General features: G+C 45.4%; 6 protein-coding genes and 1 long non-coding RNA gene across 13 annotated transcripts in view; 5 read left to right on the forward strand and 2 right to left on the reverse strand.

Annotated features, from left to right (window-relative positions):
* The window catches only part of LOC130529558 (helicase ARIP4-like), a 61,592-nt gene extending 23,690 nt beyond the window's left edge, over positions 1–37,902 (forward strand). Inside the window, exons 2-23 of one of the 4 annotated variants that reach the window (XM_057039924.1) lie at positions 16,704–16,947; positions 24,488–24,731; positions 25,454–25,587; positions 25,864–26,010; positions 28,258–28,478; positions 28,551–28,733; positions 28,881–29,014; positions 29,118–29,314; positions 29,389–29,592; positions 29,677–29,815; positions 29,900–30,077; positions 30,329–30,547; positions 30,734–30,852; positions 30,962–31,077; positions 31,383–31,482; positions 31,562–31,767; positions 31,927–32,102; positions 32,358–32,554; positions 32,670–32,869; positions 32,963–33,052; positions 33,147–33,245; positions 33,369–37,902. In XM_057039924.1, coding sequence (XP_056895904.1) covers positions 16,914–16,947; positions 24,488–24,731; positions 25,454–25,587; positions 25,864–26,010; positions 28,258–28,478; positions 28,551–28,733; positions 28,881–29,014; positions 29,118–29,314; positions 29,389–29,592; positions 29,677–29,815; positions 29,900–30,077; positions 30,329–30,547; positions 30,734–30,852; positions 30,962–31,077; positions 31,383–31,482; positions 31,562–31,767; positions 31,927–32,102; positions 32,358–32,554; positions 32,670–32,869; positions 32,963–33,052; positions 33,147–33,245; positions 33,369–34,375 — 4,344 coding nt within the window. In that variant the 5' untranslated portion in view covers positions 16,704–16,913 and the 3' untranslated portion in view covers positions 34,376–37,902. Of the gene's footprint in view, positions 1–8,969; positions 9,068–15,250; positions 15,275–16,653; positions 16,948–24,487; positions 24,732–25,453; positions 25,588–25,863; positions 26,011–28,257; positions 28,479–28,550; positions 28,734–28,880; positions 29,015–29,117; positions 29,315–29,388; positions 29,593–29,676; positions 29,816–29,899; positions 30,078–30,328; positions 30,548–30,733; positions 30,853–30,961; positions 31,078–31,382; positions 31,483–31,561; positions 31,768–31,926; positions 32,103–32,357; positions 32,555–32,669; positions 32,870–32,962; positions 33,053–33,146; positions 33,246–33,368 lie in introns of those variants that run through there. The other 3 variants (XM_057039922.1, XM_057039925.1, XM_057039923.1) reach the window with 3 other exon arrangements.
* A 570-nt stretch (positions 37,903–38,472) lies between these two features.
* tmem115 (transmembrane protein 115) lies at positions 38,473–44,012 on the forward strand. Its single transcript, XM_057039932.1, has 3 exons — positions 38,473–39,858; positions 40,272–40,636; positions 41,546–44,012. Exons 1-3 carry the CDS (start codon positions 39,367–39,369, stop codon positions 41,844–41,846), a joined length of 1,158 nt encoding a protein of 385 aa, XP_056895912.1. The 5' UTR covers positions 38,473–39,366; the 3' UTR covers positions 41,847–44,012.
* A 490-nt stretch (positions 44,013–44,502) lies between these two features.
* Positions 44,503–51,887, forward strand: rhoab (ras homolog gene family, member Ab). Its single transcript, XM_057039933.1, has 5 exons — positions 44,503–44,661; positions 48,339–48,496; positions 48,976–49,096; positions 49,365–49,495; positions 49,665–51,887. The coding sequence occupies exons 2-5, from the start codon at positions 48,341–48,343 to the stop codon at positions 49,836–49,838; spliced, it is 582 nt and encodes a 193-aa protein (XP_056895913.1). The 5' UTR covers positions 44,503–44,661; positions 48,339–48,340; the 3' UTR covers positions 49,839–51,887.
* Positions 51,888–58,691: 6,804 nt separating this feature from the next.
* sema3h (sema domain, immunoglobulin domain (Ig), short basic domain, secreted, (semaphorin) 3H) lies at positions 58,692–96,788 on the forward strand. Of its 2 annotated transcripts, none has more exons than XM_057039926.1 (18): positions 58,692–59,135; positions 74,109–74,263; positions 76,811–76,873; positions 77,268–77,387; positions 78,275–78,368; positions 78,713–78,832; positions 79,690–79,835; positions 80,057–80,171; positions 88,427–88,496; positions 90,353–90,497; positions 90,604–90,693; positions 90,839–90,968; positions 91,042–91,130; positions 91,471–91,512; positions 92,153–92,310; positions 92,973–93,034; positions 93,236–93,378; positions 93,458–96,788. In XM_057039926.1, the coding sequence occupies exons 1-18, from the start codon at positions 59,036–59,038 to the stop codon at positions 93,923–93,925; spliced, it is 2,310 nt and encodes a 769-aa protein (XP_056895906.1). In that variant the 5' UTR covers positions 58,692–59,035; the 3' UTR covers positions 93,926–96,788. The 2 variants fall into 2 exon arrangements, with proteins under 2 accessions (XP_056895906.1, XP_056895907.1); XM_057039927.1 differs by having other exon boundaries at positions 92,156–92,310.
* A 2,135-nt stretch (positions 96,789–98,923) lies between these two features.
* Positions 98,924–104,601, forward strand: borcs6 (BLOC-1 related complex subunit 6). Of its 3 annotated transcripts, none has more exons than XM_057041082.1 (7): positions 98,924–99,078; positions 99,828–100,369; positions 100,671–100,857; positions 101,014–101,196; positions 102,231–102,397; positions 102,469–102,552; positions 102,735–104,601. In XM_057041082.1, exons 2-7 carry the CDS (start codon positions 99,839–99,841, stop codon positions 102,858–102,860), a joined length of 1,278 nt encoding a protein of 425 aa, XP_056897062.1. In that variant the 5' UTR covers positions 98,924–99,078; positions 99,828–99,838; the 3' UTR covers positions 102,861–104,601. The 3 variants fall into 3 exon arrangements, with proteins under 3 accessions (XP_056897062.1, XP_056897063.1, XP_056897064.1); XM_057041083.1 differs by having other exon boundaries at positions 98,978–99,078; positions 99,825–100,369; XM_057041084.1 differs by lacking the exon at positions 98,924–99,078 and adding an exon at positions 99,137–99,290.
* Positions 104,602–105,273: 672 nt separating this feature from the next.
* si:dkey-72l14.3 (Glyco_hydro_56 domain-containing protein) lies at positions 105,274–117,041 on the reverse strand. Its single transcript, XM_057041081.1, is given in 8 exon segments — positions 105,274–106,089; positions 107,459–107,653; positions 107,828–107,914; positions 108,085–108,231; positions 108,450–108,551; positions 108,553–108,699; positions 110,204–110,850; positions 116,405–117,041. Coding segments are annotated over 7 exon segments (1,626 nt in total). The 5' UTR covers positions 110,795–110,850; positions 116,405–117,041; the 3' UTR covers positions 105,274–105,732.
* A 12,737-nt stretch (positions 117,042–129,778) lies between these two features.
* On the reverse strand, positions 129,779–134,566 carry LOC130530581 (uncharacterized). The gene is made up of 2 exons (XR_008951869.1): positions 133,699–134,566; positions 129,779–133,311 (listed from the first exon to the last, which is right to left on the reverse strand). It is a non-coding gene; the product is annotated as an uncharacterized LOC130530581 (long non-coding RNA).
* Positions 134,567–142,078: the final 7,512 nt, after the last annotated feature.

Raw genomic sequence — 142,078 nt, forward strand, 5'->3', positions numbered from 1 at the left:
CCCCCGTCTTTCAGTTAAGAGTTTGGATTTAAATGTTCCCAGTTAGTATTAATAATGCTACTTTTTATTTTGTTATGTAGTTTCATCACGGACGTCCTACAATCAGGATGATGATATTTGAACTAGTTCACCATTATGTCATCTGTCTTTTTACTTAGCTACCCTTTATGGGCCTTTCTGACCTGAGATTGTGTCTGCGTTTGCAACAGTCCTCTCACGGTGTCCCTGTCTTCCTCCTCATCTCTTGCATCACTCCTCCCGACTGTTACCGCCGCACAGCTCAGCAGGCGGCTGAGTGCAGGAACAGCACGCTCAGAACAGCGCAGACGCGTCTGAGGGCTGGAGGGAGGAAGAAAAGCGGGCGCTCCAGGTGGGTCGCTGCCATTTCCCCCCCTCATGGTTTAGGGAGGAAGTGTTAGCTGTTGTGTAACGTCACTGTTGACAATTTTGATGTTTGAATCGACAATGATGGCAGTCAAGCACGCGCCTGCGGGCCCCCTACCCAAATGTCAATGAAGTGTATTTGTTTACTCATTTTACAGCCCATCCGTGAAATTGACTGTGAACTATACACACACAGAGGCCTGGAGCAGGTTTGGGCCTGGCATGTCCTGCTTTTGCATGAAGATGTTCGTGCGTTATAGAAGCCAGGACAGTGAGCAAGAAAGAAAACGGTCAATAACAGCGCCGACACAAAAACCGCCATTGTTGCAATATTAGTAACGGTTATCAGCGTTCGGCTGGACAAACTGGGACTGACATCCGTGCCAAGGAGCGACATGTGAAAAGAGGCCACCTCTCCTTTAAAGTGCTTAAATCCAGCGGTGGCGGGTTGCCGGGCGCCGCCTCTCCTCTTTTAATTTCACCTTTATTTCAGCTTTAAATATCATGAGCCATGCAGATCCCCTGCTACCTGAGCTGAGTGTGTTTGTTGCACGGACGGGTGATGCACTCAGCAGCTCTTTTGGAGAAACAACAGTTTCTAAGCAATGACTTTGTTGTTCCCTGTGCAACCGAGAGATTAGAGAAGTTATCTGAGGGCACATTTATGTAGATGAGCGTTACCGAGGGCTACGTGTGGGTTCTTAGAAGGGACTGACTGATATGATTGCCTGTTTGCCCTAAGACTGTTTTTTTTTCCTTTATTCCTTTATGTGATGGTTCCACTAAGCAGACGTCGCCTGTAGGGCCTCGTCGTGCGGAGAATATGTAATCTTTTAATGATTTAACATTGAGTTTTCAATTAAGCCTCTAACTCCAAGTCAGAACATTTTACAAATAAGCTCAACGGTGTTTGGATTTCAGGCTTAATGGCAGATGTTTCCAAGAATGGGTCATAACGTGTCTTTCACTGAAGCCTTTGATTTTCTGTCTTGGAGAAGACTAACTCTGCATATTGTCTGCAGTGGGGAACTTTTCAGACGCTTTTACTGTCATCTACGGTCATAAAATATTTAATGGACGTGAGCGTTCAGACAGTTTACTCAGCACTTAGATGAAGCTCCTTTGGCAGCGGCTCCAGCCTCCAGTCTCCTCGGCTGTGATGTCACAGGCTTGGTGGAAAATTGTTCTCAGGTCTTGGTAGAGGTGATTTAGTTAAGTTTTATTCCCCGGGAGGTGATCCGGTTCTTCCATTTCAGAACGACGGCGTTCTTTGGAAGCCCCAGTGCTGATCTAGGCCACGATTGGGTCCCGAATCTGAGCTCTGGAGGCAGTTCCTTGGAACTCGTGGCCCAAAGTGGGAGAATTATTCATGAAAAATATTAGATCTACAGTAATATTATATTAGCTGACTTCAGTGGAAATAATCTATTCATGATGATTTGAAGAGTTTCTTTCTGTGTTGGTTCACGCCCCATTCTTAGATGTCGAAAATGCCGGATAATCTTGAGAGGAGATAAGAGTTAGGGTCAGATTAATACAAGATTTGCTAATTTTTTCATATAAGAATAATCTAAAAATTAGATAAGATTAAGTGTTTTAAGACAGGTCCTTGTGTTGGTTAAAGGTCATTAAAGGCTCACCTAAAGGTTAAAATTAGACGACTACCTGTGTCACGGGCCCTCACGTGAAATACTAAGTAACTAGAAACAGCCGAGCAGCATCAGACAGATGGTGCTTTGATGGTTGATGGGTATTTTCTGACGGAGACGTCCACATGTGACCCCTTAAAGAAACTCGGTGAACCCTCTAATCCCACTCTGATTGGTTGGAGAGCAGCCAGCAGCAGCCAATTATGGGAAGTGATCCCACCCTTTTCCTGCGTGTTGACCCACATGGACTCAGTAGGAGTTCGTGAATGACAGCCCTGTACCCACAACGCCCCAAAAGTTCTGCTGTTCTAACTGACTGTTACATTAAACAGGTTTTTTTTAAATGCAAGTAAAGACATTTTGTAAATGGAAAATAATTGGAGTACAGCAACCTTGAAAAGAAATGATCATTTCAACGTGTATCCCGTGCTGAAATGATGTAAATAAATAAATACACAGCCCCCGGTCCTCCAATGGTGGTTAGGGGACATTGACAGTACCGTACTTGACAAAAAGCTGCACAAGAGCTGCTCTCATCCAGCCTCTTCTGTGAAGGCCGAGGTGGCAGAGCTTGGTTCATTAGCGATTTTCATTAACGTTTTTCTGCATGTCGGTGTCAGCCATACGAGGTCACGGAGTCCTCGCAGGATTACATCATTTGATGTTATTTTTCTTTCCCTGAAGTTTCCGACAGAAAGATGCAGCATTCTGTCTCCGCTTTGGCTCCAAGATTTCAGTTGGAGTGTTTTTGGTGGCTAGGTTAACGGTCTCTGAGCAAAACTGGTGTGAAGGTGGGATTAGATGCGACGCAGGTTGGGTCGGAGGGTTTACCTGTGTAAAAATATCCCAGGCAAGACGTTGATGCGGTTTGATATTGTTCTCTGATCCGGATCCCAAGTATGTTCTTGGATCTGGGCCGGTGTAATCAATGCCACCTAATCCTGAGTGAACTGTATGTTCTGTAGCTATTTACAGAAGAAAGACAGAAGAAACAGGTGGTGCCTGTTAGAGCTCTGATATTACCTGTACACAGATGTTGGTCAACCCTCAGATGTGGCTTAAAGAATGGGTTTCATTAAATTATTCCACAATCTGAACATGTTAAAGTCTAATAGCAGTTCACACCCCCAGTTACAGGCTTCAGCATTGGTTCATTTCAGGTCATGGGAATTTTATATTTCTATTTTTATTATATTAAAAAAAATGTTTTGGGTTCTTAAACACCCCCGACCCCCCAAATCATTTAGCTCCTGCAGTGTTTGTAATGAGGCCCTTGAACACACAAGTGTGAGTGTGAGTGTGAGTGTTGTGTGTGTGTGTGCGCGCGCGCGTGTGCGCGTGCGTGTGTGTGTGTCAGAGAGAGGCAGACAGACATCTGTATTTATATCTTTTATAAAACCAGTTTTGGATCTGAGGCAGATTTTATCTCTTTAGAGGGGTGTCTGAGGACTAAATAAGGATGAAGAGCAAGAGAATGCATGTCAGATCAGAGTCTGTCTCTCTCTCTCTCTCTCTCTCTCTGTCTGTCTGTCTGTCTGTCTGTCTGTCTGTCTGTCTGTCTGTCTGTCTGTCTGTCTGTCTGTCTGTCTGTCTGTCTGTCTGTCTGTCCGTCCGTGTGCATCTCGGTATATGTCTTGTATAACTTTTCTAGTAAGCTTTACAGTGGCATTATTAGCCAGATATTATGTAAGGCAGCTTATGCAAGAAGCTGCCTTCTTACTGCTTCCTTATTTGTTTATTCTCTCTCTCTCTCTTTCTCTCTCTCTCTCTCTCTCTCTGTCTCTGTCTCTGTCTCTCTCTCTCTCTCTCTCTCTGTCTCTGCCTCTCTCTCTCTCTCTAGGTAAATACATGGTGTCATGGTGCTTATATAAATGTCCTTTAAATCTAAAGCATGAAATTTCCCTGCATTGGAAACTTGTGGAAAGTTTTCATAATGTAATTATATAAAAGTAGATTTTTTTTTAAATGGACTGTTTTGTGCTCATGTAGCTAAAGAGAGGCTTTGTTATTCCTGTGCTGTGCGTGCTTCTAACATGTGCACAGGTACACGGAATACTCACACATCAGCCATGTATCTTTCCTTTTGGCATATATTAATAAAGGACATGTACAGAGAGTGGACAAATGGAACCAAAGCTGCCAATTTAGCCCACAGAGATCGACAGGAAGGAAGAAAGATGCTGTTAATGTTAATGTTAACCTCAGATATCTGCGTGTTCCTGTGTGCTGGGGGTGGATTCCACATGTATGTTGTGACAGCATGCTGGTACAAGCTGTTGTCCCATTTCTTTACCCAGCAAAATTGAGGTTATCTTCCCCCTCCTCTTCCCGTAATGTTTTTTTAGGACAACAGGCAGACCAGACCTCTCCCCTCCCCCCTGCTCCTATACCACCACCCACCCACCCACTCTTTGCTCCCACATGTCCTCCTGTCTGTTAATGTCCCCATCATCCTCCATGCCTCTCTAATTTCTTTTTCTCGCCCCTTCGTGCTCCTAATGTTGCGCCCCCATCGCCACCCGGGCCCCGCCCATCCTCGCTGACTTGCTATGGCTCCTTGCGCCGCCGGCTGCGGCCCAAACTGAATGCTGCTCTTCTTAATGCATTGTTGGCTGAGTCAGACAGGCAGGGTGGGAACACATGCTGTGAGCTTATGTAAGGTAAGATGTTTGGGGTAGGTTGGGGGGGCGTCACACGAGAGAGGACCCTCCTTTTATTCAGGAGATTGACTGTTTAAGGACGAGGTTTTATATATAGCGACCTCTTTTTGTGCACGCTGGATCTGCAAAATTACAGGCGAACACAGTGTAGGTATGTTGGGTGATGTCATGATGGTTGCAGGTGATGGGGTGTAGTATAACTAAGACCAAATGGCCTTTTTTCCTGCCTTCTGAACTGTAATAGAGTCCGTATGTGTTGTTTATATGTTAATTTAGCCCCTTTGTGTTTTCAGATGATTATTTTGGCAGATTCTCATTAAAGTGTTGCTTTTTGCTTTGATGGTTGTTCAAATTAGCCGAATGTGCTAAAGGAAGGGTCGTGAGGTAGCGGTCTTCCATCGAGCGGTGCGGTTTGGAGCTGTCCACCTTCTGATTTAAACTTTTTATCAAAAGTTTACATGCATACCGAACTAACCAGTCTGCCCCAGGCCTCCAAACAAATGTGCCCCAAGTGACCCAGCCTCTGCCGAAGCCAGTGTTCACAGAGGTAGAAATATAAAGGTGACAGCAAACATGTGGGTTGAGGATCACTGGCATTGCCAAACCCTCATTGTCCCTCCACTGACTGCTGACTTCAAAGTTTCTCCAGTCGCTCCTGCGTGCGCACGGATGAGTTTAATTATTTACAGCCCTGGTTGAACCAAGGAACCAACATAAAGGCAGGGCTGGTACCACTAAAGGAGACGGGATCAATCGTAAAACCTTCCCCGGTTGACTGCATTAATGATGGAGTGGATGCCTTGTGAAGACTGAAGTGTTTATTCCTCCCTAAACTGTTTAATCTTGGATCGGTCAAGGCTGGTGCTGAAGGGCAGGGGGGATACCGGCACACCAACGCCCAGCAGCGTTTATCGGGAGGAAAGCCTCAGAAGAACCACAAAGAGAGCATTTTCAGTCATGCTGAGCAGTAAAAAGAGGCCGTATTTTAAAGCACTTAAATGATCTTCGGACATCCTCGACAGGATGAAATAACTCTGGGTTATCGCCGACCTGATGCGTTGGATTGCATTATACTGTATTCATCCAGGGACGTAAAGAGTAAAGTATGGAAAACCCCTGAGAAGAACATGTGTTGGAGCCTTTAAACATGCATTTAAGCTAAACTTATGTAACTGTACTTTTACAGACTGAATGGCCAACAGAAACAGCAGTTTGGGCTCCTTTTCCACAATATGCGTACAATTCTGTAAAGCTCCAGGGCAAAGAAACAAGCAGAAAAGTTATTATCGGTGGGGTTTTGTTTTACATGCGACTTCAATTTTTGGATGGTATAAACAAGCTGCATGTGTCTGCGGGGGATGCTGTGACCTAGTTTTGCCTCCGTGCAGTGGGTCAGGTTGCTTTTAGGGAGTTTTTTGTTTGATTTGAATGTGTCCTGGCATTCGCCGTTGACAAACATAACGTATATTATCTAATAATGTCAATTGCATTTTTGGGACTTGCACTTGATGCACCACATACGCAGGAAACACTGATGAACAGTGCCTCAGTAAGCCCAGGTTGCCAGGACCGTCATGTTATTTAAGTGACACCGATCCACTGACCTTATGTACCCCCCCACCTCTGCAGCACCAGCTGGTCTCAGGGTGTCACACTTCCTGGGTGACTCGTTTTAAACTCTTCCACAGCAAGATTAGCTTTCTAAACTGCGCGGAACTTAAAGAAACATTACACCGGCGAGGTTGTTTAGGTGGCTCAGTGTTCCAGCATGTAATATAGTAAGAGAGGGGAGGGGGGGGGGGTAATTAATAATTGATCGGCATGATGTTTTGTATAACTTTCTGTGCTGATGCGGATATTTTCTGGCTATACTAGCTCAGGGTTACATATTTGATTCAAAGAAGGACGCCACTGTTGAACGAACAGTCTTGAATGTCGTTGTTCTTTGCGAGACAAAATTTTTAATCGTTTATTTCCACTGTCTTATGTGTCTAGAATACATGGGTTGGGATTAAGTTAGCCTGGCATTTAGTATGCTATAAGATGAGCAATATGGGTACTGCGATGATGCTGGACGAGGAAGAGGACTGCCTGTTCTGGAAGAGCGGCGGGGCTCGAGATGTTTGCTGAAAGCCCAGATGCACTTCACTGGAAAGGGAAAATTAGGTTTAAAAGAGTTTCCAGAAATCGGAACATTCAAGAGCATTCAAGATCTGCAATCAGTACATGTGGAAACCGTGTCGCCTGCAGTTATAGAACCACAAACATGTCTTTCGCGGGACGTATGCCCTACCCAAACCACAACTCACATCCTGTCAGCTAGCTGCTTTTTTTTTAGCAGCCTGTGGTTGGAAACATTGGATGTGCTCTGCTGCAGCGGTGTTTGTCGCTGCGCGGTCAGAGGGCTCCGCAATCCTCCAGATGATTTTAAGGGGGCTTTACAGGAAGCGTGCAGTTTTATTCCCTTTCCCCGAGCATTAGTGGAATAAAATGACAGGATGATGAATTGGCTCTAAAACAAAGCTGTAATCCTTTTAGTTGAACATCGGTGCCCAAGCAGCCAGGTGCTTGGTTACCTGGTTTCACCGCGCAGTTAATAAAGTCTAGCTTAGTTGGATTTAGGAGGGATGGGTCTGCCCTTTTGAGCCAACAGTTCCACCCCCCCGAGGCTACCCGTTGTGTAATCTGCCTCATAATGTTATGCAAGGTGAATTGGCAGCTGGTCAAACCTTTGTGTGGATCTGTGATTAGGTCATGTTACCGTCCTAAACACACACAGAAACCCACAACTGTCCCACAGGACTGTCTCCAAATAAGTATTCCAACCTTGTCAATTTAGCATGGCAAGCTTGGCGTACTGGAAGACTGAAGTCCGAACTGGGAATCCCTGCAGTCTGTGCTGTTTCTCTGTATCACCACTAGTGTGGACATTTGTCCTCTATGTAGATCAGTGCAAGCAAAGAGAGACTGCTGGATTTACTAATGCAAAGTCAGCAGATAGGATTTTTAGGCCTTGTTTATACCCATATATTCTGACTTAAACAGTTCAACATCTGACACAAGGATCGGCCTCTAGGTGGTGAAATGAGTAGCTGTTTTAAACTGTCAATACTTCCTGTTTTAATTCTGCCAAGGAAGTTATGTAATGGTGGTCATTCATCTGTATGTCTGTCTCAAAAATTCTGAATTGATTTGAATGTCTAGAATGTCTAGAAAGCCAAGCGGCTTTGACCATTCCTTTGGCACGGAACCCCCCCTTAATTGGAAGAAACCTTCAGCAGGATCAGACGCATGTGGAGAGACTCACCTGCTGATGACCTGCTGGACAGAAAAGGAAGAGAAGGGGGAGGACAGAGGACAGAATAGACATAAGTCATGCAAATACATTAATTTTAATAAGCTCTTGATACTGTCAGAGATCAACAGGTCAGTGGATGGCTATGAGGTCAGCGATTCCTCCATTATGTAACCTTATGTTATTTAACTTATGAGCCTTCATGCTTATCTACTATCTGCTGCTGGATTTGTCCCACTCGGATGCAGAGGAAAGCCTGTCACCTATGCAAGTGACAATTCCTTAAAAGCACTGTAGAGACTCATAGGAGCTCTTCGGCACTCTCATCCTGCACCTGTTTGTGCCACACGACCCCCCCGTCCATCTGCTCTGTTGCTCAGACTTTTGGCTGAGGGTCTTTCTGTCCCACCCCCTCATTAAGACCCTTGTGTTTCCCCTTTTATGGGCTTTTGGATGTGATAAAAGGGATAATTCCCTCCTTATCTCTCAGCAGAGAGGTTGGTGAAGGTTCTCAGGTCTTAACAGAATTGAACCCAATAAATCAGGAGGAAATGAGGGCTTAGTTTAACCCATAAACCAGCAGCAAAGCCTCCACCATCCCCCTGTAGTGCCATTCTAGCGTCCGTTAGCTAATGTATTTCAACCCAGCTTCCATTCAGCGTAGGCAGGGCAGTTTTGGCTAGCTGCTAACGCATTCACATTCATCGTTGCATGTGTTGGGGGGGATTTACTTCCTGTGATAAGTGTGCATTCATGGTCCTCTCTTTTTTTTCAGCAGAAATGGCATCTGCTTTTTATTCAGCCTCCCCCGGAAGATCTCCACTCTCTTCTTTGATTCTGTGTTTTGCCCCCATCTTTTTGCCTCTGAAAAATGTCCAGACAGATGGCAAAAGTTGACAGTAAAGATGTTGCACTGTGTGGGCTCCTTCATCCGATCACCTGCGGCCTCTGTTCTCCCCCTCAGACGGGGCCATGCCAACGTAGCGCCGGCGTGCCGGTCAGGATGTCGGGAGTGGAGCAGGAGATGACGGAAGCGGGAGGGATCTACGACAGCGGTGGGGATGAAGAGGCGACATCTGGTGCGTCAAATGGTGGCACTTTAATCACCCCTGACTGTGGCAGCATCGAGGTAAAGCTGTCAGAGATTCTGAACGATGGCGTCGCTGTCACCACGTCTCCAGCATTCAAACTTTTACTTTATGTGCGGGGATTCACCTTATTTTCTCAGTCTTTGGACAGTAATACGGATGATGGTGTCTCAAGTTTTAGGGCAACCGCAGCTTCTTAATTTAACAAGCTTTTTGAAGCATGACCCTTGGATATTCTTCTGCCTGGAATTCCCACTTTTAGGTGTTTTTTAGTATCCGATCACACTCCAGCAGTACATTGTCCCATCCCATATAATCATATCACATCGTGGTAAAAAATAAAACCCACTTCATTTGATAATTATTAACATGTTTTTTCGTTTTTCTTGAGCACTACATCCCTTTTGGGGTCAAGGGGAGGGTGCTGGAGCCTATCGTATCTACATGTTGGTGAAGCCAGGGTACACCCCTGAACCCAAGAACCCTCCACTTCTCAGCCCTGTCCCCTACAGCCTGAGCTCCCCCCCCCCCATTTTTAATTTGTGTTGCTTAAAATGCAAAGGCGATTTTTCCCCCTTTATGCAGAATATAGTTACCGGTATGCTAATTCCAAAATGCTGCCAAATGAAGCCGAAGTAGCTTCTTCCAAGAGAAATCCTGCACGATGCCTGGCATCATTCTAAAACAGACACATGTGGATATGTACAGCTTCTATTTCCTCGGCTGTCTGTAGAATTACAGTAATGCTGCCTGGAAAAGCAAACGATGAAGTGGCGCCATTGTCCATATGTGAGGCCAGACAGCTATCAAGATCAGCCCGGGGCCGGCTCTTCTTTCAAAGGAAGCCAACTCTCCTCCTCATTTCTTCTGCTGCCAGCACACGTTGCATAACCCAGTGAATCATCTATTAGTTCTGTTCGCTGCCAAGTTCTCTTTTGGCGCGGCAGGGCGTCATATATCCCTGGCAGAACGTCTGCGTGTAGGAGGCAAGGTTTGAGTTTTGGTTGAATAACTTCTGTGGCGTCGCTCTTCACCGCGACCGTGTTGTGAGAACAGGGCGAAAGTTTTTATGCTGTTGGCGAGAGGGGCGGTTTGATATGTCGGATCTAAACGATACAAGCCGAATTTTGAATGATGGGATGAAAGAATTTTCAGGCCGCACCCGGTAGATAACGTCATACTGTCTGAATGTGACTTGCACAGTTTGCCAATAAATATGAGGTAAAACAAGTAAAGTAGAGCTTAAATACGTCAATTAAAAAAAAAAGTCTTATCTTTCATTTAAGGGATTTCACAAAAAATATGTAGCCTGAATCTCTATTTTTAAAAGTTTCCAGCTGTTTTTCAGAGTCGACACGGTCATCAAACACCTTTGGTTGGGCTAAAAATAGTCTGATTCTAAAACTGGGCAGACCTCTTACACAACAAATGCCATCTAGAATTACAAGAAACGCCTGAAATGAGATCCTCATCTTATTTTCTTTCATCATAAGATCCCATTTTTATTAAGTTTCAATTTAAATCTTTTGTAATACGTGCTAAACCAAGACGCTTCATGTGCTGGTGTCACGTGCGCTATTTTTCAGCCACCTGAGTCATGATTGAATAACTGTCATATATAAGATGCTGCGACATTTGTTCCCTGGCTCCTGAACCAGTGATCAACACACAAGAGCGCTCTCGGTTCTGGTGTAAAAATTACGTGAACATCTCTCAAGGTGTAAGGGGGATGCTAAAGCTCCTGTTGCCACGAAACTGGATGAAACATTTCCATGAATAGAAATTGAGACGAATTGAGACGAAATTGCTGGTAATTTAGGCAAACCCAGCATGTCGAGGTCAGCTTTGATTCAAATCCCTCTTTAACGCTTTGGATCTGTGCTGTCTTATACCGGATGTGGCCGAAACACCCACTTTAGCCCCTTTGGCGTCAAAATTAGTGTGCGATTAGTTTGTGATTAGTGTGTGCATGTGGCTTTTTAAAAACATGGGTAATCTAATAACAGGTGACTGACTCCATTCCCACGGCCATTAGACCTGGAGTTTGTTCTTCTGGTGTATCGCTACAGGTGCATGGAAGTTAGCAGGAGCGTTGCCGTTCAATACAAACAAACTCAGACTCAACAATGGTCGAACGCTGCTTGAACAGGGACGGAAGAGGCTTTTGGCCAAGACGGCTTTTTACGGTGACGTGTTGTCATCACCGGATGAGGGTCAGAAATTAGGGTGTATTGCAGGGTCATTTGACCTGAGAGTGTATGCTGATTACACTCCTTCCTGCTAACTAAAAAAGCAAGATGTTGGCAGGTTTAAGCAGGTTTTTTGTCCAATGGGGAAGTCTAATCGAGTCTGTACCCCTGTGGTCAATGTTTGAGAGGCAGCAATACACCCGTCTATATCAGGGCACCATTCGCTCACAAATGAATCAATGTAAATATTAACATTAAAGCGCTGCAAACAAAATGCATTGGAAAAAAAACATGAGCACACGTATCCTAAAAAAAAGGAAACCCTTGTGGGAGTGAGGGAGAAAATGGACACAGTGGTGGAGGGCTATTTGTCACATAATGATGAATAGACTTGGGGGGGACCATTTTCCTAAAATAACTGTGTGTGTGTGTGTGTTTGTGTGTGTGTGTGAGTAAGAGAGAGAACAGATTGAGGAGTGTTTATGTTCTCCATTGCTGTTGGCATTCTGCATCTCAGATGAGTCTGTTGTGAGGTTTAGTCATATCTTTCATAACGCACACACACACACATACACATACACACACACACACACACACAGACACACACCAGAGAGCAGGAGAGTAATAGCCTGTTAGTTAGCCCGTTGCTCCCCAGCCCATGCGTAGGTGTTGGTAAAAAGAGAACACGTTCACACTCTCAAGTTCAAACTGAAGAAAAACAAGTAAATGTGTTTCCTCCCACGACCGCGGGAGACACCTGCTGCTTTAATCCGTCTGGGAAAGCATCTCGCTCTGCATATAAGGCAAAACTGTATTTTTCCCATCCAAGTCGGAACATCTTGAAATGAAGGAGTGCAGCGAACGCTGTCTTTGAGGTCGAACATACTCCAGAACCTTCCAGAATAAAGAGGAGGTCCGTCTCCATGCATGCTGGAGCCCAGCAGTGTCGCGGTGGGGGCCTTTTAGTACGCAACACTATTTGTCTGGGAAGGAATTAACACGAGTGTGCGTTGGTAGAACTGAGAGACACGAAAGAGTTGCTGTCTTCAGAATAATTTCTATAGAAAAGCTGACCTGGAGAGCGTTTTAATGGAGGAAATCTACACTATTCTATAAGAAATAAGATTTAATTGAGAAATTAAGACATAATTAACTTGGGCAGAGCATCAAAAGGACTACTTTCATAACTAACTTGTGTGCGTTCTTGTACATGCTGTGTAGTGAGGACCCCAATTAGCATTTCATCTAAAAAGTGAGGCCATTTTAGGGACGTGACCACAACGTAACTGGTTACTTAACAACTTGAGATGTGTGTTTGAGGGTTGTTTTGGTGTTTGGGATCGGAAGAGGTTGAGGTTAAGGGTGGAGGTTGGGGTCAGGGACTCGGCTGTGATGCAGTTTTGACCCCTCACACATGCAGCTTCGCCTCTCAGAAGAAATCTCTTTAGATTTGAATTTGGTCAGATTTCTAATGTTTCCTATACGTGCTTCCATAATAGGTGAGTAGTCACGGTTTTCCTTTCACCCTCTCTGCTGAAAACAAACCAGCTTTACAACCTAACGCGTCGGCACTTCCAGTCCGGTAAACTGGGCCGCGAGCGCCTGGGCGATTGGAATGCTGTCAAACATAAACTCGTAGCCTTGTGAAACCTTTTTTTGCTCCATCAGTTACGGAGCTAAAATGTGCTGCGACTCGGTGGCAAAAGGTCCTATTTTTCCCCAATCTTCATTATTTTCATTCCTCTCAGACAACTATGGATGTATAGAACCACATGCAGCAACCACTGAGGTCAGCTTCCGGCGACGTCAACCAGACAAACGAGGATTTTTTATCTTTTTTCCCCATTATCTGCCCACAGCAGATGTCCAGTACTCGTTTCAGCTGAGCTCTCTCAGGCGTTAATGACTACATTTCCAGAGTGAAGACCCTTTTTCTTCGGCATGTGGCGGTTGAATCTCACCAAATTCAGTTTCTTAGACGTAGTCCAATTTTGTAGTTGCGCATTATTGTTGTTGATGTGGGCTTTGAGACAATATGGCACAATTGGACATCGAATTATCCGAGCTTCTATTTTAAAAAAAAAAGTTTCATTTGTTGATGTTGTGCAAACGACACTTGCGAGCCTGAGGATGTGTCGGTGTTTGCTGACACAGGCCGTTCGTGTTTTCAACAGCAATTCGGTCAAAGCGTCTCTTTTATAACAATCTTGTCATTCTCGACATGCCGTTGTGTCTTCTGGCTCATCTGCCTCTCAAATAGGCATTTTGCATTCAAATGAGGCTCAAATGTATCTTATTTTGTGGCAGCAATGGCTTTAATTAAGGCAGTGTGCAAAAATCAAATACTCTCTCTGATTGGTCAATCGAGGTTATGTAAACAGTGAAATGTGAGCCGTCCTTCCTGACAAGGAGAGGCGTGGTCGGCCCTCAGAACTGTGGCAGTGTGGCAAAGGTGAATGTGTGTCTGCCGAGCCGGCCTGGCAGCCCTGCTGTCACCGCCTCCTCCCCCTCCTCCCCTCTCCTCCCCCATCTCTTCCTGCTGGCCCTCCTCCCCTTCAAGCGCTGCAGCAATGTGGGTTAGTGTGTACAGCCATGTGAGGCGGTGCTTTCACCTTCCCCTGCGCAGCGGTGCGCGCATGTGCATATGTAGGAGAAGCCCAGACCGCATGGTCAGTGGGTTCACGGTATAGTTGTGAAACAATTCCCCCCCTTTTATTGTCCTTCAGTGTGTTTACACAGAGTGAGCTAAGAGTTAGCGCTGTAACTATTCTCGTCCTCTGGTTCCAGCTTTAGTGCTTCCTCTGCCGTGTTTCTTTGGTTGACTCTTCTTATCTGTGTGGTTTTAAGTTTGGATCAAAGCCAATGTGGTCAAATATGGCCTTTCTGTCTTAGCTTAGCTTCTGTGCTGCAATAGCGCTATATTATTTGGGGGTCTTGCCTTGGGTAGATAACCCAGATTTCTCTTGAAAAGTCCTCAGAAATGCCGGTTTTCCACATCTGTGTGTCTGTAATCCACAGCCTTGGTGTTTATGATGTGCTAATTGGTGGTTACGAAGTGTAATACCATCCTGGAGTTTTGAGAAGTTTGCACTAACCAGCGAGTGCAGCTGACCAGTTCATGTGCGACGGGCAAAATGGGAAACTTAAATATGGAAATCAATGGCTTGAGTCTAGAATTAACTGGGAATCCTGTGGTTAAACACCAGTGTTACAACGCCCAATCCAGCTGTGTACTTTAAGATTTTAAGCAGTTTCATAACCTCAACATCACTTTTTTTTTTTTTGTTTTTTGCGTAATTTGCAGCCTTGCAATAAATGCCAAAGGCCACAAGTGAACCACTAATTCTTTAAAACGCGCAGCAGAGTTTTGGAGGACCATAAACCTGAAGGTCCCATTTTCTAGACTTCCTAATTTCAGGTTTTGTATTGGTCGTGTTGCGTTGTACTCCTGCTAATCGCACTTTTATGAGGCCAAAGTGGTGCGTGGATGTTCTGAAAGCAGTAATTTTGTGTAATTATTTCCTCCCGCTCTCTCTTCTGCCATCCCTCACCTCCTCTATACCTTCTCTCCCGGCTGAACTCCTTTACCCCTGTTACCTAAAGGCAGCTTCCTCTGAGGGGGTGTGGCCTGCTGACATCACTAGCCAGTCCTCTGGGGGGAGGGGTGAAAAGAAGGAGGAAGAGCCTGCGAGGGGGAAGGGAGGGAGTTTCAATGCGCGGCAGGCCGGGGCAGCTTTTCAGCGACTCATTGTTTTGTAATTGTCCCAATGGCCTTCTGTCCTCAGTAGAGCTCCGGTGGAGCAGCGACTTGAGACTAGAGCGAGGCTTTCAGAGCTTCACAGGCGGTTTGACACACTGATGTTCATACGGGGTCGTCGGGGTGGAAGTGTGAAGGCAGGACCACACAGGCAGCTGGAGCACGTTTGTCAGAGACAGTTCAGGGGAAGCATGGATTGCTCACCAGAGTAGAAGACAACCCCCCCCCCAAACTTTAAACCACATGACATGGGTGAGTAGCTGTGACTGCTTTTGTGCACCTCAGACTTTGGCGTTTGGATTTGAATTCTGTCTTTTTCCTCTTTTCCTGCATCTGTTTAATCTGCCTTCACCTCAGTGTGGAGGCATGGGGGGGGGGGGGGTTATCACACTGACCTAGATGTGGAGCCATGCCAAGGCTGCAGCTGGGCCACTTGGACGCCGCTCCGAGCTTTCATAAGAAAAGTTATGAAATGAATGCAAGGGCTGTCCTGAATTACCCCCCCCCCCCCCCCCAAAAAAAAAACTTCTTCAAAACTATTCTGTCACCTTCTCCCAAAATTGCACCACTTTTACCCAACAAAATGTAAGAACTTTGCTTCTTAAAGTTAAAGGATAAGCACGTTAACCTCCTGGAACAGAGAACGGTGAATGAATTTAAGGCGCTACAGTCGTCTTTCCTTTGTTATCAGCCTCCCATTATCAAAGTTGTGACTCTTTTGGAGTCAGCATTTTGTTCTTTTTTTGAACGAAGCGCCTATGAGACGTCACATTACCAAATGTGTGTCACATTAACAGTCTGAGGTTAAGCTTTCACATGCTGCTGTCGCAGGCGCGATGCCCCTGATTCACTCAGACGCATTACTGGAAAAACTTGTTGGATGTTGGATTCAGACAGAGGGCAAAAATCATGAATGGAGTATAATTGTTTTGTTATTTACAAAATTCCTTGTGTGGTGGAGGTAAAAGTCACCATGGTGCTGCGGTGACTCTCCACAGCTCCCATGATGGGGCTGCGATATGACGCCATTGTGTTTCTGTGTAAATAAAGGATGCCGTGATTGGGGAAGGGGGTAACGTATAATCTTCTGGGAAGATAACATGTATTTTATTATGCTTGTGTAATACACTTATGTTAAAAATTGGGCTTTTTGTTCTTCTTTTTTTAATCATTGCTAATTGCAATTAAATCTGTCCAACCTGGTCAGAAATGAAGGGGATCCCCTACATGTTAACAGCAATAACAGTGGGACAGAATAAAAAGCAGCACGATAAGATGCAGGTCGCATCTCACTTTCATAACATCAGAAATGAAAATGAATTATTTTAAAAGAAGGCTGCATGGAGGTGTGCCTCGGACGATCTGGGAGTTTGGGTGAGGCTAATTTTGAGACGCCTCTTCACGTAATAGTTTGGAACAAGCTCATAAACAGCGTGTGGGTGGCTGCTCCTATGCGTGCTATGTAGATCTGTCTGTTGTGGAGGAACGTGGGGGGGGGGTTTGGATTTGGAAGGACGAGGAGGGGGAGGGATGCGCGCGCAACAGCGCGGCCGTGCGAGACCCCCCTCGGACGGGCCCCGCCTCCAGCGTGAAGGGTTATGTAAGTTTTCGAGCTGCCAACCCTCCAGCCCTGCCGCCTCTGCCTCACAATCGCGCTGCGACCCGGAGAAGAACACGGCCAAGTCAGGGAGGCAGTCAGTCACTGAGGCGCTAGATTAGAGAGCAAACCGGCCGCACAACGGACGCAGAAAACCGGGAGAAATCCAGCGATTTTTCCAGAAGAGTCGGCATCGGCCAGAGTTTGGACAGGCAGGTCGGGAGGCAGATTCCCAGGGTGAGAAGAGGAAGGTGGGAACCAGAGAAGAGCGGCTCTTCGCTTCAGCCAACAAGCATGCTGCTGCTGGACGAGACCCAGTCCTTCACAGGTCGGTGACACCAGCCCCCTGACCCCCGAGGGTCGGGCGGAATTGAGCAGGTGGGAGAGGACGTGGGGGTGGGGGAGACGGGGGCGCTGTGAGAGAAAGTTAAGAACCTGGCTAAAGGCAGACGGAAACGAAGCTCTCGCTGAGGGGTTTGTGTCAGGCGGGGGGCGTCGGAGGCGGGCGGTGCGGCGCAGGCTGGTGGAGTCTGCTGAAGTTACTTAACAGCGTTGTGTAACACCGCGTCTATACCTTCCGATAAATTCGCTCAGTTTCTGCTTGTTCCTCTCCCCCACCGCGACCCCCGCCTCTCCCATCCTCCCTCCCCCCAGCCTCACCCACCCAAACGCGTTCCGTTCGGCCCGCTCTCCCCCACCCCAACCCCCTTCTCGGTTCTCCCCGTCCCGTCCTCCATATTTTTCGCCGGCTCTCCTCCGCGTGCCCGGTCGCCTCGCTCCCGTGTTGTTGTCGACGGCGCGCGCCGCGATTGGCTGTTTCTAGGGTTACCTAAACGCAAGCTGAAGCGTGATTGGCGGGTCCGCGTGGGCTCGGGCCACGCTGGATGTGCGAGCATGTGGAGGCAGGAAAACATATGGTTCATCAGACCAGTGGGTCAGGGCGGGAAGCGCGTGACGGCGGCGCGGGGCCACGAACGCGTCACATTTCTGATTTAATATCAATTATGTCCTGAAGAACGAAGGTTTAACGCTGAGATATTTTCTCAGCATTAGTTCATTCCAGTCAAAATGGTCGACTTTTTTAAAGCCCGTTGAACTATTTTAACAGGGAAGTTTAAATGACTACTGTTCCTGTGGGGCCCTGTGTGTGCGGTACATTTTGTCTACCCTTAACAATAGGATGATAAAAATTCTCTGTTCATCACAGACAGCATTGTTGACACACTACAAACCATCCACTCATTGCGTTCTTACTTAGAGGGAGCATGTTGGGAATTGTTTAAGTTCCTCTGTGCTTGTGCTTTTCATTAAAAAAAACATCTAGAGAGGTCTGTCAAGGCAAAACTTGCCATTTTAATTATAATTATTTAAAGGGTAGTTGGAGTGAAGAAGAGAAATGTGCCTGTTGCGTTCCTGTGCCTGCAAGTGTTGAGTCATGCCTTCCTATGAGAACATTCTGTACGTGTGGCAGAACCCTGATGACACAAGATATAATGGATCATCTTGTACTGGCCCCTGCTTCCGTCTCTTGTCTGCACTATAAGATCTTTGAGTCCGTGTTTCCCAACTGGAACAGCCAGTCTGGGTCAAGGAGATCTGGGGCCTGATTTAATGCAGGGAACATGTGCAGTCTGGCTGCTTTCATAACACCTCGCCACACAGAGGATGTAGGCTTCGCCGGGCCGGCCACATGGTTCTCATTCCCTCTCTGCTCATATGCTCTTTGGTTCAGTATTTTGGGTTTTTGATCTCCCCGTTTCCTCCTTTTGGTTGTAACATCTTTCTTTGTTCTGTTCAACATAAATTTCCTCCTGTACTTTGCGTCTCTGCGTTATATCTCGGAAATGGACCATTGTCTCGGCGCCCTGCCTTTTTTCCTTTCTCCATTGTCTCTCGTTCTTTACACTCATTATTGTCGAATAATAGATTATGTATGCATTGTTTGGCTCTTTATAGCCCCAAATGTTTCTCATTCTTGCCTTTTTGTGCGTGTATGTAGGAATCAGTAACCAGCCATGCTTTTAACTGTACCTACAGTCGCATTAATATGTAAATAATCCTTTAGTCTCAGTCACGAAGCAACAGCCAGACTACAATGCTCAGTGAACCAGCATGAGAAGGTGCACAGCAACAAACTCGTAGCAGGGAGACCAGTAATGTTGCAGCACAGAAACGTGCAACGAGAAGCTTCTCTCATCACTATTCTTCGCCTATTCCTCCTCCTCTGCAGCGGCAGCAGTGACACACTGGCCTACAAATACACAAATCCACCTCTCATCACCCCTGCAACACGCGCGGTCTCTCCGTCTCCTTCATGGGGGTGGGGGAGACGGGGCCGCTGGCCTCAAAGCTGTGGGCAGGTTTCATAACACACCTGCTTTGCTCTAATAACGCAGCCTTAATAAGTCATTCAGGCCAGTTTGTTATATAAGCGCTTCGTGTGTGTGTGTATCATGGAGCTGCATTCATGTTTCAGTTCATTTTTTTTCTCCTTGAAGCACGTTATATAACCTCGTTATGGTTAGCGACTTAATTATTTGATGCAGTTTTACGCAGTTTAAAGTAACATCAATTTTGCTAAAATCTTTACTCGGGCAACATTATTTCTAGATTTATTTTATCTTTTTCTGCACGCCACATTGAAAAATGAGATGAATTTATTCATGAGAGGCGCAATATTACCACTTCCTCATCACTGCTGCTCATGCTGCTCCTGGGTTCACTACACTGTGAAAGTGCCTTAAATAATTCCTGAACATTGTCCTTAAACTCAAAATATTGACACCGTGTGACTTGGGTGCACAGCTTTGATCTGATTTGGCGGTCCCTTCATCTGTTTATTCACCACATTCTCAGGTCTCTGACATCAGCACTGGTATTTTTCCCCAAAGCCACAATTAGGAAGAATGCAGGGAGAAGCCAGGGAACAGGGTGAACTGTACGAGACGGCATGGGCGAGGTGGAAAATCCCGACATCGATAGCGCTCGCACACGCTCTGCCTCGCGCTGGTCCACCAACCTGCTTTTAGGGACCCTGGGCCGTTCTGCGTTTATTTCAGAGTGTGCGTCTAAATGTGAAGATATTTGAAAGACACCCTTGGCACCGGTGACGCAGGAGTCCTGTGTGTTTGTGCGTAGGGAACGTTTAGTTCTCGTGAACATGCTGGTTGTGTAACAGCCAGAGGCGGCGGTTACATAAGCATCCCCCTTCGTCTGACCAGCCTTGGCGTTGGTGGCCTGTCTGTGAAAACAACCGTGTGTGTGTATGTGTGTCTGTCTGTGTGTGAGGGAGGGAGAGAGGTTGAAATAAGACTCTCACTGAGTATGTAGTTACAATGATTGCAGCAGCCTCTTCAGATGGGCACGACAGGAACATGTAATATTTTTATCACACTCACTCACACTGGCCTTGTTAGCACCTTCTATATTAATTCTTGACCTGTCTTCATGCTGTCACTTTGACCCAGTTCTGTCATTTACCATCTACTGAAACCAGAATTGTACATTTTTTGACAGCACATATGTGTTTTCTGTGTAATCTGCTTGCCACCTCCTAACACATCCAGTGGTAAATGTTGTCAATTATCCCACCTTTCCAAAAATAGCTCCATTATGACTGTATCAAATTGCTTAGAGGCATTCTAAAAAAAAAAAGAAGTAGGATTTGATAATGAACGCAGCCGGACACAGAAGTGTTGTGTACCTGCATGAGAGGAGAGGGGCGAGGAAGAGCCTTTACACACCAGCAGATGAAGTCATTGAGAGAATAAAGAGGTCTGGTGGGTACATGGGGATCTTGATAAACCTCTGATTATGAGGAATAGAAGGTATACATGCGCCGTATACAGCCGAGAGGCAGTCAACAGGAAATGAAATGGGACTTGGGTAGAAAGTGCAGGAGAACCTGCCCTAGTAGTTAAGGAAAATGCTCTTCTAAATAATTCAACGTCCGTTTCTATGGCAGGGGTATACGTGCACCAAGGCGTCGTGCCGGCCCTGCTAGCACAAGCGTAGCACAGTGTTGTGGTGATACATCAGGCCTGTGGTTTGTCTGCATCACTATTAATGGTCCCCTCTGTTTATGCGCGATCCTTTAGGTGGGCCGGTGGGTTCTTGTGGTTGTTTTTCTGCCCCGCTGTGCTGCCTCCGTTACATTTGACAGTTGTAGCTTTTGTCTCACCTACTTATTTTTTCCTTTTCCTGCATCTTTGACTAATAATGAGATGTAATCAGTGGATCCCCAAGCCTCCAAGCAGTGATGGGAATATTGTGTAAATGCTAAATTGCCAACTGAAGGAACTTAAACCCAGAGGTCTTAACTTTACATCATTACCATTTTATGTTATGCGGAGAGTGCAAAGCTATTCACACAATCAATACGTTCTGGGGCAGATTTTCCCTCCCACCAGCTTCCCAGAATCCGCGTTGAGTTGGGTAACCAGGCGGATTGTCTGTGTGTGATCGAAGGGGATTTTCTGCCTCATGCCCGTGGATGTTATCATCAGAAATCTGCTTACGTCGACAGCGAGCGCGGGGAGACAGTCGCGGTCTCCGCTTATGTCATTTGCTTTCAGAGTGTCTGGTCACTGACAGAGATGCGGAGTGGAAGAGAAAAAGCTGATGGAAAATGGCTAAAAACAGCCCACTGAGCCGACCCGTTTGTCAGTTTGACCACAAGAACGCTCGACTCATGTAGGCCAAGTGCTCAGGACTGGGGATTTGCTGTGTGGCCCACTCTCCCCAGCATTTCACCGGACTGACACATGCACCAAAAACTTGTTTATAATAGAAAATGCTCACAAACTTTTGTTGAGGAACATAATGAAAAAACTACATTCCCCAGCATGCAGTGATCCAGTAAAGATGACACTGTTGTCATGCTACCAGTGTAGAATTGTTATTGCGTAATTGCGTGCTGCCGATGTGAACAGGGTGTGTTCAAGACAGCAAACAAATGGGTTACACACGCCCCTCACTTTCTGACGCCAGCGGAACCATTCTGGGCCAGAGCGTCCGCAGAGATCGTGGGTTCGGTGCATTCGCGCCTTGTGAGTCATCGTGCGTCCCCTACCATGTTGCGGTCGCCCTGTCTGTTGGCCACCTGCAGAGTATTCAAGTTGAACTTGTTCCTTAGCAACCACCAGGAATCCAGCTGTAATTATCACCCTAAGGGGACACCTCAGTGGCTCTCAGCCATAAGGGAGTGTTTGGTAATGTTCTGGGACGACCTCAGTAATTACTGTAGGCTGCAGTGGGGAGTGGAGCAAATAGGGGGCGCTTTTGAAGTTAGTGTGTGAGACATAGAACACTTTAGAGCTTGCAGATGTTCTTTCCAGAATAATTTACAGGACCTGAGGATCCCGTATTTGCAGTGTTTTTATTTTCCGAGAGATTCTGTGTTGATGCACCGCGACATTCACGTTTTTTCTTTACCATGACCATGTTTCCATCAAGTCCCAGTGTGTGTGTGTGTGTGGGGGGGGTGCGTCTGGAGCCCATCTGCCCTGTGTGCTTATCAGTTCATGTTCTTTATTTTTACACCGTTTAAAGGATGCAGAAACACTTAGTCATCTTGACCTCAGGTGTATGTGTGCCCAGGTTATCCAATCATATGATCTTATTATGGGTTATATTTGGAAACTGCCAGTGCATCTCCATCCTGGACCTGTTGTGCGTTTGATGTGCACAGACCAAACCCCTCTGGCCTCTTCCTGGTGTTTTTGTACCCCCCCGTCTTTCTCTTTGAATGTTGACCTCCCTTTCATCTCCCTCCCCACAGTACTCTTTCTTCTTCTTGTCTGCCCCTTCTGCATGTGTGTGCATGTGTGTGTCTGTCTGTGTGTGTGTGTTTACATGTCAGGAGTCAGTGTTTAACTGTTCTGGGGATTATCCGTGTCTTGTAAAACCTTGTTTTGGTGCTCTCAGCTCTAATAACAGCGTGTCTCATAATGTCTCATGTTTTTGAGTGCTTTTATCAAGCAAACGCATTTTGTTGGGAAATGGGTTGTGTGTGTGTGTGTCTGTGTGTGTGTGTGTGTGTGTGTGTGTTATGTCCAATGTGTGTTATGCACTAAAACACATGGCGCGAGTGTAACAACTGAAGCAGCTTCAGAGAGGTTTCGACCTATGATTTATTAGTCAGCCTGGTTGTATCTCGTGGCCGTTAGTGAGATGAATCCGTCCCTCAAAGTAGCGTTGGATGGTCGTAGCTGTTGTTTACCTCTGTACCTTTAAGAAGACACATTTTCTGGAGGTCCGGCGTTGTCCATAGGTCACTACTGATGTGATCCTCATACATTTTCTTATTTTGGGGGTTTTGGACTAAACTCGATCACTGTGGTCTGCTTTAAAAGGGATTTGTCCCCTCAGAAGGGAGCTGATGTGGTTGAGTCTTTGCGGACATGCGACGGAATCTCGCCGAGAGCGTCCGGTGTCATCGGCAGCCGCGCCAGGAAGTTCGTTATCTCCCAGTTGGACCGAAATGATCCTTTATGTATGTTTTTCAGTACACAGTGGGCTCCTCAGCAGCCCACCAGCTCAACGCTCCAATATGTCCAGTGTGCGTTTGTCCTCATATTGTGGCACATTTGTGCCGCGTGTGTGTTTTGAAATGACAAACATGTATGTGTTGGCAGAGCATCCTTGTTTGTTCACTCGTTGCAGCCAGAGTCTTTGCTGTGTGTGTGTGTGTGTGTGTGTGTGTGTGTTATGTCCAATGTGTGTTATGCACTAAAACACATGGCGCGAGTGTAACAACTGAAGCAGCTTCAGAGAGGTTTCGACCTATGATTTATTAGTCAGCCTGGTTGTATCTCGTGGCCGTTAGTGAGATGAATCCGTCCCTCAAAGTAGCGTTGGATGGTCGTAGCTGTTGTTTACCTCTGTACCTTTAAGAAGACACATTTTCTGGAGGTCCGGCGTTGTCCATAGGTCACTACTGATGTGATCCTCATACATTTTCTTATTTTGGGGGTTTTGGACTAAACTCGATCACTGTGGTCTGCTTTAAAAGGGATTTGTCCCCTCAGAAGGGAGCTGATGTGGTTGAGTCTTTGCGGACATGCGACGGAATCTCGCCGAGAGCGTCCGGTGTCATCGGCAGCCGCGCCAGGAAGTTCGTTATCACCCAGTTGGACCGAAATGATCTTTTATGTATGTTTTTCAGTACACAGTGGGCTCCTCAGCAGCCCACCAGCTCAACGCTCCAATATGTCCAGTGTGCGTTTGTCCTCATATTGTGGCACATTTGTGCCGCGTGTGTGTTTTGAAATGACAAACATGTATGTGTTGGCAGAGCATCCTTGTTTGTTCACTCGTTGCAGCCAGAGTCTTTGCTGTGTGTGTGTGTGTGTTTCATAAGTCTTCCATATTTATGATCCAGTTCTTACATAAGCCTCATATCTAGTTCAGTGTGTCTCCAGTAGAGCAGCTAAGAGGACGAAGAGTGAGTGAGTGAGTGAGTGAGTGAGTGAGTGAGTGAGTGAGTGAGTGAGTGAGTGAGTGAGTGAGTGAGTGAGTGAGTGAGTGAGTGAGTGAGTGAGTGAGAAATGTTGGGCTCAAATGAGGCAATAGTTGGTGATAGTAAAAGACTGACCTGGGACAAAAGGACTTTTTTAAATTATTTTGAATAGCTGAGACTGGAAACTGGTTCCTCAGGCGTGAACATAGTCTAGCAGGCCTCCGACAGGTTTCCACGGAGGGTTTTATACGAAGCTTATTTGAGACAGCTTCCACTGTTTGCTGGACCTGATAGCAACGTGTGTTTTATATGTTTATTTTTGCTCGAACTCCTCAAAACTATGTCACGTCATCATATTTTCTTGGTTATTCTGAAAACAACCCTAACCTCGGCCCTCTCCCTCACACAGACCAGTCTCACAGCGCCCCCTTCAGCTCAGAGAATGGGGCTCAGGGAGGCGACTCGGACGCGTGGCAATGCACCCCTCCCCAATCTACCTCACCATCGGGAGAGACTCCGGCCCACCCGCCGCCCTCCCAGCCAGGATCTAGACCCCGTTCCAGGCCGGCAAGCCAAAGCCCCTCCCCTCCCTCAGCCCTCACCGGGACCAAGAAGAGGAGCACCAAACCAGCACACATAAGACGTAACATCAGGTACTGCAACCTCTCTTCTCCTGGAAAACACTTAATTTTGCACACAGTGTTGCCATAAAATGAAAAATGTCTCATTTTTGTCTTTTAATTAATGATAATATTAATTTCAATGCAGATTAAATAGAAATATGGAAATAGTATCTATTCATATACATTCATATATTATTCATTTTACATACTTTTATCTATTTATCTTCCAAAAAGAAGTTGGTGGGGTTTTTTTTTTTACACATTTTTAAAAAGTTTGTGATAATTGACACGCTGTGTGAAATGCAGTTTAGGGTGAAGTCAGAGCGTATAGATTTTAAAATATTTTCTTTTGATTTCAAGTGCGCAATGTTAAAACGGACACTTGATCAGTGTATCACATCCAGCAGACACGTTACTGTGACTCTGGTTTAATGGTGCTGCCTAAGAGCTGAGATGTAATGTTAGCATTCCCCCTTCTCTCAAGATTTTCTCTCGCTGTCTCTTATTATTGCCATTTGGATCGGTTAGAGTTGTCAACTTCCTCCAAATATGTGTGAGTCACGGCAGATTTCCCTAAAGCTTGTTTGGCAGACAGCAGGAGTTGGATGTGCAGCTGCGATGGCAGGATGCGCGAGTGATGGCGATTTCAGGAAAGGAGGGAGATTTCATTAGAAATGCTGACAAAATGATGAAAGTGGAAGTCCAAACAGCCAAATCGCAGGTTTCAGTGTGTTTTGTGTCGCTTGGTTTAGGAAACTGCTGAGAGAGCATCAGTTGGAGGCAGTGACCAAGGCCGCCCAGCAGGACGAGCTAGAGAGGCGGCGGCGCCTGGAACAGCAGAGGAAGCAGGATTTTCCCACACCGGCGCTGACTAAATACAAAACTGGTGAGAACACTGTAGTTCTGTTAAGAGGAGACATTCCAAACTATTAAACCCATTTCAAATAAGCATCTAAGCAGCTCACTGGCATTGCACTGGCGTATTTTAGCAAGAATGTGCGTCATTCGACCTGCCTGACCTGGACATTCTCTCCAGATTAATCACACTTTCCCAGCAACCAACTACCTCCCCCCGACATTCCACATTCCCTTTAAAACTTTATCGTTTTCTTTTTCTTTTTTCACACCCCTCCTCCCCCTTTGTGTCTCTCTGCCCCTCCAGGCGATGTGGCGAAGCGCGCGTCCTCATCGTCCGCTACGCAGCAGGAAGCCCGCTTGGCCGGACAGGAAGTGGTCTGCCTGAACAGCAGCAGTGAGGAGCAGAGCAAGGCGGCCGCACCTTCCTCTGCTCCCAGGCAGCATAAAACAGGTGAGACGGGGTCACAAAGCCTCCTTCAGTGATGCTTTTGCATTCTTTTCTTTTATAAGATTTGTGCCCCCAGATAAAGGCAGAGTCAATTAAAGGCTGTGTAGTGATAAAGTAGTGAGGTGTCAACTCTGGGGCAGTGAACTGAGTACTGTGAACTCCAGTGTGTTATTTTTAATTGGACTGAAATGTGAACTCGCTCTGAAGTGCAAACTTGCATATCACTGCTGAATTGCCTCGGTAGCATCCACACTTGATGCACTTTGGCTGCCTTTATTGCTGCTAATTAACGTGAATCGTCATGCGCCGCTGCAGCGGGCTGGATTTAAGGTTTTATGGCAACAGCGCGATAATCAGCTAGACAAGAAGCTGCCAGAGAATCAAGCTGTTTGCCTCCATAGCAGTTTTTCTATGGTTTGTTATGGAAATGCCTCTTTACACGTAGCATTTATTCCAGCTACATCCATTCAGACCTTCAAAAGGCCAAAGCCGGATTCACAGACATCAAGCAATGCAGCCTTAATAGCCTGTCGACAAACATGCTTTTATTGAATCATATACAGCGTTTCACATTGTTTCTGAGCCTCGGGTGTCTGGAAGGTCGCCACATTAAAAGGACCGCGCCGGCTTTAATTTCCAGGAACGATACTTTAAATTGACCAAAACTGCGTGTGCCTGTTTATGAGCACTTCTCGACATGGGGGGTACATCATGTTCCCATGACATTTTAAATATTTTTATGCACAACTAATGAGCTGAATTCCCCTCAAGAGACACACACACATACACGCGCAGTCCTTTTAAGCTAGCTATTGGAGATAAACACGAGTGTCAAAGGACACAAGCGCACAAAATCAAGGAAAACACACGCACTCATCACTCACACACAAAGCTGGTGTGTGGCATGTCCTTGATGGATCAGTTCTATTTGTAGATACTTTTATTGTGAAGTCTGCCTGTGTGACTTGCTGCTTTTGACTCAGACTCCCCCCGAGATGGACTAGATTTGGGCTGATTCGCTAATTGTTTTAGGGAATTAAGGTTCAAAGATGTCATCATGCATCATTAAAAAGACGGCATTGTGCATTAAGGATGATTTAAAGTATGGCTAGATTTAAAGCATCTACATAGGTGATTCACTGATGTATTGAAGCTTAAAATGGATGATGATTAAGACTAAGGAGAAAAGGTGTGTTATTGCTCAGGAGGTTCTTCAGAATGAAAAGTTAAGGCTGTCATTGGAAACGGCTCCATTTCATAACAAGGGAAAGCGCTTCGCGCGGCATTTTTGACTGCACTTCGCATGTGTTTTATATCCTGTCGGCTCTTACATTGATCCAGGGATTTTCAAGAGATTCTTGCACGTCCCAAATTGTGAGTGCGTGCCGCCGTCACTCCCATCAGAGCACACCCGCACATTAGAGATCAATGAGATTAACGAGGGAATGAAAAAGCCAAAAAGCGATGGAGGCAGGAGAGATCAGTGCAGGTCTGTGGAGGGGTGAAGAAAGCTTATGCTGGTTATGAGCTACAACACACACACACACACACACACATAGTGGCACAGTGACATTTCTAGCTGAGGTTGCATAACCAGCCCCCCCCCACTTTAATCCTACTTGTATAACCAGCCATTCACTGCAGTTATATAAGCAGCCTCTCTTCACACACTAACATACTGACACACACACACACCTCTCGTTTCCTGTCATGCCCTCACAGATGGCTTGTGTAAGTTTCACCACCTGATATTGTTAAAGTTTATCAGATATGGGTTTCAATACGTGCGCGTGTGTGCGCACGTATTGAAACCCATACCGATATTCAAGTGGGAGACAAGGTTGGATGTAGTTGAGCCAAAGATATCCAGGCTACTAAAGTATAATAATAACCACTGCAGAAATACTTCTGAGCCAAGTCCCAATTTAATGGAGGAGCCACAAGCGAACCCATTAAAACCTTTATCACGCTCTTAATGAGGAAATTTCTAAAAGACTTCCTGGTTTTTCCTGGTGCATATCATCTATTTTCTAATTTTAAGGCTGCGATACCTGCGGAGTCACAGAACCGTCTGCTGTATTAGCGTAACCGTTATTATTGTTACAGTGACGGTCGGCTGGGGCGTGTGAGCCGTAGTTCCAGGAAACGGGGACCATGAGTTATTTAATTGACTTTCTCACCATCTGCAGAGTGTCGTGCACGTACTGATCCATGTCAGCCTGTTCCTCACCTTCTCCAAACGCTCCACAGATGTGATCTGTCTGAGCTCCAGCGAGGACGACCCTCTGGCCAGCAGAGGGCCGACCAGGGGAGAGGGGAGCGAGAAGAGCAAGCGGAGCGGCACACACACCGACGACGCCTTCAACCGCCCGGACGCCCAGGGCAGGGTGCTGGTCAACTTGAACCATCCGTCCGAGGAGAAGGACATTTTCCTGTTGCCTCAGCTGGCCAGAGCCATCAAACCTCACCAGGTACCTGCACCGACGCGCCATCGGTCGTTCGCGTATGTTCGGTCTGACCGTTTCGTCGCCTTCTGCCGTCAGATCGGCGGGATCCGTTTCCTGTACGACAACCTGATTGAGTCGGTGGAGAACTTCGGCAACAGCAGCGGGTTCGGCTGCATTCTGGCCCACAGCATGGGCCTCGGCAAGACGCTGCAGGTCATCTCCTTCATCGACATCCTGTTCCGACACACCCGGGCTCACACCGTGCTCGCAATCGTCCCCGTAAGCACCCGCCCCTTCCGTATCTGAACGCGCACGATGGGATAGATCAGGGCTCACTTTTTGTATCAGTCAGATAAGCAGAAGTGGGAAGTTACCTCTTTGGTGGAAAATTGGGAATAGAGTGTTGATCCGCTGATTCTCTCCCAGGTAAACACTTTACAAAATTGGCTGTCAGAGTTCAACACTTGGGTCCCGGCCCCTGAGACGCTACCGCCAGACACAGACCCGGGCCTGGTGGCCCCTCGCGCCTTTAAAGTTCACATCCTCAATGATGAACACAAGTAAGTAGTCCTTTGACCTTCTTCTGCCTCTATTCTCACAAGTTAATGCTGTCAATTCTGTGGTTCCACAACTTCACACCTTGCGCTGCCTTTTGTCACCAAGGAACACGGCGACCAGGGCCAAGGTGGTGGAGGAGTGGGCGCGGGATGGAGGGGTGCTGCTGATGGGCTACGAGATGTATCGCCTGCTGTCGCTGAAGAAGAACTATGTGGCCGGCAGGAAGAAGAAGAACAAGAAGGCGACGGGGCCTGTGGTCATCAACGTAGATGAAGAGGACAGGCAGCAGGAGCTGCTCAAAGGTAGCAGGGAGGAAGGGGGAGAGGCAAATGATGTCAAACATCGTAGAATGTCACTAAAGAGATCCGTCCCCCAGGCATAGAGAAAGCTTTGGCCAGGCCCGGTCCCGATGTGGTGATCTGTGACGAAGGCCATCGGATCAAGAACTGTCATGCCAGCACGTCGCACGCTCTGAAGAAGATCCAAACCAGACGGCGCGTGGTCCTGACAGGCTATCCCCTCCAGAACAACCTGATCGAGTACTGGTGCATGGTCGATTTTGTCCGCCCAGACTTCCTCGGTGTGTACTCGCCTGTTGCTTACGGATGCAAAAAGGCGTTGTTGGCGTCTATTTGATGTCCGACCTTTTGTTTTTCCGACCAAGGCACACGGCAGGAGTTCAGCAACATGTTTGAACGGCCAATTCTGAACGGGCAGTGTGTGGACAGCACGCCCGAGGATGTCCAGCTGATGAGGTACAGGAGCCATGTTCTCCACAGCCTGCTGGAGGGCTTTGTGCAGAGGTGAGAGCTTCACAGCCAGGAAACGTCCCGTCAGAGCCTCTTTTTTGGTTTTTCTTTAACATACAACATTGATCTTGATTCCAGACGAGGTCACGATGTCCTGAGGGACCAGCTGCCCTCCAAACAGGAGCATGTGATCCTGGTGCGACTCTCCCCCCTGCAGAGGGCGCTCTACACCGAATTTATGAACCGCTTCAAAGAGGCAGGAAACACTGGATGGCTCAGCCTCAACCCACTGAAGGCTTTCTCTGTTTGCTGTAAGGTGAGAAGGAGGAGGAAGAGGGGGTGCTTAAAAGTGATGCACTTTATTTTCATTGAGTCTCAGGGTCAATTTTATCTTCAAGTATCAGACAAATGGCAAACTCATCAGCTAAACTGCAAGAATAACCCTTCAAACTGACATTTGTTCAGGTTTGGTGTTTTTTCAAATGCCAGGACACGATTGTTACCGTTGTCGTCGTGTTTTTGCTTAATAATTTGCCGTTCTCACATGGCTGATTTCCTGTCGTCCAGATTTGGAATCATCCAGACGTGCTGTTCGAGGCCTTGCAGAAGGAAAACCTGGCGGGCGACCAGGATTTAGACCTTGATGACATCACCACCACAGCTCCCACCCGGTGTCTCTCAACACCCAATCAAAAGCCCAAACCCCCAGAGAATCCACATCCCATCGGGGGGCTGAGTCTGAACCAGCTGCAGGAGAAAGCCAACCAGGTCATCACCTATGAATGGGTACGTTGGTCTAACTGGAACTATAATCACAGATTGTATAATCTATTTAAATCTTTTGTGCAACAGAAGGTGTCAAGTTCTGAACTGGGTCATCAGCATAACTTCTATTTGAAAGACATCATCTGTGGATCTTAAAGTGAGGTTTAAATATAAACATCAATGGTTTCTTCCCACCTGTGTGACCAGGCAAAGGAAATCATGTCCGACTACAAACCTGGCGTCCTGGAGAACTCTGCCAAAATGGTGCTGCTGTTTCATCTGATAGAAGAGAGCGTGAGGAAGGGAGACAAACTCCTCGTCTTCAGGTAGGAGATGAGAAGGCTCAAGAGCACATCAGGTTTCAGCTTCCTTTAATCAATATACACCCATATACTCAGGCATTGTCTTATTTTTCTCTTTGTCTTCCTTATGCAGTCAGAGTTTGTCCACACTGACAGTGATTGAGGATTTTCTTGCCAAGAGGCCAGTTCCTCCATCACCCAAGAAAGACAAACCGAACCAGACCTGGGTCCGCAACATCAACTACTACCGTAAGTCATCTTCAGCCAAGTCTTCTTGGGCAATGGTGCTTTAAAACCAAGGAAACCTTTATTTTGGAGGAGGTACATGTCATTCAAATCTCCTGCAGGGATTATCACACGCTAACCACTTTATCGTGTGTAATTCTGCCATCTAGTGGTCTGTACTCGTAACTGTCACATTTTGGGACGTGGTTTTTACACGTTTTGCCTGGATTTCACATATTTTAGAGATAAAGACACAACAGTAAAGCAAAATTAATGACATGACATGTGTCATTGCGTTAGTCTGATAACTATTTTTGTTGTCATTAAAGGACTAGATGGGAGCACGACCGTTTCAGAAAGGGAGAGACTAATAAATCAATTCAATGATCCATCCAACACCTCAGCGTGGCTCTTCCTGCTGTCGACCAGGTAGCAATGACACGGCAGCTGCACATTTCAAGAACATAAAAATGAGTGGGTTGGATGCTGATATCGCCATGGTTTTCAGGGCTGGTTGTTTGGGAGTAAACCTGATCGGAGCTAACCGTGTGGTGGTTTTCGATGCGTCCTGGAACCCTTGCCACGATGCCCAGGCCGTTTGTCGTGTCTACCGCTACGGTCAGAGGAAGCCTTGTCATATTTACCGGCTGGTGTGTGACTTCACCCTGGAGAAGAAGATCTACGACCGGCAAATTTCCAAACAGGGCATGTCTGGTAAGTGAGAAAGCACCATTTCCAAACCTTGCAAAAAAACAGCTACTGTTAGACAATGTCAGCTCCTGCGATGCTTTTTCAACGTCTGTCTGTAATTAGCGGCTCTTGCGGTAGATAAACAATCTTGGATTGACACACTTGATCTGTTGTTTCTGTCAGACCGGGTGGTGGACGACCTGAACCCAGTGTTGACCTTCACCAGGAGGGAAGTGGAGTCTCTTCTTCACTTTGTGGAGGAAGTGCCGGATCCCTCCCAGGTCCAGCTGCAACCCCAGGAGGGCCTGGAGAGTGTCCTCAGGAAGGCACTGCACTTTTACCCTCAACTGATTACTAAGGTAGGACTTGGGCGTGAATAAATAAATGGTCGCTGTGCGCACCCTAGTGGCCGTTAGCTGTAGCACATCTAAGATGTATCAGTAATGTTACCATTTTTTCAAATGTGCCCACATTTGTCCCCTTTCCCCATCTTATTGCACCAAAAACAATTGAAATGAAAGGGAATTTTAATTGTTCACATTAAGTTTTGTTGAAATGGATAAAAATGAAGTTGAAAAGGCCCTTTATTTACCTCCTGTTTTTCTTTCTCTTAGCAACCTTTCCCCCACGAGTCCCTGCTGATAGACTGCAAAGAGCTAAAGCTGAGCAAGGATGAGAAGAAGGCAGCCAAGAAGGGCTATGAGGAGGAGAAGAGGGCCTCTGTGCCTTACACACGTCCCTCTTACGCTCACTACTATCCTGCCAGCGACCAGAGCCTCACCAACATCCCTGCCTTCAGTCAGAGGAACTGGTCAGTGAGTCAGAGCAGCAGCCATGACTATCAGCACCACAGATAATATAAACAGTTCCTATGAGCACATTTCTTATTAGAATGCACTAATAAACTTTCACAAAAACTTTCACAGGCGCCCGTCTCCTCGCGCTGAAGAGAAATCCATTGGCAGCGTCCGCCCCGTGCCGTCTGCTCCAGTTCCCATGATGCCATCTCAGGCGTCTTCAGGCTCTGCCCCAAGAGACACTTCAGATGCATCCAGCCTTGGAGGGTTTCCTGTCCACTGCCTGCAAAAAGCCGGAGTATTTGTGCAGAAGATCGTCACCACCACCGGTACATGAGACTGCCGCTTCTCTCTACCTCCGCTCTCATCACTGATACTATTAAGATCTGTTGGTGAGTTTGAATCTCCTCCTCCCGTTTCAGACCTGGTGATTCCAGGCAGCAACAGCTCGACAGACGTCCAGGCCAGAATCACCGCCGGGGAGAGCATCCATATCATCCGGGGGACCAAAGGTACAAACTCCTCTGATTGTTTTATTTATTTATTTATTTTTTGTTCTCCGGGGACACATTTCATTATCTTTCTATCTTCGCCTGTATGTTTTAGGGACATACATCAGGACCTCTGACGGACGTATTTTTGCTGTCAGGGCAGCTAATAAGCCCAAACCTGCAGAGGAAAATGCTGCATCTTTCCCAGCCAAAAGTAAGAAATGACTAAAGCTGAATGTTGGCTACTAAACCATGTTCAGGACCCACTGTATGTTCCAGATAAGTGTAACTAGCCTAGACCTCGCTTGAGTGCTAATACCTTGGTTTTTCTTTGCAGCCTTCCAGGCTCCAGCAGAGGAGTCTGCCAAGGTGGACAACGGCTTGTTGTCACCTGAAAGGAAGCAGCAGCAGCCCTCTGACATCTTGCCCCGCCCTCTTTCCCCCGACAGCCCAGAGATCATCAGCGAGTTGCAGCGCTACACTGGGGTTGCGGGAGGTCCCGGGGATCAAACGCAGAACGGCACGCCTTCCGAAAATCAGGTGCAGCCTAACGGCGGCGGGAATGTGAACCACCACGATGCCTCTGTGACTTCTGTAGTTCAACCCAACATGGACGCTGCTGTTGCTCAAGACCTGAGGATCGGCTCCAAGCGTAAAGCCTCCAGCCCACCCCCAGAGGAGCATCCCAGCAAGCAGCACGCTGCAGGAAAACACTCCTCAGCCTCTATGGCCTCACAAGGGTTCCCCTTCTCGGGAGGGTACGGCCTACCTCCTCTGGGCATCAACCCCTCCGTGCTGGGAGGGTCTCTTGGGCTTTTCATGGGGGCTGGCGCGCCTTATCTCCAGTCCCCTCACACCCACCCGGGGGAGTCCGGTTACATCTACCCAGACCTGTTTGGCTTCGGAGGAGCTGGCGCAGTCCCCGCCTCCTCTTCTTCAACAACCACCGCTACGCTGTCGACAGCTTCCTCAACATCAACAGTCAGTGCTCCCGGAGCCATGCCGCCATATATGCTGCGACCCAATATGGCAGCCATGGCTGCGATGCTCCCGCCCGGCTTCCCTCTGTCCTACAGCCAGTCTCTGGCTGGCCTCTATGCTGGATCCATGCTCCCCGGAGGGCTGCCGGGAACCGCTGCCTCCCCTGGTCTGTCTGGGGCCAGCTATGTCTCCCAGTACCCACCCACCTCAGCCCCTAGCTCGTGCTCATCTTCCCCCTCCTCCTTCTCTTCATCGGCACGGTCCGAGGGCCACAGGGCCCCCGTGCTGGTGAACGGCAGGAATATTAGCAGCGGCTGCAGCTCCGAGGATGAGGGCGATGTCACTAAGGTGAGAGGAGAGTGACGGGAGGCTGCGGTTGTTGGAGAAAGCCGGATTTGATTTAGTAGTCATCAAAAATAGGATGATAATCTAGAGGCTAGAATAAAGGCATCAAGTGGTCCAAGCGGCAAAGGAGAGGTAACTAAAATGCCCAGACTGGACACAAATGGACATTGCTGAAAACCACCAGACGACGAGCGTGTAAAAGGTCCAGATTGAGAAGAAAACGACTGTCAGATGATTTTGAGCTTCCAAGGTTTCGTCCCGTACTGGCATCACTGGACTTGACCTGCTGAAGATGGGCCTGCAGTGATCACAGATGGCCACTAGTTGCGCTGTTGATGTTTTGAATTCTGTAATTTCGCTAAGTGTCGACGCTCTTTTGCTTCTTCAGCTAACTGAGAAAAATCAAAAGTTTGACGGAGGACCTTCGGAAGAAGGTTTGGCGATTACATTCGCTGGTAGTAACGTTTGTTAAATATCAGTAAGTCAAATGCTATTGTTCGTGGAGTATTGCTACTGATTTTGTTTCTTAAAAATGAAAAAAAAAAATCAAATGGGACTCTTTAAAGCATTTCAGTAGACTAATTCACTGCCAGGACAGGGGGTATTGTACATTTTTGTGGCTAAACGATGGAAAAAAGTAAATCTCGAAGTACTGAAGAGGCTTCGAAGACTATTACTGAAACCTTAAAACTCCAGAATGTACGCTAATCAAATGCCTTTTAATCCAGGCCTTCTTGAAAAGACTCCTCTTCAGCATCGGGCACGGGAAGACCTATTTCTTCTTTTTTTGTGTGTGTATTTGATAAATGTTTTGGGTTTTTTTTAACTTTTGAAAGAAAACGATCGCCTACAGCCAGGTGATGAATGAGAAAAAAAAGGTTCTTATGAGGTTTCCTCCATGTAGCGGAGGAACAACCAACACGATATGCCTTTTTTCCTCCATCTTTCTGAATGTTAACTGTGAGGGAGGAGAGGTGAGGAGAGGCGCCGCAGCTTTCTGAATCTCGCCCGCAGTCTTACTGTAGCCTAGCGACAAACGATGCAAAACACTCACTCAAGCCTATAGACGTCACGACCCCAGAGGAACTGAGCAGGCAAAACTGCGCATTTCGGTGCGCCTTGTGTCATCACCGTGTCTGTACCCACGTGTCCTGTTGTTAAGGGTTACAAAAGGAAAAGATTGAAAATGAAGATGAACTCGTGTCGATTTGATACCTTGTTCCAAGCTGATCCTTTTCTCTCTCTCTCTCTTTTGGATCATTTCGTGAACAGTGTTCGTCCTGAAACCAAAATTGAACTGTTTGTTTTTGGAATCGTTGGGGAGACCTTGTGTAGCTTTGCCAAACGCGAAATGCTGATCGGAACCCTCCCCTGAGAGGCTCGTGTCCCAGAGAGACCAAATGTTGTTGCACCAGGGCAGATTTCAAAGTATTGGAGAACCTCCACCTCTCCACGTAACGCTGTAAATCTCTGCTTAAACAGATCTCACTGCTTCTGTGTCAAGTTTAGCCGCCGTTCTGTTGTTCCCCTCCAACTTGGATCGAACCACTGTCATCTTCAAACTCTCCAAACGGGCTTTAAAACAACAAACCAGCAGCTCTTTAGTGAATCAGACCTTCATGCTGAAACTGCCCGTCTATTTAAGTTCCTTTTTTTTGTTCCTTCCTTTTTACGCTGTTTGACATCTACCAAATTTAATTTATTTATGACGATGCATATTTATTCATTTGTGTTTTTTATTTTTGTACGATGTTCTTTGGTCGTTGCCATTGCCACTCGGAAATTCCGTTTGTAAGATTTTGTATTGTCGTCTGTTCTTTTCGGGTTGTTTTTTTTAAAGTGGCGGCGATCCGCCCGTCTGACCCAGCACGTGGGAGCTTGTGCAGGTGAACCGACGGGACAACGATGGAGCACCTTATTAGCAAAGCTCACGGTCCTGACGCGGTCGATTATGTCCCATTCACAACAGCCCTGAGCAGCCGCTGATATAGAAAAGCCCAAAAGATGATATCAGGGCCGCGTGAGGTAACAGGCCGACATACGTGCTCCTTCATTAGACTCCCGTGTTGGCTGACCCATGTCATGCGAATTTGTGATGTTCTGACCACGAGCCATTATTTTGTGCGTGTTAAACAATGTCGTTTCACACGTGATGGGTCAGAAACCGAGGCGGACCAAACACACATCAGCAGAGAAGACAGGAACTAATGGCATCAAGTGCTTTTCTATCCATTTTTGTTGTTCCTCGTTATCATATCATAAAAAATGCCCCTCCTTGTCATCTCGACACTGGCAGAATGAGATTCCTCGGCGTCGGAGGGCTCGGCTGTCAGCTCGGTGTCCGCAGCTCCGACTCCAGAAGCTTTCTACTTGAATTTACATATTTATTTATACGGATGATTCAGCCGGACGAGCCGACTGCTGCAGTTCCGTTTTAGCTGAGGAGAAGATAAAGCTGCTGTGTTCGAGGACTGGCTCTAGTCAAAAGCCTGATGTAGTTTATAGATGGATTATGTTTATGACCTTGGATTACTTTTAGATCCCTTTTTTTGAATTTTGTAAATAAAAAGAAACATGTTCTCAATCACACACTTTTGAATTTCTTTTACAGAAACAGCGGAGGGGGAGCAGTGGCTGCCCTTCTTTTCCCTCACACACACCGACACACACGCTCACTTTTGCATATCATCACTTATTTGTGCTACTTTACAATTTATTTCTCTTGAGGTAACAAATTGACATAGCCGCTGTCAGCACGACTGGCAATATTCAGCTTAGTGGTCGTCCTGAAACCTCTTCCAGACATATTTAGGTTATTGAATAAAAACATAAAACCTTTTAAATATGTCATATTGAAAATCTCCCAAACTGCACAGGTTAAATGATGTCTTCAGCATTCTGCTTGTTTTAAGCACTTAGGGCAGATGGTGGAAGGGCCAGAAATGGCTATGAATAGAATAAAAATATGAATAAAACAGCTATTTCAGATGACATCACCTCCTAGAACAAACTCATTTATCTGTAGTTAGATTTAATAATGAAGCTTGAGACTCATGTGATCACTGGAAGGTGAGAACTGGGTTTGGTCTGCAGCCATCTGCTCTTTAAGATGGTTTCTTCTGCTCTGTGCATATAGAGATGATTTAGAGGAGGGGAATAAGCCTCCTTTCCTTTGAGATCAGTAAAATTTGAAAGCTCAGCTTTAAAGGAAGAACCATATCAGTTGGTGGTTACATATCACACCTACAAAGCTGCCTGTGTGACTTGTGTTTTAGCATGCATGGTTCTCCAAGTTACAATGTTCTATGTGTGTGTTTAATTGTGAGAATTAAAAAAAAAAAAGCGCATGTACCATGAAGCACAATGACTTTTGTTGCTCGTGTCTCTGTTTTTACAGAGGTTTGTGACTGTTTTCTCTCCGTGAACTCTTGAGTGAAGTGTGTGTCTTCGTTCCATGTTTCCCGATCTGTATGTGACCTGTTCTCTTGTTTTGGTAAATGTGGTGTGCAGGCAGACTGTTAAGAATAAAATTAATGCATCTGCAATGACTTCTGGTGGTTTCCACTGTCACACTCCTAGAAAAAACTAGACAAAAATGTGATCTATCTATCTATCTATCTATCTATCTATCTATCTATCTATCTATCTATCTATCTATCTATCTATCTATCTATCTATCTATCTACAAAGGTAAGAAATCCGACAGATTATCCAATAAGAATCATATAAAATAAATATGTATTTCTAAAATACGACCAAAGCATAGGTGATTTTTTAAATTATTATTAGTGTTTCCTTTCTGTAGATTTACATATGATACATAAGACTAATATGATTAAACAAAATCCAAGTTTTCAGTTTATTAAATTACTATTAATTAAAATGCCTGGAAAGAATGCTGTATAAGAAAGCCATTTTTGTAAATGCTTTTCTCGGTTACACCAGGGTACATAATACTTTTCCGTAGTACTACAATAAACCTATTTAAACACTGTTTCACTCTCTACGGCGCGATCTAATCACTGTTTTTAATGCTACAAAACTCCTTTCGAGGCTCAAGTCCGACTCATCTCCGACTCACTTTCCCAGAATGCACCGGTGTCTGAAATTACGTAAAGACGTGGTTCCACCGTTAAACGATGACGGTGGCAGGTTGGTGTTAAGGGAGGAGGACTACCTGCAAAAGAGTGGAATTTACCGTTTTCGTTTGTTTTTGCTCCGGGAAGTCCGAAGAACTTTAAGATAAACAGGTGAACTGAAGGTAGACTGAAGATTTGGGGCGGAGACGTCATTAGACATTGGAACAGTTAATACTGTTGTGGAGGCCTATTGCTTGTTAACTAGCTTGCTAGCTAGAGGAAATCCTCGTTCTAGCCGCGGAAGCTCCCGGTCCAGCAGACCGTAGACAGCTTCGTTGTCCAGACGATCCAGGTACGATGGAAGCTGGCTGGCCTTTTGTAAACACTTGAGAACGTGTTTCCTGGTAGTCTCTAGTGGATAAAAAACAGCGTCACCCAATCTATTTTTGTTTTACAAACGTTAGCTCTTGCATTTGCGAGCTAGCTTGGGCGAAATCATCAAGAGAAGCTGGAACTTGGACATTTCTGGTGAAGTAAGAAGACACATAGATATCTGTCTGCTTCCTGGTGTTTTGGATGTTTGTTCTCCGGCGACTAAAGGTCGCCTCCGACGAATCTTAATCAGAAGGGCTCCTGTCTACGGTGACCACAACTTCATGTCACTGCATGCCAAAGTTTGTTACCTTATAGGACTAGAATGAAGAAGCTAAACAAAGCTAGCATCAGCTATTTGAAATGCAGTATTCCGAATGAAGGCTCCTAGAGAAGTGTGTGGTTTAACGCCGTTAGTGCACAGGGGTGTTAAATGTTGCGCAAGGCCGTGTTGATCTAACTCCATCCCGACATCAGCAGCACCAGAACCCTCTGATCTGGTGGGTCACTCACTTGAGCACGTTTGCTCAAGCCCAACCCTCGTCTTACCAGGCCACAATGAATCGTTACCTGCCAGTGGCGCGACAGCACTTCTTGGCTGCCCTGGCCAGCACCAGCGTGGTGGTAAAAAGCATAAGTGCCGTGGTGGTCCTGCTGTACCTGTTGTCATGGGCTGTCAGTACCCCATATTCACTGGGGGTAACCCCGGGCTACCTCTTTCCTCCCAACTTCTGGGTGTGGACACTGGTGACACATGGAGTCGTGGAGCGACATGTTTGGGGTGTGGCAGCCAATGTGGGGACAGTTATGGCGTGTGGGCGCCTGCTGGAGCCGTTATGGGGTGCCCTTGAGCTCCTCATCTTTTTTGCAGTGGTCAATGTCTCCGCTGGCCTCCTGGCAGGCCTCTCCTACCTCCTCACCTATGTTGCCACCTTTGACTTGGGCTACTTGTTTGGCTTGCGTATCCACGGCATCGCCGGGTTCCTGGGGGGTGTCCTGGTGGCGCTGAAGCAGACCATGGGGGACACGACAGTGCTCAGAGTGCCACAGGTGAGAGTGCAGACCATAAAAGTCATTTCCTCTAATGTCTGGCCAACAGAACAGTGACGAAGCTAAACACAAGGGTTGAGTTACGAGAGGAAGCCCCAGCAAGAATCAATTTATTTGGATTTATATAAGCCTAAAACAATCTGTCTCCAAATGGCAGACTTGGTAGTCGCTCATTTATTCTGCATGTAATGATTAATATGCCTGTCTAAACGTTACCATGATTCCCACACTTTTTTATTTATTTACTGTCATGAACATTTATTATGAACATATTTATTTACTGTCTTTGTATGTCTATTGTGAGCTCAGCCGTACAGGCTGGTCCCACACTGACCAAGCTGTTCCTGTTTTTGGATTTTGCCCACTGAGTAAACTGTAAATCTTTCCATTATGTTTCCCCTCTGCCGACCCAGGTGAGACTCAAAGCCGCTCCAGCTCTGGTCCTCCTCCTCCTGGCCTTGCTGCGTCTGTCCGGCCTGCTGGACAACTCCGGCCCCCTGGCCACCTACAGCTACGGCGCCCTGTCCGGATGGGTCTACCTGCGGTTTTACCAGAAACACAGCCGGGGCCGCGGGGACATGTCTGACCACTTTGCCTTCGCTAGTTTCTTCCCTGAAGCGCTGCAGCCAGCGGTGGGGTTGCTGGCGGGGCTGGTGCATTCTGCCCTGGTGAAGATGAAAGTGTGCAGGAAGATGGTGAAGAGATATGACGTCGGGGCTCCCTCCTCCATCACCATCAGCCTACCGGGTACAGACCCACAGGACGCGGAGAGGAGGAGGTGAGTCGGCATTCTCACATACATTTAGTCGCGCTGTTTGCAAGAGTTTTGGGGGAAATTCAAACGGGCTCCTCTAAGACGCCTCCAACAGTAAACCATCTTCAGGAGATCTGTCACGGTCCTCAGTTGTTGACAGGCAGGAGAAATGCACACATGTTCAAATGTCCACATCAGACGGTTGCGTTACACAGAGCCGGACTTTAGCGCTCAGATGGATCAAACGGCAGCTTGGTTCCACACGGGCTCCTGGCCACGTGTGTTGCGTAGCCGGATCCGGTCAGATCGATTTCCTCGCCGTTCAGTTGTCCTGCACGCACACTTCCAGATTCAATTACATCATCACTCACTGATGTAAAGGTAAACAGAGCAGTGTAAATGTCATAGGGGGATTTATTGTGGGGGTAGAAAACACAAGCCCACCAGTTATCACTTTTCCCCGGGTCGGGCTGACTCAGGGGACTTTTTTATACAGGTCTACTGACTCATTACTGTCAGGTCACAGACTGTTGGATGGTGGTTCGGGTTTCCTGTGTGTCATTATAGGGCACGATAAAGATTTCTGTCCAATTAATTGCAGAATTCTGGAGGTTTAATGTGACAAAGAGTTTGCAGGTCATACAAGTCGAATGTGTGCAGACACTTTTGCAATTAAAATGTACATTATTCTGAACTCTCACAACCTAAGAAATATCATTATCACCACAGTATGTAGGACTCTGATACCAGAACATTTTGGTAGATTGTAGATCTGTATGTAATGGGACCTGTGTTGAAGACTCTTGCCCAGATGTTAATGATTCTCACAGGATCACTGTTGTCCTCAGGGGTCTTTGTCACCATTCATCTGGGATCTGACTCCCACATGCTCAAACCTCAAATCGAATCGCTTTTTTCCCCTCTGCCTTCCAGACAACTGGCGCTCAAAGCTCTGAATGAGCGTCTAAAGCGCGTGGAGGACCAGTCGGCCTGGCCCAGCATGGACGACGAGGAAGACGACGAGGAAGACGAGGTCAGAACGGACACGCAGCCACTCCTGCCCACCGGACGAGACCCCTCTTCTTCCACGTCGAGGCCTGCGGGAGGCCCTATGGCAGTGTCGCTGTCCTCCGCCGCCTCTTTGTCGCAGATCAGCGCCGCGCCTTCGACGGGCGGATCGCAGCACCCAGAATCTAGCATCATTAGCTTTGAGGATGCACCTTCTAGATCCTAAGAACCAGGACAGATGTGTAGAAATGCACAGTGGCAGGTATACTAGTATAGCCAGAGGTTCTTACTAGTATACACATTTTCAGTGACTAGCTACACTGACAAGGTAATACACTCACACTCACACACACACACACACACACCATTATTGGTCACTTTCTACACTCGCTCTCACACAATGTCCGTTGTGAAGCCCAAAGAGGTTTTATCAGTACTGCTTTCAGTTTCCAAGTGTTGGCTGTAAGTGCTCGGACCATTCTGGACCCCAAATAGCAGAGCTTTGCCCGCTGCTCCCCCAGTCTCCTCCACTTACTTTCTGAATAAATAACTGTGTACAATAATCTTTTGTAAATCATTTCTGGAACCACCGTTAGTCGCTCCCTATTTGTTGCCACAAGACCTCCAACAACGGAGACTGGCGCCGCCTTCTTTGTTCCCGTTGGAAGGAAAACGTCTTTTTATGCGAAAGAATGGGCCGCGAAGGAAACGGGCTCGCCAGGTCGCTGGATCACAGTGGTGATGGAAGAGCTCCCGAGGGAGCAGCGGGAGAGGCTGCTGCAGGGTCTGTCCTGCTGATGGACTGATGGACAGTGAAAAGACTCCAGGACAAATTCACTGGCTGCACGGTGTGATTGTTTGACATCAGAGCAATGAACTGTTCTGGTTTTTGTTTTGTTTTGTTTGTTTTTTGAAAAAACCCACTAATTTGTCGTCAAGTGCAACCCCTTTTGTCCCTCATGGCTAAACTGGTATATTAATGGTTTTTCTGGTTCAAGATTGGGACAGGGTTTTGACCAGTGTCCATACAAAGATGGCTGTCAGGAGAGCTCATTTAGAGTGAGGCCAAAGCTTCTCCAGCGCCCCCTGCTGGAGCCAGTAAAGGAATGGTAAAGGTCACTGTCTCCCATTATTTTATGACCCTTTTCATGGCCTCAGTTTGATTCAGTAGGGGGGGGAAATGATGGGTGTCCATTTTTGTTTTGTGTCACACGTCCCTGAGCTTGTAGGAACGTGTCCTTTGTTCTGATACGGTTTATACAGAAAACACAGGATAAGTTTGCAGAGAGAGATCCTCAATCAAGACGGGGAATGTAGGAATGACTGCTGAGGGACAATGTGGAGACTGGAGGGATTCGTTCTTAACTGTTGACGCCACAGTCTCTTATGGGAATGACCTCGTCCTTGAAATCCTAATTTCCCTCCCATCTATGATGATCAAAGTTGGTCACAGCCTACAGATTCTTACAGCCACAGTGTTCAATAAGCCCCTGAATACTGTACATTTATCTTGGACCGTGAATTAGAAACCAGTTCCCTTCCTGGGAAAAGAGGTGTGGATGGATAAGATAAGCCATATTAGAGGGACAAACCTGAGTTCTGTTCTTCGTCTCTCCCTGCGTGTGATGACATGTTTACATTAGCAGTCGTGGCCGCTCGTTCATTCGTTATGAATGAATGAAAGCGAGAATAAGCATCATTCAAAGGATCAGATGTAGCTGCAGGATCAGAGTAGCTTCGAAACACCCTTGTACATAAACTAAAGCCAGCGGTCTAATGTTCCTGTCGTCCAAGTGCTCCCTTTGTTTTCACTGCTGGGTTCTGACTTCCGTCAAGTACTGATGTGATTTCTAGCGCCACCATTCCTTCAGTGCTGTCGCCAAAATGCTCAGTTCACCAACTGCTAAAGTAACATCATGGTTTCAAACCAGCCATGGGGTCAATGGCAGCCAAATTAGTCCATTTCCTCTTGATTTCCTGTCAAGCTGGCACATGTTTTCCTTTACAGTGTTGGCTCTTCACAACCAGGACATCATGCACCCCTTCTATTCTGGTTATTTTGCTTTTTGCCACTTTGTAGGCTATTAAATGAAAAAAGAAAACATTTAAAGTGGTGACACCACTTAAGGCTCTGAATGGACACTTTTTCTGTTTCTCTGCTGTTAGACTTTTTTTTCTTTATCTTCCTTTTGTCCCTACGTTTGCACAAATAAGACTTGTTGATACTAATGAATCTCTTTCTCTCTGCTGTGGGTATTGCACAGATGTTTCTCTTAGTTTTCAGATATTTCTTTATCTTCGTATGTAATAAATGCAGATTGAATGAAAAAAAAGCCTCTTTCGCTCAGTTGTGGGTGTGTGTCGGATTTTACAATAAAACTTTATTCAAAGACGCAGTTGAATTTCACTTTAGGTGACAGAAATTCCCCAGTGTCTTTTGTTCATTTCTGGGTTATAGTCCTTATAATCAATCATTCGCCCTCTAAAGCTTTATTCATGACCTAGAAGAGCCGCCAGGTGGCGCAGTAACCACGCAGATCAGTGATTGTTACAGCTTCACTGGCGCTTTTAGGATAAAATGTTTGGTAAAGCTCTCAGTTGCCTTGGTTTAGGGTTAATTAGATATATGCAATTGGATCCTAGTGAAGAGGACATAACTCATCCTTTAAGCTGACCTACGCGTAAGATCCCATTTATTAGGACTCCAGTGATTCTAATCAGTTGTTTAATTGGTCAGCAACATTTAATGGCGGACATAAACGCTTTGCCACGGCTCGGTTTCAGCGTGTCAGTGTGGAACATTTGCATCTGTTTAATAGTCGCCACACTTGTCGTGCCCGCGCAGGTGTGGCTGCTAGGCTCGCCCCCGCTACCCCTCCCCCAATAAATGCCCCCTCCCTCCAGCTACAAACCCTGGCCGCGCGCTCCCGCGCACTAATTCATTGTATCAGACTGAGGCTGGAGGAAGCGCACAGCGACTCGGCGAAGCACCGCTCCGGGAATCACTGAAGGAAAACGACTACTAGCCAATTAAACTGCAGGTAAACTACTTTTTTTAAAGAGCGCCTACCTGTTGAGCAATGCCGACCCTCTCCTGCGGCGTTTAAAAGACACTCGGGCTTTGGTAAAAGTTGTCTGGAGCTTTGAGAAGCCTCGTTACCGGAGCTAGCGGCGCTAGCTAGCGGTAGCCCGGTTGGCTTCCCCTAACCGACCTCAATTTGAAAGCCGCTTCCGCAGTCGCCGATGTGTCGGGGGGAAAGGGGGCTGTGATCCGAGTGTGGCAACTTAAAGGACGAAACGGACCGGACCAACGCCACAAAGGTTCGGCGGTTAAGTGCTATAACTCCTAATAGTACTCCTTAATTGAACGGCAAATGCTGACCAGGGTTGAAAATCGAGCCATTGTCGAACAATGAGCCTTTCCCCCCCCCCCGGCTTGCCTCCGCTGTCGAGTCGCCTTCCCCACGGCCCCAAGTCACCCCTGACTGGGGCAGTTCAACGTCAGCGGGACGTCAGTTTTTCCGGCACCGCGTGAGACTGGATCGATATCACAAACCACCTCCGTACTTTCAGTAAGCCGGCATTTTGTCGTTATGTGCGCGTTTTAAGTTGCGCATCAGTGGGGCTCGAACCCACAGCGGAAACGAAACAACTTGCGGATAGTTTCATCGCCGACCTCCTAATCTTTAAAGGTGTTACTTCTGTATTTTTGAAAATGAGTGTGTGGGATGTGGGCCACCCACCCAGCCTTCCACTGCGGACACACTAGCCATCTGTTGCCGGTGTGATGGCGCCATCTTCCTGGTGACCCACCCAGGTGCTCCCCGCTTCAGGAACAATGTCTGAGCGAGCCCAGGGGCGCTCACCAGCGGTCACCACTTCCTCTGTGCACCGGCCTTTACAGCGACAGAAACGGGAAATATTCCAGCTCCAGGAGGTGGCTGATCATTGGGTTTTTTTTCTTGTCATTCGTCATATCCAGTAGTCAAACATGTGGTTTTAGACTTCTGCTTTTTTTTTTTTTTGCTAACGGTAGCTTTATTTAACAAGTTGTTTTAGCTTTAACTGATGCTGCATCATGGGGAGATCAGCCCGACGCCAAGGGTTTATTTCCCTCCAGGGCTCTAATCCTATTTCATTAAATTGTTGTATAACTACTTGATGATGTTCGTGTGTGCTGGTCAAGGGTTTCCCCGTCTCTGTCCGCATTCATTGTCTCCTGATGTCACCTTTGAGAAGACAGGAAACGGTGTCCTTTAGACTCTGGTTGTGATTGATCATGCGATGTTTGGTCCACACAGGAACATTTTGAACTCCTTGTCAGCATTCATGCTCAGTTGTGGACTGAAACCAGCACCAGCCGCCCTTCCTTGATTTCACCTTCTGGCCTTTCCTATATGCAGGAGACGGCGGCAGACTTGCACCTGTCGTGTGTAGACGCACGCATCAAAAGGCAGCGTGTCCAAGTGCTGCAGGTGCTCCGTTTAGCATCATTTACATGCTGTAACTATGTGCTTTGGAGTTCTAGTGGGTTCTAAATTATTCACCTATATGGTTGTTGTCATTATTGGTATTTTAAATAGACGTTGCCATGTTTGCTGATGAGCAGGGCGTTTTACACTGCATCCCTACGCGCGACGTCTCTATTGATTTAGGATTTGTGGAACATCCTCAGTTTGATCATATTTAAACGGTGTGATTTAGCATCTCTGGAGTGCCCTCGCCTCCTGTGTGCAGCAACAGATGGGCACATCCAACGCCTTTTCACTGGGAGTTAAGTAGGACAACTGACAGCATTGTCGTTTCTTACTGTCAGACAGCGATGCCTCTCCATGGTGCATCAGTTCCAGTTAGCCCTCGGCTACCTCTGCCATTAAAGCCTCCTGCTGCTCTCCGCTCTAATCATTAGCTTAGCTCCAAGGTTTTCTGCTGTCAGCATGACGGCATATCAAAGCAGCTCAACCCCGCCGTGTTTCAGGGCTGCAGCTGTTGGCTCAAGCCGGCTTGTCCTCATCACTGTGATGATGCGTGTATGAAACTGCAACGGGACCAGTAAACACACGAAAAATGGGTGCTTGTGGACTTTCACAGCTTTTGTGAATGTCATTTATTTCTTACAGAACGGTGTTGATGCCTTAAGCGTGGCAGCCTGTGCAGATATGTTGGTGAGGAGAGGTCAGACCAAGACATTTACCAGGCAAACGCAGCATTAACTGGTGTTTCTGCTGCGCCACAGCAAGGTTTTTCCAGGGTGGAGCAGAAACTGGTGGGAAGGTTCTGTTGGGTTCCCATGCTTGGTCCCCAGCTGTTGGCCCATTGCTCCACTCTCTCATCTAATAAGAGCTGAATGTAGCCACGGCCTTTGTGGGTAGAAAATCCCACTTATCATCTCGCAGTATTATCATAAGTGCACCCGTTCAACCATAACACTGCAGCAGCCCTAATTGAAAGGCTCGCACATTGTTGTTTACCCATTTTTGAACTACTCCTCCAGGCATTAATCCCCCCCCTTTTTTTGTCATTTCTTTTTCTCCTCCAGTCATGTAGGGAATGGTCTGATCATTTTTGACATGGCTGTCCTACTTAGGTGAACACCATCTACCACTTATTGGATCCTTGGTGCACATCACTGTGCTCTAGGGTCAGAAGGTAAAAGATTTGGGACAATAGAGTCTCTAAAATGTCTCAGTCTTATTTTGAAGAACGGGGCTGCATTATATTCTCTTGTTTGTTGTAAATAATAAACCTATCCAGAATGTATGTCAGCTCTGTAAATGATGATGACGGGCTATTGTCTGGCAGGTGGGGGCTAACGGGTAGTTGCAGATGTGATTGCATCACGTCACATCTGCAACTGTTGCAAACCAAAGCGGTGGCTCGGTTGGAGCATTGCCAGGAAGCCTGTCCTCCCCCACACTGGTGGAAGAACAATGATTGACACACAGTGCTTCTGCTCCCCAGATTAAGAAGGAAATGAGCCTTCAGCCATGTGATTTATCACCATCTCCACGTGAGGTCGCGGCGTCCTCGCTCGCCTGCTAAATACACAATACGCACAGTGTCTTGGTGTGAAAGCTGGGAGCTGCAGAAATGCCCCCATGACAGAGGAGCTGGTATAGAGTGATCACTGTCCCTCTGGGCCAGCAGGACTTCCCGCTCATGAATGAGCGCAGTCAGTCCAGTTTTTGGTTCGGACTGTAAAATCTTGTTTTTGGGTGATCGGAAGTTTAGATTTAAGGTCTGAAACGCCTTTATGAAAGTGGCTTCAGCCAATAACCTTTGGTTCGATGAGCGCACCAGCACCCCCCAAATCAGGTGGACCAGCCTCGCCTTCCAGATGCCATTGTTGGCCCCTTAAGTAAGAAGCCGTTACTGGAACCTGCCTGGTTTTTACTTCCTGGTCACGTGCGTCCGGTGTGCAGTAATGAGCTATGTGCTGCTGTGGAAGGGTGGGGCAGAAAGCTGCAGTGGTGACTGGTGACTGGTACCATTACAGACACATACTCGGAGGTTAATCTTCCCCAGCCAACTGGTTTAAAAACGGGTTCCCTGCTGAGTTATTGCGTGATTGTCAGGTAATGTCCTAATTATTTAACCTGATTGTATAACAATGTGGGCAACTGTATCGTGCTGAAGTGTAACAGCTGCTGCCTTGGTTCTACCTGATGTCACACTATCCTGATCCTTCTGCCCCCCCTCCTCCTCTGTTGTTTTACAGGGATGGCAGCCATCCGTAAGAAGCTGGTGATTGTGGGGGATGGAGCTTGTGGGAAGACCTGCCTTCTTATAGTCTTCAGCAAAGACCAGTTCCCTGAAGTCTACGTCCCCACCGTGTTTGAGAACTATGTTGCTGACATCGAGGTTGATAGCAAACAGGTGAGATAAAAGGGTTGACCTGCAGCTCAGTCCCGTTTTTACTGTCTGTTTTAGCATGGATGAGATGACAAACTTTGTCCTCATTTAAGCCGGCAGATGCCCAATTCACCATTTTTACATTTTAAAATAGTCCATATAGTGTATTACTATAAAACTTAAAAATAGTGTATTGTGAAGAAATCCATTATTACACCGTCTGGACAACCCTGTGTTCAATGTAACTGGGCACCAGTGGTGCTTCCTCCTATCGTAATCACTGAAATTTGACACCAGTTTGTCATATTTAGGCCACTCTGAGTACCAAGTACTCCGAGGACTGAGCCCGACTGTTGTTATGCCCCAAACCAGACGCCACTTTTATTGAGTTTAAAGTGTTCTTTTGTAATGATTCATGTTTCCTTCCCATTTCTTTGTACTGTTTGCTAACCCACCCTTGTCCTTTTGCACACTCTTCCTCACCACAATGATGCATCTGTTAGGTGGAGCTGGCCCTGTGGGACACTGCAGGTCAGGAGGATTATGACCGGCTGAGACCTCTCTCTTACCCAGACACTGACGTCATCCTCATGTGCTTCTCCATAGACAGCCCCGACAGCTTAGGTGAGAAGAAAGAACGCTTGCATGTAGCACAACTCCCACATGCGTTGCAGTCATGTTGTGTAATATCAGGGTGCCTTTTTAGCGTAGCACTTCTGAAAATGCATGTAATCATGACAAATCGTTTGGATTCGGACGAGTTCCTCACTCATTTCTGACGTGGTTTTTTTTTTTTTTTTTTTTCCTCGGTGTGAGTCTCGGTGTGAGTCACGTTTGAATGATTCACGTCGCTCAGCATTAACTTACCTTCTTGGTTTTACTCCCGTCACAGAAAACATTCCAGAGAAGTGGACCCCTGAGGTGAAACACTTCTGTCCCACTGTTCCCATCATCTTGGTGGGAAACAAGAAGGACCTGCGCAATGATGAGCACACACGCAGAGAGCTGGCCAAGATGAAGCAGGTGCGGGCAGTCTTTTGCTTCCTTTTTTAGTAGGCTTCCACTCTGGCATGAAAAAGTGAACCCACGAGCCTTTTAAGCAGTTTAAATACAAAACTTTATATCTGCCGCATTAAGAATCACAATAAGATCGTTGCTAGACAATTAAAGTGTGTTCTTTTCCATGCAATAGGAGCCGGTTAAATCAGAGGAAGGTCGGGACATGGCCTCGCGGATCGGAGCCTTCGGCTACATGGAGTGTTCTGCTAAGACCAAGGATGGTGTGCGGGAAGTGTTCGAGATGGCCACCAGGGCGGCGCTGCAGGTCCGCCGCGGCAAGAAGAACAACAGATGTGTGCTGTTGTAAAATGGCCACAACACATGGACAGTTTTACCCTGGAGCTACCATACCCAGGGGGACAGGGCTTGGGGAGGGCTGGAGGGCTTTTCTAGATGGGACCGGGAGGGGGGGGGGGAGAAAAGAGTGCAGTAAATGACTACGCTGTAAAATGGCTGTGGGACTGACTTTACCCTGGGACTTGGCCTTGCTGCAGAGGGGCGGGTGGGGCAGAGGGTGGATGAGTGGGGAGAACACAACATGAATGACTACCGCTGTAAATCATTGGGCTCTTCATCCCGGTGGGCAAGCGACACCAGCCAGATGCTGGTGTGCCGTGCTTTTAGGCAGATACACTGATAAGGATCACAAGGGTGTCCTGGGTCTTTCTAGAATCCATCAGTCAAACTATGGGATGTTGCAGTGACTGTGTTCTGTACATACAACAAAAATCCAGGTTTTAGTTTTGAACTTGTCAGGTGACTCAGGGCCAACAGACGGCACAGTGAAAGAGTACCACTGTAAACAGCCACCAATGGCCCCGGGGAGAGTGCTGTGGATGGGGCAGGGGCAGGGGTGGGGGCAGGAGACACACTCATAAACTCAGACAAGGACTGAGTTTTGCACACTCCTCAAACATGTGACAACGCCTGAGCAGAGACAAGCTCCTGATAAAGTAATGCAGTAGGTTTGTCTCCATGAGCAGTTGGAGTGGTCAGAACTCCTCCGGCACCATAGCTGGTGTAGTCTCAGAACCATGGGGGCTGCTGGACAGAGGGTGACCCCCGAGTCCTAGTCCTTCAGGGATGATGTGGTACGGCAGCAGTGTTGTGAGTCCTTATTTACATCATTGAAGGAGATGATAAATCCCCCTCAGGCAACGGCTACCTGCCTCCAGCTGAGGGCTCTGGGCCACAGTGCTGGTGTTCCACATCTCTCCACCTAAAGTTCTGATAAGACTGCTGAGGGTTCTTTTCTCATCCATTTGCAGTCCCACTGGGTGACAACGGTAGCTTTCTACCAAGCCGAGGCTCTGCTCCCACCCCTTCCTCTTCCACACAGCTGACTGCTGGTGCTCAGCTTCTCCTGGTTTTGGACCAGGAAAAAGAATAAGGAGCAGAGAATCTTGTTTACATGCACATGACCAGTCTCCATGTTTGGGATGAACTATTATAATTTAAGGGCAGATATAAGCGGTTCAGAATTAGTTTGAGGTGAAAATGTGCCTGGGTTTCAGTGTTGTATTTGTCCACCATTTACATGTCTGCCTTGACTGGTTAGTTTTTGGTACCGCGCATCTTCAGAAGACAAAAATATGAACCAACCCTGGTCACCAGAAGTGGCCCGGAAATACCAGAATCGTTGGGTTGGGCAGATGGAAAGAGGTGCTCCAGCTTCTACTGTGATCAGTCGCCTCTTTCAAGGTTCCTTGCATCCCAAATTTCAGGACGCGCAGTCGGATCATCCACCCGCCTTCTCCAACCTTTCTGGGTCTTTGGTGCCGCTTCCGGACTCTTGGTTGTCATACCCTCCTATTCTTCATCCTGGTCTACAGAGAGGAGCCTGTTCCAGAAACTAGCGTATTTTATTTTCTGCTTGAAAAGAAGTCTATCAGTATTTAAAATAGGAGGCAGATGACTGAGTGACTACTTGTGTGTTGTTGCTTTAGTTTATTCTGTACTTTTTTTTTTCTTTTCTTTTTTTTTCTCCCCGATTTACTCTGAATTGTGACGACCTGTCAATCATCCCTGCCAAACGCCGCTTGTTGTTGGGCAGTCAGGAGGAAGGCTGGCCTCTCGGCTGCCTGTTTAGAGCATCGCCACGACCACACGCGCTGGGTTTTTTTCTGTTTGTTTGAATTGCAAACTACTTTTAAATTCTACTTTTAATGATTCTTTTAAATCATAGGTTTGGATGCTGAACCAGTTGGCTAAACAAAGAAACAGGAAAACAACGCAGTATGCAATGTCTGTAAATATGAGATGTGGGTTTGTTCATACTAGACTATTACACACGCACAGGACTGGAAAGTGTATTTGTAAACTAGCTTTGGTTTGTGTAATAAATGACTTTCTATAACGCTCAGCGTCTCTCTGGTCTGTGAAGAGCTTGGAGTTTATTCCAAGCACATCAAGTATGAATGAACTGATGGGTTCATCAGGTGAAACCTCAACACAGGAAAATCAAATGATTTCTATTCAAATGTCCTGTCCAAACAATGTGGCAGAAACTTCGATCAGTCGGGGGACACTCGAAGCACCAGGGCTGAAGGACAAAGATGTCTGATCCTCCATCACTGAGGGGGTGGTTTTCAAGGTTCCTCCCCGGCAGAGGATGCTTTTAGGGCTTCACGGTGCAAATGTGGCAGCTGTTCCACTTCAGCTTACATTTCTCTCACAAAATAAGAGGAATGAGGGGAAAAAAAGACTGGATGATTCCAATATATAGGTGGGAATAAAACTGCTTTTGTTTTTGTAAAGACTATTCTGATAGAAAGCCAGAAATTGTCTTCAATATAAATGTGTATATTATAAAGATGTTTTTCAAAATTAATAGAATTACAATGACTTTAACATCAGCCTGAGCTTAAGTTATAAAAGGGAGTAAAAATGCAGCATCTGAATTCTAATTACAACTGAAGTGGAAGAATTTTAATACAATGCTACAAGAAATGTACTCGTTACATCGGACATCATCATTTCTCAGCACCAGAACAGCTGCAGGCTCACCAGAATCATGCAAATTCATATGGAGATAGATTGGAGGACAGAAACCGCTCAGTGAGGGCCCGTGCTGTGGTGGTGAACTCTGCACGCATGTGTGTGTGTGTGTAGGCTGCAGAGGTGAATCATTCCCGGCCTGTGTGGGATGATGCTGGATGTTGTGGAGTAATGCCTGAGAGCTGCGAGCGTGCTGGGAGAACTGCTCCGCAAGCAAAAATAAAAGACGGCAGTTGTGTAAGACGGTGCGGAGGTGTGGAAATGCACAGGATGCACAACAGAATCGCTTCACGCTGGTCGCCGCCAGCTACGACCTGGCGCCCGCGCACAACGCCACAGCTAGACAGACATCCGAGATCAACTGAAGTCGATCTAATGATATCAATGAGGTGTGATCATGTAAAGAGGCAGAATCTGCTTTCACAAATTACAGCATCCATGGAACTTTGGCCACAAGATATTTGAATCAGGTTCATTCAGATCGCCGCTGGGATTTGACCTCTGGTACGTTTTCTAGTGAGAGGAGAGGAGAGGAGGATGGATGAAGAAGCAGTAAAGATGGGACAAGAATGCTTCCAAAATACTGAGTGGGTTGATTTGAGGGGAGTTGGTTTGGGCATTTTCTAACTGAACCGAGTCCCTGCAAAAGAGAATTGTTCAGATATTCAGTGGCACGGAGTGTGCAGATGTTACACACATATTCCAAAACAGCTGGAAGGTGTTCAGGAGCAGATGACACCAGTCTCCACTTTGTTCATATCACTTGGAGATGCTTCCTGGCTTATGAAGTCTCCACATTGCAATAATGTCCAGCTACACCCAGGAGCTGCTAAAACAGAATAAAAACTTGTGCTTAGTTACAGAATATTACATTGATTTTCTTTTTATGGTCTCATTGCTTATTTAACGTGTTGAGATGGGGCTTAAGTGCTCTGCTGAAGGAAATGAGCAGGCCTCGACACAGACGAAAGTCTGCAGTTAGAAGGGAAGGAAGGAAGGAAGTTCGTCATTGCCTGCTACACCCTGAGCTGGGCCGGACACGGAGCGGAACGCCGCGCTGCGCCACTTGTCGGGGAATGAGCTGAACAGAGAATGACGAAGCTGTTGTCTGTCTTTCCCTCCTTTCAGCGGGCAGCTCTGTCGAGCAGCCGGGAGGAGTGAGGCTCCACGCCGCCGAAACGCCAGCTTTATATACCGCTCTATTTTTAGCCCCTCGCGAGCGCGACTATATTTAACCAATATGAGCTCATAGCTCGCCAGACTTGCCCAATGAGAAGAGACGATGAATGAAGACAATGGCCAATAGAAAGGACCGATAGAAGACAGAGGGGCGGGGTTAAACTCGAGCCAATCATTTACAGTGAAACATGTCGGAGCTGCGAAGGTTCTGCCACCCCTCCCACAGGAGAACAAAGATGTCTCACTCTGTTCCGTTTTCTTTGTGTGGAAGTGCAGAGACTACGAAATTTAAAAAGTAATCTAAGCTTTAATCACGAACATGTTTGAGTGTTTATACCATTTGCATAATTATTTAACCGTTTATCTATCTAAGTCTCAACCTACCTTCTACATTTAATTTTCCACGGCATGAAAACAGCAAATTCAAGCATTTACCTCAGATTTTGTGACACTTCCTACATGTCACAGCTTGCAAAGCAGGGCTGTCTTCTAAAGCCTGTACTGCTGTAGGCTGATAATATTGGCCCATTCGGCCGAGGGGATTGTTTCAAAAATATGCTGCAAATCTTTACAGGGCTTCTTCACCGGTTGCACCATTAAAGGCCAGGCAATTTAAACTTGGTAGTCCTAAAGGTTCAGTCTTCACGGTCAAAGATATCTCTCTTGCTTCTATACATTTTCATGCACTCTTTTCAGAATGAACCAAGCTAGCTTTCAGGGTGACAAAATTTTTAAAAACATTTATACATTTCCCAAGTTTTGATGATCTCTCAGCAAAAAAAAAAGGGAAAACAACAAAACAAACAAACTGAGGCACACAAGGTCAAGTTAAAACTATTATGTCTCATAAGTTAGTGTGTTATTATCCTTCTTGAGACTGTTACAGAATAAGACGAAAGAGGAAACGTGAAATGCACGGCTGAGCATGTTTAACATCCTGCAAGTGACAGGGATATGTCATAATATTTGGAGATTGCCCTCCTACGGTGAGACTACAGAGCATCACGACGTTTAAATGTTATAAAGAAAGTCGCTGGTCGCCTTTGGCCGTTTCATTGTTCAATAGACGATCTTTGGCGATGACTTTGTACCGGCAACACTGGCTCTTCTGTCTCTGTCTGAGGTGCATTTTTTAGCTTTGACACGAGTAAATCTGTGATAAAGACTGGCCAGAGACTACGAGTCAGCCATACACCCACCTATCTGTTGTTCCCAAAGTTTTATTTTTAGAGCACCGTCCACACCTAAACACAACGCCCACTGACTTATGTGTCACAGTTTTAAATTAGTAGTTTCCATGACACAATTTTTAAAAAAATCCATTAAAAAAAAAAGGTTGGCTGCCATTCACTTCTGAAATATGTTGTTATTCAACATCTCAGGTTTTGGGATTATCCAATCACATTCCTAATGCTCTTATTTGACTGTTAGGTTTATGGTGAGCGCGCCGCCGTCCACCGCACACAAAAGATTCCAACACATTGTGGCGGGAGCGCGCGGGACGATTAGACCCACACCCTAAAGTCCGCGGCACCCCACCCTGTCATAAAGCCCATCACAGCTACATTTAAACCCAAACCTCTCTTTAGGGTTTAACCTCATTGGTCAGTTTATGAAGTCTGGAGAAATTCTTACCATTTAGGACTTTAATGACATTATATGAAACAGCTTTTGTTCAATTAATGTAGTGAATTATCAGGGACAATCTACACGTGATGTGATATCCAAAAAGGCACGAAGCTTTACTATTATTGTTATTATTAGTCTTACGTGCTTTTCTTTTTCTGCTGATGAAGTGTGTGAGCATATACCGCCATCTAGTGGTGCTGCTAATTCTGCTAATAACATCAAGCGTTTAACTTCATCTGTTCTCTCGTTCGCTGGAAAAACATTGAAATTACTTTCTTCATGGTGAAGTTCTACTCTACTTTAAATTCCCGTTTATTTTATGTTTTTTGTCCAACTTTCTTTTTTTAACCTTTTAAAAAGATAATTCAGAATATCGCGAGATTTCAGTTTTTTGAGCACGAGACTTCAATTTTGCAGAAGGAGAAACGCTAGATAGCAGCAAAGTTCCACCTGTTGTACGCTGTAAAGCCACTATTTGGTCTCCAGGTATTAAAGGGCGTCAAACATGATGTTTTGGTAAGACTTTTTTCAAAAATATTTATCTAAAACCTCATAACAGTATGCCCCTGTTTGTTTGTTTTTTTAAAAAGAACCCTTTAACTATGTTGATCAATGTAAATAGAAAATTAGAGATCCCTCTTCAAAACATGGTTACAATTTGTAAGAGTTTGTTTGTCCTAAATTATTGTAACAGTTAAACTAATCTTTGAAACATAAAAATTTGCCAGTATATAGTCCTAAAGTTGAACCATTGTTATATCTAACTTAAAGTGGCATTGTCGGCCTCAAGATTCAAGATGTACTTTATTCATCCCGTAGGGAAATTGAATTGTAGTAGCAGACTAACGTGGATTAATATAACTGTAGACTAGGTTTTGTATTTACAAAGTATAGAAACAGAATAAATAAATACAAATAAGATCAGAACATTATAAGCATATATACAGCATATATTATAAGCATATATATATATATAATATATACACATTATAATATATACATATTATAAGCATATATACATAAATATAGAATAAAATAGAAATAAAATTGAAATAAAATTACAACATAAACATTACACAATTATTGTTGAGTTGGTTTGGATGAAAACTCATGAACTAACATGACAACAAGTGACAGCTTGCTTTGTCAGCCAGGAAGCTCGGACTGTTTGATGTATGATCTGACACTGGTAATGATCCACACAGCCAGAACTTCCTGGCCAACTGGCTGGTTGTCAAAAAAGAAATCAAGGCTTTTTTGTCCACGCTAGCTGGTAGGCCATTATTTTAAATTATGAGCCTCACTAATCTGATGAGATGGAGGACATTTTTCTCATTGTCCAGTGTTACCAACACGACAGTGTAGATGGGCTCCAGTAACTCAATTTTAGGCAAAAAGGCCCCCCCACACACACACGCAACATGTTGCATCACTGATTTAATCATCATTACAGGAATCTTGAGGCTCTTTTTCATTTTACTCTGTAGTGTGGGTACAAACACAACATATCAAGTAAGTAGAAATGTCATGAAGCAGAAACATCATGAAGAAAAACCAAATCAAACAGACAACAAATGGACCAATGCAAACATAATGCATCGTTGCACAACAGCATTTGTGCTGATGCGACAGAAGTGATCGTGCAGATAACTTGAATCATTACTAATAAGAAATGAGACTCTGTTGACGGAGGTGTTTGCCGAGTTCCCCGTCTGCCACAGAAGCAGCAACTTCGCATCAAGAACGAGCAAAAGTCTGTCAGTACCAGTTGAAAGAGAGAAATAACACAGAAAACTGCAGAAGTTTGCAACATTATATGATGATCTTGGGCTCAAATGTGTTCGTACTTGCGTGAAATCACGACTCATTGACAGCCCAGAGAAAGAAAATGAGTATTTTAGTGGTAAATAAAGTAACAAATGCTGACAGGTGCAGCCGGGTCAGAACTGGAGTGAAGTGCTTCCATGACCCGGCGTACATGTGGAAGTGATGACTCCTGCAACCCTTCACTTCCTGTTGTGCTAAATTAGACTTGGAAAGGCCATCAGGATGAAACTTGTATCTTCACTCTTGGCTGTCAGCTTTTCATACTTTAGTAGAATCTCAGCAACTTTCCCCAACTGTCACAGCACGTGCTGTGACTCAATGTCCTACATGTGGGAGTAGTGTCTATAGTAGACGTGTTCATAAAGCGGAGCAGAAATATTTTGGCTTTATGGGGCGTAGTTATATTCATAGTGCCAATTATTTGACATCTTCCTTCTTTTAAAATGCCTCCAGTTGATGATCAGATTTGCCCGTATCCAATTAAAATCAGTACGTGTTTGTGTAAACAAGAGGTTAGAGAACATTTCTTACAATTTATCTGTCGGGTCACAGTTTAAAAAAACCTGCACTAATTATACAACAGCAAACAAGCTGAGAGAATAAATCATTTATTAATCAGAAATCCTTTGAGGGAGGACATAACTTGTTCATTTGCACACAACCTAAATTCATTATTTATCCCAGAGAATGAATAAATTGTCCCGGCTAGCCTGTGATTGAACTTGAGTTTCTGAATAAAAAAGGAAAAAAAATCAGCTGGTGCTTATTTACCCGCGTGAGCCGCTCTCCAGTGAAAATAACAGAGGAAAAAAGGCTCCAGTTTTAATGATTGCATTTGGGTTGGGCATAGAAATGCACGAAATAATGAGAACCGGGGAAGGAGGAGATGGGTTGCTTTATTAAATTGATTTTTAAGATCTTGCTCCGTTATTTTAATGAGCTTCATAGTTTGGTCCTGATTATTTTTCACATTTTTCCCCTCCATAGTTCGCAGAGTCGAGGCATGAAGCAGCTCTCACCTCAAAGTTAAGGACAAAGGGAAACAAACATCCGCCATCAAACCCCCCTCTGACTGCATCGGCTGTAACAACCATGAAGAAAAGCTCCAGTCATCAGCCCAGAGCTTTAGAGGGCCACTGAGCGGACGTAAACATCGTTGCAACTTTAAAAGTTATTTTCCTCGCGTTCAGCATGACTGTTTCAAACAAACCGGGGAGGAACGCTTCTTCTTTACTGCAGCCTACCACTAGGGGCGATCTAGGCTTCAGTTTATGCCTGGCCTTCATACACACCGGAGCACTATTGCACAACTAATAAACTCAAAGACATTTATTGGTGTTTTATTGCTGTTTGTGATGTTTTGTGTGTGTGTGTGTATGTGTGTATCTACAGGGTGGCCACAATGATCAAGGTTCTTTTTCCCCTCCGCCTCCTCGAGAGAGAGAGAGAGAGAGAGAGAGAGAAGAGAGAGAGAGAGAGAGAGAGAGAGAGAGAGAGAGAGAGAGAGAGAGAGAGAGAGAAAACTGTGAGAGGGAGGACGAGCGAGAGCAGACACATGCAGAGAGTAGCAGGAACCAGAGACGGAGCAGAAGAGAGCTGTCAGCCTCCACACAGGACTTTCTTATTTCTTGGAAGGCGTTCTTTCCTGCACAGATAAACACAAAAGAATGTAAAGTGCGCTCCAGTGCTGCTGTAAACGCTCCCTGAGGATCTGGAATAAGCCGACCGGCCCGAGTGCACAAGTGTTTCAGCATCTTTGTGACCTGCGGCCACCAGACACCCGCCGCGGTTGTAGCGGAAACTGGGATCGGACTCAGCTCCTCCTCACCTGAATGCAACACAGAGCTGCCTGAGACCGAAGCTGCGTCGAGGATGTGTTGGCTGGTGACCGCGGTCCTGCTGGCCCACCTCAGGGCCACCCTCACCGAGGCATGGAGAGCATCTCAGCCCAGACTCCAGTTCACTCATTCAGGTAAAACCCAACATTTTTCTTCTCCTATTGTTGTCTTCTCTGCCTGTCTGCACCTCCATACCCCCCCCCCCCCCACACACACACACACCGACAATTTCTTTTCTTTTATTAATGTCCACACATTCATGGGCTATGAAGCACAGATGATGACATCTCAGCCTCCCTCCCTCATGCCTTCAGCTCTGTAATTACCTGAATTAGGCAGATGGAGTTCATTCATTTTCTTTTGAGAGGTTTCCTCCCCACACTTTCTCCTTCGACCAGGGGGTTAGTTTCAAAGTTGCAGTATATTGAAGTGCCCATTTTGGCCATCGTGCAAAAGGCTTCTGTTTAAAAAAGGTTTGGAACACAAAATGAGGCTGTGAAAACACGTACCAGCACGTGTGACAACAAATATCAGCAGGATGTTAATCAAAAAAGAAAACATTTTAGCCAGAAGACTGACATTTCAATTTAAAAATATTCACTTTTATACACAAAGTGGTCCGATTCCCTCAACACTAACCCCAACTCTGACCCTGTACAGTGTTTATTGGTGGGTTTAACTGAATGGGAATTAACAGGCCTTTACTCACCGACCAGCTAAAATACCAATTTATTGCCAATATCAACAGCAGCGCTCACATGACGCGGAGGCTCGCTATTCCCATAGTAACGAGAACGGCGACAGATTTATCTTCTAAAGTGGTTCAGATCTGTTATTAATAATATCGTGGACAGGATTTGTCCACACCCGATTGGTTCACCCCCCCCTTCCCAACCCAGGGTCCTCCCTCAGGACGCAGAATCAAGTGCCTCCCTGTGTTACTTCCACTGATGTGTAACAAAAGAAGTAATTATCTGATGGCAGAAGTCCAAGATCCAGATCAGCACCAAATTAATTCTCTCTTGGCTCCGGGCCCGGCTGACAGCCACGCTGAATCCCAGGCGGACAGACGCACCCGAGGCTCCAGAGGGAACACTCTCCAGTAAAATATGACATTGCAGCTTATTCAGCAAATCCGGGCTGTTTTATTGGGGGTTCATATCTATATAACACATGGTACGGTGGGAGGGGGGTGTTTTGAATTCAGGGTTGCGCACGTAAACGTCTAGGAGTTGCTCACGCAGTGACGTCCACACTCCGCATATGAAGTCAAAGCTGCTGTCACCAGGAGGCCACCCACGCAGGGAGAGCACTTGTTGCCACATTGCGTTTACATGTGCTGCTCAGAGAGCCTGGAAAAGGAGGAGCACGCTCAGCCCCTGTGACGGCTCAATGCTCCATGTCCACTGGTGGGATCTTACTCAGGATGTGACAGGGATGCACAGCTGTCGGGGGAGGGAAGATCTGATAGCTGGAGACTAGGAAAACTTCCTCCTTGGTCGATAACAAACGCGCTAGTTGTCCCCACCAGGAGCGCCGTCCCCTGGAATTCTCTCTCTCTCCTAGACGGAGAGGTTTCTGGGTCGAGGCGTCGCTGCATATAAACAGACGACCAGCATGTTTACGTCACATTTCCAGCGAAGCCGTTTGCTTCAGCGCGGGGCCGCGTGGGATGGATGGCGGCGGTTCCATCAGCTGCGTCAGAAGCGGGACACAGTAGATCAAAACAAAGGTGGCAAAGATGGGAAACAGAGGAACGTCTGACGCACTTGGAAATGGTGCATGGAAATAGGAAGATAACCAGAGGAAGGAGAGGGAAGCTGTGGGATGAGGCTGCCTCTTGTCTCTAAGATGAAACCTGGGAAACACCTGAGGGGTGTACGGGAAACGTCTGAATAGTGCTGGAGGACAGGCTAGCAAAGGCAAAAGGAACGCGTCGCTCTCTTGCCAATCAGAATCACAGCTTCCGTTATTGATTTCCTTTGGTCTCACGTGATCAGTCAGAGATGGTGGACCGAGCTAGAGGAACGGGAACGAGGTCGGGGGCCAGTGTTAGCACATTTGGGTCAGACTCTGACTCGGCTCCAGAGCTCAGCCAGCCTCCGTCTGTGTGTTGCATCCTGCTGGTGTAAATCAACAGCCCTTTGAGCAACAGAGGCTGAGATTTATAGAGATTTATATATATACACACAGAAGCCAGTCTGCTCATCTTTGAGAAGAGAACAAAAAGAAAAGGATGCGTATAATAATCGTGTGTCTGTGCATGTGTGTATGCGTGTGTGTGTTCTCTCTGTGGGAGCTCCATGTGGTGGTCATTTCCCTTCTCATCATTATGGAGGATTTTTGCAGACAGTGGGAGGAAGGAGATTTTTTTTCCCTCTTCTTGTAGAACAGCTATTATTTTAATTTTAGGGGTGGGGGGGTCACCTCCTCGGAATAAAAAATGATCAGTTTAAAGTATTGTCTGGCTCCTTAATGTCTGCTAACTTAATTGCTGGCAGCTAATTAACAAAGCAGCCGGGATGAAAATCAAATGGCTTCTTTAATCCACTTTTCATAATGTGCCACCTCTTTAAAGCGATGCCAAACCAACCTAAAAGGTGGTGCAGGAGCAAAACAACGAGGAGTTCTGAACTGGAAGAAAGGAGAAAAATATCTGATGATGGGAAAAAGAGCCTGTAGAACAAAAATGGTATCATTCCAATTCATTCGCCTTTGCAGAGTTTACTAGAGATGCATGTTGATTCACTGAAATCTGAGATTAAACGACCAACATTCATGAATATACATGTCAATAGACAGGCTAATTGTATTATTTTACTCCCAGGATTTGTTTAACTCCTCACTGAACAGTGAAACAATGTCTACATCTGTCGGAGGGGTTTGGATTTAAACGTGGAGACTGGGCTGTGTAAGAGCAGAGGGGTTGCTGGTAGCTCTCTACGACCGGGTTCTTCTAGAGCTGCATTTTGTAACCGAACTACAGCCGTACGTGGACGAGGATGTGACATTATAGAGGGTTTTAACGACTCCCCACTCAATGAAACAATGCAGCAAAGCACATCAGAGAAAGTAATCCTTTTAGCTGGGTCATGGGGGAAAGATTTCTACATACCTGTGAATTCACAGCAGCGTTTAAGGTTTGTTGTGCATAAAGTTTCCTTATTCTGTTCCCTGTTGTCCAAAAGAGGGGGGAAATATACATCACATACTTAATGTGTGCCGTGATTAAGGCAGTTTAAAGTTTTGGGCATCCAGGCCAATCTTAATTTGTTCTGATTGGTGAAGTGTAATCAGACTGACTGATCTGATGGAAACAAACCAGCTTTAAACACTTAAATACTCGCCTGATTAGTTCCTAAAGTCCTCATCTCTGTCTTAATGACTAAATTATCCCAGTTATTCAGTCAAATGTCATGTTACCCCCCCCCCCACACACACACACACACACACACATGCATGCATACAAACCTCTGTGTAACCATTATAGGAGTCATTCAGTCAGCGGTGCGATTTTCTTGATGAGATGGTAGTTAGAGATACAACTTTGTCCCTACCACACACATGCACACATGTACACAAACACGCACACTTAATTTTGCAGCGCGTACAATACATCAGCTCTGTGCTGATGTGCTGTAGGGTTGCCGTCGGTGACACGCTGGATGTCAGTTTTGAGCTCCTGTTGCTGGCAGCCTAAAGCAGGTTTAGCATTAGTCAGCAGACATCTTACAGAAATAATCCAGTCTGCACAAGACCTCACAGGTGCTGCGACTTTAGACAGATGCTGGCAACAAAACTCAGGACTACAGACAGCTATTTAGGCCCGTTCACCAAAGATTGGGGGAATCCGAACGCTCACTCAAAACCTTTGGCGCGATTTCTTTTTTTAAACAAGCTGATAAGCTAAAAAAAAAGAAAAAGGAAAACTCCCACTGTTTCAGCACAGCTGCCTGAGAGCTGATCCAATTGTGCGTGACTGAGGCGCTGAACTTTAGCCACCACGGCTCAGTGATGCACCTGCCCCAAACCATCAGAGGTTGCTCTACGTTTGCAGGATGATCCTACCTCTGCCACAAGCTTCCCTCTCATGATCACATAAGTGATTTTCATGAATTGTTCAGAAGGGAGAGTTTATTTACTCGGTCTAAATCAATATTCCCACACGGGGTGATGTTTAATTCATGTAGAATTCACATCGGAGGTGGAGCCGCGAGTATTTGAATTTATAGGTTTTGGATTTTTTTCATTGTCAAGATGCTTCGCTGGTAGTGTTGACTGAATGATGCTGATTGCTCGTGTTTAATCAAGACGTTTAAACTCACCCCGTTGCTTTCCCCTGTGTCTTTTTGGGCAAAGTGCAAATTGTAATGGAAATGAGTCCTTTTCAATTTCATGCTATTAGCATGTAAATTGCTGTTTAGATTGCACAGCAGTTTGGTCCATCATTGTCCAGATGCTTGATTGCGCCTCTGTGTTGGCGAGATTTCATTTCGATTTCTCTAGGAAACACACACACTCTGCTGAGCAATGAATCAAAGCTTGAATGCAAAGTCAAATCCCTTCATCTGGTCTGTTGTGACTTTATGGTGCTCCAATATTCTGAAGCGATGCGACGTTGGAGGAAATTTAAGGAGCCGCGCGCAGCTGTCTCCACATGGGTCACAGATGAGGCAGCTGTTGTCTATAAAGTGGAAAGTCGGTTGTGGAGCAGCGGCTACGCTGGAGCAAGGAGCAACACACAGACCAGCGTCTCATAGCTGAGCTAACCGCTGTGGGGCTCCAGTTCAACACTGGCAACTTTACTATTAAAGTACTATTAAATTTGACACTTGATCTTTTATGTATCTCAATCATTTAAGTATTGGGATAGATGGACTGAAATGAATGAGTATCAACATATTTCTACTTTTGTTTCTCAGGTCTGAGGCAGGTTAGATTGAGCAAATGCATGTTCTTGCAGTGCTGGAGGTCCATTTGCTGGCGTCATCCCGTGTTCGTTTCACGTTCTCCAACCGTCACCTTTCGCTTTTGTACTAATAAGACACAAAAGCCTTCAGAGGGAGATTAAAACCAAGAGGTGTTTAATTATTCATTTATTCTTTCAGATCTGTTTCTATCTAGGCCAGTGTTTTCCAGGCTGGGATGTTGCTGAGATGGGTGTTTTGCTGGGATGGTTCTGGCACAAAATCAGCAAGTTATTAAATTTAATGGGAAACGTCCCCAAAGGTGGTGTTACTACCAAACTCAAACAACAGCTGTTTACTCGTATCGCGGTGTAATGACGGCGATTACCTACCAAAATGAACTAAAAGGCAGGTTTCCATACTGAGGATTTAGAGTCTCAATGAACAGTTGTGTAAACATGGACTTGTGATAACAATGGAATCATAAATGCACCCTTGAGAGGTTCTGTGATATTAATATTAGAGCTTATATTCAGCCTGAATCCTGTAATCAAAGAAAATAATAATAAAAATAATTAAAAGCTTCAACTTGCTGCCTTTTCCCTTGAGTATTAATTTGCTCCTGTCAGATTGCTGTGGAGATTTTCACCTCTCCTTTCTCTGTCAGCACTTTCAAGCCATTAGTGGAGCCCTCATGACTTTTACCTTCACCAACAAACACTTGGGTCAGATGCCAGAATGGCACTCGCAAAAATGGCTGCCTCTTTTATGGCTCTTGCTGAAAACAGCATGAAACACTCTCTTTTTATCAAGAAAAATGATTCTTTTACCGGCTATGCAGGTCACGGTCTGTGCTGACGGAAATGTAGAAATAAAAACATGTTGTTGGACTCCACGTCTGCATTAAGACACTTATTGTTGGGGACCTTCATGTCTCCAGTGAACATTGAAGTTAACACCACATGTTAATTCACTAACTTTTATCACAGCAAGATAAAAATGACCGTACTGGATTTTACTCAATCATCCAGCGATTTAAAGTCTCCTTCAAATGTGCGCTTCCATCCACGGGTTCAAAGGTGAACTAAAAGGGTTCTATGAGCTGGGATTTCTGCTGCTGTTGCTGACCTGATGCTCTGCTGGAACCACAAGACCCAGAAAGAAGCCACAAGAATGTTACTCTATGTTGTGTTGAGAAGATCAGTCAAGTGGCACAAAAGGTTGAGAGTCAGACTTCCTTTTCCTGTTTAAAAAGCCAGGACTTATCAGCAAACAGAGGATGTGCACGGACAGATTGCGCTATTTATCATCTCACTGAGCTCGGATTCAAAAGAGATCTAACCGTCGTTGCTGATTGTAAACTTAAATCTGAATCCATTGTTGACAAATAGCCATCATCCTGTTCTCAGCTCACCTTCTGATGTGAAAAGCCTAATTTCAGAGAGCAATGGGAGAACATGGCGTTCCTAGCCTGCTATTCTCTGAGGCTGAGCCAACAAGATCCTCAGACAGCACAAAGATGGTCGTGCCATGGTTAAATCAGGTGGTTTATGAGCGCACCTCTCCAGCCCATGTAAAAACAGTTAACTCGCCCTTTACAAAAATCTCCAGAATCCATATTAATCGCATTTCCACATAAGAGAAATCAACCTGCATTCTCTAGAATGATGTGCCAAATGGTGATTTGCACCCCTGGAACTATAACAACAATTGTGTTTACAGGAATGGGGGGATTATGGGGAATAGATTTCCTAAATGAATCCCATTTTAAAAGCTCTGAATCCACTACTCCATTTCCCAAACACTGACGTTTGAGGAAAATAACAACAGGTGGGCAACTGCCGGGTGAAATTCAAACAACTGTCTCTTTCTATGCAGCCTGCAGCACTGCGGCAACAGTGTACACAAACGTTGCATGAGAAATTTCAGAAACCATAACTCAATTTTCCAGTCTTTGACAAAGCTTACTTTTGTGCTTAAATAATGTCGCTAACCAAGCAGACTTTTGGAAAGACGTAGGTGTTAGGGTGTTCCCAAGGCGTCTAGACTGCATAACTACTGTCTTCTTTCCTCCCGCAACCACTCGGTACCCATTGTAGATTAAGTTAGAATAATTCTATGAGCTAAACTAGGGCTGGGTGATGAGGTTAGTCTCCAAAATGCTGTCATAAATGAAAAATTTGGCAAAGGCGAAACATTTAACCACTAAATTTGTTTTCTCTGGGTCAATTCCCTGTTGAATTCATCGGTGTGAATGTTGCTTTATTCTCTGAACCCTGTTAGTGGAAGAAAGGGCTAAAAACATGAGTTAGGTTTAAAGGTAAACAGGGGTGGCTCAGCACACTCTAATGAGTGTCACAGTATCATAACCCAGGCCGCACTATGATGATGATGAATAATCATACACGCTGGGGTCGAAGGTTAAACTGTCCACATGGGTCTGGTCTGTCAGTGACACAGTCCAGATGTAGTGTGTAGTGTGTTTGGCAAAACTTTCACTGTGGTATGTGCTGTGTGTGTGTGTTTGTGTGTGTGTGTGTGAGTGTGTGTGTGTGTGTGTGTCTGTGTGTGTGTGTGTGTGTGTGTGTGTGTGTGAGAGAAGATCCCCTAGCAGACCGTTTTCTATGTTTTATTGTTATTAATATGACGAATGCCACCCCACACCACCATTTCCAGGGTTCACAGCTTTATTCTCCCACTTGTCTGAACCACGTGTGGAAGTTAATGTCTTTAAAGTGCCTTTGAAGAATTCCCCGTCGCATCTCTGAACGAACACCGACGGCGTGCGGATTTGTCATTTTTTTGTACATGTGACGTGCAATCATTTTTCTAATGCCCTCTCATGTGTGCCCATCTGTATGCCCACAGGCTTTGTTCCCAGACTCCTGCGGGCCCCCCGCTGTAATTGCAGTAGTAATTGGTGAAGCGATAACCCTATTTCCACAGGAAATGTGTCCCGGTTTCCTTGCCCCCCTCACCACCAGCATCATATCCCTCTAGTGGCGCAGCTAGCAAATTCTTCCCCCTGGGAACGTTGCAGCAGACAATCAAAGTTCCCTGAGGCTTCCCAAGTAGACATGCAGGCAGCCACAGACAGGCATACAGGCAGTACAGACACAACGACCCACACAACTTGCGCACATTGTACATGCGTAGGTGTAAATGTGTGTTTGTTTGTGCCTCGACTTGTGTTTTCCGCTCATGTCAAATATTTTAGAGGCTGGAGGTAGAAACAGGAAAAATTCCTACCTGGAAAATTACTTTATTTTTAAAATGTGGTTTACAAATATAGTGAAAACCACCAAATTAATTACCAGAAATATTCCTGAGAAGGTGCCCAATGTGAATGGAAAAGGAGGCTAGGAGGCGTTCAAGATGTTTTTCCTTCATATTTTACAGGGTCAGTACTTGCACATCTGCTCGGAGATGTGCTTTTCCAGGCAAACATGCAGATTCCGCAGGTTTGTCACACAAATTTGATAGGGCCACTTTTAATTATTAATGCAGTTAGAAAGAAAACAGGCAGACACAATCTGCTGTCACAGCCTTGCATCACCATGGCAGTGAAAGCTTACAGACTTTACATTTTACCCGACTTGTGCCAGATTTTTCTGCGGGTTGGAAGACTTGATCCATCGAAACTGTCACTGTTCATTAAATGTTGAGTAATCCACATTCCTTGAATCTTTCCTTTAAACCAGGGTCAGACCACGCACAAATCTGGGATTCCAAACAGGAAACTTAAGTGTCTAACTTTGCAGTTCTTTGGACAGAGGGAAGGAATTACGGTGTGGTTATCTTTGAAGTCCTGTCATTTGCTAATGCTCTGTTCAGCTTTCCCCACTCTGTTGATTATGGCTCGGTTATCCGCTTCGAGACTTTTGTTTAGTCCAGCCAACATTTGTTTAACCGGGTCATTCACTTCTGTAAATTGTTTTAACAAATTTGGGTTTCACACTCAACCATGCTCCCCACTGTTGGATGTGACTGGCAGGATTGACTGTTCATCTGTACGTTGGACTCAAATTTGTAGTCTGGAAAAACTTGCTAGCTTCACACGACCTGGGAAGCTCCTCAAAATGGTTTGTTTCTTAATAAATTTTACATTTTTAAAACCTTATGTAATAATAATAATAAAAAAAAGGGTAATTGCATCGTCTGTGTTTTGGCAGTTAATGGTTGGAACTGAATGGTTTAGCCCCCTCGTTGTTCTGGCAACAGAGAACCTGCAGTGCCTGCTGGGAAATATTATGAAAAAATATTAAAGTTCCTTTTTAAATCTGTCCATCCTGGCCTACTGTAGAAACAAACAACATTCTAGCAGCCGCGGCAGGCGGACCATCACAAATTTATATAAATATCAACATGACCTAAAGCAAAACAGTTTCGCTGTAGAGGTTATTACGTCATTAAAGGCTTGTGAGTGGATATTATGATCTGGTGGTAGATCACAATGGGCCTTTAAAAGCACAATTCATTTACAAAGAAAAGCCCTAAAATCCTACGGTGAGGATTATATGTACTCTTTGGCAAATTGTAATAAACAGATTATTACATTGCGGCAGGTGTGTGTATGTATGTGAGAGAGAGGGACAGGGAGAGGTGCAGTTCAGGAATGTTCTTAGCTGTATCACAAGCCACACATTTTCTCTAATCACATAAAGGTCCATCACGGCTCTCATGACCACCAACCATTCATTTAATTTTGGGTTCCTGGATAAAAATACCAATAACCTCACAACACACATTCACATGGACTTGATGGCACAGGCAGTCATATTAACAAAAGGTGGGCAGACAGGGTCTAAAACACAATATAAAGGAACCATTGATACAACAGACCTGAGCACTGTGTGTGTCTCTGTGTGTGTGTGTGTGTGGTGTGTGTGTGTGTGTGTGTGTGTGTGTCTCTGTGTGTCTGTGTGTGTGTGTGTCTGTGACAGAAAGAGAGGTTACGGACGTACCGGTAAGATTATGTCTCAGCCTTTTTGTTCTTTTACATCTTAACCTTTTCTATCTTTGATTAGCAGTGACAGGAGTCAGAGGCCAATTGGTTCAGCTCAGAGGTCGTGACCCTCATTGACCCTGCTGTCGCCTTGATTTTGATTAGGGTGGCTGCACACTGCAGGCGCGCGCATGCATATTTCTCCGCCGGTGTCGCATGTTTCCTTTCCCAAAAATGAAGTTAGGCCAACTGGGGACGTTTACGTCTCCCTGGAACAGAGTCGACAGATCATTAAAGGGGAAATTTAAATTACTGGGCAGCATCCCTCAAAAGGTGACACTGATGATCCCACAGAAAATAAAATAAAGGGCTGTAGGCTGCATCTGATCCACTTGGTGCTTTGTTGCAAGGCTGCATGGACTCTCTTGAGCAGTAGGGATCTTATCTGATCACCACATGGTGAGCTGGAGCAGATGGAAGGACCTCAAAAACCATAATAGATAGTGAGTGTGAATCGGAACCATCTGATGGACGCCCCCTTGTTTGGTTCTCATCTTTGGCTCTTCTCTGTTTAGAAGAATCTCTATGAGGATGGCTGGTCTGTCTTGTTGGACACTGCGCTTCCTCGCCTGAGCTTCTCCACATACATCTGGAATCTGTTTTGAGTCCTTGTTTTAAGGTGGAACAATGCAGGTACAGTCAGTCCACATTCCAACCGGCACCCATGACTAAACTTCGGGTCATGACCAAAAAATGAGAGGAAATGGGCCAAAATTGGACCTCAGTGGGGCAGGTGTAGAACACAACGTGCCCGCTTTACCACAAGAAACTCGAAAGCTACAGTATTTAAACACCATTTTAAGTTCAGGCTTTGTGCTAAAAGGAAAAATGCTGTTTTAAGATGTAGGAGAATATGAAACGATTTAGCCGTTTCGAACGATCCGTTCGGGCTCATCTGACCTTCTCAACCTGATGCGTGTTCACAAATTCCAGGTTTGTGTCCTGTTGAATATTGATGGCGGGGAAAAAAGCTGCAAGCAGCACGTTTAATACCTGAAACACCAAGGATGTGTGTGTGAAGATGGAACCAGTGACTCAATAAAAAATGGATTCGGTGTTTCCGGAAAAACCCACTAATCTAAATTGTCGTCTGTGTGTGAGCCAAAGTGCTGATGAGAGGAGGTGGCCAACTCATCGCCATTTATCTCTATGTGTGTGTGTGTGTGTGTGTGTGTGTGTGTGTGTGTGTGTGTGTGACCGGGGGTGGGGGGTACACTTAAGATTAAGAGGGGCATGGCCGAGGGACACCCATACACACACCCTTAGAAATTATGTCGGCATGGTTGCTGTTGCCAAGGCAACTGTCCCAAGAGTGCGGGTGGGGTGGGTGCAGCATGTGTGTTCGTCTGGGTGTGTGTAAGCGTGGATCAGTGTGCACGTAGGTGTGGGAGTGCACGTGTCTCAGCGGGTGCATGTTGTGGAAAGAAAACAGGTCAGGAACCATCTTAAGATTTTGTTTTCGTGTTTGATGACTTTTAAGGTGTGTTTTAAGGTTAAGCTTCGAATTGGGTCTGGGTTAGGTGAGGCTTAGGGTTCAAAGGTCGGGGGTGTCCAGGGGACAGGGGTCCAGAATGCACGGTGCCTACAATAGTCCCCACAGAGATAGGAGTCCAAACGAGCTGCACAGACTAATATGTGCCTGATTTTACACTCTTGAAGAGGACGTGTAATGCAGCGAGCCGGGCGGCGGCCTGTGGTTTACTGAATGCTGCAGGAGTTTTAACTGCAGTGGTGGTTTTACATTCAGCTCTGATGAGCTTTGGCTTTTATATTGAATTAATCAAGGTCACGCCGCTCTTGTGGACCACAAATCAGAGTAGACACGGCTTGAATTCCACAAGGGTTTGATTTCCTGGGATGATGGTGGTAACGTCTTGAAAACATCGGAAGGCACGACGTTATGTCTGGAATTCAGATGTGTTTTAATCCATGAAAGAGGAAGACGAGTGGATGCTTCAGTTTTGTTCCACAGATCTTCATGCTCTTCATCACCTGGACTCACCTCCCCAAGTTACCTTTAGTTAACGTTGACCTGCTGCTGTGCCAAGCATGGCTGCTGGTTTGAATCCCCTAAAACTGTGTGGCAGTAATCCCTAATTTCTGTATTTCTCTTTAAATTCAAGCTGTGGAGGACATTGTCAGTCTGTCTGTCTGCACCTCTCTCAAGACCCATTTCTGACATGTCTCTCATTCTCTGTCCATCGACTAACCCTGAAGTCACTGAAGGTTCTGTATCTATCAGCAGAGAGCGACCAAATACCTCACCGACAACAAGAAAATGTTGGCCTGAGCACAGAGCTCATGACATTAGCTGTTCTATCTTCCATATGGGCTTTACAGCAGAGTAATTAACCAGAAACAGCCTCGTTTTCTATGTCTTTAGCCTCTATTGCCACAATTTGAAAGAGAGAGCTTTGGAAAAAACAAATGTAATCATTCTTTCTTGTTTTCTTTTCCTTTTTTTGAAGCAATCCTCATGTGTACACAACTGAACTGCCGCTGCACCCCAGATGTTTAATTACGCCTATAATCTGTTTCAACTTGACCAACTAGACGAAATGAAAAGCCCTGAGCAAACAAAGACAAAAATCACTTTCTTTGAAAGAGATTCCCTGAAATTGTGCCGCAAAGACCCGGCGGGATTAATCAAGAAGAAATCAGTGCAAAGAAAATCGCTTTATGTGTAATTTCTTAATTGAATATGAACAGTGCTCCCGGTGGCTAATGAGCCTGATATCTCATTTAAGATAAAGTTTGCGGCTCTATCTGCCATATCTGTCTGCAGTTCGGAACTCTCCTGTGACTGTTTCTCTGTTTCACATTATCTCTCCATTTCCACTGCATCATATTCTCTTCCTCTTTCTCTCCTCATTTCCCGTCTGCTGATCCATCTCTTGTGTTTTCGTCCCACTGTCAGCATGTTGCGAATCCTCCGACTGCCATTTTCAGCATCTGTTTCTCTTTTCCTCTTCCTCTCGTTCATTTTGACTTGTTTGCCGTTTCCCCCCACTTCTCTCCCCCTTCAGATTTTCCCTTCATTTTTTCCCTATTTCCCCGCAGCCTCTCCGTGCCCGCGCTCCTTTCCTCACCCCTCATCCACCCCATCATCATTTTTATCCTGTCTCTACTGGGGTTTTCTTTTATCTCTCCCTCTCATCTGGCCTTTTGTCGCATTTCTCATGTGGGTTTCTGGTTTCATCCCACCTCTTCAGTCCACCTATCTATCCATCTTTTTTCCTCTGTCATTTCCCCTCACACCCTACAGCTTCTTCCCCCTTTCATCCCTCTCCCACATGGTTCCACTTCCCTTCTGTCCCTTCGTTTTCCATCCTCTTTCCAACCTGTTATTGTAACCATGATTTTTTACCTTCTCTCTACCTGTATCGACCTTCCCTGCCAAATCCCCACCTGCCCTTTTCCATCCCATCCTTCATCTCCGGCTCTGCAGCTCTCCTCTTTCCATTTCTCCCACTCTTCTCCTCATCTGTCTATCATCCACTCATATCTTGACATTTTTCCCGTTCTAATTTTGTAACTGTCTCCCCACATCAAACTGTTTTCATCTTCTTGTCACTTGGCCATGTCATTTTTCTCATTTTCTCCTCTTACCACATCTCCTTTTGTCATTACTCGCCTTTGTTATTGTTCCGCTTTGTGTGCACGTTTGACTTATAGAGATGAAATATGCTAAAAAGACACTCGGCCCAACACGACCATTTTACTCATCAAATATATATCAGCAACGACTGCAGTTGCACTGATTTGCCATATTTGGTTCAGGTCACTTAGCTACATGACAATGAGCCACTGTGAACAAAGGTCACATGGACTCACAGCATGCTGCTTGTTAATTGGGCAAAGTTATGGAAACATGTCCACCATGTGAGGCTTTTTAAATCCATATTGGATCTAATTAGGCTGTTAACATTAGATATTTAATGCATATAGTCCAGATTAATCATGATAATAATAAACAGTTCTGAGTTTAAGAGCCAGTAGACAAAGCAGAAATACTGGAGGACCCTTATGAAAAACCCACAAGCACTCACTAACATCTGGCACTAGTTTCAGAAAAAAACCCAGATCTGCCTGTATTCTTCCCTCGGTCAAATGGGTCTGTAGTAGTCTCCAGTATTTATCAGTTCCAGCTCCGACCAGCAGTAATGTAGTAACGTGTAATAACAACACGCGGGGGACGAGCTAATATTTTCCCCGCTTTCCACATGACGGTATTGAAAGTGTTATTTGAAATTCCACACGGAATTCAGTAGGTTTATTAGTGTCGCGACCCAGAGTTTATCCATTTTGAATGCCAAATGTTTTTTTTGTGCGGTTCTTTTAAACACTCCGTTATAGTTCCCAGTTCCCGGGAATGCCTAATGCTGCTGGAATGGGGGGTTTTGAGTGATGCTGAAATTCGATGCTCAGCCTGTGAAAATAGCAATCTTGTCGCGGTCATCCAGACCATGAAGGTGTTTGTTCATAAAATGCGACGCATGTTGGATACCGTCGAGGTGTTGTTGGTTTCTTTGCAGGTTTCAGTGGATTATTTTATTTCAGTCCCCTTCATTTCTTCCTTTATTTCATACATCTGTTAAAGTTCATTTATTTCACTCACAAATGAATGTAGAGCTCAAATATAAGACTCCGTCTATCAATTAATTTGGGGGATTGATTATTACTGGTAGATTATTCATGAATACTTCAGCTGACCTATTTCCCTGCTGTTAATCAATAACAGTTGAACTTGAAGGTTTAAAAATGTTTACTTTCTTTGCTCCATTGTTGACTCTATTGTTTATGCCACTAAAAGCTCGTGGTAAAATTAACCAGGGAGGTATTCAAAGTATTTATTTACTTGCGTGACGGACCTTCCAAAAAGCACATCCATCACCACAAATATGACCATGAAGCTGAATTTAGCGACTTGAATCAGTGTTGGGGAAATCTTTCATACCGCTTCCATTTGTCACTCATGGCAAATTGCTTTTAGTTTTAAGCTTAATATAATTTAAAAGCAGAAATTACATTATAAATTATGATTAGATATATTTATATGTGTTAAGTTGAGATGTATGTCTTCATGTCGTCTGATGTGCCTTGATCATCTCAGGTACATTCAGCCTGTTTTTTGAGTCCAGGATGTTTATTTTAGCTATAACAATTCTGCTTATTGCCTGCCTTCTTTTGGACAGAACTGATCCAGAATGGCCGTCTTTTGATGCTGCCCCTGGCCGCAGGAGACCTGCACTCCCTGCTGCCTGATGAAGATGGGAAGCATCTGTATGTGGCCATGAAAGATAACCTGCTGTCTACCAGCCTGGATGATATAACACAGAACCCCCGCAAGGTTAGAACTGCACACGGCACAGTCACGCACCCTCGCATAACAGTGGACTAAACAAAGGCAGCATGTATATGAATGCTTGAAAGACAGACCGAACATTCAAGTTGTACAAACTGGTTAACTGGAGTCTCAAGACTAATTATTGACAATGGGAGGAAGAGGAAATTCCTCCTCGATGACTAACGTTCCCTAATTGTCAATTTATCTCCCATTCCCCACTCAAGCATGACACACTCTTCAGTTCCTCAGTGAATTATTTTATACTTAATGTATACTAACAGCCAAATTTACATTATTCCGCATTTACTCATCTCCCAATTTGTTGGAACTGAACCTGGTATGATCTGTTGAGAGCACCAGGACCAAGTTAAACTGGACTTGATTGAGTTAAGGGTCAGGATCAGGATCAGGGTGAGGGTCAGGGTGATGGTCAGGGTCAGGGTCAGGGTTGTGACCAAGTTCTTGCACGCCTACGAACACACCTACGCACAAACCTGACTTGTTTTCGCAGGAAAAGCAACTCTCGGTTTCAACATCTGCCTTTTCGTGATTCTATCGGCTGTGTTCACTATCAAAAACAGGTACGCAGGCAGCCAGCGGACCAGACAGATAGCCGCGGAGCTGGCCAGCCACCCACTCAGGCAGCCAATCCAGCCAATAAAAGGACCAGACTGACATAAGCAACTCATAACTCAACTCTGTGCTGTATGCAAAGCTATATATTTCTACATATAGTATTTATAGTCTGTTTATTCTCTTCCTGTGGGGTTGTGATCGGACACAGACCCGAAATTCTCGACAGTTTTGGTCATTTCGCTCCTGCTATCTGCTGCTTCTTATCAGTCTGTTTATCGATGCTTCCAAAGTGTTCTGGCCCAATAATGTGGGCACGCAGCCGTGGACAAGCAAACGGTTTGAATATGACAGTGGTGCCTCACATCATTCTGTGGGCGTGTCAGCAGGCCTCGGAACATTCCTTCTGTGTGAGTCTACAGCTGGAAGCCAGTGTTACACGGAGTGATTTGATGTGTTTGCGGGTTTTGAGCGCTTATTTGTTCCTCCGTGACTGTGACCGCTTGGCCGTTTTTTCCCCCTCCCATTTATATTTTTCACAGACGGGTGATTTTTGATTCGAATTCTTCACCTGCTCAGATACCACCAATGGTGGCCCGTGTTCCTGTCAGTGTGTGGTATTTAGAGATAAGGACAAGCAAAGTCTCTCATCTAATCTGATCATCAACGCTCCGCTCCGGGCTCTGTGGGAAGACTGCAGCGGGCTGTAATTACAGCATATCCACAAGAAATTGTTTCCCTGAAAACAGCGTCATTTTCCATTAATCTTTTTCAAAGCAAGATGTCCTATCGGGATTTTGGACACACACGTGTGCGCCGGCCGAGGATCCTTCCGGTTTCTACCCTTTCTTTGGTCAATTTTGCAGCATGGAATGTGGAGAGGAGTGATCTGGGTCTCAGGGGCTCATGACTGAGTAGGGAAACATTTGATTCGTCATGTATCTGTCATTCGACACCAAACCTCACCCATTTATAACCCTCCTCTCTCTGTTTTTGTCATTTTCTACCCTGTTGATCTTCCATAAGAGCAACAGAATAATATTTTATTTTAATGAGCGTGTTTGCACACTGACTGTTTACACACACTATGTAGTTTAATCTGCTGTTTTGATTACATCAGATCCATTAGTCTTACAGGATCTTTGACTATAAACAGGAACACAAGCACTTATTGTAACACGTCGTGACGGAGACTATTTAGGATAAGTGAATAAACCCTCTTATGACTTTATTTAAGACCTACATCTGTTAATGGCTCCATGTCTATCCCTCAGCTACAGTTGGAAAAATCTTCCTTTTGATTATTATATTTGTACGGATGCATTGCTTGTCTCGTCTATGCGTTGCAGATGTTGGGAAAAATGTGGTTTTGGAGCCACGTTCCATTATTTTGTCGCAGATTTGTGAAATGGCCTCGGAAAATGTGTAGCACAGATAGTGTTGCATGTATGGATTTTCGCAAACCCTCTATTTAAAATAAATCAGGTTAGAGCGAAGCATCGTTTAAACAAAGCAGGCAACCACTCAGGCAGAAATGGTCAGGACTAATCTTATGAAGAGTCTAGCAGTACAATATTTCTAAATTCTGGACTGTTATGTTCAGAACTTTTGAGACAGCGGGGGGATCGTAGGCACATGTGTAATATAATCCATGACAAATGAGGAATATTTCAAAACACATGCTTTTCTTCCACACACACACACAAAAATTGTGCTCGCATTTTAATGCTCTGTTAATTAATCATGTTATCTCCAGTGCTGCTCTTCTGACAGTTTGGCTCGTGTAAACAACCAGGTGGGTTTTATTTTCCCCTCCCTCATGCAGCCTTGCAGGAGGCATCGGCGTCTCCCTCTCCTGCTGCTGGTTTGCGTCTACATTTGTCCTATTTTGTTGATTTTCTCTCTGCCTCACCCACTCGTAACTCAGCAGCCAAAAATCTTCTCTCTCTCCCTCTCTCTGTGTCTCTCTCTCACTAGCTGTATTGGCCAGCCAGTCCAGATCGTGTTCAAGAATGTTTGATGGCGGGAAAGGATCCAGAGGTGATTCAGTGCACACCCAACTTGGGCAATCTTCCTACAGAGAAACATGCAGTTTTATCTTCTAATAATCTTATTTTAGTAAACTCAGACTGAATGGGTTTGACAAGTAATAGAAATTCTATGCTTGATATGTCCAAGGTAGTTTTCTCTGTTCTGGAACTGAAGAAGCCTTCTGGATAGAAGGCGAAACGTCTTCAAGAGAAGAAACCCAGTCCAGTTGACAGAGAAAACTACCTTGGATACAATGACCTGGATGACTGAGAATTTACACAGATATAACTTGATATGCAACAATGTATTTTCCACATGTATGGAACATTAAAACCATCCTGGGCATCCTGGGTTTTTTTCCAACATCTTTTTAATGTGGTGATTCTGTTTCTTGTCCTTTTAGCTGGAGTGTGCAAACTTCCTACGCGTGTTGCAGCATTTCAACCAAACGCACCTGTACGTCTGTGGCACAGGTGCCTTCAACCCCCGCTGTGCTTTCGTGTCTACCAGCGTCTTCCTCAAGGTTTGGCTCCCCCATGCACACTTCAATATACGTGGAAAAGGGAATGAGTTGCACAACACTTATAGCTTCTTTGCCTGTCGTTGTTCTGTAATGATGTCATTACTGTTTCTGCCACCCACGTTTTCATTCCAACCCCTATAGCGAAGTCTAACAGGTCTAACAGCAGGTGAAGAATTGGATGTGTAATGTCTGCCCCTATGCCCAGATATATCGGCATATGTCTGTCTATAATGTACAGGTGTACCGCAGCCGTTGAAGCCAAACCTCCTTAAAAACGCCATAATTTTTGCTTAAAAAAAGTCGAACACACAGGCCAGGACATTTCTGGGTGCTTTTCTGCAGACATATACGGGTTTTCACACAGAGGCGTGTAGGTGCAAATGGTTGGAAACATGTGCGAAAAGCTGCGACACGTTCATGCTGGACTGTCAGATCAGCACCGGTCTGATTTGTGTCTCTTGCTGAGGCATTTTCTTCAAGTTGCATGCATGGTATCCAGGTGTGTGTGTCTGTCTGTCTGTGTGTGTGTGTGTGTGAGTGTGTGTGTGTGTGTGCGTGAGAGTGAGAGACTAATTCCATGAAAGGCTGTCTAAGATCAGAGTGGTTCAGACGTGGCGCTTATAGGAGCTGGTGGTACTGACTGGTTTAAGACTGTTCTTCACACATTTTGAAATCCTTCCACTTAGCCCGATTAGCCTTGATCAGCTACTTAGTGTGTGTGTGTGTGTGTGTGTGTGTGAGTGTGTGGCAGACTTGTCTCCCGCCAGGAAAAGTCTGCAGTCCATCATAAATCACAGTGACAGCATTATATGTGTATAAAGTAATTTGTCAATCAAATAATGGTTCTGCTGTCTTCTGTTCTGTGTGACTTTTCTTTTCTTTGCCAGTCAGAGCACCAGCTGCTCTCCTACAGCCAGACAGAGTGTGGGAAGGGGAAATGTCCCTATGATCCATTTCAGAAAACGGCTTCTACTGTGGTCGGTAAGTTGGCTTCAAATGCACTGCAAATTATAAGGTACTGAAGGGCGCATTACCAGTTGTTTCTGTGGTTTCAGAAAAGTGTGCAGGATGGATTTTTCATAAGCAAAACATTGATTTTCAGATTAACCACTAAACTAAAATAAAGATATTAACCTTTTGTTCCAGCTGTGCAACATCTGCAGAACAAATCTGCATACTTCAGTTCTGAGGAAAAACCTTTAGGTTTTCTTTTTCTAAACATAATGTAACCTTAATGTAACTGAACAGATCTGCATTAACTACCATCTGTGGTACGACAGTGTCGAAAACTGCTTCCTCTTTGCATAATTTGAAACTCTTGACAGATGGAGAACTGTACGCTGGAATCACCTCAGACTTCATGAGCCGCGACTCGTCCTTCTTCCGCAGCCTCGGCGGCCGTCGCGTCATCCGAACCGAACAGTACGACTCCACCTGGCTGCTGGGTTAGTACGATCGACTGTCTGGTGATTTATCCTGAAAATAGCGAACAAGCTCATCTGGCTCCCACGGGTAGTGTCATCACGTGTACGATATATCGGGATTGAGTTTTTAAAAGAAATAACAGAAGGGAGGGGCGGCACGGTGGTGTGGTGGTTAGCACTGTTGCCTCACAGTGAAGGCCCCGGGTTCGATCCCCGTTTGAGGCTGGGGACTTTCTGTGTGGAGTTTGCATGTTCTCCCTGTGCCTGCGTGGGTTCTCTCCGGGTACTCCGGCTTCCTCCCACAGTCCAAAGACATGCATGATTGGGGATTAGGCTAATTGGAAACTCTAAATTGCCCATGAGTGTGAGAGAGAATGGTTGTTTGTCTATATGTGTTAGCCCTGCGATTGACTGGCGTCCAGTCCAGGGTGTACCCTGCCTCCGCCCATTGTGCTGGGATAGGCTCCAGTCCCCCCGCGACCCTCAGTGGAGGAACGAGCGGTAGAAAGTGAGTGAGTGAGATAACAGAAGGGAAGTTCAGCCAACTCATATCGACTGACGTTCTCCTCTAATTGAGTAGTTTAACATAAATGAATAGTTTCAGAATAAACATCTTCCCCACTAACATGTTGCTTTATAACCTCGCCATCTGAACTTGAGTAAACTTGATATCTCTGAAACATCTCCTGCATTCCCCTCTTTATCAGGCCAGTGTGTCCACGTCTGCCACAGATAACAACAAGCTACAGTCCACATTCACCCTCTCTACCGTTTGTGCGCTCTATCACTATCTGAAGCACACTCGTGCATGCGCATTTCTTGCATTTTAGCAGAGGTGGAACGTGATATTTAGAATTTATGTGTCTTCCTATCGTCAGATGCCCAGTTTGTGCGGGTAGCGCCGCTGTCTGAGACCGATAACCCCGAAGATGATAAAGTCTACGTGTTCTTCACTGAGCGCGCTCAGGAGGCAGAGGGGGCTGCCGGGAAGGTTCTCTACTCCAGAGTGGCGCGTGTGTGTAAGGTACAGAGCAAGTTCTTGCAGGGAAAAGGAAGACAACATGTTCGCGATTGTTTGTTTGTGTTCACTTATCGGAAACATATCAGCATCTGTGTGAACTCGATTGGCTCATCTGTCAAGGAATACGTGCCTGACAGTGTGTGCGTACTGACATGCGTGCGCGAACTTCTTGTTTTAGGTCAAATACGGGTTACATGGAAGTGTTTTCTTTCATTCCTCTTTAGAATGACATTGGAGGCCAGAGGAGTCTGGTGAACAAGTGGAGCACCTTCCAAAAGGCTCGTTTGGAGTGTTCAGTCCCAGGACCAGACGGCCTCCACACACACTTCGACCAGCTGCGTGAGTACATACGAGCACGGCGCGCATGTGTAACCCAACCACATGAGGAAGACTCCACCCGCTGGTCTCATCAGCAGCTGGGGCCTCATAAAAGATTGTGCGAATGTGTCATAAAAGAAGTTATGAAGTCAGATGCTCAGCTGGTGTGTGTGTGTGTGTGTGGTGTGTGTGTGTGTGTGTGTGTGTGGTGTGTGTGTGTGTGTTTGTGTATGGGCGCGTGCATCAAGCATTTTGCTTGAAGGATAGTTTACAGACTTCGAAACTGTAGGTGGTTCTGCCGTTACCACGGTGATCAACAGCCTTGTCGGTCACCGTGCTGTGGTAACCATGGCAACTGGCCTCAACATTAGATTAGAGGGATTTTATTCATTATGAAGGATTCACACTTGTGTTATGCTGCTCGTCTGTGTGTGTTTGCAATCTTGTCTGACTTGTTGTCAGTGTTGAAAAAATGTTAAATGAATAATTTACTGCGCTGGTGATTGAATACAGGACTTGTAGAACATTAGCACAAAGGGCTATCACCTCCTGTCTGCAATATGAGTTATTTGACACACTCCGTGCACCCACGCAGGTCTCTTTGGTTGCTAAGTGCAGGAATTTATCAGTTCCCCACATGGTCAGTATTAATTAAAAGAATGATTGATTAAACAGGTTGGATTTAGTTGTATCTAGTCCTGAAACATGATTAAGGGAAACAACAAGAATATCTCTGGCTTGATGTAATGTTCCTCACAAAACAGCAGATTTTATAGAAGCAGAGGCCAACTTTTGCCACCCGAGCTGTCCAGAGCAGCAGGCGTATGCATCCAATTTATACTTCATATATGCGAACCATACGGCTGATGTTGATGATATCGCCATTGAAGCCAAGGAGAAAATGGTTCAAACACCATCTCTGTACACTCATATATCTCGTAACCGCACCCCCACTTCCTGCAGCAAACGAGAGGGAAGTGATGTCACCAGATGACATACGGCCCTTTTGCGCCAGATGATGACAAAGTCGAGGCCCTTCTAACTGTGGGCTGCAGCTTAAATCCAATGGGAGGGTACCGGCTGAAGACCAAGCAACTTTGTCTCTCTTTAGTGCTGCTGTGACGGCCACAAATAAAGGGCGAGATGAATAACCAGCCTCAAGAGGGGCTCCTCAGGCAGCCGGTTCCAGAACCTGTGCTCCAGTCAGTTCAAAAGCACCTATGAACTTACAATGTTCTTTTTATCATTGTTGTATATAACAGCATCTATAACAGAAGGGGCTCCCGTGGCCAGTGCCTCGTTCATTCTGCCACCACATCATTGTTGATCCAAACTGCTTAAAGGCCAGTTCCATTACAGCCTTGTATCTGAGTTCGGCTAGTCCCTTTCAGAAATTTCAACACTCTATTGGGATGTATAAATGACAAACGACCCGTTATTCATATGTGGATTGGTGATTGCAGCTCTTGAAGTCATGTATGCACCGTGGTAGAATGGGAAGACTGTCGTGTTCATTTGTTTTCAGTATCAGGGACAACTGAAGGGCAGGTGACATTGAGCATTCCGCTGCATACCTCTGTAGGATTCCAGTATTCCAGTAATTCCAGTAATTTATTTCAAATAAGTGAAATAGCCTGAATGTTAGCATCCATGCTCTCTCTCTCTTTCTCTCTCTTACTTTCTCTCTTGCCTCAGCTTGTCTGCGTATGCAAGATGGTTCTGTCTTGTTAGGAGTGTAAACATTTGACCAGGCATCCCCCCCCTCCTTTTAACATATCTGATAAGGGCAGCCTGCGTTTGTTTGCGAATACAGCCCAGCACTTCCACTCACAGACACAAACTGCACAGACCATATACAAAAGATTAACCCAGCAGGTTAAGAATGCTGCCTGTGTTGAGTTTATACTACGCTCCACCGCACAGAAACACCACAAATCCCACAAACCTTCGATGGTCTGTGGGTTCTTCTCAGCCACAGAGCACCTGGGCGTGTGCGATAACTCGATGATATGAGGAGATTTTGCCGAGCGTTCAGAGGTAAGGGTGATAAAAGGACATTGGCAACATTCATTTTCATAAGTGTGTCCTAAATTTCTGAAGTAGCAGGATTATATATTACTGATGGCTTAGCCAGGAGGTGAATCAGAGCTGCAGATAGTTTGGATCCCCTGACCTCTGGAATATGAGCCAGCACTTTTCCACTGCACCACTTTACTGCAGAGTAATTTAACAACGCTGACATTCCTGACGTAAATATATACTGACAAACCTTATAGAAAATGATTCACCGCTGCCGTCTCTGTTGTGTCTTTTTGTTGTGGAAAAACAGTCATACTGTGAGGTTTTTGCTCTGGAGACAGGCTGCGGGTGGAATAAGTGTCCTGACACGAGTCGGGGAGGCATTTTCAGGCCTTTTCAACATCCGTGCCAGAGGGAGACATTTTTCTAGACATAAAACAGCTACTATATCCATGTCACTTTATGTTTTAACCACCATCCTGGAGGGGAGGAATGGTGGGAGGGAGAAGAGCTAACAGATGAGCGCTGATAACAGCATGATAAAAGACGTTGCTGAGGTTTTCTGCAAAAGCTTCAAAGTCTCAGTAGCACCTTAAAATATATAATATACTTGGAGAGGCGAATGAGATTTGATGGCGCTCGTCATCGTGCTTCCTGTAGCTTCGTGAGGTCAAGTAGGCGGGCTTTAAGGAAAGATCGATGTGAGCAGATTTGCTCAAGAAAAAGATGTAAAAATATCTGAGGTTTTAAGGACAAACGGTCAGTTCAGGATAATAACTGCAGCCACAAACATCCAGTCCACATTAGTCTGCAAACACCTTCATATTAGCTGCAAATTCACAAAAAAAAATCACAGCAGATCCTATTTATAGGAATATATATATTGATCATTTTATTTAAAAATGCTTAAACGCAACATCGGTGCTTTTATGGTTTATTTACATATTTGTCTGCTCTCGTTGACATTTTGACCTTCCGTCACTGATGGATGGACGCGCAATCCACAGCAGGGATAACATCGCTGGGAGGCAGATGCTTTATTGCGAAGCCTCCTTATTACCCCCCTTTAAAAGGCTTTATTGAAAATTATTGCACATTGGAGGGCGACCAAAACTGTCCACACACTGAGTGTGGGGGAGAGTTGATGTCTCAATCCATATGCTTTATAAATTGTTAAGGCGCTGGGATATCCAACCCTGATGAATGCCTTTTCCATTATTTACTGCTTAACTACACGGTCAACAAAAACACAGTGTTTAAAGTGCATTTCAAACACAATCATGTCAGTAATCATCTGTAGATTGTGCAATCCTGATCCATTAAACACTCGAGCGAAGAAACACTTGAATCGAAGCCCAATTTGTCAAAGTACAAAACTCGAGACAGAAGAGGATGGTTCAGGAGGGCAGGAGAAAAAGGAACGACGGGAGGCAAAGTATGAGGGCAAAAGTGAGAGGAAAAGGTGCGAACTTGACAACAAAAGACAGATAGGAGGGAGATAAACGTGAGACAAGGAAAACAGAGGAGAGAAGATAAATAGAAGCTGTTATTAAAGCTTTATTGCCTTGGTGCTCAACAGAAGTGGTCATTCTTTCCACGCATGTTCAGGAACAGCTCGTTTCAAGTTATATTTGGAACCATGTAGCAAAACAGGTATTCTGGCTGTCAGGTGGAACAGAAATATTCATTCGGCCCACTCGAGAGAGGTCATCATCGTAGACTTCGTAGATCTCAAATCATTATTTTGCTGCTGAATCTTTTGTTCCTCACTGCTGCTAAAACACGTGTTACTGCTGTTGTTTCACTGACGCGACAAGGTGTCGCCTGTACCTGCACCTGTTGCCGATGGCAGGATGAGCTGTTACCTTGTCACAGCCTCCTGTTCTCTCCTTTAAGCAGAAGCAGCGTCCTCTGAAAGCGGACAAGGTTTTTGTGAAGAATTCATAAATACAAAAAAGTCAGTGTGTGTAAATCCAGTTGTTGCAACATATAACAGAGCAGAGGCCCCGCTGCTATAATACACGATAGGAAAAGTCCTCATTATAATTGCAGGGTGTCCACTTAGGAGAAATATAGCTGAGACATTAAGGACATCAATGAAGTGTTGTGGTTAATAGATGGCACAGACAAAAGCAGAGGATGGGATTAAGAGCAAAGGAGAAGGCGACATTTATGTACCCTGATCTGACCCAGACAACGACATTTATCCATGAAGGACACAGAGGGGACAAGTGAGGTGAAGCAGAAAGGGTGGGGGGGGCTCATGGGAGGGAGACGGGGAGAAAAAGAAATGGGGTTAATAGGGCGGGATGGAGCAGAGAGTGACGAACACGGGGAGGACAAGGAGACAGAGTGAGACAATAAGGGTGGAGAGGTTGTTCTCATGTTTTGGGACGCTACGAGACGCCTTTGGTAGCGTTTAATAGAAATGGCCGGCTGTGCGTTGTAGCGCTTCAGCAGCCAGTGACATCCTCATTTTCCTTCGTCGGCGTTGCTGTTGAAAGTTTTGGAGATTTCAAAATGGACTTAAGAGCGGCGGTAGACGGGAAAATGTGTCACAGGGAAGAAAATGTGGAGCAGCAGAAGGAACGGGGCCAATAGCTGAAGGGGTTAAGGAGCCAGACAAGATGGAGGGAGGGCTATTATCTGTAAATGACTGCAAAGAGGAAATAAAGACGGGGCGTGTGGTCAGAAACGCGGCGAGGAGGGAGGAGGTTAATGGTAGCATTGTGGGTGGCTGGACAAGGAGAGAGAGGAGGAGGATAGGGGTGTACGCCTCGGGGGGTATGGCTAGACGTTTTGGAGGAGGAGGAGGAAGATAGGGGCCGTGGTGGAAGGTCTGCGGGCGAGACAAGACTATCTACCCTCAGGGGAGCGCAAGCGCGTTTTGTTTAGAGAAGAGATAGAAGAACAACCCTCCGGTGTAAACAGACTAGACAGGCAGACGGACGTGGAGATGGAGGGATGAAGAGATATGAGAAGGGGGAAGGAGGTGGTGAAAGTGAGAAACAAAGAGAAGATGTCCAAATGGGTCCCGGGATGTCCAGGTGGATTTGGATAGAGAGTAGGGGGAGGTGGTGGTTGTGGTGGTGAGGGAGGTTCACCTGATAAACAGATAAGGAGCAACGCAGGAGGGGGGACATAGAACAGCTCAAAACAAGAGCAAATCTAAGGATTGATTAATATTAAAGATTGTTCAGGCTTCCTCTGGGGCCACCCTGTGAAACACCTGTGCAGGCAGAAGCAGAAGAAAACAGTGGTTTTGATGACTGCATATACGCTAGCTTTCCCTTCTGTGTTCAAGATTAATAACCTCAGAGTTATTTCAGTTTATCCTTCAAACAGACGGTATAGTTGAGGCGGAACTGCACTAACTCAGCCATGAATTAAACTTGTCACGCAGTCGCACCCCCACGCCCCCCCTGTGTTTTTTTGCCAAGCTTCTGCAGTAAATAACAGATATCTTCAAAGTCTGAGAAAGACTAATGTTGTTCTGGCTGCGCCTGCCAAAGTTTAACTACGTCTTCATGTGAGTGCACAGTGAGGTGCAGAGAACAAAGAGTCCCGCTGACTTTCAAGCAAAGAGATAGGACTCAAAGTTTTCCCCCCACGGAGTTTTAACAAAGTTTCACTCAAGTTTAGGCTGCACTTCTTGAATAACGAGCTATTTTGTTGTGCAGCCTCGGCGCTACGCCGCGCCCTGATTTTCTTCTTAGCTCGTCAATATCGGGTCTTTTTTTGGAATTTAAGATGGCGTCTCTCCTTACGTAACCGCTGTTGTGCTTCATCCAGATTTAGCGTTTTTGGGGAAAAAGAAATGAAGTTTTACAGCTCAGACAAAACGTGACACTGTAAAACACATGACTGAAACGTGTTTTCTCAGTCTCTTCGAGATGATACGAACACTGGAGTGTTATTTTTAACCACTCAAACATGTGGGCTGCAGATTTTGCAAATGAGGAGACCAGTGGCGTCACCGGTGTAGCTGCGGTTTAGCAAATGGTGACTCCTGAATAGATGAAGATTTATAATCACTTCAAAATGAACAAATGGCTCAGATCAACATCCGATCACATGACCCCCAGATTTCAAAGGCTGACGAGATTGCTCCACCTTTCGAAATGACAAAAACGTCCAATGAACCCATTCATCCATATTGTTCTGGCCCAACTTGTGCTAAACGCAGCCAAACTGTTTTGTGCCAGCAAATAAGAATCTTGTCATAATATTTTAAGAAATATAAGAGAACAACTCTCTGTAAATCTTTATATTGCAAGATGGGGGCCAAGAGTTGCAGTTGCACAGCTTCCACAGTAGCAGCCAGTCGAGCTCTTCTCCCACACTATAATAACTGAGACTATTTCTTTCCAATTTCGAGTCTTAAGTGGAGTCTATTTTCTTTTCACTCGTAAACATTTGGATGTTCTGTGGCTTTCAAATAACGTCTGCAAAAATATGTAACTTTAAGGTTAAAAAAGGAGCCTATAAATCATCCAAAGCAAGAAAAACAAAATAAATGAAATGATAGACGGTGCAGAAAATTGAAAGATAAAACTTTTGATTAATGAACTGGAGTTGGGGCATTCTTTACGAGATGTAAGCAAAAAAGCAAAGCCTCGATGTGATAAGGGCGCTGTGGCAATGATTCACTGTAGATGACTTTGAGGATGAGTGAGTAGCAATATAGCGGAGCATTAGACACGTAAAGACAACATTCATCCGCCCAAAGATTATGATGTAAAAGAAAAAAAAGAAAGACAATAAAGATAACTATGAAAAGAATGGCTGACATATCAAATAGGGGATGAGAGAAGGCATAATGTGGGCTGCAGGCCATAAACTACCCATAGTCCTCACTGCTCTCCACTGAGATGTCTGCTCATCGTGTGTGTGTGTGTGTGTGTGTGTGTGTGTAAGCGTGTGTTTGTGTAAAGATACAGCATGTGTTCGCCTCAATGTACTTTGGTCCCTGCTGTTTCACATTTCTTTTATATGCATGCATGCTCATAGAAGCTTTTTATTTCTTTTGTGTGTGTGTGTGTGTGTGTGTGTGTGTGTGTGTGTGTGTGTGTGTGTTGTGTGTGTGTGTGTGTGTGTGTGTGTGTGTGAGAGAGAGAGAGAGAGAGAGCGTGAGAGAGATAAGAGATGAGATTGGACCTCCTGCAGTGCTGTTGTAGTTCCACTGGAGCCACCTGAAGGTGCAGGAATGATGGGAATGTGAGAGTGTGTTCAAGTATTAAACCTACAAGGGTGCCTACATTAAACCTACATTAAACAGTATGGCCAGTTAGTCCCATTTGAACCAGTAAAGCTGCTCAGTTCAGCATCAATGGGGTTACAAATAGTAATACCAGGTATTTAAGCCACACTTAAGAGTAAAATGTTGCATAAAAAGAATGACAGAAAGTCTCTGAAAACATGTTTTTGTTTGTGCTGCGTGAAAACTGTGATTGCAAACATTGCACTTAAATGTTAATCACACAATGTTTCTGACAGCGTGAAAATTAGAGTCATTTCTCAGTCTCTTGACATCTTCCGTCTGTTTGTTCATTTGTTCGTTTCCATTTCTCTCCTTTATTCGACTTGGTTTTTTTTTTGGGGGGGGGGGCATAATTTACCATTTCAGAAATGAGCAAACCTTTAATTATATGCAACAGCAGTTTGCTGTTTATTCGGGCTGTTTGCGTTCAACATCATCACTGAGCTCTTTTTGATGATTGTGTTGAAGATGATGAATTACATCCAAATAGGAGGAGCCAAAAGTGCTAAATAGTGATACCTCGGTTGAGAATCTCTGCACGGCGTGTCATCACCATCGCTCTGAATTATTTATATCAATATTAGGGATTAGAGCTATTTATTCATGTATTAATATTACAGGTGGTGAATAAAATATCCACTTTAAAGTTGTGAAGGTCGACGGACGACCGTGGGGCTAAAATATATCTACTGTGGGTTTAAAGTGAAGGGAGAGGATCAAGGTGATGAGAGAGTGAGTGACAGCAGGTGATGTGTTCATGTGCTCAGCTCTCCCACTGGGCGCACTGGTTATTAATGGCTCCAGATTCATTATCGAGTCAGCCATGCTGCCAGCGCTCCTGACATTATCAGTCACACAGTCAGACGCACGGATGTGCACACAAGACAGCGAGCACAGTTTAGATTGATGAGGCTGCTATTTAAATGTCCCTCTCAAGGCTGTCTTGTTGGTTACCTTGCCCTGATCGCTCCCTCCTGTCCATGTTTTCTCCATCCAGAGGACATCTTTATCCTGCATGGGAAAGACAAGAAGAACCCTCTCATCTATGGCCTGTTTACCACTTCAAGGTATGTGTCTCAGCCAAAGTTCCCAAAGCTGAAATGAAATACATAAATATACATAGGGCTGAATATCAAACTATTTAAACAAGTTCAAAGGAAACATTTTTATAAAGACTTGACGTCAGGACAGCTTAAGCTAGCGGTGATCCGTGCAGTATGCGTCTGTAAACATCCCTGGGTCTGTTATGGGCTTGGCCTTTTTTAAAAATGTTAATTCTAATTACGCTTTTTGTCTTGTTGACTGAGCTGTAATGGAGGTATGATTAGAACAAAGGGAGAACAAAGAACAAGATAGAGAACAAAGAACTATAAAGGCAAAAATCATCAAAGACAGCAGGGTTGAGAAGAGAAGAAAACACCGAGAAAGGGTGCAAACGACAAACTTTATCAAAAAAGAATACCAGGACAAACACTGAAAACATCAGGCAACGCTGAAATTGGTTTGATTACAGCCAAAGATGACAATTGTTATCACCCCGGCGATGGAGAGAAAATCTATTTTCTGCTCCTTCTGGAGGAACGACACAAACACAGAAGCTCACAAAGCCACGCAGAGAGACACTCTCACTCTCATTAAAAGTGACTCAGATTCACACATAAACTGACGCACAATACAATACAAAATAGGCCCTAACTGGGGAAAAAAGCATGGGAGCAGTAAGTGGTGCGCAGCCACAACAAGAGCGAGAAAAAGATGTTTTCAAGCAGTTTCTGGTTTTCTCCCAACTTACTGAGAGAGGGGTCCAGAACGCCGCAGCTGTACGGTAGCCGCACAAGAGTGACGTCATTTGGCACGGAGCGGCAGGGAGTTGGTCTCTCTCCGGGGGTTTGGAACGTGTCTGGAGCCTCGGTGGGGAATGGGTGGAAATCCAAGGCATCACCCAGGGTGGGGTCCCAACCACAGAACAGCAGAGTGCAAAAAGGCCATTTCATTGGAATGGAAACTTCTGCTGCTGAGAGGCTGCTGTGCCCTGTGATGACGGCCCATTTTCACTCTTTCTCTTTAGAGCCACGCGTGCATTTATGAAACATTTATTCCTGCAGTAATGATTAGGAACAAGATTTTAAAATCAAATCAAATCATCAAATCAATCTTTATTTATATAGCGTCTTATACAATCAAGACTGTTTCAAGGTGCTTTCCAGAATCCCAGGGCCTGACCCCAGACAAGCAACAGTGGCAAGGAAAAACTCCCCTTTAACAGGAAGAAACCTTGAGCAGGACCAGGACCAAAACAAAATGACAACACATTACACCAATAAATAGTCATAAAAGTTGCAAAGGAAATGTTTTCTATTGTACTATGCAAAATATAATATGTTGTGCAACAGATATCTACTGATTTAAGGAAAGGAATGTAAGGGGGTGGGGGGGGGGGGGGGGTTCAGAGGGAACGCAAGTTTCATTTTAGAGACAGCAAAGTTAGCATGCTGCGAGTCAGACATTAGAAATTCCACTTTCCCCTCGGCTCTGTTCTAACAGCTGCAGCAATCAGGGATGAATATTTAAGTCACATACACTCAAAGCAGAAATATAGCCGTGATCTTAACTCAGCTGGATGGCCGTGTCAGGCTGAGGTCTTCCGTGCTGAAAGCAGCTCATTCATTCACGTCGGCCAAGTCTTTGGTTTGGTGAAAAACGCTGCGCTGACTCATAGCATTTGCACAACACATCACTCTTTTTTTTATTCAATCTACTTAAGCTTTTTAAAGCTGCAAACTCTTAGAATGAATCTGCACACCATGGTATGAACAATAAGCTTGCTTCCTTAATCATCCACACTGCGGTTGTATTGGATTATGGTGGCTCTGCTGACATGACTGACACTCTTCCCCCGTCTTCTTTGCTGGCTGGCTCTCAGCGATATCTTGAACGGTTCGGCAGTGTGCGTCTACAGAATGGAGGATGTCGTTCGTGCTTTCAAGGGGAACTTCCTGCACAAAGAGGGGCCCCAGTATAAGTGGGCGGAGTTTACAGGCAAGGTGCCTTACCCGAGACCAGGAACTGTGAGTCCAGACTCCTGATTTCCGCGCTCTGCGTGCAGATACTGCAACACTTTAGGTTGTGATCGTCATTACTTTTTTAAACTTGACTTTTCTGTTTTTCTGCCAGTGTCCCAGTACGACTTATGGTAGCTACAGCTCAACCAGAGAGTACCCTGATGACGTCATTTTCTTCAGCCGGACACACCCGCTGCTACAGGTTCAGCTCATTTTTCTTTTTGTCTTTTAGAAATTAAATTGTCCTCATTAAGTCTATCTAGATCGTGATCTATTCCATTTTAGTATAATAATTATACATAATTATACAATTCCATTACAGTTAAAAGCACTGATGGTTGTTTTAGGAAAGTGTGCTGCCTCTGGGAGAGCGCCCCCTTCTGGTCAGAGTGGGTGTTCACTACAAATTCAGTAAATTGGTGGTGGACCGAGTGGAAGCAGTGGACAGCACCTATGACGTCCTGTTCATCGGCACAGGTAGCCATCATCTTGTGTTTGGAAGTATTTTGTGATTCGGATTTGGCTCACACTGATGCGTCCTGTCCCACAGACTCGGGTCTGGTTCTGAAGGCCATTCACCTGCCCAAAGATCACGGGCAGAGTCAGGAGATCACTCTGGAGCAGATGCAGGTCTTTCAGGTACATTAAAAACAGGATTAGGGGCCTTTCTTCTGTGTCATATCCCCATGTGAGTAGTTGGGAACCAGTAACTATTTTTACTTTATTATTCAGCTTTCTGCCAGAGGAAAAAGCAGCTAAAGAGAAATTAATGAATAAACAGCAACGTTGTCATGTGTTCATTTTCAAATGGGTGACTGGAAAGGTTTTCCTTCCTTCCTTTGTGCTCCCTGCATGAAAGCGTTTGCTCGTTAGGGCCAGAATTTCTTTCCAATCCCCTCATTGTTGTCTTTAGAAATGTGCAGTTTACATAAGCAGCACCATCACATGACAACTGGGTTTTTCTCCCTTTTCCTCACAGCACAAATCACCTGTGACCGCGATGACACTCTCAAAGAAAAAGGTAACAAATAGGAGACAAAACTCACTTTGAAACTTTTCACACACATGCATGCACGCACGCACACACACACGTGCACGCACGCATGCACACACATGCACGCACGCACACATGCACGCACGCACACGCACACAGACATAGCGAACGAGAGAGAGAGGGCGTCAAGCATCACAGTTATCACTCATCTCTTTAGTTTGTAATCTCCAAGGACAACTTCGTCTTTAGTTTCTATGGTTACCCTACCTTAGTCAGAGGAATAATGAAGAGGAGGCAAGCGTGCACGCATATACTCACACTCTCACACACACACACACACTGAAGTAGAGGAATACATTTTACCTTGTTAAATGTAAACACTCAAGGTTACAGAAATGCAAATACACACACACACACACACACACACACACACACACACACACACGCACACAGACACACGCACACACACACACACACACACAATCTTGTTAAGCAGTGTCAGTCAAATATGAGTGTGTTCTGGTGTAGCTGTAGACTCTTGGAGTCTAAAGAGATTAACGTGTCCCCTTTCCTCCCATGTCTTCTTCTTTCCCTATATTTCTGACTGTAATCCTCTTCCATTGCTTCTCTCCTTGCCCCCTCTTCCTTCTGTTCCTCCCATCTGCAGCAGTGGTTGTTTGTGGGCTCCCGGGAGGGTGTGTCCCAGCTCAGCCTGTACCAGTGTGAGCTGTACGGTCAGGCCTGCGCCGAATGCTGCCTGGCCAGAGATCCTTACTGCACGTGGGACGGCCACGCCTGCAGCCCCTACATGCCCACTGTGCGCAGGTACCCAGGGCAAATGAGCTCAGTTCTCTCTAAACAGCACTAATCTAAACATGACTGATATGTTTCCTCTTACAGACGTAAGAACAAACACGCTGGTTCAATCTCCAAGCCTCAAACCATCTTTGTTGAGTTGAAATGTGGCTCACATTATATCTGAACTCTAATGAAATTTGAAGCATTTTTTCCACTTGAGCAGCACTTTCTTGGTTTACAAACGATTATAAATGGATCTTTTCAGCGCATGTACCAGTGATATATATGCACCATTGCTTTGCCAAGCCTCTTCGTCATGTGCCACATTAACCACCGCTAGTCTTACTTTCCACTAAGATCTATTAGAGAGCTGAACTCTATCTGCATTTACAAGCAAAAACATCTTGATCTACTCTTATAAAAGTAACTGAAGATTTTGTTCTGTTACTCAATTAGTTTAGCCTGTGCTTGTGTTTAGTCAGTCTGCCATTTAGCTTAATAATATAGTCAACTAATTGGTGCTCGCAGAGCCGCCGCTCTCCTGTTAAGATTAATTCATTCAGCCACCACCTCCACGTAGAGTTGTCTGGATGTTGCTCCTTTGGTCAGTCGCTTCAGGCTGTGATCGGTCCACAACTAACAGCCCATAAATGACTGTTTACTGTCATTACACGCCTGTGTGCTTGCAGGAGGAATGCTCGCCACTTAGGGGAGGATGAAGATCCGCTCACTCAGTGTGTCAGGCAGGGAGGTGAGGAACAGCTTTATTCTTCAGATCTTTATTCCAACACTCGATAACATGGAACTCAAATCATTTCTCAACCTTGTTTTACTCCCAAATTCCTTCAAAAAACTACACTTAAGCACATGTTTATCATCACTGTCACATAAGAATTAAATTGTGTTGGGTAGAAATCACCAAAATTCACATCTCTTTGGCTACACTGTTCAGCTGGGCTGCAGGTGGAGGCGGAGCAAAGGGTGATGATGGTTGCCGAGGGCAACAGCACCTACCTGGAGTGTCTGCCACGCTCTAGACATGCTGCCGTTACCTGGTACAAACAGGCTGGAGAAAACAGTCCGGAACTCAACCAGGTGAACGCATGCGAGGACATCTCCACCAAGACCAGTCCGGAGAATATAACCTTTAACCCTCTTTTCATCTGGTCTCCAGGTGGTAACAGGTGACCAGCTGGTAGTTATCGAGCGGGGCATTTTAATTCGTCAGGCTGAGCTGTCGCATGGCGGAGTCTACCACTGCCAGGTGGAGGAGCACGGTTACCACTGGACTGCCGTCACCGTCCGCCTCACCGTCTGGAGCCCCATGGCCGACCGTCTTCTGGCCTCCTGGTCTGGATCTTTGCATCAGAGCACTGGAACCCAGCGCTGGTACGAAGACGTGATGGCGCTGATTCACCCGGGAAACATCGGCCAGCACTGTCAGGCACTGGGATACCGCCCCCCTCGGAACCAGCGGCGTCACGGAGCCATCACGATGGGGTTCTACAAAGAGAAAGAGAAGGGGGGGCGCCATAAGCATGAGGGCGGAAGAGCACGAGGAGGTGGAGGTGGAGGTGGAGGAAGAGCAGCGGGGAGGAAGAGCAGAAGCAAGCCACAGCAGAGGGCACCAAGGAGTGCCTGAATTGGATCGTGGACAGAGAGTTTATTTCCACTGATACACACATTTATGGCGAAACACACAGATACACGCACATATACACACTTAACTTATACACTGAGGACAGATATGGACTGTATGTACTGAGACTGAAGAAGAAAAGCCATCCTTTAATTAGGTACAAATACAGCACGTTTGTGGAGGATAACAGCAGCAAACACTCTCACATGGACTCAATTAAAAAAGCCAAACTCCTCATGTTGTGTAGCATGTTGAATTATGGCTGAAAAGCATGTCGTTATCATTTAATTCAGCTGATTCTGTGGTGACAAACGCTTCAGAGAATTGTGATTTGGAGCAGCTACAGAGGGAAAACAAAGGTCACTCTTCCTTCTTCCAAATGTAGATATCAATCATTTTAAGGACCAGCTCACTCTTTAGAAATGGACGCTGTTATTTGTGAAGAAGACTCTTCTGTAGACAGAACAGATGCTTGTGACTGATTTCCAACTTTCAGGCACACTTTCAAATTCATTTTGCAACACTTGAGTCTTGAGTCTGTAAACGTACTTCTTAAGCGGGAGTTTGAGGTTTTGCAGGTGCAAGGACCAGTTTCCAAACTGAACCATGTTCTGCTTTCAAAATTCATCTTGGAAACGCTGTTAATTTGGCTGCAGATTAAACACATCAGAGGAGAACTGAAAGAAACAAAACAGAAAATATTCTCCGTGATGAAGCGCATATCAATTTAAAAGCAGCGATGATGAATTAAACAATCTCAGAAGGCATTAATTATGAGCTTGGCGTAAATTTAGGCAGCACAGCTGCCGTCTGCATCCTCCTCCACTAATCTGGCCCCCCTTCAGACTTTGGTTGGTTTCGTCAGGTCGGCAGGGTTGGACCGCCGACTCCCCACAAAGAACAAAGAGAGCGAAGGCAGAGCTTTGATGAGGTGAAGACGCTGTGGCAGAAGTTTCCATTACCTTCTCCTCAAGGTTCAGAAGTCAACTGGTTTTAGTTTCCAGAAATATCTGGCACTGGTCTGTCACACAGCAACGGGAGATCTCAGTACAGGTGTAGAAAATCTGCAGGACTTTAGAACATCAGAGTGGTTGCTCCATCCTATTTTGAGTGTTTCTCTAGTGTTTTGGATAAAGAGTGTACAGGCTTAAGAATTTTGTTTATGTAGGACACATCTGCACATCATTTAGCAAGTGTACTGTCTTTGGTCAAAATAGGATTCATTTAAAACAATGTTGGTCTTGTTGGATATGATGTGGACAACAGAGACGATCGATGGAGGCCCGAACAATGGACGGAAGAGCCTCTGTGCAGCACATGCATGTTTGTCAATCTGTGGCTGCAAATCAAAAATGGGACTTGGATGACAGCGCGAGGGCTCCAGCCCAGCTAAAGAAATGGAATAATACATCACATCTGGCTGTAAATTATGAATCTGGCCTGATGTAAAATATAGAAGCCCTTATTTTACAAGGTGGAGCATGTGGACAACCAAACGGAACCGACGAACGGACTCTGCAAGGCGCGGATCGTTTTCAACGCACAGTATTTGTCCTGTATTTAACTTTATCTGTACTGGTATTTATTTGTTTAATCTGCTTGTTTAATGTATTTTGAGACAGTGTATGGAAACTTGTAATGGTCTTCATCGCCCACGTGGACAGAATATAGCAGAAATATGTGCATGTCCCATATGATTGCGCTCAGACTTTGAAACGCATGCATGTCTGTCATTTTCCCATCTGTCCTATGGGGCTCATCAGCACCTAAATGTTTCAGAAAACGTTAAACCTGAACTAAACACAGACCAGAGAATATCTTATTACATTTCACATTGGTGGTGAATAATGGCTGTTGATCTTAAGTGTTATATGCAAGAAAAAGAGTGAGAAACCGAGAAAAAAATAGACTTTTACAAGAGTCCAGAAATGGTCTCAAGATTTCAGACAAAATAACACAATGTGTGTCTGTGTGTCTGAGCATTTTTCAGATGATCGCTGCAGCTCAGATGAAGGAGAAGATGCCAAATCAGAGTCTCTGCCAAACAGAGAAGTCACCAGTCGGAAACACTTATGATGCTAAAAGCAGAATGAGGGAAAAAAGAGGAATGATTCAGAGCGGAGACGGGCCACAGAAATTCAGCACGGGCCTCGCTGGGCTGGCCTCTCCGGCCACATGAAAGGGCCGTGAAGTATCGGGCTGCTTCTGGGATTTTGGAGTCGGGGAGTTTACGAGAGAGGGCTCGGCTGGGAATGTTCAAAGTGTGCGTTGGTTACAGCTTTCAAATATGAAAGGGAGTGTGGGTGAGTGTGAAGCTGGCAGTATAATCCAAATGTAATCAAGGGTCTGTTGTGTTTTCAGATATTTACGGGGCGTTGCAGCTAAACATAATGTGAAACTAAGGTCACATGAAGAGCAAACTTTTACTGTGCCGACGTCGGCAGCTGAGCCACCAGATTACAGGCGACAGCTTCACTGAGTAGAAAAGCCAGGTTGAACAAATACACATGTTTCAGGTGGTGACCGCTGATCTCAACTCTGTCCTCTGAAGTTTGTCTCTGCAAACTCAAAAATCTAAAACCATGAAAAAAAAAGAATCCATCTCTGGGCATATTGTGTATGTACAACTGTGTATAGTGTGTAGATTCATGCTGACCACACGCAACAAGCAGCAGGAGGCGTTTTCATGGACGAAGAGCTGCTCCTCGCTTGACTCTCTCGTGCCGTTTTTGTATCTTGGTGTCAATATTTGTTGATGTTTTATTTACAGAATGGCCTCTTTGCATTCGGAATGAAACCGTCTCGGACAAAATCTCTGGTGTGGAGACGTTGGGTTTGTAAATATGTATAAAGGTCTGCTTCCAAATCGGTGTGTGTCTGGGTTATTTTGGAAAAAAAAAAAGACTATATAATTACTCAAACAACAAACATTTTGACTTAATAAGAAATCTTTGAGTGAACAGAAACCTTTTAAAATAACATTAAATGTTCTTTAAAAATGCTTTTTGTGTTACATTTCTGTGCATTCAAGCAAATCCATCTCACACACACAAACACAAACACACACACACACAAAAACACACACGCTTTCCCACAAAGAATTTAAGTTCACATATTTAACATCCCTCTCCTTAAAATCAGTGCAGCTACAGTTACAACTCAATCTCCACTCCACATTTTATCTTGACCACCAGTGTCTTCATTCCAAAATGGTGGCCAACCATCATCCTGCCAGTCTGACCACATACTCCTTCTTGTTTACAGTTTTTTTGCGTTATTAACCTCCCGTTGAGCAGTTGGATGGGGCCAGTGATACAGTTCATCAGCCGAGCGCCGTGACCACCAACCCTCGTTTGCTTTTTCCAACCAGTTTCCTCTTTTGTTGTCTGCTTTGCGTGGACAGTTTTTTGGAACGTAACAGGCTTTGGTCGGACAAGCTGATATAAGCATAATCACAGTCTCGTGGTGGTAATAAAAAACAAAATGAAGAATGATCAGTTGCATTTCCTTCATGGAAAATGAGACCTCAACTCCAGGATTATAGATGATGCCATAATACTATCATATCACTGCAGCCTCGTGCACGAGGCCTCTTTTCATTAGAATGAGTTTTGGGCCAAGTGTCCCAGTGTGTGTGTGTGTGTTGTGTGTGTGTGTGTGTGTGTGTGTGTGTGTGTGTGTGTGTGTGTGTGTGTGTGTGTGTGTGTGTGTGTGTGTGTGTGAGGGATCTTAAAAATGTCTTGGTGAAATAGAGATAATTACCAAATGAGCAAGAGAAGGCATCTCTCAGCTTTGTTTCTCAATAAAAACGTAAAATATGACCCAAGTCGGATGTTTTTGCCTCACTCTTGCAGCTTGTGAGAGCAGCAACTCAGAAATTTCCAAAAAAGGAAGTGGTGGCCGTTGACACCACCGCCACTTAGATCCAAATCCAGACAGATTTAGTCCTTTCTGCTTTCTGACTTTTTTCTTTGATGATTTTAAGGATGTGCTCATTTACTTAAACCCTCTTGGATGGCTTTTAGTTACAGAAACACACTAAAGTGTCATTTTAAACCAAATGCTGGGACAATGCCAAATGGTTAAAAAAAGAAAGTTCTAGATCAAGCTTAAATTCATTATATGTCATATTATGGCCCTTGGAACATCTGAATGCAATTTTACTCTCTGAAAGAATGAGGATGTGTTTTTCACAAATTCATGGAATTTGTGATTTGCAATTATAATTTTTGGCATTTTGTCTATGTGTGAGGAGGGGCATGATTCACTGGTACTTTGTGTTTGCACAATATTTTTTGATTTTTAACAGATGCTTCTGTTAAATTAGGCTGGCCGTCTTTCGTTGGGATTCTTAGGAATTGGCAGTAAAAGAAAAGGGAACCTTTAGACACAACAGCCAAATCCCCATCAGGAGAGAGGGAAACAGCTGGCCTGGATGGGATGGAGTAGATTTAAAATTTTAGTAGATCTTCAGATGTGGTGACAATGGCGCTTTAATCCTGCCTCTTCCAGCCTTAGCTGACTGTAGATGTTCCACCTGTTTGCACCATTTTAAAGAAAAAGCTTGGGCAAGAAATTGCTCATTATTTCATATGATGTTGCTAAAAATCATTTGTTGTGTTATTTTTGCAGGTGGGTGTCTATGTCATGTTTAGCTGCTAACATTAACATGAAAAGGAGTCCTTTCAAACTGCAATCTACATTATGAAATCACCAAAACATGACCAAGAACTTAGATGTGGTGTTTGTCTCCCTCTCTAGGAGAAAACCAATGAAGGACGAGCCACTATATTGTGGATAATAAAGTATTTTGTTTTAAAAATGCGAATTTAGGTTTTAAAAAAAGCGACAGTAAACACCACGCCTTGCTATACTAAATTTTGTTTTAAATTATAATTCAAAAAAGATATAAATGCTTTTAGAAGAAAATGTTTCAGTACGTTTATTACGGAAAGTCGGTGACATTCTTTTCCATGGAAACGAAAATATTGTAATGACCTACTTTTGTAACTGAATTTTCATTTTTTATTATTTTAATTTTCGAAGTTTTATTTATTAACTTCTGTAAAGCGGAATCATTCTGCTAGTGTTCGTGGGGAGCGTTTTCCAGGTGGGAACCGATATCTGCTTATATTTTCTGAATAGAAACTACACTGGTGAGCGTTTTCTTCTTTAAATTCGGCTTTGTGATATTTTTTATTTTAAGTTTTCCAATAGTTAAGGAGCTACATGATTACCCTGCTTGATGTCGTCGGTGTAAATTATTGTTTTAAAGGCCTACCGATAGCTAGCTAATAATTCAACAAGATACTACGTCCAGTCAGTTAGCTAGGTGGCTAATGACAGGAGAACGTCAACTTCCTCAATGGCGAGTTTCATGTCTTCTTCACGTCTTTGTTACAGTTATGCAATAATTAGACACTGTTTAACAATATATATCTGCAAATCCCTGTCCCCATTCACATTCGCGATTTGTAATTCCTGAAAACTGACAGGAGGCAGGTGTTAAACTAAGTTCAGTACTAAAGCGTGCTAAGGAGCATAGTTTCCGTCGAAAACGACGCTTAAATCCGCGATTCACAGATACAAGACATTGAGACAAAGGTTTTTGGGTTTGTTTTTTTTATATCTTTTTATTTATTCCGAGGTGCTTCGTTCACAGGATTAACAATAAGTTCAGGTATAGCAGTTGATACAAACAGGAGGGAATATAGTTGAAAACCCTCATTCTGTCTTTTTAAAGCACAGTCTCGGTGTTTTTTCCTGTGGACATGGTTATATAGTTTTACATTTAATCAAGAAATTCAACGTTGTGGTCAATAGCAACAGTAAAGTGTTATTTCATGAATGTGCAGCATCAGCATCTTTACTGGTTTCCTTGATACATTCCAATTGTCTCCAGCAGCAGGTGGAGGGATGAGTCTCTCCCCTGTGACTGGCACAGAAGTGCCAGAAACTGCCAACGGGGATGTGACGCCTGTCTCATCCGGGAACGGACCTCAAATTCCAGCCTCAGTGAAACGTGGAGGGAGCCGAGTGCCCCGTCCTGAAGATCAGTTTGAGGACACTTACGTCGATGCTGAGAGCAGCGTTTACGATGGTGACGACCACTTGGAAGTGTACAATCATCAGAGAACTTCTGGTTCAGCCTCGCTCACTTCCCGTGTAATAGATGACTCTGAAACGCGCTCCAGAGACGTTCCAGACGACTCTGATGCTGCTGAGTGTCCCGGTGCAGCGCTGAGGGACCCTGCACACTCACATCAACGAGGGGGTCAGGCCTCATCAAACAGACAACAAATGGGGGCAGAGAAGCTACAGGAAAGCACTGAGGGGCCAGAGGAAGAGGACGACGGTGGAGAGAAAGAGAAACAAGATGAGGAGGAGGATGAAAAGAATGACAATAAGTGGATTCAACCGTATGCAGGAGGAAGGACGGAAGCAGGGGTGGGTGAACTGTAATTACTTCCTGTTTATTACATTATGTGTATCAGAGCACAGGACGTCACAAGCCAACTTCAGCAAATGCAATAATGCTGATGTGTAATAAAGACAATGACAGTTAGCTCTCATCAGCCATCAATTCAGTTATTTTTATACGATAGTATCTGTACTGAGGCTTTCTTCAATCACTGGGATTACGAAATAGAGGAGATGAAAATTGTGTTTGTCAGTGTGATTTCATCAGAATGTGATTAGACATGAACTCATTTCCTTCCCTCCATTATTTTTCTCTACTGCCTTTCAGCCTTTACAGCACTACTCCTCATCTGCCCCAGGTCCCAGTACCACCTCCTCTACCTCGCCTTCAACGCCTCCTCTGCCCACGGATGACTGTCAATGCCCCCCACACGTCATGGCTCAGGTCTGGGTACGGAACGGGCGGGGGATGCAGGACAGCAAGAGTCTGGATGAAATCAGCCAAGCATGCGGAGGTACATCTGAAACAAGTTAATTTTCCACCGATTTTTGGCCATATTTTAGCTCTTCTTAATCTCCCATCACAATAACATCTTTTTCTAAACATAAGTTCTTATTGTTGTTTTTATTATATGAAAAAAAGATTGAAAATGTCTCCATGCCTTCCTCAGGTGGTGCTGGGAGCCGCGGAGGAGGTAGAGGAGGTCAGTCAGAGGGCCGACGGGCCACGATCTCCTCTGCTCTGGAGCTGGAAGGGACGGTCAGTCATGAAGGAGACCTGACCAACTTCATCACAAAGAACTTGGAGCAGAAAATTAAGATGAGCTCAAAACCCAGTCTGGACTGCAGTGACTGTGAGTATGGGATGGAGCAGCGTCACATTACAGTAGATGTCCCTCTTTATTCTTGGAAGTCAGAAGAATGAATATTTTTCAACAAAAAACACTGCCACAGCCAAAATGATGGTGTATGATGATGGTATTTAAGAGCAGAAGGGTTCCAAACATTAGGTAGGTACCAGTAGGTCTGCTTCATACTGACTGTCCATAAAGATGTGTCAGAAATGCCGTTTCAGCAGGTAAATAACATTTGTTTTGCCTGAAACGGGCTTGTTGACCTGCAGGTGCGTTCACAGCCTGGCTCTCCTGCAATGGGCCCAGTAGAACACACTCACCACTTATTCAGGCTCACGTTCAGTCCAGAAAAAGGTGGGAAGGACCCAGATTGAACCAAATTTAATCTGGATCTTAATTGTGAGCTTTTCTTGTCTTTGACATCCTCATCTTACCCTTTTTTTCATTTTAACTGAGCATTGGATCGAACCCACAGCAGCTCGAGCTCACAGAACCTGACATGGTTTCTGGAGGATCATTCCTACACCGAACGTTCAGTATGGTTTACCGCAGCCTGTTCATTAGCAGCAATCTATCACCGCTCCAACGCCTCACGCTGAGGAAAAAAATCCTCCTAGAATCGAGCGTCAGCTGATCCGGTCCGGTTTAAGCCGCGGAGCACAGTCGATACAGCCTCTGTGGCAGCTCCCTGCTGATTCAGTTACAATGGCTGAGTCACTTTTCTCCCAGCAGAAGGATTTATAACGGCCGTCCTGCGTTAGCCTGGCAGGATATAAATATTTCCTCTCCTTTATTGTGGCTGATGCAGTTTATTTTTTATTATGAAACATGCTCTTGATGACGGTAGCTTTAGCGGGTCTGGTTACAGGTGATTCAGCCATGTTTACTTCAATTCAAAGTAACTTTTCAAAGAAAAGAAAGTCCTTCTGGGTCCTTGTGCTTAGGATTGTTTTACATGTTCCAGTCTCAAACAGAGTTTGTTGATGACAGAAATATATTTTACTTCCATCTAAATTTACTTGTCTTCTCACCAGCCGACTCAGGTTCAGGTCCGATCTACAGAAGCCGAGGCCCCACGCGGAGACCAGCAGACATCCCTCCCATCGATCCTACAGTTCTTTTGGATCTGCAGAAACACACGCAGGAAGTGGCTCACCGTGTGGAGATGATGATGCGCAGCCTCAACGGAACCATCCAGAACGTGAGTCCCACGTCCTCCTTCAACAAAACCTCGGATTTGTCGGTCTGATGGATGAATGTGTTTGTATCCAGATGACAGCTCTGAGCGTGGGCTACATCCAGACCTACAGAGACTCCGTGGACAGCCTGGGGGAGTCTGTGGACATGAGTATAAAGGTACAAACGTATAAAGTCATTTTCATGTCCCCAGGGCACTTTAGCTTTGTTCTTAAAAGAGTTGGAGAACACAGCGTGCAGCCGAGTGCAGTGGTGCTTTATAGCCTTGTTTTGCCATTATTGCATTTATTTCATTTGGCTACATCTTTCTTGGTGCACGCCTTATGTTTTGGCTCCCACAGGGCATGTACACTCTGATGGCCCGCTGCGAGGAGCTGGATCGCTCCATGCAGCCCATACACACGCTGGCCGCACAGATCCGGGATGTCAAGCGCACTCTGGATGCTCTGGAGGCCCTGTGCAAGTAACCCGACCCCCCGTGCCCAAACATGCAACATGGAGCATCGAGGACAAGGCTGTCTTTATGTGAACACCTTTGCACAGGTGGCACACACACATACACACACACACATCGCTCACACACTGCAGCAAAGCGCACCTCTGGATCCCCCGGGACTACTGCTACTGAGCATGCTCAATGATCGACGTTCATGGTCCCTCCGCTCGACCATCCGTTAAAGATGTCTGCGTGGTGAGATTTCAATGGAACCTCAATGTTCTTCCTTTTGGTTTTAAAGTTTCTTCACTCCATCTAACCAATTTGAATTGAAAACTAACCAAATAAACCTCTTTTGGGGGAGTCACTCATTACTGAACATGCAAGTCGTTGCTCGTGTGTGTACATGTACTTCTCGCATGACAGGTTCTCTTCTTCTGGAGTGTTTTATCATCCGTCCAGCTCGCTTAGTTCAGCCTGCACTACCGTTTTTGAACCACAGGGGGCGATGTTTCTCTGTTTGCTCATGGAGAGACAGCATGAACAGACCGATTTTTGCACAGGAACAGAGAGTCTATTTTTTAATCTTATGCAATGAAGATCCAATTCTTTTATTGTCGGCTGAATGATTGGAGAAGGAGCACTGTGTTTCGTTTATGTATGTTTATTTATTTCGTTTTGTAATCACGCGTGCTTTTTCTTCTCGACGCCTGTGAACTAATGAGCCATTTTTCTGTTCCCGCTCTGTCAAATTGTCCATCCATTCATGTGTGCCTCTGTCATTTAAAGCCACCAATGAAGCATGTGCCACTAGGTGCAAAATCTCGATTTCTTCATCTGCGTTGGTGCAGCCTGTGATGTTCTCAGCACAAAATGTTTTCGGGATCCGAACTGAAAAGTGTCATATGCAGCCTATCGATGAAAAGTAGGAATGGGAACTCTTAAAGATCGCCCAAGCCCAGCAAGAAAAGCAGAACCCCCCAACCCGACTTTGAACAGTCATTCAATGTCTTTCTGTCTTCACTCTGCCTGTTATAATACATTTAAATGAAATAAAGTAGATTGGAAGTTAAAGGCCACTAAACCTTATTGTTGTCCAAAAATCCCCAAAACAGCTGTCTAACGGCCGTGTGGTCTGTCGCTGCTTCACTGCTTTCACCAGACAAACATTTACCTACAGCAGCCTTTTACACGATGGAACAAATGATTGGCCTTCAGTCATTAATCTGCTAGCGCTGTAGACCTATTCTTTAATTTAATTCTTTAATGTCCTGATGCAGTCGGCGCGTCAGTGCTGCTGGGGCGACGATGCCTTTCTAAATGAGATCAGACCATTTCATTTTGCAAACCAACCGCTGAGCTGTGGTAAAAGTGTGCTTCACGAGGCCCTCGTCAATAGGTGTCCACGCAGCTCTGCGTTTGTGGACGTGCTTCACCACCACGGTAGAAACTCCATCAGCATCACAGAATGTTTGAGAGCGAATTTCTCTTCAACCGGGCTGGCAGGAAAACAGTTTGAAAGCGAGGAATTGTTCAGAGAGGATCATTAAATTTTACTGTTCATAGAGATGTAAATGTTGTGGAGGCTTCAGATGAGGAACATGGCAGAACATCTACTGTTTATGATATAAATATGTATGATAATAATTTTCTGTTGTAAAATCAGATGCACCTGTGTACATATGATCTGTTTCTGTAACTAAAAATGATTTAGATACCCTTGTCATGTGTGTATATTTTAATGAAAATAAATTTACATAAGTTGCAACAAGCATTGTGTCTTGGAGGATATGCGTTAAGGTTATGCGTTAATAGTGATCATTCACCTTTGAATGAGCACAAGAGCCAAACTGATTGTTATAGAAGCTTTGAGCACATGACAACAAAGCTGATTCCTGCCCGTTTCCTGGAGCTGCACTGAAATTTAATCAACTGTCACTCCATTTTGTAGCCATTCTACAATTACAAAGTATCAAAGTGCGGAACAAAACACATCTCATAGTAAAAGGATGGATAAATGTGAGGAGGTGAGGGTTCTGATGGCAGCTAAACTAAGAGCAGTGGCTGTCTTTAGCGTCGGTTTTGTTCATTTACAGCTGCTCCACTCCACTGTTTTGTTATTGGATTAAAAACACAATCAGGATGGCGCCGTTAAATCTATGCTTTTATTTTGTAAGCGTCACACCATACAAAGATAAAGTTCGCACACAAATCAACGTTCTTGGTCGACTTCGCCAAAATGTTGCAGCCTCTCCCCAGACTTGCTCTGGTCCCCCTGCCGCGCTCCGCCGAAATCCATCAAGCAGATGGATAAAAGCTTGACCTTCTTTAAGAAGCATCGAAATAGAAAACCAGCCAGTGTTCTTCTGTTTGTTCTCCGTGTACGACAGTGGCACCTTAAGCGCACAATGTCCAATATGACATTTAGACGCGGCATAGTCGTGTTCGTCTGCTGAAACTTTATTTGACGGCTCTCGGATTATCTCAAGTAAAATATATATAAAAAAAACAGCTGACTTTTACTTTCTTAACAAGATTTTTATCTGTCGATGCTACTTCTTAGCGCAGATTTCTGCAAGTCCAACCTAGAATTGAAAGACTTTGTTGAGACTTTTGAATGCAGAAATGTTCGTCCTGGCAAAGCCCTGCCCAGTGAACGTATAGGCATAAAAAATGTGCAAAAAAAGGGAACCTTCCTCGAGAAGTTTGACAGATTTCGCACGTCTGTTTAGTGTTCCTACAACAGTCTCTTGGCACAGTCAGTGACGGGTTCCTGGTTATAGCCAGTTACAAAGCAGCACGCCAGCAGCGATCCAGTGTCTTAAGTGTCAAGGGCACTTCTGAAGGTGTCGTCTTGCATTTTCAGCACTGACTTTTCAGGTGAAGGCTGATTTGTTCAGAATTTAAGGTTCTACGCACAGACCTACGGCCGTCAGCAGCACCAGAGCGGTCAGGGTCGGGGCGCCGACCTGTCTCGGACCCCCGTCTGTCGGTGCTGCCGGCGAAGGCTGAGGACTTCCGCTCACAGAGGCAGCTTTTGTCGCAGCTACGCTAGACGCTGTTGTGCTCCTCAGCGCGTCCACTTGCTCCCCTCCAACGCTGGCAGCTGCTCCATCTTTGGGGGAAAGCTGGTCGGAAACGTCCCCGTCTGCGGTCTTGTACCACTGGCACTGGAAGTCCTTCTTCCAGATCTCAGCTGGGTCTGGCTCTGCTGTATTCGTGGTGCCTTCCAGCTCCTCGGTGGCTTTCTCCTCCTCTGGCTGAGACAGAAAATGATGTAAATACATGGAAACAGTGCTGATCCTTTGGTTTATTCTACAAGGCCAGTTAAAGACGAGCGGACAAATGCTGATCTGCAAACATTAATCCAAATCTAACATCTGCTGGTGTTGTTCCACCTTCCCCATCAACTGTTTCCAGGTTCTGACAGCAGCTTGTTAAAGCGCCAGCATCCATCGGCGGCGCCGCCCGATGTCTTCCACGTCTACGTGATGCACAGACAGCCGCTCGGACAACCTGTCCTCATGACGCATGAAGACATCTGAATATCAAAAGATTCAGAACCGCTCGTGGAGGATTCCATGTTTTCCTCGCGGCTGCGCTTTGAGAAACCTTTTTCCAATTCGTTTGCCTGCGTAGTTTCTCACCAAAGCGACAAACTTTTCGCCATCTTCTCAGGCCTGAGCTTCTTAAAGCTTCCCAACATCCCAACTGTTGTGTTTGTACATCCACATAAAATTCCGACATGTATGATTTGGGCTCATGCTCACAGGTGTAAGCCTTCTTCAAGGCTGCTCTGTTTCTAAGGGGATCTGAATAATACCCAGGCTCAGTACAGAGCTGTGCAGCGTTCCCAGTGAAACACCGTCCTTGTGTTCTGTGCTGCATGATCAAAGTCCAGCACCTCTCCCTCTGTTGTGTCTCAGCTGCTGTTTTTCTTCTCTGCATTCTTACATCCTAAACACAGAAGGAAGCTCCTCGGGCTCCTGCGTTTCCTGTTTTGTGGTGAAGTTTGTCAGTCATGACTCAAAGCGAGGTGCTCTAACTTTCTGCACCTTTGGGAACTCTCTGCCACGTGTCTGCCGCGGCGCTCTCTGGGGGTAGCATGGGAGTATGGAGCCTATTCCAGCTGCCCTCGGGCGGGAGGCAGGGTACGCCCTGGACAAGTCCTGCACTCATCCTTGGACTAAGGTACAGAGAAGGAGCCTAAAACCTGACATTCAGTTCTGCGGCTCATTTAGCATCGCTATTTCACTTATCCCTCAAATTCATGTCTGTCAGCTGTGGGAGAAAGGAGGAGGCCCTGGAGAACCCAAGGAGAACGTGAGAACTCGATATAGAAAAAGGGGATCTGACCCCGTGACCTTTTTGCTGTGAGGGGCCCACCGTGCCATTCTGGGATGTGTAAACTACATTATATGCTGCTTCCCATCTAACAACTTTATAAAGTCACCGTGGCTACTGTTGTACTGTACCTTAAGTCCGTGGATGATGCCACATTAATTATAACAGAAGGTTAAAGCCTGAGTCAACACACATACACAGCTTATTGTCTGAGTTTGCTTGTCCACAGAATTATCATTTTATACGTCCTCTAAGCAGGGATTTGCATTTATTCCATCCGCCCACCTTTCCCGTCGCCTTCTCCGCCGCCTCGGAGGGCGTGGGGAGGTGGAGGTAGGCGGAGCTATTTGGATTTTGCCGGACGCATCGACCCTTTCCCTGGCACAGAGAGGCCGAGCAGAGCCGAGCGGCCGTCGTCACGTTGGAGGAGTACGGTCCCAAGACCATAGTCACGAACTCCGCCAGGTCCTGACATTCCCTCTGACGGACAAAACCAAAAGGTCAAATTGTCACAAACTCATCATAAACAATTTCAACCTAAAGAAATCATCCTGTGCTGTTGATGCGTTCCTCTGTGTTGTCTGGAGCAGCAAACTGTCACCAACGGTAACTAAGGACGAGCGCTGTTAAGGTGACTGCAGTTGAGTCATATACCTCTGTCTTGGTCTCACTTTTCTCCCAGATGACGACTCCCGCTGTTCCCATGGCAGCGCTCTCCCCAATAGTGCTGACCAGGTCGGCCTACGCAAAACATTAATTACACATCAGCATTTCTGTCTTTTAGCCACAGTCCACAAACTGGACTCAAATGTTCAGCAGTTTAGCTATGTGAAGCTATGATGCAACGACAGGCGCCGTTGTGCCTGAATCCACTTCCTTTCTTCTTGTTCCCTGTGGGAATGTGTCCTCACCTGTGACAGGAAGGTGTTCGTCGAGGAGTAGAAACTCTTGACCAGTGGGAAAACTGGAAGATCAAAGGCCGAGCTGGCCAGAGACGATACTCGTAGGGCTTCTTTGATCTGACTGGACAAATAAAGCCGAGCGTCTGCGCTGCCGCTCTGCAGGAGATGAGGCGACATGTACCTTATCAGGGGTGGCAGGGCAGGAAATAATCTTGCTTGTGTCTGGAATGCTCAGACATCTGAGCGCGGCTTTCCTCTAACATTTACGGCCCTCCCACTCATTTTCTCTCCCTTCTTTGGTTGCTTCTCGCATCCAGCTGTGTCCCCTGAATCTGTAAACCTGAAAGGAGGATGCACGAGGCAGTATGACCCACCTGCACCTTCTCCAGATTGAGGAGAGGGTAGAGGGCAGAGCAGCGTTTCCACAACCACAGCAGCTCGTCGTTGAGCGCCATCTCGGCGGCGCCGCACTGACCGTGTGTAATTAGCCAGCGTTGTTTGGGAGGGGTCGCCGCTGTAGCAGCTGGGGTAAGGGGAAACCCCCCATAATGCCTTGGGCCTCAGCCTTTTGACCTCCCGTAGAGTCTCCATCATTAATGACTGCGCCGCTGCCTCAAAGTCCACCTGTGAGAGGGTCACAAATGAGATGAGGTGAGCACCTTTCGATATTTTAGAAACTTTTGCGTGTGGAAATGGTAACAAAGTTTAATCCACCAACAGAGCCGGGAGGCTTCCCAGCTGGGGGTCCCTCCATCTTTAGAACGCAGGCACGTGCGGTGGAGGATATGAGGGTGTGGGCCTGCCGTACCCTTCTCACCCCCCTGAGGTTGTTGGGTTGAATATGGTAATCTCGTCTTTCTGACTCATTGATCTCTTACGTGAGTCACCACCTTTGCGCCCGCGGCGCTGAAATATCTGCAGTCTAACCGCGGATCCACGCTGGCGCCTGCGCTGCCGAAGGAACAGACAGATTGAGAATTGTGCCTTTTTCCCTCGGTGCCGCTGCCTCTTTGCTTTCATCGGGCGGGTGCAACTGGATGGCCCGTTATGTTGCCTTCGTGATCAAAATGGCTAAATGAAAGCGAGCTGCCAGGCGCGGATCTAACGTGAGCTCTGGCATTTCCATTGTCAGTCAGTATCATGTTATTATTTAATAAGCTGCCCCGTTAGGAAGGCATAAATGATGGTGTCTTGCAGTAATGTGTGAGTCTTAAAAAAACCAAAACAATTTCAGGCCAAGTTTTTTTTCCCACACTGAAATGCTACAATAATAAAACAAACCTCTGTCATAAGCAAATAACTATTCTGGTTAACAAAATCAATTCATCAACTGAAAAGGAAATACATGAGCTCATAATTCACTATTTTAAATTTTGGGTTTTTTTGCCTCCTACTGAGCCATTAGTGCCTCGCCAGCTTCCTTCCTCACAGTTGTTAAACTGGTACCTTTTCAATGACAGCGGTCCTCCATTTAAAGCTTTTATACATGCCAGACATGCTCAACCTCCTGTTGGTGCTGGTCTGTACCTATTCACCACAGATACTCGATCTGTGGTGACTATCCAGAATGCCAATATGGGCAAAATCTTTCCCAATTCTAAATATGGCCTGTCCAAAATGGCCAAATTTAAAATGTCTTCCTCCTGTTGAAAATAGTTCATGAATTGTGGTAATGATGTCACACATGCCCTTAGCTTGCAGCATCACAGATATGTGTGCAGTATTGAAATAAACTGTCTTAAATAATATAATAAGCTTTCACCATTTCCCCACTGGTTAGACCTGTCAACGCTGCCCCCTATCGATGTTCGGTGGTAGTGCAACATTTGTTAGCAAGATTAGAAACATGTCAGGAAATTTTCAGAAGGCTAAAAATCGAATCTGTCAGTCTAGATGAGCACTAAATATTGCTGGATTTAAGATTTAAGATGCACAGATATCAGCGCAGTCGCTTTTTTCTTTACAGTAATAAATTCTCGCAAATATTTTCGATGATTCCCCGTTAAAGGAGAAGCGGAGGAAGACGTATGGATGGGAATATTTACCGTCCTGGTTATGGTAGTTCTCTACTTGTGTATTTGCTTTGGTTGAGCTCAATAAAACAATGTTCATTCAGCAGGAGTTTTACCTTTGACCACTTCTCCACCTCCTCTTGACTCCAGCTTGGAAAGAAAGTCCTCAGTAGCTTCCGCGATTCCTCCAGATACATTGCCTGTTTTGCTCGGTTCCTTGACCACTGGGGGAGCCACTCCCCCCAGCGCACAACCCCCAGCCCGAGATACCTCGGGGCAGGTAGAGCTGCCTCCAAGTCCTGCTGTGTCTTTTGAAGGTGGGTGTCCAGCCGTGTGTGCTGCGGTAGACCCCCATTGACGGGTACGTCTTTGCTGACAAAATAAGGGTAGTTCCCCAGGGTGTCCTCATAGAACACAGCCACTCGTCCCTCTGGTTCCATGCCAAAGGATCTGGGATCTGGCCGACCGGAGCAGGAGGAATCCAGGATGCCCCAGAAGATGATGAAAGGCTGCCCGGACAGGAGAGGGGGGCGAGCCGGCTGAGCTGGGCCGGCAAAGCAGAGGTCCGCGAAGGCAACGAGCAAGAGGAGGAGGGAGAGGAAGACCTGCAGGGTGGCCGGCGACAGGGAATGAGTCCCGAGACTGTCGAGGGTCAGTTTTGGCTCTGGCTTTGTGTGTAGATGCGATGGTTTCTCGGTCCACGCCATTGAAGTGGCGACCCTAAGGCTCTCACCCCTTCAGGCCTTCACAGTCAATCATGTTCCTGTCAACACACATCAGGAACCAGAAGACTTCAGATATTACATCATGAGCATGTTATTAAGCTCAACATCGTATTTACGGAAGCCATCCTGTCAGAGGATTTTACCTCCTTCACCTCCGTTCCTTAATCTGATGTTTAGGGTGGATGCAGCAACATCCGTGACAGATTACCGGTTTTATTCAAGGTTGCCTTCAGTTACGCATGTGATTAAGTAATCCGGCGTAGTTAGTAATTTATAAGATCAGTGAGCAGACTACACCGCTCACTTTGATTCCGGCGCTAATCCGCGTGGACTCCCCTCCGATCTAAAGCAAATACCCACCGTTTGATACACTGAAGTAGAATTGGTGCCCACTAAATAAGGACAAAATGTCCCCCACTGTCTATGAACGCTGTTTGCTCATATACACTTTCATCTTTTGTTAAAATAAATGGATAATCTCCACAACCATGGTATCATAATGCAATAGTTTTCACTAAAGTCTCAGGGATTTTTCTTGTGAAAATCAAACCCCAAAATCCCAGCAAACATGGGAGAATTCTGATTTCAGTATTGGACAAGACAGCAGCAGTCAATTCTGCTTGGAACTTTTCTGCTTGTCAGTTGACTTCCAGTTCTAAAGAACCACTTATGGGTCGATGCATCAATAATTTGGTGCCTAAATCTCAGCAGAGGCAAAAGGAAAAGACAGACGGACCCTTTGAAGGTGAGCGCTGCAGCGATTCCTGCAGCCTGCGAAGCTTTGAGCTTTGCTTTATTCCACTGAGCATCGCACCTCTTTTATAGCAGTGAAGCCGTGCGGCGATTAGGCTGCACCGCGGGCGCAGTTTGATTCGAAAAATAGGAAACAGAGTTCTAGACGCTCAGGTGACTAATAATGTTTTAGGAGAACTCCTCGTCTCCCGGTGCCTCTTGGATTTGAACAGATTACACCCTGGGAGAGGTTCTGACACATAAAGCACGTTTGTTGTGTTCCCTGCATTGTGATTTAGCTGGAATTAATAGATAGAGGTGGGAAAAAAAGACTTTTTAATAAAGTTCAGCACACGTGAGATGAAACGTAACATCCATAACGAGGAGTTAGCTGCCGGGGAGAAAAGGTCTCAGATAAAGAGCTAAATGGTTCAATTGTGAGTGAGGTAATAATAATAATAATAATATTACTACTACTACTACTACTAATAATAATGATAAACAACTATATCTACCTTTTGTGTAGTAGGGGATATAAACAGGTTGTATATAAATGTTGCCTTGGAAACATGGCCAAGCTGCCCCTTCTTTTTTTTTTAGACTTTTCTGTAATTCTAACCTATTGTGTATGAAAGTATTTGCATGAATAAACTAGCTGTTATCACAGAAAACAGGAGAGTAAACAAACATGAGTATATGATGTGTTTGTTTTGGCATTATTTATAGGATTTATGTGCCTACATTTAGGAAAAACATGATGTAGTTTCGACTGTCCAACTCTTCCTGTCCTCCAATACCTTTTTTTTAATCCTCTCGTGGGGAGTGAAACTCCCATTTGTCCATTTGGATTAAGCCCAAGAACCTACAAAAAACCCCCACTTGATGTTATTTAATAAACAAAAGAGTCAGCTTTATCTCCCCGTCATGGCTCCACTCACGCCTCCAGGATTTATTCTGTTGGTTTTTTAACATGCTGTATTGATTACAGCCCTATTGAGCGCTCTGTTGTGTCCTGTTCCTTCTGTCAATAAATGGTGGGATTTTAATGGGTTCCTTTGCAGGAAAGTTGGCGCATTTTAATGAAAAAGCTGCACCCTTTGCTTGTTGGCAAGAGAAACTCAGCGCAGAAGAAGCTGAACCTTTGTAAAGGGGTTGAAACGTTGTCAAAATGTCATGCACTTACGGACTTTAGAAGTCACACGACAATCTGTAGCCATGAGATGATTGACGCCCTCTCCCAGTCTCCAAATCTCTCTTTTTGTAGTTTTGTTTTTCAGCTTTTACTAAAAGGCTTTGAGGCTGCCTGCTTGTTTGGCACCCCTGAAAGCTCCACCCTCCAGTGGATTCTGCCTTATCTGCAGGGCCTCTGGTAGGATCTGCAGTAGAAAGCCATCCTTTGCACTGTCCCATTGAGGACCAGACATCTTCAGCGTGTGCTGTAACGTTGTTCTGTGCCCTCACGGTGTGTCCACTTAGCCTGGCTAATTAGCTTTTAGTGCAGTCTGTCAAGTGGCACCAGGCCACGCCCACACAGCACTTAATTATTCACTTATAACGAAGCAAAATGACACCGTTTGATTCCAGCATGAATTGTTTCCTGTTTCGTGGACACAGCGATCGACAGGTTTGCACGTTACCTGTCGATACGAACACGCGTTAGATTAAAAACTAAAGCCGCCAATCCGATCGCCGCCTCAGTTGATTTTACGGATTTAACTGAAGTTCTTTTCTACAGTCTTCCGGAGGGAGATAAGCCTCCAGATGACCCACCATGTAAGCCACTAATACTAAGGAGGTTAGAGGTCATCAGAAGGTGCTCATAATCAGTCAGTGTTTGCGAGCTGCCACGTTGAAATGCACATTGAACATGAAATGGAGGGGTTTTGTTTATGTCCTGTTCCTTTCATTGCTATAATACATTTGGAGCCATTGAATAATGTATTTTACTTATTTGCTTTGTGTCAGGAGAAAAAAAGGAGTATATATTCTCTAAGACACTATAATGCCAGTAATTAATGTGTTTTATCTGTTTCCAAGCTTTAAAATGTGTCTGTAAATGTGTCTTTTTTCTTAGCTGTAACCTCGTGTGTGCAATAATCCGCCGCTCGCCGCTGCTGTCGGTGAATGGTTAACGTGAGAAGAGGCTAATCTGTTGAGAAGAAGCTCCTGGTCTGTGTTTACTCTTGTGTCTGGACAGACTCATCCTGTGCCCACCACCCCCACAGCTCATTATCAGCACTATTTATAACACATTTGTTCCGAGGATGCCTTTTAAAAATCAGATAATGAGCTGCGTGATGTGGCCCATCAGACCAGCATTGAATATTCCGCTGTTTAATCACTTAAGTTGCATCCAAAAGAACGTCCCTTTGTCTCACTTGTGAACAATCTTTGAGAGGAGAAAAGGGGAACTGGAGCTGAACATGATCATTTCTGGCAATTATCATGCAGATAACCCGGAATAACTGATAGCTGCGAATGGAGGCAGCTTTAATGGGAATCATTTTAGACTTCAAATAAACTGTTTGAAGAAACGAGAAGAAAACGTCGTGGTGGGATTAATGCTCAAGAGGAGACAGAAATAATGTTCAGAGGAATTCCGCACATTTGCTGTGTGTACGGAGCCAAAATCGACCAACGTTTAAAACGTGTGGACGTCGCCATGAGAGTCGTCGACGCAGGTGGTCGGAGGTGATGTCTCCTCTTTTTCTCCTGAGTCCTCTCCTCCCTCTTACTGTTCTGCTGCTCTTTTTAAAATTATCCACGGTGGGAGAAGGTTTACAAGATGCGTAACAATAACTAACAACAAAGGAATGAGGACTGTGGTGTTCTGTTACTTTGTGCTTTTTTTTCATTTTCTGATCCATAAAAAAATAAAACACAGACCAGAGGGCAACCCCCATTCCTCATTTAAATGTGAATATCTATGAATATTTGGAAGGAATACATTTAAATCTGGCCTGTGCACCATTCTTTTGCAAGCCTCCAACCAGCAAATGTGTGCAAAAATATGTTGATCAAATTCATCTTTCTCATAATTGGGAATTAGATCAACAGTGTCCTTTAGCCAGAATTAACAAATCCAGCAACAGTTTTGGCTTTTCGAATTTTGTCCGATTTTAATCTTTAAGCGGAAACTCCATTTCCTCACTCTAGCATTCGGATCCTAATATTTGCCAGCAGAAGCTGTGAGCTCTACAGCACACAGGCTGTTTATTTCCCCCCATTCGGGCAGCTGTACTTGAGTTATGGATCGCAGATGATTGATGTCTCTTTACCGAGGCTATATTAATCCTGCGGTTCACCCTCCTGCGCTCTCAGACGCTGCTGTTTGTGCCTCTGCTCAATGAACCAAAAGTAAATGCCTGTAGGATCCAATCAGGATGTGAAATCAGCTGAGATTAACACGATGCATGCGTCAGCGCCATGCACTGCCGGAAAAAGAAGCAGCGCGGCCCCGCTGCGGCAAGTCAGCAATTAGGCGTTCTACTGTACATTAGCTCGCAGAAGTCTTGTCATTTTAATAGAATTTACAGTAAAAACACTCATTATTGCTCACAACCAGTCAGCCCAGGAAGCCCAGAGTGAGAAGGACACCAGATGTTTGTCCAGCTGTCATCACACCTCCATGTCATCATCCTCATCAAAGAGGCCAGTTTAAATTACCTCCACCCCCCACCCCAGCTGGATGAGCAGGAGATGTGGGGTCTGAGGGTCTGTTTGTAATGACGAACTTGTGCTGGAATATGGAGTTTAACAGCAGGTCAAAGTGAAATGTTGATATTGTTTTAATGGTGCGTAAATAATGCAGGACGGTTGTATTTTCATTATTCATTTGCTGCGGCTGATTTTACATTCTGTTTAATTATGACGCTCAAGAACCGACCGAGCCTGCATGGCAATGAAATCCACTGAGAGAATCACATTTCTATTTTTCTCATCATAAACAGTCTTTTCTTTTTTCCGCTTCAGTAAAAGCGGGTTGCAAATCTTCAACTTGGACTCCAGCAGATGTTCACACTGCAGCTGTTGATTCATGCGTGTTTATTATAAATGATAAAATGTGTTTTTTATTAGATTTCCAAGCAGATTTGTCCTCTACTGCTGCCAGAATTACGGTTCCTGGGGTTTTTCAACACTCTGAGTATTGCATTTAGAATGAAGCGAGAGCACGAATTTTTCATATTTATTCACTGCGGATTGAAAAAAAAATCAGATTTTAATCATATTCCAATAAAGGAGGAGACAGAGCAGTAGATGGTAGTTAGATGGAGGAGTAGGAGTTTGTTTTGGGGGGTTTCAGCGCTTGAATTGTGGAACTGTTGCCACAATAGTGAGAGGAGCTTCGACTGCATGAAATTAAAAGTCAATGTTGACCACTTTTATTATATTATGTTTCATTTTAAGAGGGTGAGAAAGGTCATGACCCTTTGTGTCCAAAGCTGAGAGCCAGGAAGCCATGAAAGCAGTGACAGAACATTGTTGTGAGAAGAGGCGAGCAGACTGGGAGGTCTTTGTAAGTTTGTCAGTGCTAACACAAAGCAATAACATGCAATTCTCTTTATTTCTCCCTTAATATTCCATTTATTTCATTAAAAGTGAGACAAATGGATTTTTCCCCACTGAACAGCTCCATGCAGATCTCCCTCGCTCCCGATTAATGAAACATTACATTTTTAAATTCCTGGTAAGCCCCTCGAAGAACCATTTGTACTTTCTAATCCTGATTTCTTCCAGTCTGCTCGATGATTTCAAGCAGATTACACCGAATAATAAAGAACACCTTAAAACAAACCATTAATGCATTTGTATCAGCTGTGACAAATCTACTTAAACGGTTGTGGTTTGTGCAGAACTCACCAAGGCCCGGGGTGTTCCAATGTTTGCTCGTCACACTCTGGATTCCATCCGAGTGGCTGCTTCTTGCTTTTATCCCTCTGTCTTCGGCTTCAAACGTTATCCTTCCAGCCCGAAAAATCACAGAATCCGAATGGATTTGTGAGTGCATGGATAGACTGTGCATGTATGACACACAGCAGACAGAAACATCCGGAAGACGGAGAGAGAAGGACCAAAGAGAGCAAAGAGAGAAATGGTGGAAACCAAGAAGCAGATCGAAAGCAAGGCTGAAGCTGAGCGTCTGTCCGGGAGATGGAATGATAGGTGCCACCATGTGTGTGTCTGTGCGTGTATGTGTGCATGTGTGTGTGGGTGTGTGACACCTAGCATTTAGCCAGGTTAAGCTTTCTTACACAGAGGAGATCAGTGGGGTCAGTTTCGACCATGATGGCTTACATGACCATCAACACTGACCATAATCCCATAATCCTCTGCTCTGCCGCTGGCACTCATGGCCAAACAAACAGCCAAGCTGTGGAAGATCACACCTGTTTCCTCTTCCTCTTGGCCACCGCTTTCATCCCAGCAGCGGTCCTGCTCCTCCTGCTCCTCCTGCTCCTCCTGCTCCTCCTGCTCCTCCTGCTCCCCTTGCTCTTCCCCCACTTTGCCCTTTTCTCTCAGTCCCCCACTTTGGTTGATTTTTATTTTGTCTACCTTCTCGTGAACCTCTTGCCCTCTCCTCCCCCTCTCCCTCAGCCCTGCTAAATCCCTCCTTATGTGTCTCCAGAAGAATCACACCGGGCTTTACTTTAATTTACGTTTCACCTGGAAAAAAAAGATCCTCTACTATAAGTAAAAAAAATTAAGATTAATAGCAACATTTTGCTCACTGACACTTTGACATGTAGACTGCCGGTGCCTGGGATTGACCCAATGACCTTTGTTTCACATGAGTGCCCAGGAGTTGAGATAGAAACTAAATCTGCTATGTGATCTAGGTTCTAACATGGTAATTAGGGATTTGTACATTATTATTCTTGTTGTTATCATTAACAAAAACATATAACAATACAACCATAAATATAAAAATAACCCACATAGTTCCTTCAAGAACAAAGAGATAGCAGCACAATGAGATTAAATTGAGGTTTTAACAGCAGATTTGAACATGGTGATGTAGGTAATCTTCCTGATATGGGGGGTGTAGGGAGTTGCAGTGGGGGGGGGGGCAGCTGAAGGAGTAGAGGCCACGAGAGGAGTGATGGGCAGGGCGTACAGTAAGGTGGATTTATGAAGAGGAGGAGAGAGAACAAGACATATGTGGATTTGGAGCAGGTCAGGGGTAGGAGGGAGGGGTATGAAGAAGGAAGGGAGGTGGGGAAGTAGGCTTGGTGGAGAGGTAGAGCTGGGTGTTATCTGCCTAACAATAAAGCTGATGTGTTTGTGGAAAATATAGCCACAGGGGAAGGTTATAGATGAGGAAGAGGAGGGGCCCTGGAACTGAGCCCTAGGGAGAAGTGTCTGATGAAGCAAGTGCAGCCGGAGATCATTTGACTTGGGTCATGGACAGCTGTTGGCGAATTTTGTATTTCTCAGTCAGGAACGACATCAATCAGAAGCAGAATGAGTTGGAGAGGAGGTGGGTGGGTGGATGGGGGGGGGGGGGGGTGTTGTTGAGCAGTGACAACAGAGGCCTTGTATTCCCTGTATTGGAAGAGATGAGTTGAGTGTAGTCGGATTTGGCTGAGGAGTGAACGTCGACGGGCGTAGCGGAGGATATGGGTAATGTTGAGTTCTTTGCGGATGGTGGGGAACCATGGCACTCAGGTGTTGACCAGATTATGGGGAGATAGTTAGATTGGAGTAGTAATGTAGTAAATTCAGTGAAGCTGTAGTGTATTCAAATGAGCTGCAGACGCAACAGAGACAAGCAAAACCTTGAAGGAGTTGTGGAAAAGCAATTGAAAGGCTTCTGGCCCGACGAGAAAGACGTGTTAGAGAAAGATGTGCAGGAAAAGCCAGGTGGTAATGTTTCATTATGGGATACAAAAGAGTTGGGGTGTTGCCACGTTTGGGGAAGCATAGTAAGTCCTGATTGCATTAAGTTGAGAGGCCTTGAACGAGAGGTTCCTTGTTCGTAAGTGGATATTGAGGAGGGGGGAGGAGGTTGGGGGTTAAAATGGGAGGGATTATGTATATCTACCAATAATTTTAGGTGGGAGGTGCTGTTGTCTGGGAGGGTTTCAGTGTGTTTCATGAGAAAAGGGATCCTAACTGTGATTTCTGCTGCCACTGCTCTGGAAAAACAGCCTGGTGGCACTGACGAGAGGAACCAGGAGAAGAACTGTTGGTGGTGAAGGTGGTGACTTTGGGTGGTTGACAAGCATTTCACCAGGATCAGAATAGTGACCGAGCGAACCAGCCACTGGTGATTGTGGCTGCTTGGTTCCCATATCTAAAATGGAGGGTGGCATCATGTATACGGTGGTGGGATACCTACCAGCTGGCACTGGGAGGGCTTGCCCTTACGGTCCAGGTCGACACCAGAAGGTGATCTTACAGACTGCCTCCCCCAAAAGTCTCTGGCAGGAGGCTGAGGACAATATCTGGTATGTTGAGTAGTGGCCTGGATATTTGCTGTGAGCACCAGGAGGCTATTTTAACAGCGGTGTCCAGCGGCACCTGGCTACTGGACAACACTGGAGGGGAGGCTGGTTGATCCACAGTTCAGAAGGGCATGGAGGTTTTGCCTGCCAGCCAGAACACAGCCCCAATGACTCCGTTAGGTGACCAGGTAGGAGACATGGAAGCACTGGCAGCTGGCTGGCAGGAAGATGGTGTGGAGCCAACACCGGTAATGGTCTGGGTCAGGTTGGCAGCAAAAGATCTGCAAAGTTGCAAGAGGGCCTCAATGTGATTGGAGAGGGTGAGAGAGGTACCACCATCAGAGTCTCTTTTCCTACCACGGACCAGAAATTCCAACCAAAGTGGTTGCTTGATGACTGGGTAGTCTTCCAGGTTACTGGTCATGGATGGCTTGTGTGAGATGATGTGGTGAGTTGGTGTCTTTCATTTTGGATCTCAACTCCTCAGGAGAACGTTTGCGCATGTCTTCCTTGAGCTGAGCCATTGTTTAGTTTGCTCTGCCGAGTTCCGAGTGGTTCTTTCACCAAAGAGGTGCGCCTGGATGGCTCTGCGGGCCGCCACATCCTGCATCAGGACACATCAGAATAAGTCAGATCGATTACGTCTGCATTCTGAAGGTTAATGTTTCAGTCATAAAACCTGCCGAGGACGAAGCAAACAACAAGCATCACATGGCTCGTTCATTCACCATTAAATATTCTGGATACGACCCACAGAAAAACAGCATCACAGCTGTAAGAAAGCAGATACTGCCTTCTCTGTTATGTGTTTTATTCTTGTTGCATTTGACTTCTCACATTTCAGTTCTTTCTTTGGCTTCTCCTCCTTTCACATTCTCTCCCTCTCTCTCTCTCTCTCTCTCTCTCTTCTCTCTCTCTCTCTCTCTCTCTCTCTCTCTCTCGCTTGTCATACATTTTCTGTCATCTTTTCCCATTAAAGCTGTCGCGCCACACGCTAGCTAATAACCTGGCCGGGGAACCGCACCTGCTCTCCCGATTTGTCTGAAAATTCCCATTTTGTGTCTCCTCTCATTGTTTTGCTCAGATTTATTTATTTATTGACACCCCACCACACACACACGCGCGCGCGCGCACACACACACACACACACACACACACACACACACACACACACACACACACACACACTCTCTCTCTTAGCATTCCCATTTGGTCCCTTTACAAACTGGATGTGAGGGAAATTAAGTACATTGTGTTTTAGTGTGTGTGTGTGTGTGTGTGTGTGTGTGTGTGTGTGTGTGTGTGTGTGTGTGTGGATGTGTGTTGCAGGTCTCTAGTCATTGGTTCATCTGTATTCCTGCTACAGTCACACAGAGGAACACATGAAGCAACTCTGAGAACCGGGCAAGCCACATTTATTGTACGAAATATGTGCCACAGATGAATGTGACAGGGGCAGCTCGTCCTCAAAAAAGACGCATTTGACGAACATTGACTTGTTCTGCATCAGTCAAGGAGGAACACAGATGCTGCCAAAGTTCACTCACACATGTCAGAGACTCCAGGGTCACCTTGAAGGAGAATCTTTGGTCCAATGAGAAGAAAATGGAGCTCTGTAGCCACTTTGGAATCCGTGTTTGACACCGTTCACTGCTCATTGTCACGGACACGTCGCCTTTTTCAGACAGTGAAGTCTTGTTCACCTTCAGGTTGACAGACGCATGACAAATTCACAACTTGACATCTTTTGGACTTTTTTTTCAAAAGTAAAAGATGGATTCAGACCTGTTTTACGCCTGTGACATATGTGGAAGCAGCCTTCTGACCTCCGCACAGCCAAGCGGACAGAGTAAACGGGTCATTCGAGGCCCATGGATTACACCAAGGTCACTAACAAAACCATCAGGTTAAACACACACAGACCATACATGATTACAGATTAATGCCACTCCTTCAGGTCACCCCGTTTCCTCTGAGCTCACATTGACTCCGGTCTATAAAATCTTTAGCCGTGGTGGTGGTGGTGGTGGTGATGATGATGGTGATGATGGTGATGATGATGATCTCAGTACCTGGTGTATTCTGGATACCGGTGCAGACAAAAAGGGAGGTAGTTAAATTTCAATAATTTCATTAATTTCATAAATTTCAGTAATTCTGCATTGCACTCTTTTATTCGTATTCATTTATTTTGCAGTGGCTTTCTACAAAACTGACCAAGCCTTCTTACCAAAGGTCTTCCTTTAGTGTTCAGATATGAAGTTGGAAGATCAAACGATTTCACAGAGAAGTTCATAGCTGAATGAGAGTTTTGTCAGTGCGCCAATAATTACAAATTGCTCACTGTTTAGGTAATAAAAACACACATTGAGAATAATGACTTAAACAGTCGAGTGGTTATTGCCATCCACTGTTGTGGCTCATTGTCCATTCTGGCCACCAGGGGACACTGTTGAGCACCACGTCGCCTTTCAGGAATTCACTCTTCCGATATGTACTATTTCTCCTCATATAATGAGTGTAGGAATGTTCCTACAGTCATAACAGTTTGTGCACAAACAGAGTGTGTTTGTTTTACGTCAGACAATGCTGAAAACCTTCTGCACATGTTTTTCAGTAATGAGCTGCGGGACCTGACAGCAGCCAAACAAAAAGCCACACTCATCTATATCCTGTACATCTGACTCCCCCCACCATAAAACACAGCAGCTGTTGTGTGTGGCACCAACAGTGTTCCATCATGATGGCTAAAGATGTAATCATTCCTAAATAGGTAGACCAACAACACAAATTAACTGTCCAGATTGGATGGAACAAAACAGTACAGCATTGGTTTATTGTAACCTCTGGATTTTCTAATTTGATGCTGAATTACAGCATCAGTGAGCTCAGATGGTGTTATTGATCATTGCCTCACACCCGTTATTCTGGATGTTAGTTTCTACTGAGCCAGAAACTCTGCTGGATCGGATTGATATTTCCTTCTGAAGCAGACAAACTTGTAGTGGTTGTATGACAGCTCCCTCTCATGGTCAGAGAGAGAGCGAGAGCAAGTCACACACACGCGCACACAAGTGAGAGATATAACTGTTTGGCTGATGCTGCAACTCTGAAGTAAAAGATTTGCACCTCCATTGTTTTGGGGTTTTTTTTTGTTTCGCTTTGTTTTTGTGCGACAGTATCCAGTAGGAATGTTGAGGCTAACTGGTCTTTTTTCCCCCCACACAATGGACACCAGTGAGTTCAGCAGGGACACCAGCTGCAGAGGTTCGAGCTGATCAACGTGAGGGAAGAGAAAAGGGTGGTGGTGGTGGTGGTGTGTGTGTGTGGGGGGGGGGGGGACTGCTAGCAGCCTGCTGCTCGTGTCATTATCTCAAATGAGCACCAATTTTAATATAAAACAAAATTCTCCACTACAACGGGCAACTTCACCCCATTATGAGTTGCTAAATTTACTCGTCCGTCGGGGTGCCTGCGCCTGTTCCACGTTTTTGTGTGCGAGTCAAGGTTGAAGAAACACATTTTCTTTTCAATGTAACTGCTATAAAAGCTGCAAATTTTAAACTGCAGCTGGAGGAATTTCTTTACTCTTCAGAACCTTTTAAGTGATGGTTCATAGGCAAATTCCTTCAACACTAATGCACAGCTTGTGTGTGTGTGTATGTGTGTGTGTGTGTGAGTGTGTGTGTGTGTGTGAGTGTGTGTGTGGACACATGTTGGGATTTTCCTCAGTGGACTTAGAGTGAAAAAGCTATTGACACTGTTTGAACCAGGGCATTAATCTTCAGGTGGCTCATCCCCATGGAAGCTCTATGTGTGTGTGTGTGTGTGTGTGTGTGTGTGTGTGTGCGTGTGTTTGTGTGTGTGTGTGTGTTGTGTGTGTGTGTGTGTCACAAGGGCAAAACTGCTAATGACAATGGAGGCGGATGTGGACACGCTATGAAACCGGAACTCCTCTAAAGAAGAAAGAAGGAACTTAAAGGAAGGGCGACAGGAGAGAGAGAGAGAGATTTGCATGACACTTCCCTTTACAGGAAAGACTTCTGTCCATCCATCCATCCATCCATCCACCCACCCATCCATCCATCCACCCACCCACCCACCCACCACCCACCCACCCACCCATCCATCCATCCACCCACCCACCCATCCATCCATCCATCCATCCATCCATCCACCCACCCACCACCCATCCATCCATCCATCCATCCATCCATCCATCCATCCATCCATCCATCCATCCATCCATCCATCCATCCATCTGTTAACTGCTGTTGACTGGAGTCTATCCCAGCGGTCACCAGGACACATACACACACACACACACACACACACACACACACACACACACACACACATTTACTAACTCTCACACCTTGAGGTTTGAGTCTCTAAACAAGCTGATTTGTATTGGACGTGCAACCTCCAGCAACCCGACGCCCCACATTTTGAGTATTTGTTAGAATATTCCTCCCAGTACAGAGAAGCTGGGAAACACACAATTTTGTTGGAATAAGATGTCAACCCTTTGAGATGTTTTCCCTGCACATTATATGAGATTAAAGATCAAAAGAAAAGACTTGCATCCCAATCTGCCTCCAACGACGGGGGAGAGATCATCATTTAAAATAAGACATGGATGTGGGACATCTGTCAATAGCAGTAAAATCTCATTTCCTCCCTCTTTTCATCTGCATTCTGCTGTTGATCCAATTAATTAAGACCGAGCAGAAACGTTGCATGTTGGGGACGAAAAAGCTTTGTTGTCAAAGATGGATGAAAGCTGCATCGCGGTTTTGATGTTCACGTGCGAGGAAATAAATTTTGTGAAGACTGGAAGAGCGTTCGAAGTGCGAGGAAGAGGAGGAGGAAGGAAGGAGGTGGTTTGAAGAAGTTGGCAGAAAGGCCTGACAGGGTGAGAAAAACAAAGATTACTAATCAGTGGAGGGCAAGAAAAAAGTAATTAAAGACTTTGTTTTTTTCCTCTGTCCAAATTAAGTTCATCCACCTGCAAAACCTCAATTTTACCAGAAAAGGAAAAAGGTGTAGACCACAAAAATCATGGTTCCATCCTGACAGTTGGTCCTTCCAAGATGGATGAAATACCTCAGTTACACACAAACACACACACACACACACACACACACACACACACACACACACACAGAAGGAGGGTGCGAGCTGTAAAATGGAAACTGGTAGAGGGGGGTGGGGCGTGGGGAGCATGTCCCAAGAATTTACAAATGAAAAGAGAAGGTTTTTCTCTTAATGCGATTAAATTTTTCCATTTCACCGATTTCCCGGCCGACGGTTTCGGCTCTTTAGGAGCGCGGCGCTGCAACGCACCGCTGTCCCTAAGATGGCACGACGGGAGTAGTGGGGGTGAGGGGGGTGGGGGGTGGAGAGAGGCGGAGGGTGGGGGGGGCTGGCAGACATTTTACATTTGGTAAACTGCTCTGGCAGCCTTTGGTCTGGTTCACTGTGGAGCTGGTGCAGTGATGCAAACTGAGAAATTAAACTGAGGCAGTGGCAGACGGAACCAAACGGGTGAGAGACACACAGAGAAAGAGAGAGAGTGAGAGTAGACGCCAGAGGACAAACACCAGATAGACAGAACTCGGCCCAGCAGGGCCCCAATCCGAAACTTTAACTTCAGCTTTTCAGCCGCTCATGTGACTTGATCAGAACACACTGATGTTTTCGGTGACACTCCCCGAACACCCGATAACAGCACGTGCGCGCTGACCTTATTGTTGGAGCGGCGGCGGCCGCCGTTATTTCCACAGGTTTTTAAACACAAAAGTGTCCCGCTACCATCAGCACTCGCTGTGCCTGCATGCTGATGTTCAGCAGATATTCTCTGCAGCCTGTTCAGCATTTTAGTTTGGTCTGGAGCCACAAACAGGCTCGTAACTAACAGAGTTTTCTGAGCAAACAAAGGCACAATAAAAGTCTTTACAGTTCACCTTGCAGGGATTGTGATAAAAATATATATTTTCCCTGCCTGCACCGAGTCATTACGCAGAGATGTGCGCATAAAATCTGCTGTGATAGTCGCTGGAAAACACATTTTTGTTCCCATTTGTAGACAGATTAGGGTGGGCAATGCACCACATCCTCCTTTTTTGTATTGTATACTGGGATATACTGCCATGGGGCAACAACTGTCAGTCATAATCCAGGAGCCCTAAATGAAAGAAAAGCGCTCACTTAAGAGAAACTTATTTTAAGTCTGACTCTTTTTGTATTGTGATCCAAGCCACAGATAAAATGCTGATCACTCCCTCATCTTTTTACCTTTACATAGAGGGTCTAAGATCGACGGACAGTTAGGTGGGGAACAGCGTTTTAGCACCTGAACATGGAGGGAGCTCACCCGAGTGCCTATTTTCCACTTGGTTCATTTTCCTGGTTGAGTTTGCAAAGTTGGTGAGTTCCCATCATCCTTGAAATGGCATGAACTGAAAAAAATAAAACCCTTAAAAGGTCAGTGTCAAAAACAGGTTTATGCTGTCGGCTGCTGGGGGTGGGGGGGGGGGGGGGTGAAAAACACCTCCCATTAAACTGTTTTTTGAAGCAACAACAGGAGTAACTCACTTGAGTTCGGTTCTTCGGTGAAACTGTGGGATTCCAGAAATCCCTCACACATCCACATTTAAGCCAGTGTGGCGGTGGCACCATAATGACTGGCTGCAGAAAATCTGCTGTTCTGCTCAGGAGATTTATCTTTCCCAATCAGCTACGTGTCATCTCCTTTGTCAAGACCTTGACGGAAGCCAAAGGCTGTTTAATCCAAACTCCCCTCCCTCCTTCCTGCACATATTCCCCAGATTTCTGAAAACATTTGAACGCTGCCGCTCAATTTTATTCATTGTAATCTTACCGGGGTGTGATTAATTAAACACCTCCGCTAACACCATTAGAGGCCTCGCTCGGTCCCGCAAAATCATCTCATTTCAGAGCGTCCTGACCTCATCCGGGTGACGAAAAATAAATGGCTTCATGCCCCCTGGCACTTCAGTTGTCAGCGCTTGCAAAAGTCTACCAGATTAGCTGTGAAAGTGAAAGGCTGTGAACTTCCAACCAGAGCCGAGAGCTAACCTCAGCCTAATCCGCTATTGCAACATACAAGCTACAACAGCTCACGTGGAAGCATTTTTTATTAATGTGAGGGTTCAACGCATTGCCAAATCGCTATGAAACTGCATCGGGACGCCCTTCGGAGCGTTTGGATGGTGTCTTATTGTGCAGCTGGGCTGAAATAAATAAATGTGGGAATGAAACAAGGCGAACTGAACCACGGCGGCAGGGGCTAAAGGAGACACACTTTCTGTGCCCGCGAAAGAGATGCAACCAACGAGGCGTCGCCGTGTGTGCGCGTTGTTAATTGGCTGTTAAACGGGCGCTCTTGTGTTAACCTTGCAAATCTGAGACAAGCAGAGGGCAATGAGCTGAAGGCAGAAACAGCAATTCGGAACATTTGAAAGTCCGATGGAGGCTAATTGCTATGAAACACTCACTGAGGTATGGTGAGACCTACTGTATTCCCTTCCGTGTGGCTACGTCACTTACACTTATTGTAGCCGCGAAGCTTCTGATCTGAGGTCAGACCCTTCTGTCCATTAGGCCCTGTGGTCTGGTTTGTGGACAATAATACATATGATTTTCTCGCAGCAGAGCCTGAAGCCTGTATGACTTTTTGCTCTGCTGCTATTTTCAGTTTGGGCCAGATTGATGATTTCTGTAGTCAGGAGCAGCCATTAATCTCTGAACAATGCCAGCTTTCCCCCTTCTTCTGGTCGAAACCACCCAAAAGGTCAACTGGGAAATGTTGGACAAAACTTCTTTGGTTCTTTTCTCGCCTCTTTTACAACTGGATTGATTTTAAAAGACAATTTTTTTCCCCCACACGTATCGGCCGCGCTGTCACTCAAGGGGAAATTGAACAGTGCTCAAATGAGCGCCTGTTCCACTTCGACGTGCGTGTTTGCATGCACACATTCGCACACGTGTCTCCATGTTCTGCTGTAAACGCAGCTTTTTGGGCTGTAGATACACACAGAGCTTGATGAGCTGCTCTGATTGTGTGTGGAGGATGTGTGGCAGCCTCGTGTCTCATTCACATCCCACATCACCGCTCCTCTCTTCAGGTTGGGCACACGCCGTGCCTGCCTCGGGGTAATGGATGATTCACCTCCTCCTCTTGGCTCCTTCTTTCCTGACCACTTCTTCCTCTCTGCCAGCCACTCTCCAGCAGATGGGTGCCTCCATGGTTCCTAAAAAGAGATCCCCCCCCCCATCCCCAAAGTTGCCGTAGCATTTGCTAATATATGATAACCGCATATTGTGCGTTTGTTCAACAGTCTTTTGGCCTTGTGGAATAAAACTGACCCTGAGTCTGGTTTGGCAGACCCCAATGCTGTTGTACAACGACCAGTTGGTAGCAGCTGGAAAAGTCTGTGGCTGAGCTGGTGATTTAGAATGCAGCATAAAGCTCTTTCATGGATGGGAGCTTAGTTCCTGGGAGCTTTTAACACCTATTTAATATTGGGGGCAGAGCAGGCAGTGATGCTGCCAGGTAGATGGCTAGAAGTTTCAGAGGATGTTGAAGTCCATCTTAATTCTCCTCAGTCTCCCAAAGAGGAAGAGCTGCTGTCTTGTTGTTTTTGTGATGACGTTGGTCAGCGCCTCCTTGATGTGAACCTCCAGGAACCTGAAGCTGTTGCCGCTGATGGGTTCTGTAGCTCCTGCTGGGAGCTGCGCTCTCCCCAGATCTCTTCATTTGGGTTTCTGAGTAATCCCCCCATGTGGTTTATTCAGGGTGTCAGCAGTTCCTCTTATTTTCATTAGTGTCACCAGGAAACAGGCAGCCAAAAATACTGCCTTTATGAGCAATTTGGCCAGATAAGAGGGGGAAAAATGAAGCCGTGTGGAATCACTTGCTAGCAAGCAAATTGAAAATCTGTCTGCAAATTGTCCCTCTCAACCCGGACAAATGTGGGGGTTTGGCAATATTTGAGTCCGTGTTTTGTCTATTTGGCGCAGGGCTGCTGGTGTCCGTGCTGGGCCGCGGCCTGTCACAGCCCATTTCCAGTGAGGGGAAGAGCCCAACTATTCCATCCAGCAAATGTCTTCACTCCATTCTGCTCGGTGCCTTGTGTGTCCGTGCCAGCTGACTGGAATTCCACGCATGTCACCTTGGAGACGCAACAGAGGGAAAGGGAAACACTGTGAGCTCGCAGCCAACACGCGATGAATCCAAACAGGGCGCTGCAGCGGACCTGGATGAGCCAACCGCTGCACAACTCCAACACGCTGTGTTTTCGAGGACTGAAACAGTGCTTCTAAAAATAATTTATGCATTTGGCTTGTTTTTGATTTGAATCGGCTTAGTTTGAATCGGAAGCGCTGCCGATATCGATATCCCACCAAATATCAGCTCATTATCGTCACATATATAAACATCCAATGTTTGACTCATCTGAGTTCATCTGAGCATATAAAATCCCGCTCTTGCTTGTTGCTTATTATATTATAGGTACTTCCTGCTATTGTAATCTTTTTTAGTCCTCTTACCACCTTTCTTCCATTGTCTTGTCACAGTTCTCTGGAAATTCTATTTTCTTTTCTGCTGCATGTGATGGACAGCAGTTTGGAGGATCAGATCACGTCTTATCCTCCGTATTTGACTTCATTTCCATATTTCTCATCCAGTCAGGTGCTTGGCAACTGAAATCAGACCTTCGACATTATGCATTCAAAACCTGCGAAGGAGAGCTCTGCACAATACACTGTAACTGTTTAAATAATTGACACTGTTTTTCAGCCTAAACTATGACAATTCTCAGGCTGCCTCTCCATTGGTGTTTTCCAGTGCGCTCCGACAACAAACTCTAGCTTTCATTTTAAATGCCACAGCATGTGTGTGTGTGTGTAAGTGTGTGTGTGAATCATTATTTTACTAACAAAGTGACATTTTAAAAGCAAGCAAGGATATTTTAGCTGGTCTTCAGAAGTTCAAAGGACCGTTTGAGGGTTAAGACTTTGTTTTCAGGTTGAGGCTAGAATAAGGTTTAGGTTTAGAGTTCGAGTAAGGATCTAGATAATGCATTAGGCCTAAGTAAGTTCTTACAAAGAGAGAAATACAAGGATGTGTGTGTGTGTGTGTGTGTGTGTGGTGTGTGTGTGTGTGTGTGTGTGTGTGTGTGTGTGTGTGTGTGATTGGTTACTCTGTCTCCCTCAAGGCTTCTCCATGCCCACGTTTTGGCATCTCGGTCCACTAGAGTGTAACAGCAGGCAGCTGTCCCGCCTGCCTGCCTCTCAGGCCAACAGACTGTGCAGGAACAGGCTGGCCTCTTGAAGCTAATGGTTCATGGCCTCCTCCCAGGGCTGAAAATGAACTGGAATGTTGTTTACCTCGAACACACCAGGCCAGCACACAGGAAGAAGGATCACAATACATAAACCGCAGTCTGCGGCTCAGGTAATATTCTGTACCTGCTGAGGTAAACCCCCGTCATCGGGACACTCACCTTATCCATCGAGTCTGGTCGCAGTGTGCACAAAAACTGCAGCAAAGCAGGCCGAGATACTGGATGATTCCATTTTAAAGTCTAGAATCGTCCAATGATGTGGAGAAAGATCACGACTGACAGCAAACAGCTGCTTGTTGTTGTCCAGGTGTGGACATCTTGACGCCACCAATGATGCTGGATGGACAAAAGTGGCAGACAAGCCCCAGAGAAGCCATTGGAGGCCCATCGTGGCGCCACAAGGCATTACAAATTAGTTGCATGTCCCAATTTTTAATAAAAGGAGCCTCAAGTTTCATTATATGACAACTGGGATATTATGGACAAGAGTGTTTGGGTTTATGTTGATGTATTTAGTCCCTTTCAGCGTCCATTGTGCACTGTGGCCCAAAGCCTTTCACAGATGGGGCCCAACTTCTACCACCGAGAGTCCCGATCAAGAATGAATGGGGTGACAATAAAGGTGAACTGGGAGGTCCATTCATCTCCATTCAAAGGCTTTTCACAGCCCCCACAAAGCTTTGAGTATGAAGATGAATGATGTCACAGAGGTCAAAGTTCATTTGTGGGGCCACGGTGTCGCGTGTCACAGCGGGTTTAAAGTCAACTTCGAGAGTTCAAGTTTATGTGGGCCGTGGGTTTGTTGCAATGCCTGGAAAATAAGAACCAAGCTTTTGTTTTGGAGTTTGGGAACTTTTATGATCAGTTTATGGATGGTCATTTAATTCCGTGTTTATAGTTTGTTGTTTGATGTTTGTTGGCCAAGACAGGCGTCACGTAGCTTCACTTGTAAAAGTACAGCGAGCTCTCATAGGGATGGATTTTTGTTCATTACTCCTCATATCTTTTGCAGAATCAGCCTTTCCAATGCAGATCTCCCAATATTAGATAGTAAAAAGAAGCATTTGTCGTCTCACTCTTCACAACTTTATCATTTAAGTGCTCAATTAGCATTTAGGATGTGATGTGTGAAAATGTGGTGGTGCGCATGTTTGCTGGGGCAGAAAATCTCTCCTCAATGTTTTGTCAGTGATGCAGCCCAAAGGACAGGAACTCGGGGCATGAATGTACCAGCACTGTCTGGATCAACCAAGCGTGCAGGCTGCACCGGTGACCTTCAAAACACCTCCAACCTCCACACAGACTGTCCAGGTCCTGCTGAACCTGAACCTACGTCCACCGTTGACGTCTGAGAATTTATGACCTTTCGCGGAGCCTTTTCAGTGGTCTGCTCTGCCCCTGGGTGGTGGAAGTGTTTGTGTGGATGAAGTGATATTTCCAGGGTAGGGAACTCAAGCAGTGCGATTTATTAAAGAGACATCCTCCTCTAACAACTACTCAGACGTCAGACATCAGGGCCCTCATCATCAAACATTCTACAGCCGGCTGAATCTCTAAAACATGATTTAATCATGAGTCCTTCAATCGTCAGGGCCAAAATTTGCTACTGCCAATGTCGTTTCTGTCGTCCAGAGCAACAAAATTCAGCTTTTTACATTTGGCTGGCGCGGTTTCCCTTTTCCCATTTGAACTTCACGTACTCTCTGAACCATTTCAGATGGGATTGCTTTACAATCATTTCAGATTAATTTGATCCGATTCATCTACGGTGATGTAGTGTCTGTTACAATCAACATTGGCTCTGGGCGCTTTCTAGAATCCCAGAGATCCCCAACAATTTCACACTTATCAATCATGTTTCTATAACTACATAGAAATCTGATTAGAGGAGTTACTCCCCCAACTTCTCTATAAGACTTTTTCCCATTTTCAACCTATTGTAACTCTTAGCGATGTAAACCATCTTATTTGGTATTGACAACAGAAAATAGATGTTTTTTCATTGTTCATATCATGCTGTAAGCTTACAAAAAGCACAAATCTTATACCGGTACCTTTAGCTCTGTTTGAATTTTGATCATTTACTAATTATCTAAAAGGCCGTTTCTATTGCCATGAATGCTATTGTACTGTTGGGCCTATGGCTGGCTTTAGTTTCCAGTAAGAACACCTGCAGCTCCGCTGAAGCAAATGTTGCTAATTAACTAAGAATCAAGCTAACCTTTATATCTGGGGATGCCAGATGGAGCTCCCTCTGCTGCAGGTGATTGTTTCCAGCTGCCTGGCAGCTGAATGCACCAGCTGTGCTGAAAGAGAGGTGATGTTTATTTCATTTTTCACTTCACCTGCTGACTTCCTTCATAGCGAATATGTTTATTTTCAGTCCGGTTCGTTTTTCACCGTTGGTCCCCGTTTACGTGGAAACGGGTTAACACAAAGTATTTTCTGGAGCCTTCTGAAAATAGCAGATTGTGGATATGTTCGTTGTGCCAGGCAGTTTTCCTGTGTTATTCCCACAGCAGCAGATGCAAGCATGTGGACAGAAAGTGAGGGGAAAGAAAACCACCATCACATTTTGTTGTTGTTATTCCATCTTTTGAAATTGGGTTTTCTAATTCTCTATAGCAAGACTGCGCTCTTTAAGAGGAATATTTCCTACATTGCTGCCCCTACTGGCCGAATGCGGTACAGCAACTGTGAATTCTGCCACAGTCCATCGAGAGCAGGGTTAGGCTTAAATCAGCGGACAGAGTCGACATATTTGTGTGTTTTGCTTCCTGAAATAAAAACCCCACTTTGGTTTTATCTGCTCAGTCATCTTCATCTACCAACATTGAAAGATTCTTGACTATTTATGGTCACATAACACTGTTTTAAATATGGTCATGTTCTGTTTTATCGGCTGTCTATTTTATTTTTTTTATCCAAGATGAACTCCTGCAGCTCATATGTGCTGTTTCAAAGGTCCATAATAATCTGATGTTTCCCACCACCAACCAATGTGACACACAGTCAACAGGTTGTGCAGCTCTGCAGGGTCTCTCTCCATCGAATTATTTCATTTAGCTCAGATTCTCTCTAGAATAATATATAACATGGATATAGGCTTTTTGTAAAATCCAGCGTTGCTGCCCTTAGGTTGGAAACTCATCACCCACACTTGAGATTCCTTGGAGATGCATTCCTCGGTGACGGAGCAACAATGATGTATTTTGACAGGTTAATAAGCTCCCATCTCATTAAAATGTTTAATGAAAACATACATTTATCCAGAACTGTTAGCATCCAAGATCTATTTTCACCTTGTCAGAAATTGATCATGGTAGTAGTTTAGCAGCCAGCATGTATCATCACAGGTCTCTGGTCACCCAAGTGGAACATGACAAACTGCCTAAATTTCTAAATAATATTCCAAATCTTACCCCCTTTTTGATCATTTTGTCAAGTGAAGCAACAGATGTTGGGTAAACAAAAAGCAGAAGCTGCTGTGCACTTGCTAAAAAAAAGAGAAAAAGTTACACGACATACCTGCGCGTCATGGTAACCACATGCAGCTGAAGCCTAAATGTAGTGGAAGGACATTGGGGAAATAGTGAGTGATTTTCTTGCTTGAACTTCCGATTTTGTGCTCGAGTGAGCATGTCTGCACACGGAGGCACGTGTGCCCGTGCGCTAAAACGTCGCCCGTGAGAAGACGTGGATGGTTTTTGCCACAGACGCGGCAGCACAGCGGTGCGTGGCAGGTTCGCCCGCGCTCCTCGCTGCGTTAAACACACCCAGGGCACGCTCACACCCCCACGCAGGCGTCCATAAACAAGCAGGCGTCCACACGGGGCGGCCACAGTCACAGTTGTCTTGTCACACCTCTCCTCGCTGTTTGACCTGGACACACACCGAGCAAGAGAAGCAGGACGCGCTTCAGATGCAAACATGTGGGCTGTTTGTATTCCTGATGAAAAGTGAGAAAAGAAAACTAGAAGTCTGTTTTTCATTCTCTCTGTAACACACACACACACACACACACACACACACACACACACACACACACGGACCACTTTCCCTGCCTCCTGAAGTGTAGACCTTCACACCCCATGGTGACTCTGACAACAGAACCCATCTATCATCACACACACACACACACACACGCACGCACACAGAACGAGGGGAAAAAAAATAATGACCAGTGTGTGTGCATGCAAACAGCACGCACATTCCTGGAGCCACTGACCCAGGCTCTGTGTGTAACCATGACGACTGGTGCTTCACCATGGAGACGACCGTTACTCCCTTTACTCTTCTCCCTCCTTCTCCCCCCATGTTCGCCTTCCCCACTTACCAATGAAACCGGTCGATCCCTAAAAGAGGAGCCAGGTGTTCACTCTACTTCACGCGTCTTCTTGTCTTCCTTTCAAGAAGGGAAGACTAGCGGTGACGAAGACTCCTCTCTGGTTTCTTCATTTTTAGACCCACCCTTCATTTTGGCTCAATGTAAAACTCCTTTGCAAAATGTCACCTCCGTTTTCCTTCTGTGTTGATTTAGAGAGGAACACACGGATGGGAGGAAATCTTTTCTTCAGGTTTACAGAACATATAATAACCATATTCTTCTAAACAGAAAACCTCCGTCAAGCAGACGGCAATATGTCGGGTGGATGACAGCAGCGTTTCTGTCTCAGATGACTGTGGCGTTCCCGAGCGGCAGTAGGGAACAGCCCGCGGTGATATCTGAACGCCGCAACAACAAACGCGTTCATGCTGACTGATTTCACCAGCTTTTCAGCGGAGAAAAATGTCTGAAAGAGTCAATTCCGTGGTTTTTTTTCTCTTTGTCATTTTCTTTCAGGCGAAATGGTTTCGCACCATCGCTCACTGTCAATATCCACTGTGAACGTGGCATCTTAATCAGCGTGCAGCCTCAGCATTGTGTCATGAAATTTGCTTCTTCACATGTTTTTTTCCCCCGTCTTCTTTGTAATACATAATTAGCTAGTGGCGGTTTGAGCCGTCGTCATCCTATCAAAATGACATTTGCCTTTCCAAACAAAATCAGACAGACTGGAACAGAGTGGAGAGATGGTGGCACCAAACTGATAATGTGAGAATTACCGAAGCTGCTCAGATAACCATGGACTTTCCCTGCTCCTGTATAGTCAGGCAGCCCAACTGGAACATATCATTAACTAGCCTAGCATGGTTGAACTTTGAAAACAAAAATGCCATATATGCCATATATGCATGGCCTCTTCTGATGTGAAACAGGCGGTTCCGACTTACAGTGACATGATCCTACTTCCGATTCCTAAACTTCGGATTATTTACTTTCGTCTCCGCTTCTCCTAAAGGTCAGCACCGCCACAGAACCTTCCTTTTGGTCACCATCGGCCCAACATCACAAAGAAACAACGAGCTCAACCCTAAAACGGAACCCAGGCACCTCATCTGCGACCGCCTTGTGGTTCAGTGGGTATTTTCAACCAGGAATACCAGAGGGTGCTTCTGCCACATAAAGCTGAATCTCGTAGCGTGCAGGATGAATTTCCAACTCACCTGTGGTGAGGAGCTTTCAGAAGCAGAGACGACCTCAGTGGGGAGCCACAAATAACGACGCATGCATCTGGGATTTGTCTGATACTGCGCTCCACTTGCATTCATCAAAGTCCAACTACGGTATTCCTTTCCTCCAAAACAGCGACCAAACATCTGAAGAACCAACAGGAGACCAAGAGCGAGGAGGTAAACCGGCATTGGTTGACTTTGAAGCGACTACAGGGGACGAGCAAGAATGAAATCATGGAGTGTAAAATCTGCAGGGGGTGGATGAACGGAGGGTCTGAAACGGCACGTGGACGTTGTTGATGGTGTCAGATACACAGGTTGTTGGTTCATTCCCAGTCTCCCGGAGCAGGAACCCTCTGACTGTCTCCGCACTGACTCAGCTCTGGCATGAACACGCTGAACCTCTAATGCCCCCTTTTCATTACATACTGCCCGTTCTACCCGCCTCGGCTCTGCAGGACTCCTACTGGCTTTTTTGGGTAAAAGTACTTTTTCAGCTTATGCTGCAGGAGAACGCTGCGATGCCACACAAACACACACACACATACACACACGCGTGAACAACAATGGGTGGGATTTTTATTTATTTTTTATTCTGTCAGAGGATACAAATGTCCTTATCAGAACAAAAGGGGCTGAAAGCCGCGAGAGAAAGACACAACAGTCTGAAAACAGCCAGCAAATCCAATTCAAGGTGACAAAAGTCTTTTTTTTGTTGAGCGTTTGGACTCAAACACCCGAAAAGTCTCCAGATGCTAATTCAGGAACACGGCATAAGTGAACGAAGGCTCGGATTAAATACAGCTGCCCCCATCGAGGGCACAGATCATTTAATGGTTTCATTAATATGAAAATGATGTGAATTCCATCCCACAGCCACCATCTTTCCACGAGGAAACAGGCTCTGGCACCCAGGCATCAGTCCCAAAACCCCAAAACCTCCTTTTTAGTCCTATTAAAGTGAAATACATATTTATCCTTGCTTCCTGGATCCTAAATTAACCTGTTTTGGGGCTTAGCTCACATGTGGCACTATAGAAATTGCCTCTGACAGAGGCAAATATCATGAACATTCTTAAAGGGCATTTGCTGGGTTACTGATGTTGCTACTTTGTGCATGGGCACAGTCCTCCCACTCGCCGCATTCCCGTCCTGAGTCACTCCTCGCTAGCCTTCTCACATTAACCTGAGTGATTTGATTTACGTGGGTGGCAACGGTTGACCTTCAGCGCGTGGCGTCCTGCAGGTCCGTCACAGCGAAGACCGGGCCGGGAGGTCCATAATCTGGCGGTCATTATCAGAATTCCACGTTAAATACGCGGCGAGCGAGAGCGGCGACTCGGTCACTCAGCTGTCCGCTAAATTGAGTTGGCAAGAAGAGCAATGAGCCAGGGAGCGTCCACAGAGGCGAACGCCGTCCCTCCTCACCTGCTGTTCCGCTGGGGCTTTCAAGGAGTCAATTTTTCTGGAATTTAGAAAGGCAGGCTCGTTTTAAGATTGATGGCTATGAACCCTTGAAATCACATTAAGGGTACTGAATTGATTTTGCAAGCCTCGGGGTCAAAAATGTATGCTTCCAATAAAACACCACATAAATAAAAATCCACACACACACACGCACACACAACACAAAGCCACAAATGGAAAAAATCGAGGGCTTTTTTCCCCCAGCTGTAACCTTTATTTCAATATCTAAGGTGAGATTCTTTAAAAAATGAAAATAGTGCCCTTACCTGTGTGGCTGCGGGAGTTCAAACAACAATACGTTGATGTGTTATTATTTATTATAGTTATTAGAATTTTACAGAAGCTTTTTAGTTGGCTGGTGTGAATTTAGAACATGAACCTTTATGGTGCCAGGAAATAGCCTGATGCACGCTGTTCTTCATACGTGAGTACAGTGAAGCTTCAACTCGTTTCCTCACACATGCACACACACACACACACACACACAGGTGGAAAGTTCTCTCCTTGGCCTTACACACGCTGCACCTGAGGCTTCCTTCGCACCTTTGTGATGGCGTGACACAGGAAGGACTCTGTGTCACCAAGTACTTCACGTTCAGGAGGAGGTCAGCGGTTCAGAGCTGATTCCATCTCGTGGCATCAATGCCGGTGGAAATGCACCCGTTTCCTCACGTCTATGAACGTTGCCTGAGGCGTACGGACGTAGATCTGCGATTGTTGCTTTGTGCCATAAAGATGTTATATTTACGGGCAGGTGGTTAGACGGTTCAGGGGGTTGGATCCGCAGGGGAGGATTTTTCTTTGTGGAGTTTGCATGTGGGTTCTCTCGGTTGCTTTGGCTTCCTCCCACAGTTCAAACATATTCCAAGCATTTGGGGGATCGGTGAAACGGCGACTCTAACTTGACCTCAGGTGTGAATGAGAGTGTGAATTGTCTGTCATTGTAAGTCAGCCCTCAGATGAGCAGGCGACATCTCCAGGGTGTGCTCTGACTCTCACCCAAAGGCAGCTGGGCTAGGTTCCAGCCCCCCCCCCACACACACACACACCCCTCTGTGGCCAATGAAAGGGAAAAGAGCTCAATAAAACACCACATAAATACAGGTGGAAGACAGGTGGAAGTTGAATGTCCACTGTGCTTCCATTTCCACTGTGTTTCCATTGCAGTGTGTCAGTAGATGTAAATGCAACAGGCAAGAATGTGACACTGACCAAGGTCCTCTTGGGATGTCTGTGAGCGGAAAGATGCAGAGATGCACTATGGAAAATCATAAGAAAGGGTTTTATGTTCCCGTGCCTCCACCCTTGCCTCCTGTACACCTGGTTCATCAATACAATCCCCGCTTCAATGTCCGTAGTGTATTAAAGCATCGTGAGATCGAACCATTTACGGGTTCAGACGTCAGTGTCGGTAAAGACAAGACGCCCCAACCTCAGTATGGACCAGGGCCAGCAATTGAATTCATCGAAATCCACGAAAACCATTAATCCTGACAAAGAGGCCAAGAGACCAAACCCGCGCTCTTCAGATGTGAGGCGTCCTGTCACGACTTTCATTCATATTATTGCAGAGATGTGGCGTCATGCAGCAACCGAGGTGACACCACAGGTATTTAAGGATGCCTGCGCCGCGTCCCTCCCCCTCCCCGCTCGCTTTTATCTCCTCACCTGCAGCCCTCGTCTGCATTCATCACCTCCGTCTGTTCATCTGCGCCGTTTCGCTCCTCATCACCTCCTTTTTTCATCTCCTGTCAAATGATCTCTGAGACCAGTTTGATCCCCAGACCAACTGCCTCCTGCTTCCCCTCCATCAGCCGCGTGCATCCCCCGATTGTCTGTCCGTCTCTCACTCTCTCTTTTGTGTCTGTGCCACTGTCACCTTGCATGTCTCTTTCTCCTCCTCTGACCTTTCTCTTCTCCCCATCCCATTCTCTCCCTTTTCATCCAGACCCATCCACACTTCTCTTTCCCCCCGTTTCTCCGCCGTTGCCTCTCTTTGGCATTAACATTCTGCTGTTCTCTGAACCCTTCTGCTTTACTGCCTCTCATCCTCTTAATCCCCTGCATTTCCATCTGATTTTCTCAATCACACTCCCTTCACCTTTGCAGCCCTCATCAGAAATGACAGAAGTTCGTCTTCACGACATGTCGGGATCCTGGGATGTAAAATCCAGCTGTGCTTTTTGCACGTTTAAAAAAAAATGCCATTGCATAAATTAAAAGAAATTCTCAATAACTGGGACCCTTCCTTTGCATCAGGAGCTTTCCCTCCTTTCTTATGGTCTGATCATCAACACCAGATACCTCAACAGCGTAACTGTTGATGTGTGTCGCAGTGTATAAAAAGCCCAATTCGACGTTTTACTGTGGTCAGAATATAGATTCACTCTCAGTTAAGGAGGAAACTTTGTTGTGCAGATGAAAGTCCTCCATTACTTTCCTTCTATGACCTTCCTGCCATTTATTTGTCTGCTAGCTTATTATTCACCCCCTTGTCTGAAATGCCAGACATTTTCTTTGCCTCATATCTATCATTTCCTTTTGTCTTTTTCCTATTGTTAACTACCAGTCTGTCTCTTTGACCCTCCTACCCCTCTTTTCTCACCATCTTTTATGTTGTCTCTTTTTCAGTCCTGGTCTCCTTACTGTCAGGGTCTCCCTAACGCCAATCCCTCGCTGAACAACCCCATTCCACCACCCTCACACACACACACACACACACACACACACACACACACCACACACACACACACACACACACACACACACTCATTCATATTCCACCTGTGTCAGTCTCCTTGGAGTTGCCTGAGGGAATCAAATCCACCTTCAAATTCATCTTTTTATTCTTGTTCCCTCTTTGACTCAAGGTCTTATTCTTTTCTCCCGTTTCCTCATCTTTGTGTGGTGTTTGTGAGTAAGTGAGTGTAATGTTCTTTGTACATGAAGTTATTATTTCTTTGATACTAGGGAACACATATATAAAAGGAAATTCACATATTATAAATATTGTTCAGAACTGTAGTGCCAGTATCATTTTTTTTAAAATGGGTCTCTGTACGCACGTGCACCATAATGTGTACGTGGGTAAAAACCTAAGATGTTACAGACAATGACAAGGTGAAATGTGAGAAAAAAGGAGAGGATGAAAAGAGGTAAATCCTGTCTAGGCTCTGTTGGGGACGTTCAAGGATGCTCGCAGCTTTAAAGGATATCTGAAGTGTTATTTCATGTTTTCCCTTTTTTCCATCAGGAAACACACCTCTGTCAGCAGCAAAAAAAGAAAAAGGCAAAATAATACTTGAAATGAAGCAATAAAGTTCAGTCAAAGTAACCCCGTCACCTTAGAAATAAAAATATGCAATAAAACTTCCTGAGGTCTTCAATGAGCTTGTGGTCACGTGATCAGAGTGTGGAACATTTAAAGATTATAAAACCGGAACCGCACCGGAGTTCTGTGGATGTAATAAAACCCCACTATTTATTCCTGTTCACCTTGAGAGACATAGAAGAAAATAAAACGGACCACGTGACTGACTCCTTTTCCCATTTTAAAAGTAGGAAATAAAGTCTTCGAGTTTGGACGGGGAAACTTTTGGCCGGGCTCTTCGTTCAGATGCGATTGAACATTACCTATAACATTAACTACCATTAACTGCCATAACTTAGAACCTCTGAAACGGCACGCGGATTAGAATGATTCGTGTTTGCTCTTCTCCCAGCTCACATTGTCCACCGTTGCCATCGTACCATCCGTTCATCGAGTTAACCCCAAACCGCAGACATTTCATGCTTTTCCTCCTTAGTCTGCTAAATCCAGCAATCATCATTCCTCCACCTGTCCCCCCCCCGCTCGGTCTGGTGTGTCTCCTGGTGGGCGCTGACCTTTATCCTGCAGCAAACAAAGCCAGATACATGGCGACGTGTGAAAGAGCGAAATGGTCATTTTCCAACAGTGGCCTGGATGTCAGGCAGGCGTGGATGTGTCTCCCTCTCTTCTAACACGCACTCCACGTCTGACTGTGTTCATACATGTGCGCCACACTCGAGGAAATGTGTCTGAAAGAGGAAAGAGGAGGGTGTTATCGCGCGTGTGCATGCACACCGCGTGTCCGTGGCTTGTTTGCGTGTGTTTGTGAGATTAACTGACGGGAAAGTAGCTATATTTACAACACCGTGTCTCCGTGTTGTAACCATGACGATATCACACTGGGAGAGGCTGCCTGTCTCAGTGCATTATGGCATCAATGTTTAACCACCAAACACACGCACAGGCTCGCTCCTGGGTGACACGTAGGATGCCACGCTTAGCATCCGTTTGGCACGCACGCACGCATGCACACACACACACCATTTGGAACGAGAAAACCTGTTTGCACTCAGCGGGAACACGCTGGTCTCTGAAGTAGCCTAAACACGTTGTAGAGAGGTAAGTAATGGTTTTCGTGTGCTTCTGAGAGCGAAGAGGGAGTTCAATCGAGACATGTGTCACTCGCAGAGAAGTTTTTGCACCTTTTTAAAGTGCACAGAAGTCTGCATAAGTCCAGGCAAACGGTTTCGAACGCTACCCAAAGACATAAAACATACAGATGATGTCACGAAAAGCCCAGTCACCCAGCTCACGAGCAAATGTTACAGGAGCGTCCTGATGTTGGCCTCGTATCCACCTGAAAGGCCACAGCTTAAAAGAAATCTTCAGATTATCTCTAAGTCATCGGGTTTAACTTTTAACTCCCTTTAGATATCCAATGATATTGAATTAAAGTTTCCAGAAGAAATGTGACGGATGAATTCAGCAAAGATAACAACGGTCTTGGGCAGCGGCACGTGAGAGCGCGAGAACCTTAAAACACATTTTCTTCATGATGAAAATAGAAATAAGTGCCCTTTTTTAAAAAAAAAATCCAGAACGTATTGCTGCAATTATCTCTGTATAAAACTGAACAGACAGCGAGGGGGGAGAGAAAGAAAGAGGAGAGAGAGAAAGAGAGAGAGAGAAAGAGAGGCCACCTCGACAGCGTGATATCAGATGCATTATTTGATGATTGGATCGCAGGCTACAAAAGCTGATAGATCTCCGCTTGAAATTGATTTCTGTCTGGATGTGACTCTCGCGCTCCCTCGCTCACTCTCTCTGACACACACACACACACACACACACAGACATAAACACAGGGGTGAGACAAAAGGCCAAGGGAAACTAATTACCAGTTCACGGTGTGTCTGAGAAATCTGAACTCCAATGAAAACCTGAAGGACTCGCACACTGGTGATGGGAGACAAAAACCTGGGAAATTAATGTTCTATTCTTGGATGGTGTGTGTGTGTGTGTGTGTGTGTAGATTTTGAGTTGTTGAGATTTTGAGTTGAAGTTTGAGTGATTAAACTAGTTTGATATTGGGAAAAATAAATAAAATGCAAAATGTGTGAGGCTAGACTCTATTACATCACATCACATGTAAACACGATTGAGCAAATGAGTTTGGGATTAAACACACTCGATGCGCTGGAAGCACTTTGCCTGACAACCCTTTTTTCCTGTTTCCATTAAGTTGGCTTGTTTAGAGCTTGTCTTAGAATTTTCTCACAGGTAATAGAAATGATAGAAATAAAAAGAAAAGAAACAGAAAAATAAAGGAGATCTTGCCAATCTCACAATGTTATTTTGTCCAAATGACCAAATGACATCTGAT

The sequence above is a fragment of the Takifugu flavidus genome, chromosome 8 (genome assembly GCF_003711565.1).
Source record: "Takifugu flavidus isolate HTHZ2018 chromosome 8, ASM371156v2, whole genome shotgun sequence".
NCBI classification, from domain to species: domain Eukaryota; kingdom Metazoa; phylum Chordata; class Actinopteri; order Tetraodontiformes; family Tetraodontidae; genus Takifugu; species Takifugu flavidus.

Bases quoted from the DNA above. Each gene is read 5' to 3' on its own strand.
- sema3h (XM_057039926.1), top strand. From the start codon at position 59,036: ATGTGTTGGCTGGTGACCGCGGTCCTGCTGGCCCACCTCAGGGCCACC. The intron at 79,836-80,056 runs GTACAGAGCAAG...ATTCCTCTTTAG, and splicing joins GAGTGGCGCGTGTGTGTAAG to AATGACATTGGAGGCCAGAG. The intron at 90,498-90,603 runs GTGAGTCCAGAC...TTTTTCTGCCAG, and splicing joins CTTACCCGAGACCAGGAACT to TGTCCCAGTACGACTTATGG.
- tmem115 (XM_057039932.1), top strand. From the start codon at position 39,367: ATGAATCGTTACCTGCCAGTGGCGCGACAGCACTTCTTGGCTGCCCTG. The intron at 39,859-40,271 runs GTGAGAGTGCAG...CTGCCGACCCAG, and splicing joins CAGTGCTCAGAGTGCCACAG to GTGAGACTCAAAGCCGCTCC. The intron at 40,637-41,545 runs GTGAGTCGGCAT...TCTGCCTTCCAG, and splicing joins CAGGACGCGGAGAGGAGGAG to ACAACTGGCGCTCAAAGCTC.
- rhoab (XM_057039933.1), top strand. From the start codon at position 48,341: ATGGCAGCCATCCGTAAGAAGCTGGTGATTGTGGGGGATGGAGCTTGT. The intron at 48,497-48,975 runs GTGAGATAAAAG...TGCATCTGTTAG, and splicing joins TCGAGGTTGATAGCAAACAG to GTGGAGCTGGCCCTGTGGGA. The intron at 49,496-49,664 runs GTGCGGGCAGTC...TCCATGCAATAG, and splicing joins AGCTGGCCAAGATGAAGCAG to GAGCCGGTTAAATCAGAGGA.
- borcs6 (XM_057041082.1), top strand. From the start codon at position 99,839: ATGAGTCTCTCCCCTGTGACTGGCACAGAAGTGCCAGAAACTGCCAAC. The intron at 100,370-100,670 runs GTGGGTGAACTG...ACTGCCTTTCAG, and splicing joins GAGGAAGGACGGAAGCAGGG to CCTTTACAGCACTACTCCTC. The intron at 102,553-102,734 runs GTACAAACGTAT...TGGCTCCCACAG, and splicing joins CTGTGGACATGAGTATAAAG to GGCATGTACACTCTGATGGC.